Source organism: Rhinolophus hipposideros (assembly GCF_964194185.1).
Source record: "Rhinolophus hipposideros genome assembly, chromosome: 9".
NCBI lineage: Eukaryota > Metazoa > Chordata > Mammalia > Chiroptera > Rhinolophidae > Rhinolophus > Rhinolophus hipposideros.
The window spans coordinates 65,425,119-65,569,297 of NC_138055.1; the positions used below are offsets into that span (position 1 = coordinate 65,425,119).

Below are 144,179 nucleotides of genomic sequence, written 5' to 3' on the forward strand. Positions count from 1 at the left end.
CAAGCATTTTTACACATCAAGTTGGTCGGGGGTGGTGGGGAGAAAGATGTAAACCCTTCTGAAAGAATTTATATTAGCTATAAACAAAGGACATGGGGGAATGTGAAGCAGGGTTAGTTCTGGGATAGGTGCAGCAGAGTCCACAGCAGTCTGTAAAATTCACACATAAACAAGAAGTGGAGGCTCCTGGCATTCTATGTTGCCTGGCTATTCTCTCTTTGTAGATAATCTCAGAAATAGCCCCCTAGAAATTAATTTAATAATTGCAACCTGCACTAAGGAGTGTGAGCAGTTTTTTGTTGGTTTTGCCCTGCAGTTGTTAACTGATTAACCCCTTTTTTCTTTTCCTTCCATCCTCTGGCCTGCTGTAATTTAGGACATCTCAAAATTTTCTCCTTGTCAATACCAATTTCTTGAAAGATAGAACCTGGTCTCCCCATCTCTCTCCCCAACACTAAGTACTATCACTTCTTCCTTCATGTCTGCCCTTCTTTTCTGGTCCCCTTAGAAAAGGACTAATCCTATCAGTTTTGTCCTTTGTTTCTGCTCTACTAATTCTGTCAACAGAATTTTTCAAAACACTGGGCTAATGAGAAGGGGGAAATTTGGTCCAGAGGGGCCTGACCCGACTGTTCAGAGCTTGAATCTGCTCATGGTGGTCCTGTTAAAAACAATTTGAAGCAATTCACCTGTTTACATCCTCCTAATCTGTCTACTGCCCACCCTGTCCAAAGCCTCAATTCCCTTGCTTCAAATTTGAAGGAGCTTCCAAGTTCTTAAAACTTTTTTTCTTGGCTTTTATGTAAGTCAAACTGATTTATTTATTGTTTCTCAAACAGCTTTTCACATTTTCACTTTTGGAATTTTTTGATAATATTTTTCTTGTACCTGGAATATTCTCCTGTTTTTTTTTTTTTTTTTTTTTGAGAGCCCACTGGCCCATGTGGGAATCGAACCCGCAGCCTTTGGAGTTAGGAGCACGGAGCTCTAACCGCCTGCGCCACCGGGCCGGCCCCTATTCTCCTGTTTTAAGTCTTACCATCCTTCAAGGCATAAAATATGCCTGATCTTCTCTGAAGCCTTTGTGACCTGCACGGGTATTCACAGAGCAATCTTGTCTTTGAACTCTTACACCACAACCTGTTCCTTTACTTGGCACTAACAAATGCCAATTTGTATTTTACATTTTTATGTTTTTCTTCATCTCTTATGAATTTCTTTTATCCTGTATCAAACACATACTTTCACAAACAGAAACTTCACTGCATTTGTTATGATAAAGATGAGTTTTTAATTTTTTTAGTAAATTAAAAAAACCTTTAAAAATTTCAGTTACAGTGGATATACAATATTAGTTTCAGGTTTACAACATTGTGGTTAGACATTTATATAACTTATGAAGTGATCTCCCTGATGTCTTGTAATGCATTTGACACAACATAGTTATTACGATGTTATTGACTATATTCCCTATGCCGTACTTTACATCCCTGTGAGTAGTTTTATAACTGCCAATTTGTATTTCTTAATCCCTTCACCTTTTTCACCCAGTCCCCCGACACCCCCTCCCATCTGGCGACCACCAATTTGTTCTGTGTAGCTGTAAGTTTCTGTTTTGTTTATTCATTTATTTTGTTACAGGTATTTTTTAAAGCCAAAGCGAATCCCTGACTAATGTTAATTAAATCGAGTGACCACTATGTTTAAGGAATATTCCTTTCTAGTAGTCTAGAAGGGCATTGGAGAAGGGTAATATATACTGGTAACTTTATAAAAATTTCCTTGCTCACCAGGAACTAATTAATGCTTTCGTGGCCAAAGAGGCTGTTTGTAGCCAATGACAGTGCTTTCTGGGTAAGGACTCAATCCTTATGTCCTTGTTCATTTTTGAGATGGCCACGTCCATGTACCAAAAAGGGACAAGTATGTATCTTTCAGTATTGAGTGCCTAACACATACATATTTTTAATGGGAATGAATGCATGTATTATATAAACAAAGACAAACATTCTAAAAGCATAGTGAAAGGAACTGCTCTTCTATATTCTGGGGACAGAGTCCCAGAGAGCAGTTTCCAGGCTCTGGACCTCATGTGGAAAGGTGCTGGCTCGGGTAGTAGATGGCCGTCAGCTGTAACCAGTTAGCCATTAGCCAGATATAACTGCCCCGGCTCCGCGAGTTTGTTGTTGGTTGGCTGGCAGAGAAGCAGGTGGCACATTGCAGCCAGCAAGTGGGGTTGGCTTCCGAGCCTGTGGCTCTTCCTTCCTTTCTCCATCCAAGCCGCTGGTGAGACTATGGTGGTTTGACTCCCCCATCTATGGCTCCTGGGTGCTCCTTTTTGGCCTCACCATGTCCCGTGTTCTTATGCGGGGAGTGGGAGCTGAGACCCCCCCCATAGGACACCCCGCATTACATGGAACCCCCGTCTTCTATTTCTCCAACTGGCACACTTCTATGCATCGTGTACAAGCCCATATTGCGGTATTTTTAATCACAAAGACAAACCCGGCTTGAAATAACTCATCTGTATACAACTCCAGCTGCTGGCGGTCAGGGCTCAATCTATCGCACAGCTGTTAATTTCGGTTTCTTTTTTGGTGCCGGCACTTAGACACCCATTTGCCCGCAGTTTCCACCGCGGTAGCATCTAAACACAAGAAAAAAAAAAACAGCACAACCAACAAAGGAGTTCTAAGCAGCCCGCGCCAAACGAAGCGGCGACGTCCCCCGTCCGCACGGGCGGCCAGTCGCACACGCCGAGCACCTCCCTCCCTCCACCTGCGGAGGCCCTGCCGGGGCCGCACGCGCCGAGCACCCAGCCCCGCCTCCCCGCACAGCCGGCGGCCCCCCCTCCCCCGCCCCGCTCCGCGGAGGTGGCCGGTCCCGGACGCGCACGCCAGTGCGCGCGCGCGCGCGGAAAACCCGGATGGACTGCGGCTTCCGGCGCGCTGCCCGCGGCCGGCAGGGGTCGTGAGTTGGCTGCCGCCCGGCCCGCTCCGCTCCTGTTGGGGCATGTGCGGGCCTGTGTGTATAGAGAAATGGAACAAGGGCTGCCTGAGGGGCAGCCCTGAGCCCCCTGCGCGAGATCCTGCCGCTTCTGCCGCCGGGAGCCTCCTTCTCCGGACCTAGTAAGTTCGATCGCCTCATTGGCCTGGGCCGCGTGGGTGGAATAGTTGCCCAGGCCCAGGGTGTCGGGCTCCCGCGCGGCCGTGAAAGGAACTGGACAGCTGGGGACCCCTGCCCCCGAGTCCACGCCTGGCCTGGGAAACCCCGCTTGGCGAGGAGCAGGTCGGGCCGGGAAGCGCGCGTGGGCAGTTGAGGGTTTGCTCTGCGCCTCGGGTCTCCTAGCGCGCTGTCGTTTCTAGCCTCTTCCCGACCCGCAGCCTTTGTGCATTTTGCGGTGGGCGGGGGGTGCAGAGCACGTGCGTTTGTGCGGGTTTTTGTTGGAAGGAGGTGAGCTCGTTGCCGCCCGAGAGGAGGGCGGGGTTTCGGGCCGGGTTCTTTGGGTGAGGGTCACGTGGGCAGGGGGCGCCGCATCGCTAGGTAAAGGTCACGTGGGCAGAGGCCGCGGCGGAGCCCCGGGCCGCCTCCGAGATGGGGGTTGGAATAATGACAGGTGCCTGTTCTGTAGCCAGTCAGCACTGGGTGTCGAGTCTGGGCGAGATCGGGCTGGTTCTGTGGGCAGGTTGACTCAGCTTTTCCTCTTGAGCTGGTCAAGTTCGGACACGTTCCGAGTCTGCAGTACAGGGAGCTAAGCCCTGACTTGTCTCCAGCTGCGGCTATTTAAACCATGCCTTTTCCCAGCTGTGTTCACTGTGATTACAGGCGCGCAGCACTCACTCCATAGTGACCCAGGTAAGGGCCCACTTGCTAATGGCTTTAGTTTTAATAAAGGCATTATTTAAAGGTATTATTTATTTCCTTTCTATGTGATTGTCTTTCTCACAGATGTTTCATTGTTTTAAGTTTTTATCGTGTTTTATTTTTTCCCTACTCTAGGCAAATGTGCAATACCAACATGTCTGTGTCTGCTGATGATACTGTAAGCACCTCACAGATTCCAGCGTCGGAACAAGAGACCCTGGTTGGTATTTTTGACTCAAGTCTAGCTTTTAATAATTTACTTCATTAGGTGATCGCCTAAATTCTGTAGACGCCCCCAATTCTAGCATGGCTCTTTAGGTGAAATTGTATGTACCGTAGCTTAAATTCTGCCACTGAGGCATAAAATAACTATGTGAAGTAAAAGTTAACTGTAAGAATCAGTATTTATTTTCTTAGCTCTTTACCACACTACATTTAAAAATGAGTTCCATTATCCTCTTAAGCACGGATGGTGAAGTTTATTATGTGATAAATTTATTTTTCTGTTTTGACTTGTTAGCATTTAACTTTTCAACTGGTTTCTAAATGTCACAAAAGTAATTTGTGCTTTTTGTAAAGACTTTAGGCATCACAGAAATGTAGAAAGTGAAAACTGAAAATTCAGAACTTTTTTGACCATGTCTTACATCTTTTGTGTACCTACCCCGATATATATGCACATGTGAGTTTTAATCTGGTACCTTCCTGTTCTTCTAAAACAAGGTTAAACTAGAGGTGTTCTACTGATAGCATCCATGTCAATAAATAAAATCCACAGGGTTCTAATGGCTGCATAGTATTTCACGGCAGTATACCATTTAAAAAATTTATGCCTTTACTGATAGCTTTCATTGCCTTTAGTTTTTGAGTATAACGCATAGTGCTACTTTGTACATGTATCCGAACATAAGTGTTATATGTGACTATTTCTGTAAGGAAGATTTTACAGAAGAACTAATATGTCCTAAATTACGCACATATTTGATTGCTACTGATAACTTGCTAGCTTACCAAAAGATTGTAACAACTTTCACCTCTGTCAACACTGAATATTATCCATCTTTATTATTATTTTGCCTTTTTTTGGTAAAAGGTATTGCATCATTGTTTAAATTTGTATTTGCCTAATCTTTGGTGAGGTTGGCATCTTGTCCGTAATCATTTGTTTATTCTGGGATTTGCCTGGTTTTAACTGTCCAATTTTCCTTTAGGTTTATTGTATTTTTCTTAATAATATGTAGTAATTCTCTGTGTTTTGAGTATATTTAACGTATCGTTTACAAGTTGCCTTTAACTTTGTTTATGTTGTCTTTTTCCAGTTGAGAATGTTTTATGAAGTCAAATTTGTTGACTTTTATTGGCTTTTGAATTTCATATCATGCTTTGGATGAACTCTCATCCCAAGATTAAGCAAATAAATTCCTGTATTCTAGTATTTTTTATTTTTACATCTAGATCTTTATCTGGAATTTATTTTTTTGTTATTAATGGTAAGATTAAGAATGGTATTATCTTCTATAGTAGTTTTCTTATTAATTAACACATGTCTTAATAAAAACCCATGGCTTTCATTGCAGATTTTTACTTTGAGTTGTTTTAGGAATATAGTATATGTAAAATTTCAGGAGAAAAAAGTAACATTTTATTTTCTGAGAGAATCATTCTTTAAATATTCTGGAAGTAAAGTACATATGTAAGCACAAAAAATGTGTGATCAGAAGAATCATTCAATAGGACATTTATTGTGTATTTTAAGTTTTCCAGTTATTAAGTAATATTCTGTTTATTAGCTGGAAGTAGGCAATTTTCCTAAATCTAGTTTTGAGATTTAGATCCCAAACTGGGATGTTGTCAGATTTCAAAGTTAGACAAAGGACAGGAGTATATTAAAGAGAGGTGCAGAGGTCCCAGTCTTTGTGGAGGTTGCAGGCTGTAAGGGTATTTGAGTTTTGAAGATTTTGATACAGCAACAGATAGAAAGCATAAGCACATTATATCCCTGCCCCCCTGGCCAGTTGTAATTTTTTTCTGTATCATTTTCAGAGCTTCTAGATCAAGATCAGGCCAACTACAGCCTGTGGGCTAAATTTGGCCTGCTGCCTAGTTTTATAAATAAAGCTTTATTGAAATGTAGTCAGACTCATTGGTTTACATATAATCTATTCTTCTGAGTCAGACCATCTGGCAGGCAAAACTTAAAATATTTACTGTCTGGCTTTTTATAGAAAAAAAATTGTTCCTTGATCTAGTTGGCTGTCTCCTTGAATACAAGTCATACGTTTTGTCTTTTTTTTTTTTTTTTTTGTTTTGCACAATACCTAGCATGGTAGAAGCTCGATAAATGTTTGTCAAGTAGGTAATTGAAATGGAGACAAACCAAAGTAGTGTGATATAATAGGAAAAATATAGTGGCTTATAGTTGAGGGACATGAGTTTGCAGTCTCAAATCTCTTATCTTTGTAAGCTTGGGTTATTTAAATTCTCCATTTTTCAGGAGCCTATTTTGGAGAAGGAAGAGATTGGTAAAAGGCCTCACACTAAAGATTTATTCTTTTTTCTTGGATTTTGTAATTTAGTTTACAGAAAGCTCAATGGAGTATTCCATTTATGGTTCAGTTTATAAGGTAGTAAGCTGATGTCAGAAACAACTGGAAGAAACAGAATAATTTTCACTGCATTGGCATGGGTACCTTTTTAAACATAATGACAATTGATGATCTTGAGTCCATGGCTATTTGCATAATTAAGTCCCAGCATTTTTTCCTCCGAACTCCCTAGATAGTCTGTGGTATTCAGTTTATATAGTCTTACATTTAGTGAAAACATTTTGACTTACTTTTTGAAGTCTAACCTTGTGAGATTGTTAAATGTAGTATCTGCTACCTTACTGAAATTCTTTATGGACGTGTTTGCTGTGGGGCTTAGAGTTCTATAATAATTTTGGAAGTATAATAGCAACTCTTTGTTCCTTATAGGTTAGACCAAAGCCATTGCTTTTGAAGTTATTAAAATCTGTTGGTGCACAAAAAGACACGTATACTATGAAAGAGGTAAGCTGAACTAAGAGTTAGCAAGGTAACTAATGTCTTACTAATTTATATATCCATAGGGAGAAATTGGCCATATAGAGGGATTTTCAGTAAGAAACAATAAGTATTGTGGCGTTTTAGACTATAATTTGAAGCTGAAAATTCTAGTTACACTTGAATTTCATTTCTCAGGAACTGAGACAAAGGGAAGTTCTGTAGGTGAACCCACTAGGCAGAATGGTAGTCTTGTCAGACTGCTAATTCCTTTTCAGAATCATATTTTTAAATGCATGAAATAAAATAGAATTAGGAAAGAAACATTATATTAGAATACAGTTATCAAAGTAATAAGTTTATAGATTTTTGCAGCAGATCTAATAAACATAATTTTGAAGTCGTGAGGAATATAATTGATATTTTGAAATGTTTATATCAAGCAAGCATAGTATGAAAACACTTGTGATTTTTATTGGTGACAGAATTCACAGGTATTGCTAATACTTTAATATAGGTTTGTTGCCTATATTAGTAATTGAAAGAAAAGCTAAATTTCAGTTAAAACTTAGTGAAAATAAGGATTTCTTTTCCATCCAAATCGTGGGGACTAAAGAAAAATAATACTTTTCCTCTCACCTTCTGAGTTCTTCTAGCCAGGCTAATAATCAAATTAACAGACATCAGATAAGCCGGAGAAAATAAAATTTTTAATTTTTATGTACACATGGGGAATTCACATAAGCATGACAATTCCAAACAAGTGAAGAAAAATTGGGTGTATATGTCATTTTGGACAAAGGAGGGGGTAGGGGTCTGAGATTTCAAAGGAAATAGGCAATTGACAGATAGTTGAGGAAGAGCAGAGCATACATGGCGAGTAAATTTTTGCTAGGCAACCCAGAAACAGTGGACGGGGGATCTAGTCAACAGGCTCCTGCTTGGAGTCTTCCTATCTGATGCTGAGGTGATTGTGCTCAGATTCCCTACCTGATGCAAGTTTTTCCCTCTGAATCTCTTAGGCAGGAAACGGGCGTGTCTGTCTAAGGTTCTCTTTCCGAGTCTTATTTCTTAATAATCAACTTAAAATCAATATTCCAAAAGGCAGCTTTTGAGGTGGCAAAACTTTAGTTCCCTTCAAAATTAATGGACTGCCTGAATTCTGTCCAAGGACTTCTTGGGCATCCATGGATTCCAGGTTAAGAACTTCTACACTAGAGATACATGAGTACAATACACTGTTTCTGGGATAGAGGTGAGCTGATTCATGACATGTTCTATTTAGTGGATACATTTCAGTGTTGTCTAGCTTTAAATTTGTGCACAGAAGCATGATTTTCAGTGATGGATTGGGTCATGGTAGACAGAATTTCAATGTGTATGAAATGTGGCTCTTCCCCATCTCTCCCACTTAGTTTATAGGGCTTAGATTGCTTAAAACACTAAAAAAGTACCTTACCTACATCAGGATGGCAGGGCAGGAAGAGAGTCCAGACCCTTTTCTTTTTCAGCCACACTTTTATAAAACTTCCTTATGGAATGTTTGGTAGAAGGAGTTTAGATTCTCTTCCTCCTTTCCCACTGTTAACCATCTCTCCAATCCATAGTCAGTCACGTAGGAAGTATTTAAGTCTGAACCCTGCTTAGCCAGTTAAGTATATAGACATCGCTTGCAGAGAAGTATCAAATGATGTTTTCAGGGCTGTTAACCTTACTACCATTAAATAATTAAGGAAGCCAGAAGGGATTTAGTAGTCGATAAAAATAAGACAATTGATTAAGGCCATCATAAAGACTTAGAATGCTTATGCTAAACCATATAAACAGTACTGTATATGTTGTCTGACAGTTTACAGTTGTAGGCTCTTTGTTCTGGGGCAAATGGGACAGTGATGAAAGCTAGTAAAAAGATAGTAGAAAGAACATTGGACCAGGAGTTGGAAGACTGGGTCAATTTTCTTATTTCTGATACTGTGATAACAGTTCTATGAAATATCAGAAGAGTGAGAATACTTGTAAAAGTACATTGTAAACTGTAGAACGCATACATATTTAGGTGGTTAATAGGTTTGAATTGAATGTCTTAAAATGTATCGCTTGCTTATTGGAGCATGCAGAATGTAATTTATCTGTATATGCATGATTCAGGGTCATTATTTTGATTTTATTGCCTAGATTATGTTGATACCTTTGAGAGCTTATTTCATTCACTGAATTCTCCCAAACTGTAGAAGTAATTAGTTAATTGACATGCATGATGTTGAGACTATTTACTAAATGACTCTAGGTCACTGCTATATTTCAGTTGATGTTTTTGATTCTGCAACTTTTTTTTTTTAAAGTCTTTTTCCAGGACCCATCAGCTCCAAGTCAAATAGTTGTTTCAATCTAGTTGTGGAGGGTGCAGCTCACAGTAGCTCATACGGAGTTCGAACTGGTAGTCTTGTTAAGAACACCACGCTCTAGGCTAACCAACTGAGCTAACTGGTCGCCCTGATTCTGCAACTTTTTATTGCTATCAGTGGGTTTGCATTTTGCTACCTTTTCCCTTCGAAAATGAGATCTAGCTGGACCATGAGCTCTAATGTGTCTCTTGGAGCAAAAATTAATATAAGACCCGGTCTTAATATGATGTAAGTCCGGGTATAATATAATGTAATACCGGGTATAATATAATATAATGCCGGGTCTTATATAATATAAGACCCGGTCTTATATTAATTTTTGCTACAAAAGACGCATTAGAGTTGATGGTCCTGCTAGGTCTTATTTTCGGGGAAACACGGTAGTACCTATATGTCTGGGTAAAGTTAAGGTCTGAAAAAAAATACATTTTAAAGTTTATTTTAGTTAGAAAAGAAGTGTCTGCTTCTATCAGATTAAAAGGGAAAGATTTAAAAGCATCTTTTTTTAATAGTACAGAAGGATTGTTATTCTAAATAGTTGTGAATAGTTGCTCGTTGTTTAAGCCTCTTCAGATAAATAAGATATTATTGAATGTATTTGAAACTAGCCTTTAATGTTCATTAATGCTCAGAAATCATATTTTTGTTTCAGGTTATATTTTATCTTGGCCAGTATATTATGAATAAACGATTATATGATGAGAAGCAACAGCATATTGTGTATTGTTCAAATGATCTTCTAGGGGATTTGTTTGGAGTGCCAAGCTTCTCTGTAAAAGAACACAGGTAAATTCTTCAGTTTAGTCTATTGTAAAAAGCCAGCTGGATAAACATTTCAGTTCACCTCCACCCTCACTCCCTATTGTAAGAGAAAAGTTACAACATATATAAAAGATGCTGAAATTTAATTTCTTAGCAATATAGCATATTGTTTGAGAACCTGAGTTTTGGAATCTTAAAACTTGGGTTTCGGACCCAGCTCAGTCATTTACTAGCTGTGTTACTAGGTAAGTTTACTTAACCCTCTCTAAACCTCAGTTTCCCTTGTTTGTAAAAATAAGGATAATATAAATACCTTATGTGGAGGTTATGAAAAGACATTGTGTAAATGGCATAGTGTTTGGTACGTAGAAAAGTATTCAAATATTAGCTGTTGGTTACTACATATTAAAAAAGTATTGTTGTAATCACTTCCAAAATCTTCATTCTACCTCGTGGTAAAGGCTTAAAATTTGAGCTTTGGTTACTTTGGAAATCATTTTCTTTATTGTATACCATTATGGTACTTAATCAGTTGATTTAACCCGGATAACATTTCTAGAATTTTTCTACTGGGAACTGAAGACTGTTTTTTCAGTCATTCTTACCTTACATTTAGAATTCTTTGTCTTGTTTTAAGGTTTAGCACAGTTTATATGGAGCCTTAGCATGTGTATCTTCATAAATGGGATGAATACTTTTCACATGAAACAATTAACTAGATTCTACTGGTATTTAATGCTCAATAATATAGCTAAAAAGATGGCAATTAAATGGGATAATTAAAATACCTTTATTATTATAAGCATAATATAAATGTATTATTGAACATTAAGAAAAGACAAAGCTAAGAATAGGAGGAAAATGACTATAGTTTGTCATTGAAACGTATTTTTACCCGTCAGTTTTATATTATGCGTAGATGCGTGTTTTAACCTAGTTGTGAACATAATATATTTAATTTTGTTTTTCTTAACATTATATAACATCTTTCCATTGACAAAACCACTTCTGTTTAATATTTATCATTTTACACTTGACCTTGAGATGTAAGCTTTAATTCTATAAGTTTTACCTATATTGGTGATTTTGTACCATTTGAATATTGAATCTTCGATGTTTGGGAATATAGTTTCTGATATTGAAAGCATAATATTAAAATTATCTTTGACTTGAATTCTAATGTTGAGAGGTTAAACACTGGGGAAATTACTGACTTGGAAAAAGAATATGAATAGAAATATTGATTTTTTTATGAGTTTAAGGAGCTGTGTAGTCAATCCCTAGGGTGAAAAGAAATAGTTGGGTTTGATACTTCCACCTTAACCTTGAAAATTAGAAATGATATATTGAGACGAGTAAACATTCTCTAAAATCATTAAAAAACAAACAAACACAGCATAATGTCATGTCAATGAATAGAGGAATAAGTGAATTTTCTTCCTATTAGAATTTAAGTTCCATGGGAGCGGAGATTTGTTTCTAATTATTCTTTTCCCCAGTGTCTAGAACAATGGTATGTAGTAGGTTCTCAGTATGTATTTATGAAAAGAATGAAGACTGCATTATTTTTTTATGGTCTTTTTTTAAATTGGGGAATATTAGTGAACAGTGTGTTTTTCCAGGACCCATCAGCTCCAAGTCAAGTTGTTGTTTTCACTCTAGTTGTGGAGGGCGCAGCTCACTGGCTCATGTGGAAATAGAACTGGCCACATTGGTGTTATGAGCACCGCGCTGTAACCGACTGAACCAGCCGGCCACCCCAAGACTGCATTATCTTTAATAAATTTTAAGATTAAGAAAGAAAATTCATTAGATAATTGGCCTAAGATTGGTGAAAGTCAAAATTATAATCAAGTTCCTATATAGTGGGTTTTCTATAACACACTACTTTTTTAGGTAGTCTGCTTCTAAGCACACAGCTAGAAAATTTCTTACTGAAAATAAGTACATATATTAAACTGCCTCCTGCATTTGTTCACACCCATTCTCTGGGGTCCTTTGATAAAGTCTATAAACAAGGCACATTTCAGGAAATGGAAATGTGAGATCTTTCAGCTAGAAGAGACCTTAGTGATTATTAAAAGTAGCTGTATGTAATCATTGTGCATCTAAACATGGCACGTTTTAGGGTCTAGAAGCGTAGTATGTAATTTGAATGCAGTGATTTAAAATTTGATTTGTGTGTAGTAGTTCAAACTAATAGTGCATTTAAAAGTCTGATTAAATCCAGTTTAATACATTTTTATTTTAAAATGTACATGTCTTATTTTTTTCTCCCTACAAGGAAAATATATACAATGATCTACAGGAACTTAGTAATAGTCAATCAGCAGGGTAAGTTAATTTTGAATACCATAAACAGTGCCATAAAAATATTTTAAAGACATTTTGTATATATGCAGTCACTTTAAAATTGTGATTCTCTTTAAAAGTTGCTTTAATTATAAGTTTAATTATAAAAGAGTATGATGAATTTAACAGGAAGAAACATGTATAAACTAAAACAACATAATACTAAGGTTCTAATGCAGATTTATGATATATAAGGTTGAATATCCTATTACCTCAGTTTAAGGGGGGATATTAAAGTTAGAATTTGTTTTGAAAGGTAGATCATTTCAGAAGCTCCTGCTTGGTAGCGATGTGATTAAACCTTGAAACATGTATTGAAAATCTTTGGGAAGTAATATATATACATAGGTCGCACCATTTGAAAGGATAGGTATTTTTTTGTTTGATTTTTATAGACAAAGCTTTGTTTACCAGTTTGTTTAGGTAAGTGCCATTTTACTTTTCTACCTTTAGACTTGTTCTTAACTGCTTAATTTTGGGGTCACATATCCCCTTAATAATCTCAAAGCACTGGGTTCTTATTCCAGAAAGATACACATATGTAGTCGTATGCTGATTTAACAAGCAATTCTCCAGGGGAAAAGTCCTGATTTGTACTTGTTGCAGATTTCCATGCTATGAATACTCCCATCAGGTCCATTTCAGGCTATAAATATGTAAAGTTGGGAAGAGATGTGCAGTTTGCTCTCGGGTACCATTGGGAGCTAGCTTCAACATCCCACAGGTTTCTTAAAGCCCATCCTCAAGAGACAAGAACTGTTCTCAAAAGTTTTCTTCCCAGAATGAACTCACCACTCCATTGTGCTCCCGCTATTCTGTATTTAGATTTTATTGTTATATATATTGCTTTGGTACACTTGTTTGTATTTCTCTCTTCTATTCAAGTTTGCATTCTTCATCACACAGTACAGTGTTTTATTAATGTGTTTAGTAAATGTGTTGAATTGAATAGTTATTCTTTCAAAGTTAGGATTTAAGGCCCAGAAAAGGGCATCACCATCTTATCCTAGAATAGAAGTAATTATTAGTCTGGTGACTTGACATTTTATTGTTTTACAAAGCTCTGTAAAACCAAATGAAGGCAAATAAAAGAACTGCAGTATTTTCAGTTTTCTGAAGTATTATTTCTGATGTATTCGTTCATTCATTTAAATAAACCTAGATAGATTACTAGGAAAATTCTATTACTGAGATGGTAATTTGTAGATTACTTACGTTCTCATTCTGAATTTGTCTCAGGTTTCAGTTTAATAGCATAAACTTCAGAATTCATACCAGAGTTCTAAACCTTGTCACACGTAGTGCTTTTGTTATATCTGTTTTGTGATATCTACTTTATTATACCAAAACAAAATATAACCTATTTATATGTATAACTTAAGATCAGTGTAATACCTTGCCCATAATATAAAGAAGAAACAAAGTATTATGATAATGTATGCATGTATAATGTCAAAATGTTAATGCTCAAGCCTGACTTCACTATTAAGATGAAAATGTCTCCTAGGGAATAGTAAAGGGCTTTTAATAGTGATCTTGGTAATTGTATATATCCCATATCTGAAACTGACTTTTGAGCTTCAGGGCTACATATCCAACTACAAACTAAACTCAACTACCTGAATGAGTTTCATCGACTTTAGTTCATTATCTTCCCATCCAAATATGTTCATTTTCTACATTTTCTGTCTTGGTGAATGGTACTACCTATTTTTCTACCCAAGGTAGAATCTTGGAATCCTTGACTCCTTTCTCCCTTGCCTTGTATATCAGATACCGTGTTTTTTACCTTTCTAATTTCTCTGGAGTTTATCCTTTTTTCCACGTCTTTGTTTAGGCTTTAATACTTTTTTTGTTTGTATTATTCCAGTTACTGTTTAATACTGGTTTTCTTGCCTCTGCTCTCTTTTCCTTCTATTTTGCAAGAGTGATTCATCACTCCTGTGCTTAAAATGACCATTTTGGGAGGGATTTCTTATTGCTCTCTGGATAAAATACTTGCTGTACACTAGCAAGTCAATTTTATCTCTTGGATTAAACCTTTTTATGGGGAGTGGCTTCAGCAGTGCCTTAGGGAAGATTCTGAAGTATCAGCTGGGAAGAGTGTAGAGATGCAGGATTGACGGCATGAGTGCTGCTTGTGGACATCCTTATGCTGCTTAGTAAGACACACAGGATCATTTCTGATCCTGCTTACGTTCTGGTAGTAGTATACTGTCAGAGTTCCCTGCACCAAGCACTGGTCATCCAGTTCTGGATGTGGTGTTTTAATACGGTGTTCCCTCAGTGTGGAATGACCTTTCCTAGTCCTACTTCTACATCTACTGTGAAGCCTTTTCTGGTTTCTTATTCCTCAGCTCTGTCCCTACCAAATAATCATTGCTCTGCTTCACCTCTGATTTATACTTCTTTTATTGTGTTTATTGCACTTTATAATTTCTCTTATGTATCTTCTGTATTCACACTGAATTATTTACATCTCCAGAATCTAGCACAAGGATGGCACCTGAGAGACTCATATTTATTGAAAAGTTAAATTGTGTAAGGAGTTTTTCCTGATATCTGTGGAGCAGCCGTTTCTCTCCTAGTTTGTGATTTTTTTTGTTTTTGTTTTCTGTCAGAACCATCAGATTCAGGCACATCTGTGAGTGAAAGAAGGTATCACCTTGAAGGTGGGAGTGGTCAAAAGGTAATCTTGAAATTAACTCATTCTAATATGAAGTTTCTTGAAAATTTAAAAGGTTATTTAAAACAAAATTTTTAGCTTCTTTGTGCTACAAGTTAAGTTGGTGGGTCTCTTTTCTCTTGAATGTTTAGGACCCTGTGCAAGAGCTACAGGAAGAGAAACCTTCATCTTCACATTCAGTTTCTAGACCGTCTACCTCATCTAGAAGGAGAACAATTAGTGAGACAGGTATATGTGAATATTTAATTGTCATTTTTAAACAGCTTCTTAGTGTTCATTCTCTAATGAAAGTACATTTAAGCTTAACGAAATTACTGTGCTTTGCTGGTTTAGATGAATGAATTTCTGAGTGTCGTTCTCGTTTTTACTTGATTTATTTGGTTTGAAAATTGCTTTCTTAGTAATACTTTTCTGATTGACTACAGCAGGCACAGTTTACTGTGCCCCTGGGTTTTATGGTCAGTCAGTTCTCTAGTCAAGGTAATAGAGGAAAAGGATGAAACTATTTTACTCACCATTATAACAGTGAAAATATTTAATTATTGCTTCTAATAAGTGGTAAAACATACCAGTAAATTTGAAAACAAACTAAATAGCATCTTAGAAATGAAGATGATAAAATAGCTGAGAATTTTTGCAGAGAAAATATAGTGGAGGCGGAGGGAGCGGCTATTGCCTGATCAGACGTCAGTATCATAACTAAAACTGTATGATTCAAGTGAAAGAAGATGAGTGAAACAGAATAAACTCAGACTAGAATCTTGTACATGAGGGCAGAGGGCAGTAAGGGCAGAGGATGGCTTACTGAATACATGGGACTGGAACAAATGGTTAGTTTTTTGCGGGGAGGGGAAATCAAGTTATATTTGTAACTCATGCCAAAGTGAATTCCAAGTATGCCTTCTAAGTATATTAAACATTTTTGGTTCTTTTCAGAAAAAAAACCTTAACATCTTAAAGTTTGATTTTGACAGAAATATCCTAGTTTGATTAATACAAGCTGTGGATGGATTAGATTAATTGTGACTTAATGGAGACAAAGTTCTGAAATAAGCTTAAAAAGCTTTTAAAAATACAGTGTTCTCCTATAACTGTTGGACAGATCCAATGAAAGAGTGTTGACTTTTGAAATAGCACTATTTTTCTGTTTAATTTTGTTGGAACTAAATTTTAAGTACAAATAGGTACTCAAACAGCTCAATTTCTAAATAAATTACATATAGCAATCGTAGAAATTTAATTAACTTGTTTTTCCTTACACATCCAGAAGAAAATTCAGATGAATTACCTGGTGAACGACAAAGAAAGCGCCACAAGTCTGATAGTATTTCATTTTCCTTTGATGAAAGTGTTGCTGTGTGTGTAATAAGGGAGATATGTTGTGAAAGAAGCAGTAGCAGTGAATCAACAGGGACTCCCTCAAATCCGGTAATCTTCTCGTTTTGAATAAAATAAGACTCTAATTTTTAAAATCTTAATTCTGGCAGTTCTAATAAGCATTCACATAGAAAGCGCATGTATCATACGCATTTGCTGCTATATACAGTGGTAAAATTATTCTTTAAAATAAGCCTATATAGATCTACCCCACCCTAACCTCAGGTTTGGGGAGAAATGTAGAAGGTAGTGGAATTGCACTGGATTTGTATTGCTAAAATTAGTACCAATATTAATAGTTATTAATGTCACCCTACATATTGGAGAACCTTTGTGGGTCACTGCACCAATAGTAAATTCAAATAAACTGGAGTATAGTGTAGTCTGAGAATTCAGAAGTTCTCAAAAATAATGGAACAAAAATGAAAATTTGATTTAGTTAGATATCATAGGATTCTAAGGCAAATTTGTCTTGAATATTTAGAATAGAAATGTCACTTTTACACAGCTATCAGCAAGTAAATTGGCATAGTCTGAGCTTCACATTTTCCATGCGTAGTCTAGACAGTAGTATGTAAATAGTAGTAAATAGACCATATGTAGTAAATAGACCTTAGGGAGGGTCTATTTACCAAGCTGTGAAATGCATGGATGACAGATTACCAGTAGTTTTTAATTCCAAAGTATTAGCCAGGAATAAATTCACTGAAAGAAGTTTTGTAAAGAAGTTTTTGCTAACAAGAGTGTTTGACAAATGGAATATATATTTTTTTGTCATTAACATTTGTCTTTAAAATGTTACTAAAATTGGAATATTTGTGATAATGGCAATACCACATGGTCATTATTCTGCATATGAGTGATCAGTTTATAGTTCTCTAGAAGATGTAAGGGGCGGAACCAGTTGTGATAGTTACTTTATTCTTGCTTTGTATGTATTGTTACGTGTATTATCTTTAGGTTTTTCTCTTCAAAGCAGTGATTTTACGGATACTGATGTTACCCTCTAAAGCCAGTATTTAATAGAGCTGTTACTTGTCTAGGCCACTAGATGGCATGGGAGAGCAAGTTGTTTATCAGTAGATATTGAAGTGTCTTTTCTATGCCAGGTTCATTTGGCATTGGAGATACAGTGGTACTCAAGGTAGATATGGTCCCTGCCCTCATGGGGAGGTAGATAGTCAGCAACTAAACAAATAATTAAAACATTTAATAAATGCTATGAAAATAAATATGGGTTCTTGAAAGCAAATATATGTGATCTGAAAGTTGAATGCAATAAAAGAAATCTTGACATGAACACGAACTTCATGTTTGGATTATTATATTCCTTACAATGCCCCATTAAACTTAGTCTTTGTTAAAGTTGTTTGAAAATTCTGGCTAAATGATATTTAAAGTCCTTGTTCTTGCTTTCCATCTGGGACACTAACTTGTTATCAAAACAATGTAGGGGGTATTCCCTCCCGCCCCCTTTTTTTTTTTTTTTTTTGGTTATTCCTATCCTACACTCGCCAAAAATTCCTCTCTATTAAAAATCTTTTGTTTTTCAGGCTAAGTCCCTAGTTGGGAAAGCTTTTGGTAGGGCCAACTTTTTTTTCCTTCATTTTAGCTTACTTCACATAAGAATGTTATAGTTGTCATTTACGGTTAGAGGGAGTTAAAGGAAAGTGCATTTGCCTCCCATCTTTTCTTTCTTTTGGGTTTAATAAATTGGGAAACTAAGACTATATTCTAGACTATACCAGGCAATTATCATCTCGGTAGCCTCAAACTCTTATTTATAGATGGGAAAACCAAGACTTGAGGATTTCAAATAACTTGTTAAGATCCCATAACTAATAACTGTCACAGTTGGAATTCAGACAAACCAGGGATTTCTAACTTCAAAATTTAAGATCTTTCCAGATCAAGCACGTCGGATGCTTTTTAAATATGCAGTATTTAAAAGTTTCTGGATCATTCTTTTTTGAACATCAGCCAGAACTTTTAAAAAGAACTTTTAATATTTCTTCCTTTCCAGTACCCTAGCACTGGGGTGGGCAAACTTTCTGTAAAGGGTGGGATAGTATCTGTTTTGCGCTTTGCAGGCCATATGGTCGATTGCAGCTACTGAGCTCTGTTGCTGTAAAGCAAAAGCAGCCATAGACGACAGGAAAACAAATGGTTCTTGCTGTGTAGTTATTTATAAAAATAGATGGGTGGTGGGCCATAGTTGTTGACGCCTGGCGTAGAGGATGCATTCTAAGACTTCATTTTTCTTGTGATTTACCCCCTTATTCTAAACTTAGTGCACCAAAGATTAGTTAATTGAAGTATCCAGTTAAGTTACCTTATTAAAGATGTTACTGTATTCTGGCTTGACTTGTGATTTTAGCCTGATTGTTAATAGAGCCCTTGTTAGGAGTCAGAACTGCAACTTGATGAATGTTGCTTTACTACTGCTTGCTTAACATCACTGTGGAAAAAACAGCATTTTGACTTCAGTGGTTATACTTTGTTTTTGTTTTTATAAATGATGGAAGTATCTTAGAGATCATTTAATTCGAATTCCTTTCATAGATGAAATAGCTGTGGCCTTTCTAGGTTAAATATGTCCAAAGTTAAATAGCTACTTAGTGGCAAATCTAGAATAAGAATGTATGTATCCTGACTCCAAGACTTACATATTTTTTCTAGTTCTAGCCTTCTGCTTTGTGTATGTTCCTATCCTTAGCTATTGACAGCAAATATTATGAGACTGAAGGGCTTACTAGATATTTGTACCATTAATTAGAGACCTAAAATGAAGAATCACATGAGCAGATATGGAATTTAAAAAATAATAATAATGAAGATGTCTGAAAGCTCTTCCAAATAAATTACTCTCAAAATTCATTATAAAACATAAATCTCATAATTGTATGTTATAGCTGCTAGCATTCTACCAATTAAAGATATAAAGATGATTGAGACATGGTCTTAATTCTTAAGTGTATATAACTCAGATAAGAAATGTATGCAAAATTATGTTTTGCATAAGTTATGCGTGGAAATGTATAATCAATAATATAAGTAGTAAAGATAACAAAAGTTCAGAGAGCTCTCTTATGGTATTGGTTATGGTATTGACAGAAGCTTTGGCTAAAAAGGATGAGCAAGATTTAAAAACTGTCGAGTTATTCCATTTAGAGAGGGAGTGTGACAGATGAATTGCCAAGTTTGGTTTAGGAAACAGTCTAGGTCTGGCTGACAGTTCATATTTATGGGGAAGGAGAGTGTGTAGTTGGAGATAAGCTGAAAATGTTAATATAGTCATACTACCTGTACTTTGAATGCCAAGGAGGATTTGGCCTTTTTCCTTAATGTAATGGGTTCTGAACAGGGAAAATAAGATTCGTGCAGTAATGACCCAGAATCTTAATCTCGTGTCAAGTGTGCAGGATAGATCTGAGGAGAAAGGAGGGTCACAGGGATGACTTAGGAAGCTGTTAACAGAGGCCAACAAATAATATACATTGTCACACTTACTTTTTTCTTTCTGATTTTAGGATCTTGATGCTGGTGTAAGTGAACATTCACCTGATTGGTTGGATCAGGATTCAGTTTCAGATCGATTCAGTGTAGAATTTGAAGTTGAGTCTTTCAATTCAGAGGATTATAACCTTAGTGAAGAAGGACAGGAACTCTCGGATGAAGATGATGAGGTAGTTTTTTTATCTAATCATACTCTTAAAGTTTTTTTTTAACATTTTCCATATTAACTGATGAGATTGAAATAATAACGTATTCAGATTTCACTTGAAATATTCATACTAGAATATTGTTTTGTGGACTTGAGGCTTTGTAGTTCCTTGTTTGATTTATATTTTTATAAATACAACGCCAAGAAGTAGGCCTTAATGAGCATTCTAATAATAGTCTGCTCATTTAAAAAATATTCAGTTCTCTTTTAATGTTTACTTTTTATAAAAGTAAAGCATGCATGCAGTTAAAGTCACATAGTACCTCTAGATCTGTTGCTTACATTTCTAGCTGCTTCACTGTTATTTAATACCTTCATATTTATAAAATAAAAGTGCTTGTACTGAAGTTTTTGCTTTACTCATTTTAAACATTCCGCTGACTTTTTACCACAGCGGGTGAGGGTTTCACTGATACCCATTTCTCCCCCTTTACACCTATTCCACTTGACCAATCTCAATTGCTCATATACAGTAGTAGATGCTATTTATTTAGGACTTACTGCTAAGAAAACTTTCAGGTTGAAGAAGCAAGGTGACAAATAGATGATAATGGATTTATTTTATTAGGTGTATCAAGTTACTGTGTATCAGGCTGGGGAGAGTGATACAGATTCATTTGAAGATGATCCTGAAATTTCCTTAGCTGTAAGTGAACATTTACTTTTTTAAGGAATCAAAAAATAACATTGAGGTCAAGTTTGGAAAATATGTCTAGTCTACTTCCTGACATGAAATAATTTTTAATAAAGTTAAAATCTTTAAAATGTTAATGATTTAAAGCATTTTCATTCTTTTATTTGTTGTGTTGGGATCTGTTGCTACATTTTACTTTTTTTGTGCTGGAATTTGAACTTTTAAAGAACTTTATTGGAAATTTCAAGTGTATACAGCATACAGAATAATATAACGTATCTCCAATGTACTTATCACCGAGCTCTAATAGTTACCAACATTTTGCCAATCTTGTTGAATATAAACATTTTCATACTGATTTGTATTAAAATGTGATAGGATTTGCCATTAAAGAAATCAGGATTTAAATATTTCATACTACTAATATAAAATAATATTGACTGTCAACCACAATTAAAAATTTTTAAAAAACCTAAAACCAACACCCTATTCCAACACAAAAAAGCAAAAACCACATTTCATACTTCACTGAGTTCCTGAGGTATTGAAAGTTTTTTCAAAACTGAATATTATTGCTTTAATTTTTGTTCTTAATATTTTCATTTATTATATTCGAATAGGAAATCTCATTTTTCTTTTCTGAGTCGAAAACCATTAGTAATTATACAGACGCAAAAATGGTGACATTGTAAAATTTTTCAAAAAAATTTTTTTTGCTATATTAGAAAATAATTCAAATAATTAGTTGACTCATTTGATGTCAAGCTGAGTGAAATGTTTCAGACATAGATCTTGCAAATTTTTGGACTCTGAAGTACCCCCTCTCCTTTCTATATTGTAAGAACCTGTCTTTAGTTTTATTAGTTAGAAGAAACCTACTTTGACAACTTGAAAGAACCAATGTGGGGGAACGAACAGTCCGCACCCTTCTTGCTAATGTCTTATGTCATTGGTCAAACAATTTAAAGATGGTTACATTATTCATGGCAAGATAGGAAGAACCTCTTAGGGCAGGTTTTACAGCATCCTCAGGCAAGAACCATGCTTCAGTTCTGGCAGGGAAATAAGGATATGTTCACTAAAGTGGCTGGGGTTGTGCGGGGAGTTTATTATTCAACTTGCATGGTGAAAAGGTTTGGGAAATAAGGATAAGGTAGAAGCAATGAGCGGTTAACAGAGATGAGAACACAGTAAGGATAGACAAGAAAGAGGCATACATATTTTGGATAGTGAAAGGATGACAGAATTGAGCTGGCAGTGATTGTTGAGAAGAATGTTTTAGCATTGCCTTTGTGGGTGAAGTTAAGGAACACTCAGCTGAGCCTTGATTTTAGAGCACTTTGAAAGAGAGGCAATGGCAGACTGAGCAGTAGTTTTGTCTAGATTGATGGGACTCTGTGCACAGTTTCCACGGCTGAGCCTCTAAGGGCGTGGAGTGGAAACAGGTTTCATTACAGAGCAGAAGGTCATCCCGTAGCACGTGCTTCAACTAAATGAAACAAGGGTATCTGTGTCCTCAAACAGATGACTTTATAGGTGCAGACTTAAGTCACGGTGAATACATTTGTTTGTTTTAGTATTCTTAAGAGTTTAGCTAAAAAAAGAAATACTTAATAATCTCATACTTGAGGAAAGATTGTTAAATACTGAAAATTGAGCTGTGGGATACATTTTACCTTAGACATTAAAGTTCTTGGTGTTGATATGACTAGTTACTAAAGGGTTGCAGAAACTAACTCTGTCTTATTTCATTGAAGGACTATTGGAAGTGTACTTCATGCAGTGAAATGAACCCTCCCCTTCCACCACATTGCAACAGATGTTGGGCCCTTCGTGAGAATTGGCTTCCTGAAGACAAAGGGAAAGACACAGGGGAAATGCCTGAGAAAACTGAACTAGAAAACTCAACACAAGTAGAAGAGGGCTTTGATGTCCCTGATTGTAAAAAACACACAGTGAATGATTCCCAAGAATCATGTGTTGAGGAAAATGATGAAAAGATCACACAAGCCTTCCATTCCCAAGAAAGTGAGGACTACTCTCAGCCATCAACTTCCAGTAGCATCATTTATAGCAGCCCAGAAGATGTCAAAGATCTTGAGAGGGAAGAGACACAAGACAAAGAAGAAAGTGTGGAATCTAGTTTTCCCCTTAATGCCACTGAACCTTGTGTGATTTGCCAGGGTCGACCTAAAAATGGCTGCATTGTCCACGGCAAAACAGGACATCTTATGGCATGCTTTACATGTGCAAAGAAGCTAAAGAAAAGGAATAAGCCCTGCCCAGTATGTAGACAGCCAATTCAAATGATTGTGCTAACTTATTTCTCCTAGTCTGAAAAGTAGAATTATATATTTCTAACTAACCCTAAAAATTTAGACATGAAATTCTATTTTTTTTACATCTATCAGAACAAGACAGAGCCTGAGTACGTGTAGATTTGTTTTCTGTAGTGTAATATTGCTTACTTTGTAAGAGGGAATAGCTAATATTTATTTTCTTTAATGAAAACTTCACTTCTGTTTATATTTTATATTTAGGTTTGGATGTAATTTGAATGGATATATAACTCATCCTTGACCCCCGCCACTCATATTTTAAATAATTTCCACTGTCTTAAAAGATCCCGGTCAGATCTTTTTTTAAAAAACACTGTCAATAGAACATTTAAATGTAATTATTTAGTTACTGGCCTTTACTTAAGGCCAGTATTAGAAGCCAGGGAATTCACAAAGACTAATTGAGAATTTAATAAACAGAAGGATTATTTATTTTTAAACTGAAAAAAAAAAACCTGAAAATGTCATAACTTCTCTCTAAGTTGTCTAGAAATAACAGATCACTTTTTTTTTTTTAAGAATGATAGGGTCAGAAGATAGGATTCTAAAATATCAAATGTATAAATTAACATCTTGATTTTGCACAGGAAGTCTGTGTGCCAGTTACTAATGGTACATAAAAACACACATGTATGACTTACCAATACACAGGTAAGTAGGAAAAAATTGAAGCAATCAGTACCTTAGACAAAGAGTGATCTTCTAATGTAGTAGAGCTTTATTAATTTGGGGTTTATAATACTTCAAGCATAGAAATAGAATTGATCTGTTCTGAACAGTTAGTATTAAAAATGTGATTATAAACATTTAGGATACACAATAATTATACTATTTAGAAAACATTCACATGTGCAACATTCACTGTGCATTAATGTAGTCTTGATTGTCTAAATTTTTGGGTTAGTATACATAAGTTTATTGATTTATGAATAAACAATTGTTAAATGACTAAGCATTGTTTCAAGAATGTGATTATTGGATCTTATAAATATTTCATAATAATGAGTTGTTAAAATAGAAATTACATTTGAATATCACCTCATTTGGGTAATCAAAGGTACAAGTCTGAATATGCTTGTGCTTTTGGAATGGCCATGTCTGCTCTCTTTGGAAGTACACGTGTCAATGGGCAGCTTGACGCAGTTGGGAGCCTCCAGGGTATCGAGTAAGGCCAACCTGAGAGAATGATGTTACAGTTTAGTAGGGCCACCAAACACTTTTCTCCCTGTCTTGTTCACTTGTGTCACCACATGGCAGCCTTGCTAAGTGGTTTCTCAAGTGATAGTGAACTAACTGGTCTGGAGGGATGTAGTCGGAGCAGGGAGGGGAGTTAGGGCTAACCACCCTGCCACTAGTCAGCATGAAAAGCACTATTGTAATTGCTTGTAATTTCTCTGAGTTACCTATGAAACTAAATTCCATAAGGCCAAGAACCTCTTCTTGACTGTGATATATATACATACATGGGTAGCAATAAGAATTTTTTGAATGAATCAAAGCATTGAGACTTGAGTCTTGAAGCTGCCTTTAAAACAGGAGCCTGCGGGCCCCAAAGCCAGACCAGGGTTAGCTGTTGGCATCTTTAAGTTTACATTTTTATTTTTAATAAGGGTTCTAAAGATAACTGATGAGTGTAGGTCTATAGACAGTAACTGCAAGTTATGCAGTGTATCGTGAAAAGTTTGTTGCACTTTCTGGTTGTTTGGATTCTGAATTGGGTTTTAATTTAGTATTTACAAAAAAAATTTTTTCACCTTAAAGTACCAATTGTACTTTAAGAAGTACAGAAGAAGTTTGTGGCCAGCTTTCAATTGTATATGATAGGGAATTTTTGACATATACAAGTGATGCTTTAATAAGATACATATCTGAAAGTACCAGCACTTTAGAAGGTGCTCAGAAGTGTTGAATATGTTAACAAATGGTAAAATGGGCTGTTAACAGGATATAATAAAAACCAACAGAAAATAGAACGAGCAGTGTGAAGTGACAGCAGATGGGAGACTCCCCACATGTTCAGTAATTAACAGGTAATGGATTTGGAATGATATATAAAAATATTAGTGGAATAGTATTGTTTTGGATAAGAAGAACCATAATAGATTGTTTTATTTTTTCCATTACTGTCATGTTATGTATTTAATTTACTTTTCAGCTAAATTTTAGTACTTACGTGTGTGTTTGATTCACATATTCCCAGGCCACACTCCATATTAGGCCTTTCTCCAAGAACAGAGTGACATTGGCCTTTGTTCAATGGACCATTTTTGGTTCATTTTTAATTTACAGGTGTTTTGATGTCACTTCCCTGATTTAAATATAGAAAAAAAACTTGTTGGGCATTATCTGAAATGTTCTGCCTGATCATTTTAGACTTTTAGAGCTCCCTATGAATAGGGGCTTTCTTTTCACCGTTCTCTCATCCTTGTTAGTACAACAAAGTTCACTATCTCCTGACTTTTCCATGACTTTTTATTTTCATCCTGTGGAGTGTTAAGAGCTAACTAAATTTAAGTAGCACATTTGGTACTTGCTTAGTGTCCCTAGAATTAGAGACAAAAAAAATTTATGGAGCTTAGGATGGGGTCTGGCAAGAAGAGGTTCTTGGCCTTATGGAATTTAGTTTATCAGTTCCAGGTGTACAAAACAATGTAGTAGTTAGCCATTTACACCCCTCACAAAGTGATAAGCCCCATTCCCCAATCTACTACCCCTTTGACCTGATTTCTGAATATTAATTTTGTATCCTGCTACTTTACTAAATTATCAGTTCTAGTATTTTGGTGGAATCTTGGGGGTTCTCTATGTATAGTATCATGTCATCTGCAAATAATGACAGTTTTACTTGTTCCTTTCTTGTTTAGATGCCTCTTGTTTCTTTCTCCTGTCTGATTGTTGTAGCAAGAACTTCCAATACTATGTTGGATAAAAGTGACAGTGGCCATCCTTGTCATGTGGCTGATCTTAAGGGGAATCCTTTTAGCTTTTCCTCATTGAGTATGATATTAGCTGTGGGTCTGTCATATGACATTTATTATGTTCTCTCTATTCCCGTATTGCTAAGAGTTTTTATCGTAAATGGATGCTGGATTTTGTCAGGTGCTTTTTCTGCGTCATGACCATATGCTGTTATTTTTCATTTTGTTAATGTGTATCATGTTAATTGATTTGTGGGTATTGAATTGACCTTGCATACCAGCAATGAATCCCACTTGATCGTGTTGTATGGTCGTTTTAATGTATTGCTGAATTCGGTTTGCTAATACTTTGTTAAGGATTTTTACGTCTATGTTCATTAAGGATATCAGTCTATAGTTTTCTTTTTTTGTAATTTCTTTGTCTGGTTTTGGAATCAGGGTAATGGTGGTCTCGTAAAATGAGCTTGGAGCCTTCTTTTCTCTTGGATTTTTTTGGAATAGTTTGAGGAGAATAGGTGATAATTTTTTTTTTTTTTGAATGTTTGGTAAAATTCGCCTATGAAGCCATCTGGTCCAGGACTTTTGTTTTTTGGGAGCTTGTTGATCACTAATTCAATTTCGTTGGTAGTAATAGGTCTGTTCAGATTTTCTGTTTCTTTTTGACAGCTTTGGAAGATTGTAGCTTTTAGGTGTTTCTGTTTCTTCCAGATTGTCCAGTTTGTTGGTGTATAATTGCTCATAGTATTTTCTTAAAATTTTTGTATTTCTGTGGTGTTGATTGTCACTTCCTTCTTTCAGTTCTGATTTTATTTGGGTCCCCTTTTTTTTCTTGATTAGACTGGTTGAAGGTTTGTCAGTTTTGTTTATTTTTTTCACAAAAATCAGCTCTTGGTTTCATTGGTCTTTGTTTTATATTTTTTTTTTACATGGGTGTTCATTTTATTATTTATTAAACTGTACATGCATGTTTTATGTATGTTTCTGTACCTGTGGTCCCTTTCACAGTAAAAGAAGATACAAAGAGGTAACAAGGAGCCGAGCTAGTAAGTGGCTAGGATAGCCTGAGATCTAATTCCAGAGCTTTTTACCCTACCAATCCAACACAAGGCATGAGTACCAGCCCAGCTCACCTATATCCTGGTGCTGTGGCTTAGGGCAAACGCTGATACCTCTCTCAGACTTTGTATTGTTTTTTTTTTAGTCTCTATTTCATTTATTTCTGTTCCGATCTTTATCATTTCCTTCCTTGTTCTCACTTTGGGCATTGTTTGCTGTTCTTTTTTCAGTTCCTTTAAGTGTAAAAACAGACTGTTGATTTGAGATTTTTTTTTATTTCTTTAGGTAGCCCTGCATTGCTAAGAATTGCCCCCTTCGGACTGCTTTCACTGTGTCCCATAGATTTTGGGGTGGTTGTGTTTCCATTTTCATTAGTCTAGAGATATCTTTTGATTTCTTTCTTGATCTCATTGTTGACCTATTCATTATTTGGGTAGCATGTTATTTATTCTCCATGTGCTTGTGTGTTTTTCAGTTTTTTTCTTGTAATTGATTTCTAGTTTTATACCACTGTGGTCAGAGAAGATGCTTGATATGATTTCAGTCTTCCTAAATTTATTGAGACTGGCTTTGTGGCCTAACATGTGGTCTACCTTGAAAAATGTTCCATGTGCGTTTGAGAAGAATGTATGTTCTGCTGCTGTGGGGTGAAATGCTTTAAAAATATCAATTAAATCCATCTGGTCTAGTGTGTCATTTAAGACCACTGTTTCTGTTTGGAAGATCTGTTTATTGGTGTCATGGGGTATTGAAGTCCCCTACTATGGTTGTTATTGTTGGTCTCTGCCTTTATGTAGGTCAATATTTGCTTTATATATTTAGGGGCTCCTATGTTAGTTGCATAAACTTTTACTGGGGTGATGTCCTCTTGTTGGATTCATCCCTTTATTATTATGTGATGTCCTTCTTTGTGTCTTATTATAGTTTTCATTTTAAAGTCTATTTTGTCCGATAATAAGGATTGCTACCCCAGCTTTTTTCTTGTTTCCATTTGCATGAATTATTTTTTTCCATTCCTTTACTTTCAGTCTGTATGTGTCTTTCAGTTTGAGGTTGGTCTCTTGTAGACAGCATCTGCATGGGTCTTGTTTTCTTATCCACTTAGCTACCCTATCATTTTATTGAAACATTTAATCCATTTACTTTTAAAGTGATTTTTTTTTTTTTTAAAGATTTCCATTCTTTTTTTTTTATTGGGGAAGTGGAACAGGACTTTATTGGGGAACAGTGTGTACTTCAGGACTTTTTTCCAAGTCAAGTTGTTGTCCCTTCAATCTTAGTTGTGGAGGGCGCAGCTCAGCTCCAGGTCCAGTTGCCAATGCTAGTTGCAGGGGGCGCTGTCCACCATCCCTTGTGGGACTTGAGGAATTGAACTGGCAACCTTGTGGTTGAGAGCCCGTGCTCCAACCAACTGAGCCATCTGGGAGGCAGCTCAGCTCAAGGTGCCGTGTTCAATCTTAGTTTCAGGGGGCGCTGCCCACCATCCCTTGTGGGACTTGAGGATTTGAACTGGCAGCCTTGTGGTTGAGAGCCCACTGGCCCATGTGGGAATCGAACCAACAGCCTTCGGAGTTAGGAGCATGGAGCCCTAACCGCCTGAGCCACCGGGCCGGCCCCTAAAGTGATTATTGATAGGTACATAATTATTGCCATTTTATTATTCCTATTTTCTAATCTTTGTTCATTTTCTTCTTTTTTCTGCTTAAAGTAGTCCTTTTAACATTTCTTGTAATACTGGCTTGGTAGTAATGAATTCCTTTAGTAGCTTTTTCTTGTCTGGGAAGTCCTTTTATCTCTTCTTCAATTTTAAATAATAGCCTTGCTGGGTAGACTAATCTTGGTTGCGGGCCCTTGGTTTTCATCACTCTGATTATTTCCTGCCACTCCCTCCTGGCTTGCAAAGTTTCTGTTGAGAAAAATTCACTGATAATTTACTTATGGGAGCTCCCTTATAAATAACTAGTTGTCTTTCTCTTGCTGATTTTAGGATTCTCTCTTTGTCTTGAAGCTTTGCCATTTTAATGATGATGTGTCTTGGTGTGGGCCTGTTTGGCTTCTTGTTATTTAGAGCTCTGTGTTTCCTGGGCTTGTATGGCCATTTCATTCACCAGGTTATGGAAGTTTTCAGTCATTATTTCTTCAAATAGGTTCTTGATCCCTTACCCTCTCTTCTCCTTCTGGTACTCCTGTGATGCAATTGTTGTTATGTTTGATGTTGTCCCACAGGTCTCTAAACTATCTTCGTTTCTTATTTTTTCTTTTTGTTGTTCCGATTGGGTGTTTTCTGCTACCTTGTCTTTTACATCACTGATTCGATCCTCCGTCTAATCTGCTGTTGAATCCATCTAGTGTATTTTTCATTTCAGTTATTGTATTCTTTATTTCTGACTGGTTCTTTCTTATGGTTTCTATGTCCCTCTTTATGCTTTGCTATCTCTTTGTTGAAATTCTTACTGAAGTTTCTTAAGTATTCTTATAATCAGTGTTTTAAACTCTGTCTCTGATAGGTTGGTTTCACCCATTTCATTTAGTTCTATTTCTGGAGGTTTCTCCTGTTCTTTTATTTGGGACATGTTTCTTTGTTTCCTCATTCTGGCTGCTGCTCTGTGTTTGATTCTATGTATTAGGTAGATCTCCTATGTCTGTCAGTCTTTGCTGGGTGGCCTTATGTAGTATGTGTCCTGTGTGGTCCAGTGGCATCGTCTCCCTGATGTCCTGTGTGTGTGTTCCGGGAATGTCCTTTGAGTATGCTGTGTGTGTTCTCCCATTGTAGTTCGGCCTTGATTGCTTTTGACAAGTCAGTGGGTGGGATTGACTTTCAGGCCGACTGACTGTGAGGATTGGCTATCTGTACTGTGTGATCTGATGTGTGAGGGCTGACCCTTCAGAGGGGGTGTCGCCCCCACGGGCTCTTGTGCCTGTTGAGACTACCCTTTGGATGTGTTGCTTGTTGGGCTAGCCAGGTAGTGCTCTGGTGTGGTCTGAAGCCAGCCGCTGGGTGTGTTGTTTCTGGTGTCAGTTGACCCTGCAGCCCAATTTCAGCCTTACCTGTTACTGGCCCTCAGCTACCTGGTATTGTGTTTCCCCGAAAATAAGGTCTTATAATTTTGCTCCAAAAGACGCATTAGAGCTGAAGGTCTGGCTAGGTCTTATTTTCCGGGAAACACGGTAGGAGCCACAAAACTGTATGTAGTTGGCTGCTGCCTGTGCTGGACCTGTAGGCCTGTGGGTGTGGCCTTCCTGTGAAACGAGGCTGGCTGCCACCAGTAGTGGGTCTGAGGCAGCTATTGCCATCGCCAGCTGCCCATATAGCCCAGCCATTGAAAGAGCCTCCCTTGGGTGTGCAGGCTGCACTGGTTGACCCGATGTTGAGTGCCCTCTGTGCTGCAGCACTAGCTGGGTGGGCTGTAGTCCCAGGGAGTCATGAGACGTGGCTGGTGGTTTTTACAAAATTAATGCAGATTCAGTTCTTATGCCAGTGCCCAGTCTGACTACTTCTCACAGCACTCTTAGAACACCATAGCCAGCCACCAGGCTGACAAATTCCTGAGAGCTGCCCAAGAGTGGCTGTGGTGCAGGTTTTGGGTCACTGTCCACAACCAAAATCTCCCTGGGCCGTCGTGGGCCCTCTGCTGTAAAAGGCGTCTGTGGCTTGTCGGGCAGGGCTAGCCACCTAGGTGCCCAGAGTGCCCCTGGCAGTGCAGCTCTAGGTGGGCGGAGCGGGGTTCCAGGGAGCTAAGGGGTATGGTCGGTGGTTTCTACAGTCAGTGCAGCCTCAGCTCCCGCACCAGTGCTGGGCCCATCACCACCCCGCAAAAACTCCCTGAGAACATCATGGCCAACCACTGCCTGTCTCAGGCCCGCAGGTTCCTCAGAGCTGCCCACGGGACGCTCTGGCACAGGTCTTGGGTTACCGCCCACTAGCAAACGTTTCCCAGACCACCACCCAGGCTTCAGCAGTCTGTAGGGCAGGGCCAGCAGCCCAGCAGTCAAGAGTGTCCCAGGCGAGGTGGCACCAGTTGTGCAAGGGTGAGACCCAGGGTGTCATCAAACGGTGGTGCGCACATGCGGATTTTACCAGACCAATGCAGTCCCAGACTTGGCCCTTTGGGTGTGGGCTTAACACTGAAAATATTGCGCCCTCCTATAGGCCACAGGTGTGTCAGGCTCCAAACAGGGACAGCAATGGCTCCTGTTCCTCCAGCTCATGCCCCGAAGCCATGCAACTTGGTTCTTCCCTGCATGTCTGTCCCTGGGCCTCCTGAGCTGCTGCCCCTTCACCAGAGACCTGGTGAGATCCCACGAGCAAGTGAGTCCGTGTGCTGGCTCGACAAGAGGGTGTCTGGGTTTCCAGCCACCCTCTGCCCCACTGGGCATTCTTTAAGTTGCTCGCTGATTTTCACTTCCAGATGCTGTGGGAACTCCTCTTCCCGACGCAGGACCCCTGGTTTGGGGAGCCCGGCATAGGGCTGGGAACCCGCCCTCTTTAGGGGGGACCTCTGCCACCAAGGTGTCCCTCCCAGCGTTTAGCCACTATCTGTGGGTTCGGGGTCAGCCTGCTTTGATCTCCCTGCCCACCTACCAGTCCTGATTTGGTCTCTTCTTTATATCCTCAGTTATAGGGGTTTTGTTCAGCTAGTCTTCAGATGATTTTTGAGGTTGATTGTTCTATACTTTGTTTGTAATTTTGGTGTGATCCTGAGATGTAGTATGCATAGCATTTACCTAATCTGCCATCTTGGACCTCTCCCCTATATTGTTTCTATAGGAGGCATGTGAACACCAAATCTTTTTAGTTAAGCACTTTTTTAGCCACAAGGTGGAAACAGCACATTGGGTTCTCTGAAGGCATCCACTGATGGAAGACCCCTAACGGTGTAGACAGAATACTCCCAGAAGACATTGCTGGGCTAGAGAGCAAAGTAATGATGAGAGTTGTATTCTCAATTAAATCAAACACAAGCTTCACGTTTTGGTCCTGAAATCCTTCACTATTTGCCCTTCAGAGCATCGTGAGACAAATACTATGTATAAAAACAGCATGCATTAGTGTTGAAGTACAGGTATCTTTGATCAATTAGAAAAAATGTATTTGACCTAAGTTAATCAACTGCTAGTTCAGTATAAACTCTGGAAATCTTTAGTGAATATGTAAGATGTAGCAATTGTGTAAACTGGTGCTTCTAAAATTTGAGGTTTCATTCTTTAAGTTGCTTTTCATTATAAAACTAGTGAATAGAAAATTTCAAAATGGACCAATCAGTTGTTTATATTTTCTTTTACTTTCCCCCCCTATGTTTAATGTTTTAAAATTTAGTTGATTTAAAAATTGTACCTTGCTTTTTTGGGGGGTGGCGGGGAGTAATGGATGCTTTAAGGAGCTGCAAATTTAAATATTGAAGTCTAGCAGAAATACAGCAGGAAATTCCTGCAAAGGGGTTCCTATGTAATGAATTCTCTTTCAAAAATAGAAAAACTTCCCAATTTATTTTCTAAATTGAGATATCACTTTTTAGAAATTGGTGTCTATAAATTTGTTATGTCCTACTCAGCCTTGTCTCATTTAAAATTACTTTTTCATGCAAATAAAAACCACAATGAGATACCACCTCACTCCAGTCAAAATGGCTATCATCAATAAATCAACAACAAATGCTGGCGCGGATGTGGAGAAAAGGGAATGCTAGTGCACTGTTGGTGGGATTGCAGATTGGTGCAGCCACTATGAAAACAGTATGGAGGTATCTCAGGAATCTGAAAATGGAACTACCCTATGATCCAGTAATTCCACTCCTAGGCATCTACCCGGAGAAATCCCAAACTCCAATTCAAAAAGCTGTATGCACTCCTATGTTTATTGCAGCATTTACACAATAGCCAAGATATGGAAACAACCGAAATGCCCATCGGTAGATGACTGGATTAAGAAGCTGTGGTACATTTATACAATGGAGTATTACGCAGCCATAAAGAAGAAAGAAATCTTATCATTTGCAACAACATGGATGGATCTAGAGAACATTATGTTACGTGAAATAAGTCAGAAAGAGAAAGACAAGTACCATATGATCTCACTTATATGCGGAATCTAAAGAAAAGAATATGAATGAACTAATCAGAAACAGTTTTGGGGACAAAAAGGAAAAACAGAGTTGTTAGATGGGCGGGGTGGGGGGTGGGGATTAAAATTAAAAATGATTTTAATGATTTAATGATTTTAATCATTAAAAATGATTATTTCGTGATTAAAATTAAAATTTAAAAAAAAATTACTTTTTCAGCATGTTTCAGAGGGCAGACATAGACGTTAGCCCAACTTCTTTGTCCTATGACTAGAAATTCGATATCGGGTTATATTGATGAAGCATTAGGGCTGTTAATTTTCCAATTCCTACAGGAGGCAAATTCTTTGTTTATAAGTATGTTGTTTCAAAAGCACTTTATTATTTAGGACACTTATTTAGCAATTTATTTAGGACGGAAGACTTCTCCCTATATTATCATTTCCCAAAATGTGTTTGGAAATCTAGGAAGGTAAGTTCAAAGGGATGGTACTAAGCTAAATTATTTAAGAAAGTGGTTCCATGGCCAAGTATGTTTGGATGATTTCTTGCATGATTTCTCAGACCCTTTACTACTGTGTTTCCCTGAAAATAAGACCTAGCCGGACCATCAGCTCTAAGGCGTCTTTGAGCAAAAATTAATATAAAACCCGGTCTTATTTTACTATAATAGACTGGTATAATATAACACCGGGTCTTACATTAATTTTTGCTTCAAAAGACACATTAGAGCTGATGGTCTGGCGACGTCTTATTTTTGGGGAAACAGTACATTAATGTGCCTTGTGAATTTTCCAAAGGTCTTTTTATTTTATTTTTTTAACAGAATACACACTTCATCTTCTGCCCCATGTACAAATCAATTCGGAATATAACATTAGGATGGGTAATACCACATAGAAACTGTTCTGGAAGGACTACCTGAGCTTTGAAGAGTTACTGCAGTATTACTGCCTCATAAAACGTCATTTGATCTTTCCCAGGCTTTATTTCGTGATAATCAATTCTCTCTAATATGTGGACTTTGTTACACTTGCATATTTGTTTTCAAGGTATTGTAATGGAAAGAGACAGCATTCGTTGTTTACGTGAATATTAATTTATTGAGAATAAACATTCTAGATTTACTGCATTCAGAGGTAGTCATGGCCAATACTCAGTAAAACTTTATGGTCTTAGACAATTTATGCGTTTTAAGTTCTTAATTAGAAAGTAAGAAAACTTATAAAATCATCTGTGAAACATCTATAAATGGCTGTGAAGAAGTTCATATGCTAAAGTATGATAAAATAGTTTGTAAGTAATACAGTATAATATTTGCTTATTAGTGACATAAAGTCTATAATGAAGTTAGACTTCAAACTTCTTTAGGTGTTAACTAACAATTGTTTTGCTCTTTAACCATTTCTCCTCCTTTCCCCTCTAAAGTCATAAGGAAGAAAGAAGGGATTTGTCATAAAATAGACATCAACTGTAGTTTCACCGTGTGCAATAAGAATCAGACTTTGTTAAGCATCTTAATCCTGTTGCAATGAGACAATATGTTATGCTCATTTTTCTGGATTCCCCAGGAAAAGATATTTCCAGTCAAGTGTTGGATATTGTTCCTTTCTAAAGGTAAAACAAATGCAAATTTGCTTCTGGAACAAAACGCTGATTTCTTAAGACTTTCAGAAATGTTGAGTAGAGGCTTTTTTTTTTTTTTTTTTTTTAACATTTCTGGTATATCCAACAGCTCGTCTGAATGTGATAAATTAAGCACCAAAATCAACATTGACTTATCTGCAGGGACTTAAGATTACTCTAAAATATTCCCCACCATCTACATGTTAACCATAATTTGAGTAGGTACATCAGAAAAAGTTACTTCATGAAAGTTTCCTTAAATATTAGTAAATGATCATTCCAGCTAACAAGTTTGTTTTCAGACCAATTCTGTTTGTATCTGAGGCAAAAGATTTGGTCTTTAATAAGTTATACCGCCTTCAAAATATTTACCACCTTAAGGTTAATTATACTTCCTCTACCTGAGCAAGTACAAAAAAAAATGGCACCAAAGTGTGACTTAACCACTGCTTCTGACAGTCAGAAAATCGGAGTCAAGCAGAGGTCTTTATTTTATAGGTAAGGAAATTGAATGGGGTGGGTTTGAACCCAGGGCTCATTAGAAGACAGCGTTAGAAAACAGCGTTAGAAGAAGACAGCATTAGAAGACAGCGTTAAATGATCAATAAAATGATCATTTTATTCCCACGTGCTGTCTTCTAAAGTGAAAACCTTTACCATGTCAGTTTCTGTATACAAAGAGTTCTATAGAGCCTGAGGAGCACGGAAGGATGGGAACAAGTAGGAAAGATACTAACACAGGGAAATGGGATCTGGTCCGACTATAGTCAGAATTCCATGGTGGTTTCTCCTCTGGATTAGTGGAGGGTGTAGCTGGGATGCTATGGTACTATTCCCCTGCAAACTACTTTTGAGCACAGAGCCCTTTGCTGTAAAATAAGTAACGCAAACCTGCTCTGAGTTAAATTCAGGTTGGTTTAGATTTTGTAATCATCTCCAAAAAAAATTGTTTGTCTAAATGATTTTAAGTTTGATTGATAAAATTCCTGATTTTAAAATCATTTTCTTAAGAAATTTACATTAAGGATCATGAACCAATTCAGATTTTGGTTCATGTCCCTTCAAAAATTTCTTAGAAAAGGAAAAGTTAGAACTCAGAATGCTGGATTGGAAAATTGTTTGGGGCTTGATGGTAAATCAAGCCAAGTTTTATATACTTTTATATGTATGTAATATACCAAGATCATTTTCTGCAATGTTATAGTAATATATAATTTTGAGTATGTAATAAATTAATTTTTATTGAAATAAAAACGATCAAGATATTTAGGTTATTGCCCAATTTAAAAGTGATTAAAAGATGATAAATTCTGTTTATATTAAACATGCATGATTTTTGTGCACAAGAATAATTCCTAAATGCCCATGTATCTCCCATTCCTTTGTGGTTCTTAAGCATTTACCAAGCTCATTACAGTTTCATTTCTAGATCCTACATAAATTTCAATTTAAGAGCCAAGGAAACTCACTTTCAATAAGCAATACACAGCACTTAGAGATCTGCTTGTACTTTCCTCCCTCTTAATCTTACATATAATGTTTTAAGTTAGGCTAACTCATTAAAGTGGAGAACAATTGCTTTATATTTGAGTACTAATGGTAAAAATTTTGTTTTCTGATAAAAGGTAGCTGTAGTGTTGTTAACAGGTAACATAATATCTTTACTATGAACCTTATGATAAATGCAAAGTCTTGTAAAAGCACCATATTTGAATTTATTTCTTGATACATATATGAAAACACTGTTACTATTGATCTGGAAGTTGGCAAAGCATGGGTCCTAGTTTCATAAAATGACTCAAAGCCCTATTCAGTTTCTGGGGAGAGATTGGGAGTAGCAGATTGCTGGAACCCTGCCTTCATTCATTCATTCATTCATTAATTCACGTCCTAATATGTTCTAGGCCCTGAGGATATAAAAGCTAATTTTCAAACAAATATCCCTTGGTCTCAAAGAGCTCACACTCTACTAGAGAAAAATCACGTGTGGAAATAGAGGATCATAATACACTGTTCTAAATCGAATCATAGAGGCAACCTGTTTAATTTGGGAAGCAAAGAGGAAAGGCCTCAGAACAACTGGGCGGGGGTGAAATGGAAAGAAATGGGATGATGGTCACACCACAGCCTCCCTGGGGGAGTTGGTACCTAATCTGAGTTTTAAAGGAGGTGGAAAGAAAACGTAGTGGGTCAGAATGGCATTCCAGACACGGGGGACACAAACAGGACAGTACGTATGTAGGAACTACAAGCAGTTGATTGTTGATTTTTGTTTTAAACAGACCCCTTTCCCCAGTGCTGTGTGGAGGATGGATCAGAAGAGAAGGCTGGGAGCAAGACACCAATAAGGCTGTTGCAGTGCTGCAGGTGAGCTACGATGGCTGAACCTTGGCAGTGTTAGTAGGCGTGCAGAGAAGGTAGAACCAGTCAACGTTTGTAATGAACCTCAGTCTTTAGGGACTGACTGAATATATGGATGAAGGAGGGGAGGAAGTATCCCAGGTTTCTAGTTTGGTGTACCAGTAACTGAGAGAAGATAGGAGGAAGAGCAGCTCTGGAGAGAAAAGCATGTCCAGTTTTAGACATGCGTTGAGGTACCTGTGTGTCACACCCAGGTGGATGTGTCCGGTGGGCAGCTGGGTGTAAGTCTGAAGCTCAGGCAAGAGGCTACAGTTATACATGTGGGGGCTGTCAGCCAAACAGGACTGTGGCATCTGGGTACAGACAGGCAGGGGCACTTATTTACCTGTTTTGGGGCTGTAAGCAGCAACCTGTCATCTCAGTAGGCCCATATTTTCTTGGGCCACTGAGACATGGTTGCCTGTTTTCTCTCAAATTTCCTTAGAACATTGACAAAACTAAATATTCCCAGTCCTGCCATCAGTTTTCCCTGCCCTGAGAACTAGTTATATATGGCACTATGTCTTCACATACAGCACTCATAGCAAAGTCTTGTATATAATAGGTGATCAAGCAATGTTCATCTTCATTGCTTACATTCATCTGGCTCTCTGTATACAAAAATAGCTCCTTTTTTTTTTTCTTGCAGGAGCTGCTTTTTTGCTTCTCACGTTTAACTTCTTACGAATTTCTAAGACTACTTTAAAATTAAGTGTAAGTAAGTGGGTAGTACTTGATAGGGAGGTGTCTTCCATTCATCAAGATGAAATCATTTCCGTTTGTTATCACCACGCATTGCTTGCTGCAGGATTTGGAGACAACTGTTTATCTTCTTAGGGAAGGACCAGTGGAGTTTGTCCAGTTGTCCCACAGAGGGAGTTAGATTTGCAGTAACCTGGCATGAGTAATCCCTGATTCCAGGTGGTGATGGGGGTTGAGTTTCACATTTTGCTATATTTGAACAATACGTGAAAAAGAGTCACTAAAAATAAGAACAGACTAGGCTTTGTTGCAGCTGAGTGGCTTGGCAAATTTCTGTATAGAGGAATCGTAGGACACGGAGGATTTGATACTGGGATGGAATCCAATTGCCCTCTAAATGGAAATAAAATATCCTTTTTAAGAGCACTGAAGTCCTGGGATTTTTTTGGAATGATCACCTTTGTGAGGTGTGGATTGTGTCCAGGGACTGTAACCTGAGAAGAAACAAGAAACAATTATCTGAGTGATTTCAGATGTTTCATGGTGCCAACACTGAAAACAATGAAATCCACCCCTAAAATGCACTCTTTATGAAACACATGTAATGATCTGCCCGGCTTCCTAGGCTAGTAACCGCTTCAGTCCTGCTCGCTGAAAGAGTTATCCAGTGTCTGTTGATATGGGCCATAGTTAATGCTGTTTTTCAAGAACTTACAAAGTGCCATAAAGACAGGTCCCTTATCTGAAGATGTAAGTCAGGGGAAGGAAGCAGTAGACTGATTCGACCCCATCACTGTCATGGAGAGCAAAGGTAGAGTTGCCTGTTTCGCTTTGTCCCACGCCTGTACTTCCTATCCTGACTGGGTATCAAGATTACTCATAAGTGGAATTCTTTATTCAATTTATTCCATTTTCCTTGCAGCTGACCTAAGTGTACAAGTTTATTGCTTCCTTAAAAAGGTTTTATTGTTCCCTGGTTTTATTCACAGGAGTCTGAATCTTCAGGTAGATTTGGTTTTTTGTTGGTGGAAACGATCAGGAAAAAACAGGCCAAATGCTAAACTAATTTAAGACCATGTCTACTGAGAAACGCTTTTATTCTATATGGTGGAGAGAGAAAAGAATGGGGAATAACATTTGCATAACCATTCATTGGTATGTATTTTAGCCATTCATTTCAGCTTCCAAAGTCTTGCCTTCCAATCTTGTCCTAGAACCAGTAGCTAAAGCTGACATGTACTGCATTAGTCTAACTAACTACAAATGAACAATTCATAACTATACTATCAAGATGTGGTTTATTTATGGGATTACATAGAAATAATGTAGATTCACTACATGGAAAACTCCTTTTTTCCTAGAATGGAAATGTCACAGTAAATAACAGGAAAATAAAGGGCCTTTTTTAGGGAAAGAGACACGTGGAGTTGGTTTTCCAGCTCGATCGATCAATCTCAGTAGGAGGAGAGATTCTCAAGAAGATTAGCAATTGATGGGCCCCACTGCTGGGCACTGAGGGGTAACCTATGGAGCAGGGAGGCTCTGACTTCTATAGAGTTTTATAAACTGAAAACCACGCCTTTATTATGTCCTAAAGATGAAATAATGAAATACAAAGCAAAGCCAGTTTTTAATGCAGCATAGATGACTACCTTCTCCTAGGAGGAACTGCTATGATTGGTATCAAATCCACTGGCAAAGTAGAAGAATCTGGAGTGTCTTAGAGAAAAGTCATATCAGAGAGAAAAAGGCACAATCTGGCCAACTAAATCAGGTACTTATTCATTTAGTTCATTTACATATACCTACTCGGGCTCAAACTAGTCCATGCTTCCAACTAGGAAGAAATGACTCAGAAACATGCATGTTAAATTAGAATTAAAAACTGAAATTTTGCATCCATTGGAAAACACTATAATTTGTGTAGGAAAGTGCTGCAAAATGTGTATAACTTTCTTAATATAGTGGTAAAATTGGTGGATCAAATTTTATTTAAAACAGAATTCTACGGACCTTGTATCTCAATCTATTTTTTTAATAGCAGAAATTATGTTTATAGAATGGGCATTAAAATGATATTCCATGAAGCTTGGAAGTACTTTGGTTACACTGTTTAATTATTACTATTAATAAGGTTTGTTCCATTTTTATAGCCAAGTAGGATTTGGCTTCTATTTAAAAAATTGCCAGCTGGGGGAAAAAAACATGATATTTTTGGTTGGTTCCTATCATTCTCACCTCTCTCACTTCCTGCCAGACACAAGTCTGATGCTGTCCTTTCCTTCTGTCCTGATGTACTACTTTTGAACTTTTCAGACTTATTTTAGATTCCTGCTGAGTGAGGGAATATTATGAGTTTTATAATATTTTAATAACAATAACTAGAACTGTATACTTACATTTAGTGTATAGGACCCAGGCAAAAGCAGGAGATAATACTCTCCAAATTTGTTGGTTTTATAGGGGCAGATATGTTTTCTGTCTTGGACTTCTACAATTACATTGGGTAATGGATTTCCACTCTGATCAAAAACTTGACCCTTTACACCTGCAAGACAAACAGAATTAAATATTAATACCATGTTTTATGGCATATGAAAAACATTCTTGTAATTATTTAAGAAAAATATGTTCTCTCCTCTTCTATTTTTTTGGAAGAGTTATATGGTCTTGGGCTTTTGTTTGCTGGGGGGTTTTGATAACTAATTCAATCTCCTTACTAGTAAAAGGTCTGTTCAGATTTTCTATTTCCTCATGACTCAGTCTTGGTAGGTGTATGTTTCTAGGAATTGAACCATTTCTTCTAGGTTGTCAATTTTTTTGGTGTATAATTGTTCATAGTAGTCACCACGATCTTTTGTGTTTCTGTGGTATCAGTTGTAATGTCTCCTCTTATATTTTAGATTTCATTTGAGTCCTCTCTCTTGATGAGTCTAGCTAAAGTTTGTCAATTTTGTTTATCTTTTCAAACAACCAATTCTTAGTTCTATTGATCTTTTCTATTGTCTTTATATCTCTATTTTATTTATTTCTGCTCTGATCTTTGTTATCTTCTTTCTAACTTTGGGCTTATTTTGTTCTTTTTCTCCTTCCTTTTTTTTTTTTTTCCACTATCCATTAAGAAATTATTGTGCTTAGTGTTACTACTTTTGTCTTTTAACCTTCATACTAGTTTTGTAAGTGATTAACCCGCTACCTTTACAACATTAGGTTATTCTGAATTTTACCAAATATTTACCTTTACCAGTTATATTTATACTTTCATTTGTTTTCCTTTTACTAATCAGTGTCCTTTTGTTTCAGCTTATAGAAGTTCCTTTAACATTTCTTGTAAGGCTGATCTTGTGGTGATGAACTCCTTTAGCTTTTGCTTGTCTGGAAAACTCTTTGTCTCTCCTTCAAGTCTGAAGGACCACTTTACCAGGTAGAATACTCTTGGTTGGCATTTTTTTTTCTTTTTAGCACTTTGAATATGTCATGCGACTCCCTTCTGGCCTCCAAAGTTTCTGTTGATAAATCTACTGATAATCTTATGGGTCTTCAGTTGTGTGACTTCTATTTGGTGCTATCTTATATTTTCCATTTCTTCGTTGACATTCTCATTTTGTTCATGCATTATTCTCCTGATCTTGGTGGTCGGTGGGCATCGCTATGATCATTTTTTGAACTCTATTTGGTAAATCACTTACCGGGATTTCACTGAGTTCTTTTTCTGAGATTTTATCTTGTTCTTTTGTTTGGAACATAGTCCCTTGTTACTTTATTTTACTTTCTGTTGGTTTCTATGAGTTAGATAAAATAGCCATCTTTCCCAGTCTTGAAGGAGTGGCCTCGTGGAGGAGATGAATCGTATCCTTCAACCCTATCCTAGCTCTTGGTTGCCTCTCAAATCTTTGTATGTATCCAAACAGCCTACTTTATTCTTAGTGGCTCCCAGTACGTAAGGGTGTACCAAGACCTTTAAGTGTCCCAAATGGGAGGCTCTCAGTCAGCACTTAGGTTCAGGCTGATTGGAAGCCAGACCCTCAGGCAGCAGCTTTTAAAGTCTGCAAATCTACCTCTTTCCGAGGAAGTCTTGGAGGTGGGCATTTCTGTGTGCTCCCACTGCACTGAGCCCTGGGGTGATAGCCAGTTAAGAACCATTTCTTTGTTTGCTAATGTCCTATTGAATGGGTGAACACAAGCTTGCTGGCCCCCAGAGCCAGGCCATCAAGGGTTAGCCCATGGGCAGCAGCCACAGAAACTGGGACACCAGATGAGTGCACAAACTCCTTTCCGGGAGATACTGGTGACCTGGAGGGAGGTGGAAGGTGAGCACACTATACCTGTCAGGTTCCGTCTTTGGAAAATAGTTTAGTAGGCCCCTAGATGTGGGTTAAATTAGATGCCTGCCCCTCAGGCTGAAGCTTTAAGACAAATAAATAGGCCTCTTTCTCAGAAAGACAGCACTGTTTTCAGTTGACTGCCTCTGCATTTGTTGTGCCCTGGGGTGTAGCCAGGTGAATCTGTGTGAGCCCTTCTAGAACAGTTTCTGTTAGCCTTGTGGTTTCTCATGGGTGAGCCCCAAGGCTTTCAAAGCTAGATGTTTTGAAGGCTCATCTCTCTGGTGCAGGTCTTAAAAGTTGGGGTGCCAGATATGGGGTTCAAAGCCTTCACATCTCGGGGAAAAGCTCAGAGTTGTGAGTTCCTTCCTGATTGTGGGTCACCATATCAGGAATAAGGTTTATAGTGAGATTATCTCAGCCTCTCCTCCCATTTCGATGTGGGTTTTTTTCCTCATTCACCTGATGTGTAGGAATCTATTAGTTTTTCGGTTTCTTTCACAGGAATCTGTTCCACATGTAGCTGTAGATTTGGTTTGTCTGGGAAGAAGTGGGTTCAGGAGCCCACTGTGTCGCCATCTTGAACTAGAACTTGGTAAACTTATTTCTGATATATCTTAAAATACAGTCAAACTACCAATGTGATATCAAAATGAGAGCACATAAATGACAGTCTAAATCCATTCCTGTCATTTTCAAGTTGTTTCGTCAGTCACCAAACTGTATTACAACATTACCATAGGTGGATTCCACAAAATCCTAAACAAAACTCAAAATACCAATGTATTAATTTACAGTAAGATACTTATCTATGCAAGGGACTCAGTAGTTTTGTGGTCAGGTAAACCACCTGGGAAACAAAACTATAATCGTGAGTTTGCTTGGAAACATGGAATTGATTGATGGGGTCTTATTACTAATGACATGGCAAACATTTATTGAGCAGTTAGTATACTTCAGGCTCTATGCTAAGTGCTTAATGTGCATTTTTCTCACTGAATCCTCACATCAACTCTATAAGGTAGGCAGTGTTATTGTCACAATTTTACAGATGAGGAAACTAAGGCTTTGGATTATTAAATAACATTCTTAAGCTCACATAACTAAGTGGCAGAGCCTACCTATAAATTCATGGTAGTTCCAAATCCATGCCCCTCACCTCAAAATTTCAGGAGTAAAGTTAGTAAAAGGCCATTTATATTTTTAAACTTTTCTCATTTTAAATTCTGTTTCACATTCTATTTTGTTCACTCCTGTGACAAATCATGTTATCTTAATGATGAGAAGGAGAAAGAAGAGGACACAATGAACAAATGACTCTGAACCATCCCCAGTTATACTTAGTAATTATTTATGAGGACAGAAAAATATGAGGCACACATTAAGTAGTTTCCTTCAGAAAAGGTTAACATGAAATGTAAAAGTTTTGACATTTACAAATAAAATCTTTGTCTTGAACATTAAGCAAACTTCTATCTGGCTCAAATTGCCTTTCATTTCTTTTCTAATTCTTGACTCTTCATTTTTTTCCTCCAGGGAAAGACTTATTAAAACCCATATTTTCTTCTTACTTTTCCAACATAGATCAATTATGTAAGTCTCTATTTTCATGTAATTTGTCCCTCTTTTGTCTCTTGAAGAAAATGTTCCATTTATTTTTATTCCTATTACTTGGTATGTAGTAGGAATAAGTATATTTTTGATCTTTTGATCTTTAGGTAGCACTAAACCATAAATATCAGTCATAATTTAGTAATCTGATTATGCATTTATTCCTTGGATTTCATCTTTGAAGAGATGTTTCCATTGTGCCCTTCTTAGGAGGCCCTTTGATACATTAGATAAACACAACATAGCTTAGTGTGACAGAAAGACCAGTCAGGTCTCAATTTCAATCCCAGCTCCCCTGTCACTAAACATTCCGAAGCCTCAGTTTCATCATTTATAAAATGGGGATAATAATAGCACCTTCCAGGATGGTCATGAAGATGCAATGTAAGTAACACAGAAGAGGAGGCTTAACAAATATTAATCCTTTTCTTATCCGGATAAGGAAAACTACACAAAGGAATAGAAAGACGATAGCTGTAAATTTGGAATTGGAACAGAACTGCTGGGTAAGTTTCTGGAATCTCAATTCAACTTTGTTCCACTAAGGCAGGAATATGTGAAGGAAGAAACTATGTATATTTCTTTCTTCTTCGGGTCTCTGAATTAGCTTATCATCTTCCTGCCACTTAGAAAATGTATGCATTTGAGCAAGATAGTGTGTGGTAATGTCTCTTGGTGTCTTTTGTAGTTTTCATTGATTTCTACAAAACTAACCAAATCAAAACCCAAACTCAAACAATAGAAACTATCTTTGAAACTGACTTTACACCATCCTTTAACATCTAATATAATGCTGAAATAGGATTCAGGATGCTAATGATGAGTAGTTGGCAGAAGGCACCAAGAAAAAAAAAACGGTACCTTAAAAAAGAGAAGTAAATTCCTTCTGGGCTAGAAATGGTTATACTTTAACAGAACAGACTTGAATTTTCGCATGAACAGTGTTTTTGGATGGCCTTAGGTACCTATACAACAGCCATATGTCAGTATGTGTCACAAGTGAACAAAGATTTCAAGTGACCTGTGGTCTGTCTACCCTCATACAGGCAAAGGAATCATTTGGATTTAGGGCAACACTAAAAGTCTTCAGATTCCAGTTTGACCGTCATTAACTATCCTCTGAAAATCGAAAAGATTCATTTCCATATGACCCTTACCCAAACCTAGAGACAGTTCTTCAAGCGAGGAAAGGCTGGGTATCTGAATATCACTGTCACTGAACAAACACAGACCATGCCAAAATATGGAGTTTCTATTAGGGGATAACCACATACCACCAGACAAACAAAAGCTGTCTTCAGATCTTACATGTTTACAATAGTCTGTCCAGACACCACCAAACCTTCCCTTAGAGGGAAGCAATTGTTTTACCAGAAGATAGGATTTATGTCTATTATGTTCAAACCGAAACATTGAAGAAAAGACCAGTAGATCCAAAGAGATGCAGACAGAGCCAGCACCATTACATCAGGGGAACAAAAAGTAAAAATTGGAAAAAAAATAGCTGAGATAATAAAGGAGAATAAAATCGAAGCCTAAGATTTTGTGGCCACATGTGAAAATGAGGCGAAATGTAAAGCTCTCCTTCCCTTGGAAATGTATCGAGCTTCAGGAATGAGAAGTGTATGTCAGGCAAGAACTGGAATTCTGCGTCTGTTGGCCACAGGGCAGAGTCGGAGCTGGGTGGTGCTCGGAGGCTGCTCATTCACTCCCAGGGCTCCTCCTAATAATCACAGTTGCCACCTATTTTGGATCTGATGACAGATGAATATCTGTGTCTCACAGGCTTCTGGAATTCGGCACACACCAGATTCTCTTAGGCCAGTTTACTTAGGTTTCTAGGTGCTGGGGGCCATCCCCCAAACCTTGGGGTTCAGATCTGCTTTGAGGGGAGAGGACAGTAACAGGTAACATCATGGCCTGTTCATCTTTGCTTCTCCCCAGAGTGGGGGACAAGCATTCCAGGTCCCTAGAACTCAGACTTGCCCTCCTTTGCTGTCTTGGCCTCAATGTCTGCAACCCCTATTAAAATACCAAAGGCATTCTACTCAGAACAACTAATCCTACAATCTACATGGAACCACACAAGATGCCAAAGAAACCTTGCTTGAGAAAGAACAAAGTGGAAGGTATCATGCTTCCTGATTTCAAACTATACTACAAAGGTACAATAATCAAAACAGCATCGTACTCACATAAAAACATACATAAGATCAATGCAGTAGAACAGAGAGACCAGAAATAAATCCTCGCTTATATGGTCAATTAATCTACAACAGAGGAGGCAAGAATATACAATGGGGTAAAGACAGTCTCTTCAACTAAGTGGTGCTAAGAAAACTGGACAGATACATGCAAAAAAATAAATTAGACAGTTAAGCATGGTGACACAGCACCCAGGGGCCTCAGTTTAGATTGACGTTGGCAGTGAATTTAATGGAAAGAATAATCCCACTGCAGCCTGAGAACAAGCTGGCTGAGGCAAAGGTAGAGGCTATTCCTCCCCTTTCAGTTCACTAAAACTGAAAGTGGCTCACTCAAGGTTTTACACAGGGGCAGATGACAAAACAGCCTGGGTATCACCCGGGCTCCTGTGCTCTTGGCCAGGCCCTTCCATTAGAGCAGGAGGCCTTTCCTTCCCAGACAAGATAGGCCAGAGACTTCTCAGATGGGTCAAAATCTCAGACTCAGAGGCATCTTAGCAAGTGATGAAACGACCAGTGAATGTGATGCAGCTTAAAAAGTACCTATAATTTCCTCAAACCAGAACAATACCAATAAGGCGGTGTTTGCTTCCATCACCCACAAAAGTATTCTTTGGCTTCCTTCTGGGCACCAATATGAAGAGAACCTTTCTATCAAGTAACAATGACCACATGGTGTCAGTATTTTGAAATAGGATTTCATAATAAACTAGAAAAAAAATGCCTGCGTTAAACCACAAGGGGGCAGGGTTGATTTGCTAATGTATATATTTTTGAGTGAGCACATCTGATTATAGAGACAGGCAGATAGCCATTCTTCATAAAACCTAGTGTAAATGGACTTGTAAGCCTTCCAAATTAATAATAACAAGAGTTATACTGTAATTTGTATGTCATTTAGCAGTATAAACCCCTTCACTGGCAATATGTCAGCACATTACTTCAGAGCCTGCATTAATTAATGCAGTGCTTCGCAAAAAACCTTGACTGAAATTCAGAAAATGGTACTGCAGTTGCCGGGAGCATATTTCACATTCAGTTGCCCTCCCACGTTGATGCTGATGGGGGAAGAATTCTAGAAAAGAATAGGCCGAGTAACACAGTGAAGGATCAATGTAGGTAGAAATACAATAGAAAGGCTAAGTGATTACGTGCCTTGTGAGGAAAAGAGAGTGGAGAAATACCAGAATACTAAGCAAGAGAGGACCCAAAAACGGCGTGAGCTGCTGGGTGCCGCCACGGCCTGCCGCGGGCTGCTGTGTGCTGCCGTGGGCAACCATGGGCTGCTATGAGGAGTGACTGATGACCGGCAACAGACTGCCTCAGCCGGGGAGAACGCAAGGCTCCTAATCCCAGCATGGGCCAGGGAGCTGTGTCCTACACAACTAGACTGAGAAACAACGGCTTGAACCAAAATGTGTGTGTGGGGGAGGGGGAGAGGGGGACAGAGGAAGGGGAAAAAAAAAGAGGACCTAAAACAAAGTTTGATGACATAATTAGGAAGAAGAAAGACCCAATAATAAGCTTAATACATATTAAAATGCTGGTGAAAAAGATGACATTTCGTCACATGCCTCATCACAGGGAATGAACCTACCCCCTCTAGGCCTCAGCCAGTCAGGCACAGCCCTGTGAGTTCACCAGTCACTTATACATACTTGTGTTGGGGTGAGGGGCGTGGGGATGGGGGTACAGGTATGAAAGGGGATGGGCCTCCACTCTGGGGACGTGTGGCCAAGGGAAACTCTTCATTGCCCTCGTACTCAGCGTTGTACCCCTGTGCTTCTGACTTTTCCCTCCTTCAACCATCTCCGTCTCTTAGCAGGTGGAAAGCTTTGATGTGAGGCATGCAGAAAATTATGGGAATTACGCCACAGGCTACGATGCAAACCTGTTCAGCACAAGCACACACCCTCCACTTTGGCTTGATGTGGTGGCATAACTACTATACCAGTTCCTGACGTGTTTCTTACCCCAAGCCGTCAGAGTGGAGAACGCGAACTCGGGCAATGCGGAAGAGCCATCCACAGCCTGCCCACAGACACAGACGAGTTAAATGAACTATGTGATTCCAGCAGCAGCAGCAGCAGGGTGTTTGTCTAGTGCAATGGTTTTCAGAGCCTGGTCCCTGGGCCAGCAGCAGCTTCGCCTGGGACACGCGAAGTCCAACTCTGGGGCTGGGACCTGGCAATCTGTGTTTAAACAAGCCGTCCCGGAGAGGCTGCTGCGCGTTTGAGAATGACCACTCTTGCCACATTTAGTCTGTCTGTGTGTGAAAAAGGCCCGACAGCCGTCAGGAAAACAGGCTGGGAAGATTCCCAGGTCATTTGGCAGAGTTGAGGGGTGGGAGGGGATAAAGCTAAAGGTGCTAGGACCTCAGTTCTAGAAAAAACAGCGAAAATGGCATGTCCAGTGTGCCCTGAATCTGTGATACCGTATGGCAAGTGACAAGCAAACTCGGCTTTTTAGCTTTTACTGGGTAATGATGTAACAGAGTAAAGACCTGTTTTCCTGATCTTTTGCCAGATTTCCAGGTCATTCGACATGGAAAGTTAGAAATACTTTGGATTTTACTCCCCTATATGAAAGTAACATCCACCATACTTTGTCTTATGTGAACTGAGGAGCACGCTATTTCTTACACAGTACAGACAATTCATGCACAGGAAATGCTTAACCGTTAGTTGGTACTGAAAAGGAGGCAGCACTGAGAAAACACAAATAGGGGCTCACGTTTTCTCAACCCAAAGGTGCTGCCGATGCTATATTATGTGTTAACAGAAATTAACAAGAAAATCTTACAAACCTAGGTGCACCTCTTTGATGTATTCAATCAACGAGGCTTTGTTAAGATTCCAGAAGGATGAAAGCTTCTCCTCGCGAGGATATTTACAGCATGACAGTTCCAACGTGATTTCAAAACACTGCGCCCAGATATAATTGTAATCTTGCATTCCACCTAAACACAAGCATATTTAATATTTTTTAAGGTCAAAAACTGGAGTGGAGCCAAGGGTCATGTACTTCGAGGACTAGTGAAAGAAAATACATGTAAACAGGAAAAGATGAATTTGACACATTAGCATATAAAATTAGGGTTTGACCTTTAATTACCCAGGCATGACCAGGTGGTCCTAAACCTTCCCATATGGGTAACTGGATCACAGCTGATTGACGTTCAACCGTGCATCAGAATTAAGTGAGGGGTAGCGGAAGAGTCCTATTTTGTAATCATATGTTATTACCAAAAGGATTCTTCAAATTATATTTCTTCCCTAAATTACATTTTAAACAGATGTAAAGGACAGTGAGATTTCTTTTAAAATATTCCTAAAAATCCTTTATAAAATATACACATTTATTATGTAACGCTAAGCACACTACTTTGGAGGAGTAATAACAGCTAACATTTACTGATTGTTCACTGTTGTTAGGTCCTGTTTGAAGCGCTTTGTATCAACTCATTTAAGCCTCGCAGCATTTATTACCCATATGTGGGGACAGAGCCAGGAGGGCAGTTTCCAGGCTCTCGGCCTCACGTGGAAAGGTGCTGGCTCAGGTAGTAAATGGCCATCAACTGTGACTGGATGGCCATCAGCTGTGGCTAGTTGGCCATCAGCTGTAACCAGTGAGCCATTGGCCACTAATATAACTGCCATGGCTACAGTAGCAGCAAAAGGGGGCTAGCAAGAAGATGGTGGCTGAGCTAGCAAGCGCGGATTGCAGTTAGCACGGCGGATTGCAGCTAACAAGTGAGGTGGGTTGGCAGAGAAGTGGACGGCAGGTTGCGGATAGTGTGGCTCCTGCTTCCTGTGTCTCAACCAGCCACCAGTGAGACCATAGTGGTATGACTCCCCTACCTATGGCTCCGTGGGTGTTCCTTTTTGGCCTCACCAGGTCCTGCGTTCTTATGGGGAGCGGGAGCTGAGACCCTGCAGGACATCCCATGTGACACCATATTTTACAGATGAGGAAACTTAATCACAGATAAGTAACATGCCTGGCGGTGCTAGCTAGGGGATGATAGACGGGCATAGGCTCCTGCTGGAGCCCCCATACTTTTACCCATGATGCCAAACTGCTGCCGTGGAGGAAACAAAGGGTGCTGTGCTGACTGACCCTTGGGAGGGAAAAGGCCCAGGCCCCTCCTGCTTCTGGGGTTGCCATTGCTCATGCTTACTGTCCAGTTCTTAACTCTAGAGACCCTACTTTCAAGGGGTTATACTCATATTTCATATTTTCTAAAATGCAAAACTTTTCATCTTTTAAAATCTCTGAATTGGGATGTGTCTTAAATGTGATAGCTGAAAAATGTCATTGTGTCATTAGTTCGGCTGGAAACTTCTTTTTTTCTTTCTTGGTAGTACACTGTACTTTAAAATCAGTGCCATCTTGGGTTTGATGAAATATAGTAACTTTGAAGGAAATAGTTTCTGCCTAATTTTAATTTGTTATGCTTGATATCTGCCCAATAAAATATGTATTCTCAACTCCATCAGGGTATTTGGGAAGTAGTAAAGTAGATAAAATTTTATGCTAACAAAAAGGTCAAAATATTATATCAAAATAGTATTTAAATGTTAAGTAGTATCAATGTAGGTCCAGATTCCATCTAGGAAGAATTTCTCTGTCCTTTCTATCAAAGAGTTTTGTATTTCTCTCTGACCTCATTTTCACCATGAAATAGAAGAAGGAGAAAATGGTGAGAGACACAAAACAAAAGCCCTTGGTGTGATGACTGTCTCAGGTAGAAAGAATTTAAATGGTAAAACAGGTGTGCAAAGCATGCATGATTGAGAATGCCAAGCGTGGCGAGTGCGCAGCTCTGGATAAGGCCAGTCAGGCCTGGCTGACAAAACCTCCAGGCTGAGCCAGAATGCCTTAAGCTCCTCAAAGTAGCTGGCTGTCTGCTTTTTTTCTCAGAAGGATACACAGCTTACACACAGGCACACTTGAGAGCAATTCCTGGCAGCAAGATGGGTTCCTAGCTAATTTCCCACACACCTGGATCTGTCTTGAAAGTTAGTACACACGAAGGACAGCTCTGCCTTAGGCAGGAGAGGGACCTTTCATTCCTGTGAAGAGTGATGAGCAGAGACGAAGCTGGAACCCTGAGGTGGATGGAGGTAGGGAGGCCGTACCTAGGACAGTGGAGGGAAGTTTGGGGGGTGTTGTATCGAGCTGGCCCTGCTGCCTACCAATTGTGGCCTAGCTTATTTGTGTTACCTGGAAAGCTGGCAGAAAGCCGCTCAGACACAAACGTACCAGCTTGTGCAAGGCTGCTTATAGTCTATGCATCCAAAGTGACAACTGGGGAAGTGGCCTGCAGCTCGCTGTTGGTAGGATCAGGCTAAAAGGGGACACTTTCCACTGAGGCTGTGGAAACCCGTTTCTGACCCACTGTCCACTACCTTCCCTCTCACCCTTCCATCCTACGTGCCTCCTGTTTTCTCTAGGTCCCAGACCAGGACGAATTCTCTGACACCCCTGGGCTTCTGCTTATATTATTCCTGCTGATAAGAATATCCCCCCTCTCATGTTCCCTACCTGGTGCTCTCCTCACCTCCCCCTTCCTCTCCTGGCCATCCTGTTCCAAGGGTGGAAAACTGGAGCCTCCTCTACCCCCCTGTATCCAGCCTGAAGAGCTCTTTTGTTTAGCCTGCAATGTGGCAAAATTTAAAATCATGAGACTTCATTGTACAAATCCAGTTTGTTTTACAAACTGGAAGATCTGGCAGTATTGGAACCCACTCATTGCTGCATGCAATAATTAACTGGACCTAAGGAGCAGCTGTCCCCATTAGATGACACGTAAGCATTACATTTCTCCAAGGTCTCTACTACTCCGTCGTATGTTGGCTTTACACCTGTGATACACTGTACCTTTTCTAAACCTCTAATTATCCTGCCATCACAATGATTTATTTGCATGTTGTTCTTTCCTATTAAACTTGGGGTGAAGATCTGTGTCCTGTCGTTCATCTTTCTCAGCACAGTTGCTGACTCAGTAGGAAAATGCTGACCAAGCATCCGAATGAGTGAAGGTGGCCTTGGCAGTGAGGGACATGTCTGAGCTTCCCTCAAACGGTCAGTCACCCCCACTGTTCTAGTGATATTAGCCGACAGAGACACGATTGAAGGGACTGCACTGTGACTCAGGAACTTTTGGCAACTGTTGGAGGTCAAAAAAGCCAGCTGGCCCCTCTGGGTGCAGGCAACAAGAAACATGGTAGCAACGAGGAGAAACTCACCTTTGAGTGGATACCAAGAGTATCCATTTGTAATTCCATTAGGAAAGTTCATTTTATTTTTACACTGATCTCCTTTCATGTTGGGATTTCTGGAAGCATAGGTATTTGCAAGATATTGGAAAACGTCATCATCAGGGGTTAAACTCCTGGAGTGTACTGTCCCAGTTGCTGTGTGTGAAAGACAAACCAAGACCTTTCGGTTGGTGTTAGAGTAAGAGGAAGGTGCAATGCGTCATGTTATCACACACACAGGCTTTCATTTCCCAGAAAGAAATCCTCTCCCCACTTCCACGAACGTTCCCTCTACTTTTCTTGCTATTTTTAATGAACACACACAAGGTGATATCACGCAAAATAGGCCACATTCATATCCAAACTCCTCCTAAATCAGCTTAACAGTTAAATATCCTCTTAGTCACTCTGGCTAATTTCTGGAGGTCAGTAAATGTTCCTTAGGCACTGTAGGGATTAAAGGAAGCCACTGTAATATTTTAGGTTCTTAGGTACATAGCTTATCCTGCAGAGTTTTAAGAGCAGTTAGCAATTATTACTCATATAATTAGCAAAGAAAGCTCAGTTCTAGTTTTATTTTCTTTTAGCCATGTTGCTGTTTGTCAGATCATCTAAATCCCAATTTTACTATTTCACCGATGAATGTCACGTAATCCTGTTGCTTGTCAGTTCAGCCATGCTGCCCAGGTACTGTTTATAAATTGTAGGAAGGAGAGCTCAGGGTTAAGCAAATGAGGCTCTTTCTATGCCTGCCAGATAAGTTGAGTGGAGAGAAGAGTTTATCCCCACACAGAGGCAGAGAGTTCATGGTTTCACTCCAGACTTGGGGAGCCAGAGTCGGCCCGTGTTTGCTTACCTGGAACACCATTGTCAAACGGATAACTGGCCACCAGGGCTCCGCCGTGCAGGTTTGCAGAGAGGACAAACGTCTCTGTTTTCAGCCACTCCATGATTGCCACCGTTTCTGGCTGCCTGGATACATTATTAAATTCAAAAGCATCGGGGAAATTTCTATTCAAGTCATAGAAGTTACCATTTTCCCTGTAAAAGAAAGAATGTTTTAGGGTTTACTGGTGGTATGTGAGAGAGTAGATTCGTGCAGTGTGTAAACCTTGGGTGTGGGCTCCAGGTGTTTTTCCAACTATGAATACAGGGGTGGTAGAAGTGTGTCTTAGCAGCTTCCAGTGACCCACATCTGGCATTCATGTATTAAGTTGGTGCAAAAGTAATTGCGGTTTAAAAGGTTAAAAATAATTGCAAAAACCACAATTACTTTGGCACCAACCTAATAGCATGCAGTCCTCTTCCTGTGTGACTTGCTCTCGCCCATGGGACAGTAGCTGTTGTAATGTAAGCAGAGGCCTGGTAAGTGTTTTGCATTTCAGGGCATTTGCTCTTGGACACCCCCTTTTGGAATCTTCAGGTCCCAATGCTAACCATGTGGAGAGTCCACATGGGGAAATGAGGTATCCCGGTGACAGTCGGAACTGAGACTCCAGACATGTGGTCCTGGGAGAGTTGTCAGACCTCAGCTGAGGCCCCAGATATCATGGCACAGAGATGAGCCATTCCTGCTCTGCCCTGCCCAAATTCCTAACTGACAGAATTGAGAGTAAATGAAAAGATTGTTGTTTTAAGTCTCTACATTTTGGGATGGTTTGTTACCTAGCATTTGATAACAGAAACAACAGGAATGTGCTACTTTATACAAATGTATTTCTGAAAAGTGAACTGGTCACGTTTACGTAAGCTAGAAAAACTTGACAGTTGAAGGGAATCAAGTGGTGTGATTTTATTTATTTTTGGTAAAAGCAAACAAATTTTTCATTGCACAACTTTAAATGCATATTAGATATTTGAGAAATGCTAAATATCCCGAGGCAGCTTGAAACAAATTAAATAGTTTAAATTAGAAATACTACAAGACTCGCTCTTCTTTGGGATTAGTTCTTGTACTGGCTAATAAAGCAAGTGGTAATTATTGAGGGCTGAGGTATTCTGCTGCGCCCTGAGGATTTACCAACGAGGAACACAATCAGCACGACACCTGCCCTCAGGTGGCTTATAGTTTAAACATTAAACAAGACACTAGACAATAAAAATTGTGCTATGAAGGTAAAGTGCTAGGTGGTAAGAGGACCACTATAATTGGGGACCTAATATAGACCAAGGAAAGAGTCTTTTAGGAAGTGCTGTTTCAGCAGTGAGAGGGGGAAATGAGCTGCGCAGAACGTAATTCCAGAAGGAGGGTTAGAGCGGCTGAAACAGGGTGGAGGGTGTGTGTGGGGGGGAGGAAGAGTGATGAAGGAAGCAGTAAGGTGGGCCCAGGAGCAAAGCAGCCTTATTCTGGATTTTCTTTTTCATCCTAAAAGCAATGGGAAGGCAGCTCTGAAGAGTTTGCAGCACAGCGATGCCCTGACACTAGCAATGAGATGGTTCACTGACTGCTCTCGTAGGGTCCCGGGCTTCTCTCTGATGGGGGCCTTTTGTTTTGTTTTTAATAAAGATTGAGTAGCTCATCATTACCTTCCATTACTGTAAAAACAGTCAGGCTTTTTGACAGCTTCAAATCCATCTGGGTTCATTGAAGGCATGATGTGTATCCGGGTACTGTTGATTAAATTTGTGATTTCAAGGTCTTTTCCATCATTGGTTACGAGATATTCAATTAAATGGAGCAGCAGTTCCCGCCCTACAGTCTATAGGTGAGAAAAGGGGATATTATTAGGTCAGAGGAAAACAGCCCCCAGAGCACAAATTCCCCAACAAGGGATTCTACACCTGGTATCTGAGACCAACATCAGTGGCGAGACCACTGTTTCTCAAGCATACTGATGCGCTGGCGAAGGCCAATCAATCATCGGTGTATTGAAAACTATGTTAGTGAAAGTTTTTTGTTTTGTTTTGTTTTTTACGTTAATTAAAAAAATACCCATCCGTAAATAGTTTACTTTTAAAAAATGAATTAAAGTGGAGTAAAGGTTATTGTTATTATATTTCCAATTTGCTCCCCTTCCAAAATACTTTCTGGAGTGGTAGAGAAAGAGATGGGGTTGGCATGGGAATTGTGTGTCTCCATGAGAATGCATGGTGCACGTGAAAACCATCAGGGACGTCTCAGTGGATGACAGACAGAGAACCACTGCATGGACATGTAGATTTTTTAATGGAGAAAAATCCAAGTTTGTAGTAAGCAAAATTTAAATAGGTTTCTGATTTCCATATCCCTCTATTTCCAAGTTCTTTTATTTCCAAATTCCCCTATTGCACATTTGTGCAATTTTTTCATATCACTGTGTTTCTGATTTCCACATTCTCATTAACTTTAGTCGTTTGCAAATCATCCTCACAACTTTTTTTGCCATAGCTGTGTATTATCTATACTATTATTTGTAGTTTCTTTAAATTGGCTCTTTTTACTTATGTTAAAAATGAAAAACTTTGTGTCATTACCATTTTGCTAGATATATTTCTAATGTACATTAAAATTAAAGCATGACTATGAAAATAAAATGGTCGCATCCACCTAAATGTATCTTATGTTCCAGTGGTTAGGAAACTGAAGGCGTGTGAGAAATCTTGCTTTATAATTCCCAAGGGGGAGATTTACTACTTTTCTTATTTTTTTAAAAAGTAATTACATTTCAGACTTATAGGAAGATTTGATTAGGCTGCATCAATTTCTCCCTGTAATCCTGGGTTCAAAGAATCTTTCTGAGTGATCTTACACAAGATCAGATACTATTGAGGGGCTGGTAAATGGGAAATTGGGGCAGCAGGGGATTAAATAAGGACAATGGTCAGAGGCATTAATGTTGGTCGTGGGCAGGAAAAGAATTGTCAACTACAACTCCACTGTAGGAATTCGTCATTCTGACAAAGGATGAGCAATTCCATCCTTTATGCTCCTCACTAGCAAGCAGGCAGAGGCCACATTTTCTGATTTTGTTATCCTGATGAACACAAAATAATTGAACCTGGGACCAAGAAAATTTGGATTATGTGAATAATATATTCATAGGTAGCCACAAAATTCAGAGTGGAAATGTATTAAATTCTGACTTCAATTTTTTCCTACTGATTTCTATTTATTCCCCTACTGTGATTTTAATTTTTACAATCCAAATTGTCACTTGGAAAGTCCTTATAAACTAATAACCCAAAAAGCTAGGTTTCCAACTCTATGTTTTGGAAGCTCAAGCAATTTTGGAAGCAACTTTTTCCATGAGCCATTTACTGGCTACCCTAAAACCGGAGGAGAAGAGACTGGTGACTTTAATTTTTTGTTTTAAATTTTTACTGGGGAATAGTGGGGAACAGTGTGTTTTTCCAGGACCCATCGGCTCCAAGTCAAGTCGTTGTTTTCAATCTAGTTGTGGAGGGCGCAGCTCACTGGCCCACGTGGGAATTGAACCGGCAATCTTGGTGTTATGAGCACTGCGCTCTAACCTCTGAGCCAACCGGCTGCCCGATTTTAATTTTTGAAAGGTGACTTTAAATGTAGAAAATGTGGTTGATTTAAGGAGCTTTTCTGGCAATGGAAGAAAAACATGTAAAGGAAAAGGAGGAGGAAGTGACCAGGTATGACTTGCAGCTCCTGAAGTTTCTAACTATGATTGGAGACTGTAGGTTGGTTCCATTAGAGGGACAGATCAGGAAAAAAACTGAGGCTTGTCTGAGTCTGGTCCAGACGGGAGCCGTATCCGAATCCCATGTGGTTCTAAAAGTGAATTTCCCTCTTAACTATCTGCACCATACATCTGCAAGCATGCCAGAACTCAAGACAAGAATTGGCAATGAAATTCATTCAATCAATAGCAAATGGAAACAGAGAGTAAAGAAGCTATGATTAAGCTATAGAACTGGATTAAGCAACTAGTAATATGGGTACAGAATAGAATATAAAAGTTAAGGTTTATAATTAACAGAGGGCAGGAGCTAGGGGAGAGGGAAGGGAAGGAGAGAGGACTTTTCAAAGTGCTAATTTCTTCACTTTTCATAGTAATGGCTCATAAGACACTATCAAAAGTTTTTTTTTAAAAAAGATTAAATGAAAAAAAAAAAAAAAAAGATTAAATGATTAGAGTATCAAAGTTTTCCCTTGACTTTAGAAGAATCTTCTGATAGTTAATTTCTTATTTTGAGAAGATATTTTTTAAGTTCACCAATTATTTTAGTTTGCTTCAGTTTTAGTCTGTTAAATCCAAGTAAAATTAAATCTCATACTTATTTAAAGATAACATATAATACAATATGACACACATTTAATTTTATATCCTTTAATCCCTCTCATTCTCTTCCTACAGACATGCATAGATGTCCGACAAATAGTATTGATGGCTATTTTTTTTAGTGATGGTATTCTGAATGATTTTTGTTTCCCCTTATTTTTCTACTGTCACTTTTTAAATTAAAGAAAACCTATGTCATTTTTACAAAGACAATAAAATCATGATTTTTTTCAAGGAAACAAATGTATGACCAAGGTATTTTCTGTTTGTCTCCACATGCCAAAACAAATCACAAGTTCTTAACTACAGAGGGTAAATAAGAATCTTGGAAATACAATAAAGAACTAACTAAGAGTCAGATAATTTAAAAAATGCTGAAGTAAACAGATGAAATTTCAGTTAAACAAAGTCTTCTTTTTGTGCTGGGCCATATTTTGCTGCCTCTGTAACAGCAGATTTATGCCAAATAGTATTCAAATTAATTCTTCCCAACTTCAATATAAATGTCTCAAACACTCATTTATGTTTTATGTATAAACCTCCCTTCATTTAAAATTAAGTCGTTGAATATGAAACCTTAGAGAGTCCAAATTTTAAGAAAGAATGTGGTCAAAACAGTCTCTAGTAGCTTAACCAGTCTTTCATTTAGCACGCTCACTTCCTTTTTGGGAGAGTGGAGACTTAATGAAAGAATCCCTCATTAAGAAACTGAAAGGCTGCATGAGCACACCAGCTTCTGGAACATTTCATTCATAATTCATCCAGTAGATAAAATGGCAATAACCCATAAAATAGAAAATAATGCTCTATCAGTTTTAGTTCAATTCAGTCAATTTGGAATTTGCTAGGTAGATACAATTGGTTGTTCAAGCTCTTCAAAGAATATTTATAAACAATGTAAAACCTTTTTTGAAGAAACAATCCACAAGAGAGGTAGTGTGTTGTGAGAGAGTGAGAGGTGGCACAAAACTTCAGCTGTCCTAATGATGGAATCTATTTTTGAAATGTTACACTGTAAGGCAGCTTCTTGGGGGGGAAAACATAAGCCTGTCAGTTCTGGGGCTCCACAGTAGTGTGTTACAGATTTAATTTATTAGCCTGATTAACTAGCTACATCCATCTTCTTCAAGTATCAGCCTAAATATTACATTATCTCGCACACCTTTCCCTCCCTCCCAAAGTCTGGATTCCATAACCTGCCTGTGTGGCCCTATCACTCTCCACACTTGTGCTGTCCTAATACTGCTCACACACATTACAATGTCGTCGCTGACCTTGACTGATCACCCTCTTCCCACTCCACCATCGAAGCCTTGAGGGCAGGGATCCTAACCGGCTTTCCCTGTAGCCCTGGTACCTTGCCCAGTTCCTGGTATATCATGCCCTCCAAAATGACTCTTGTGACTGTTTTTTTTTTCTTTTTTCTTTTTTCTAAGGAGGGTGCAGGTCACAGTGGCCTATGTGTGGATTGAACTGGCAACCTTGGTGCTACCAGCACCATGCTCTAACCAACTGAGCTAACCGGCCACCCCACTCTTGTTACTATTGACAAAACCATTACAAAATCAAGACTATTTTAAGGAGGAACTTTCTGAAAACGAGGACTTAAGGTGCTTAGTGAGGGGAGATGTACAAATGATTATTTCATGTGAAGGATTTTCAATATTGAACACATTTTACAGGAGTGGCACTAACAATTCTGATCAGGCCAAGGACACGGGATTTCTGGTCACCTCGGCCCAGTCTCACCAAAAGGGAAATGAAGAGAAAGGGATGGTTATATGAGGAATGTAATACATGCTTAAAAGGAATTAGACACTTCATTTGGAATAAGGATTCTGTCAAAATCCCAAAAGAGAATTAATTATCCGAAGCCACACTGCATAACTGAGGATTTTTTTTTTTTTTTTTTTTTTTTTTGCTGTCATCTGGGATAGCGGTGGAAAAAAGAACTTGGGAAGTGTCATTTGATACGACAAGCTTTAATATTTTGTTTCAGAAAGTTTGGAACCTCTACTGCACGTTGACTACACATCCCAGATTTTCTAGGACAGGCACAATTTCAGATATTATGTCCTGTCATCATTCATGTAAACATTAAGTTACCCTCTAAGTACCAACATTTAGACATGCAAACTACATCTCATGTCTCCTAGATCTAGAAAGTGTGTGAAAATCATTTATCTTGTATTTCAAAGTTGAAAAATATGGTCTCTATTATCCAGAGAATGTTTTTCCCTTCAGCCTGTATGTATGGAATATGATAAACTATACATTAATGCCACCACATGTGAAATTCTCTAAGTGCGATGTGGATATTTCAAAACTCTATACCTGAATAAATCATCAGAGTAAAAATAATTCATTGACGTTTAAGAAACAGAAGCTTTAAAATATATCTCCAAATGTCAACTGTAATTGAAAACAAAACAAAAAACATTTAATAAAATCTCCAGAAAAGAGTCAGAATGGCAATTCAGTTAAGTTTAACACACATATATATGGCTGTGGGCCCTGAGGTGAAGGGAATTTTGTGAATCCAGCCTCCAACCTGTACTTTGTCCATTACTGATAGTTTCAAACTATTGGCACCCAACTTTTTAAGCACATAGTCAGGCCTCACTTCAATATTTCCATTAGACAGGAATGAGACATGTCTTAACAATATAGAGATCACCCATGCATAAGATGTTTTTTCTACAAAGTTTAAAAAATTGGGATAGGAGACAGGCACAAAACAGAGAGAGGAGGGCTTGAGTAAGGAACAAGGAGTGATTTTCCCAGGCTTCTCTCCTGCATCCACATTTAGGCTGAAGGTATCAGATGTCCCCAGTTTCAGGGATGGTCCCAGGTTTCAGTAAAGCTCTTGTAAATACTGGGTTATAGTTTACTCCAAAGCCAGCCAGTAGCAGAATGAGGTGGAGGTGGTGGGTGAGGGGGCAAAGACCCCACTCCCAAATGTGAATAATAGTGGAGTGAGAAATGGCAGAGCCCCGCTCAATCTGCGCTGGTATTATCCCTTCCAATTAAAAACAATGATTAGGGGGCGGCTGGATGGCTCAGTTGGTTAGAGCGTGAGCTGAGAACAACAGGGTTGCTGATTCGATTTCTACATGGGCCAGTGAGCTGTGCCCTCCACAACTAGATTGAAGACAATGAGCTGTTGCTGAACTTCCAGAAGGGCGGCCGATGGCTCAGTTGGTTGGAGCGCGAGCTCTCAACAACAAGGTTGCCGATTCAATTCCCTCACGGGATGGTCAGCTGTGTCCCCTTCAACTAAAGATTGAAAATGGTGACTGCACTTGGAGCTGAGCTGTGCCTTCCACAACTAGATTGAAGGACAACTACTTGGAGCTGATGGGCCCTAGAGAAACACACTGTCTCCCAATATCCCCCCCAAAAACAACAACAATGATTAGACATTAGGTGTGTCAGCACTGCCACTTAGGAGCTTGCATTAAACCTAGAATTGGGTTTTACAATGCAACACACCAGTGTGTGCAAAGGAGGGACTAGATGGTCTAGGAAAACAAAAAACATCTGCAAGTCTTATTAAAATGAGAAAGGTAGAAACTCAGAAATATTTCTCACATGTTGTTTTGAAAACAGGTGATAAAAGGCTTATCAAAAAACCACGCAGTGTGATTCCACAGCAGTCAAGGAGGGGGAAGAAGGGAGTAGGAAAAAGAAAGGGACGAGATAGGTGATAGGAGATATTCATTCCGGTGTTACTCTAAGAGCACGCTACTCTCTTATACGATGAATGAGCCCAAATTTTCTCCCAAAAGGCACTGGAACAACTACATACCCATCCAAACCAAATGAATTTGGAAGCAGAGTTCAGTGCTAAGGCTCTGGGTTCAGATGGCAAGGTGTCAGAAATTTGGGGAAGTGCATGGAAAGAATAAGCAAATTCAGAGGTGAGTGAGCGAAAGGCCTCTTGCTTATCTTTGGAAGTTTCAGTTCTGAGGTTTAATTTCTGAGCAGCAGGCTGCAACTCTGAAATGCCAGGAATTCAATAAATAAACTACTGAAGTCAATGAGTGCCATATGTCTCTTATTAAAAATGATTTCCACGGGACCTTGATCAATGGGCTAGATAGCAAAAGGAAGTCTGGGCTGCTGTCTGTAATGAGCGGTTGTTTTATTAAAAACAACGTTGGTCAGACTCCCAGCAATATTAAGTCTTTAAAAGTACGGCCCCATTCTGTTAAAAAAAAAAAAAGTCACATGGGGGTTGGACTCCCATTCACAAATCAGGTTCAGAGATCAACCCCTTTCTTATAGGCAAGTGTTTGCACCTTAGCTCCACCTGCAAGAAGTCCCCTCACTGGGCAGGACAGGTTGGGCAGCATGCCTGGAGAGGCAGGCTGTGTGTCAGGATGGGTGGATCTTATTCCTATAGAGCCCAGGTTTGGGGAGGATTAAGCCAGGACAGGAAGCTAAGCATTTGATTAGAGCATGCCACCCACACTTTTGCAAATTCAGAAGTGTTTTAACAAGCCAGCCGGTTGTACTTACTGGAATATACATTTACTTTGACATTCCTTCAAGTTAAGTGTGCTTTATAGGGGTTGACACATGATTTCTATATACATTTTCTTTATTGTGATGACTGGGAACTATCTTTCCCTTCCACTTGACTGCCTAGTTGTGTGGAGTCCTGGTGGACAGAAAATAGTGCAGTTGTCATAGTCTTAAGGTACTCAGAGGAAGTAAGGTGAGAAATAGAGTCAGCATCTTCAAATGCCCAGCAAGAACGACTGGGCGGGTAGGAGCGGTAAAAGGGTATCTTGCAAAATATAAAATAAATAACATACATAAAACAAAAGTAGAATTTATTTTGCTAAGTTGGAAAAAAACGCAAGACATTATGGAATGTAAGAGTGTTTGTAGAACGGTGGGTATGAGAGAGGCCTAAATTTGATTGTCTAAACTTGAGCATTGAAAACATTGAGTGTTAGGTTAAGATCAAGTGACAAAGTGAAAAAAAGCCCGATTCTAGGAGTTTGGATTGCCGTTTGGGATCTCCTGACTGTTTTGGGTTCGAATATAGGATCCGTCCTTGGCTGGGTCACCTTGATGCTGACCGGGAAGTGGGAAAAGTCAACCCAGGAAGGAGCTCAGGTACTTGGCTGGCAGTGGGAAGCCTGGGCACTGTCAATCCAGCCCCAACACAAAAAGAGTTCAAGTTACCCTCACAGGGCACTAGGTAAACAACCACAAGGCTGTGATGGTGGCTGGGTCCTGGTTCCTGCCATTCTCTCAGAAGGCCTAACAGGAAGAATGTTCCAGATTCTTTGCTATAATTTATGCTGCCTTCTTGGCATTTATACAGAACTCAGGAGACCTGAGAGGAAGTTTCTCTGGTGACATTTCAGCTATTCAAGCCACATACATACCTCATCTCCATGCATATTTGCCACGTACTTGAACTCGGGAATCCCAATTTTGTGTTCCTTTGGTGAGCGCCCCACGACAAGAACCCACAGGTTTCTGCCTTCACAGGGAAGAAAAAAAATAGAAAAATAAGTTGTCTTTTACAAATGACAAATGAACTCTGGGAGAATGACAAAAGGAAATAAAAGCTGCTGCTTGTCCTACCTGATTAATGTTTCAGGATGACTAAAGTTCACATGACTAACACCTCCGTGCTTAAAACGCTCCTAGTTTACTGCCAGCCAAAACCCTTTCCATTTAAGCACAAATATTTACTATTTTAGAATGCGATTTTTAAAAATTGGAGACTTATTAGGCTATGCAGAGCTTATTATTCCAAAATGTTTACATATCTTGCTCTGAGTTCCTAGTGCTTTGTAGAAACAATCTTGCTAATTCACACAATTATACCAACTTAAAACTGTCGTTAATGGTTGACTAAGAAGGTGCTGTAACTCTCAGAGTAAGGAAAGTGGGGGAAAATACCGGCATAAATAAAACATGTAACGCAGAAGGGAAATTGTTTTTAAAGTAAGAAATCCCGAATCTCGTATTCAAATGCTGATGGAACGCACAGCTCCTTTGCGGCAAGGGTCCTTGATGCGCGTGAATCCTGTCAGGTGAACTGGGGACCACAGTCCATCCTAACAATACCTCAGGGAAAATTTCTCAGTCCTAACTCTGCCACAGATGGTGTGATTTGGGCAAGGAAGGGCAGAGACGAAAGATCGTTCAGGGTTTGCTCTGCGCAGCTGTTACAGCCGGTACCCTGGCTCACATTATCTCAGGTAACCTCTCATCCTGACTCACTGAGATGGATTTCTAACCAATCTTTACAAATGAGAAAATTGATCTTTAAAAAAATACGAGGTAAACTGCTTGTGATCACAGAGCCAGTGAGAGGCTGTGATTTGAGCCCCAGAGCCAAGACCTGTTTGATTTCAATTCTAGTGCTGTTTTCACTAATGAAAACTGTCATCTCTCAAAAGGCGTGGTTTCCTAACCAGTAATCTGGAAGAAGTCCTTTTCAATTCTAAACTCACCTGGCCCTTTCAATACAAGCATTTTAAAATCAGAAGTTGGTAAGACTGAAAGGACAACAACTTGAAGCTGAACGGCACCCTCCACAACTAAGATTGAAAGGACAACAACTTGACTTGGAAAAAAGTCCTGGAAGTTCACACTGTTCCCCAATAAAGTCCTGTTCCCCTTCCCGAATAAAATCTTTAAAAAAAAAAACAGAGGTTGGGGGTTGTATGTTTGATATCTATCACATATGTACAAAGGTCAAATAACCTGGAATATTTAAGCCTGCTGTGGCTTAAATGAGCCCAGGAGCCCAGCAGCAGCTCATGGGCTAATATAGAGCAGGTTTCTGCAGAATTTCAGATCTCGTTCCTTAACAATAAGGGTCAGGCTGGGAACACTCAGTGCCATGAGGAACCCAGGGAGAAATAGATACTGGAGTTGTCTTTTTCACCATTTATTCTTATTATAACAATATTTTAGGGAGTTTTCTCACGACAGGGTGCTGTATGAAATTTAGTAAGTGCAGGAATTCTCAGAAAACACCCCCAATATGCAGTTTCTCTGATGGATGCCATCTGTTCAGTGCAGAATCCCCATTCCTTCATTCATACACTGATTTAGTCCCACTTTATGCAGGCATTTAACCAGGCGACTAGACTATATGGGTAAGTCACACCCAGTGTTGCTGATCCAGTGGAGGAACAACATGTAAACACACCATGACACACACTGTGACATATATCATCACAGAACTGTGGTTAAGGTGTTGTGGGTGTAGAATAAAAGAAGCAAGGGTTAATTTTCAAAACTTTCCAGATGGAGAGTTTTAGGGCTGACTTCTGACTAGGATTCTGAAGAATAATTCTGAGTTTGCCATGTGGACAAGCACAGTCCTCCGGTGATCTCCTGCCCAAACCATGTCATTAACCAGAACCTTTTATTCCCCAATAATACCAACTCTCAGCTCATGTGGAGTCAGTTCTACAAAGTGAACATTTTCATGTGAAGGAAGTGAGAGCTTTATCTGAGGAGCAAGCTATTAAACTTGGCTCTTTACGTTTCCTTCTGGGGAATTCTTTTAGGTAGCTATTAATGCTTTCAAAGCTAGAATGATCACAGATTTATACAGAATCTAATCCACTCACAGGCAAGGCAAAAACTTCAATATCATTTTAACATAATATTTACCAACTCTGTATCTGCCAACTGGCCTGTTACATAAAGGAGAGTGTAACACAACACAAATGTGGATAGCTAGTATTATTTGGTTTAAGTAAGGAGGGAAACCAAACCACTAAAAACTACGTGAAGAGGTACTTCGGTGGGTAACTCAATCTTAATTTTAGCACAAATGGCCCCTAAGTGAACTGCAAGATGAGACACTCACCTTAAATAACCTCAATGGCACAAAGTCTGAGAATGAAATCAACCAATAAATCTGGAAGATATTCACACAATGCTTTAGGAAAGACAAACCTCTTCAAGGGTTTTAACCACTCTCTCCAATGAACACTGGCTTAGACCAGAGTAAATGCACAAAGGACAAACTGTTTACTTTTCACAGCCTGATTGCTAAGGTAAGGATAATTTAAACAAGATGTTTTTTTCCTATCAAGGTTGGAAAGGTTACCTTTATTCCCCAAAGTTCTTGCTAATATCAGGTATGCTAAAGAGTTTTGAAATGCTTGGCCTCTTTCTCTTCAATAGAAAGTAAACAAAACTTGGATTCCAAACATTTCATTATCTGTATTCAGGAACTCACTTGGGGCTTCACACAAATCCCAGCGATGTGTCATGGGTACCCAACTGGGTTTGCTTGGGGGATCAAGAAACACCTTACAGTTCAGAAGGAGTCACAAAGCTCCACAGGACAAGAAAGCAGACAATAAGTGCCACAAAGCACTATGGGCATTCAGGAGAAAGCAGGCAAAGCTCGGAAAATTAAGTATAGCTTCAACAGGTAGAAATGAGAGGAATGTCATTCCCACATCAGAATCACCTGGATTGTAGTAAAACTGCCAATCCCTTTACCCACTCTCTTAAATCAAACTCTAGGGATAAAGCCTAACGTCTGCATTTATCAGGTTCCCTTGGTGACTCTGAGGCCCATTAACGTTTGAAAGCTGCTGAGACTGAGGCAATGAACATCCAGTCGATCTTTAAGTAAAATCATCTCATTTTACATATAATCATGAACATGTTTCTATGTTGACAACATAGGTACTTCTATATCTTTAAAATGGCTGCTTAATATTTTGTAGACGAATGCACTACCATTTATTCCACTAGTGCTCTATTGTTAGGTGTTCAACAATAAGTATTTTATGTAAATTTCAGCACGTCCACTGAAATTACGTATATGAATATATGACATGAGGATATTTTATAATGTGAAAGAAATCAGAATGCAAAATTATGTAACCACAACCATGTAAAAACAGACCATTCATTAAAAAAATACCATGGAAGGAAATAGCTCCACAACCTGTAAAGCCTTAAATAAGGAATGAGCCCCTACAAAAACTGAAAATAAAAAAAACAAAGCAAGAAAAACCACAAACCAACAGAGTTTTTCAATAAACCAGATAAACTATGCTTTAAAAAAGCAAATTAAAAACGTCACAGTGTCAGTGATAAGGGGCTAAGTGATAGGGCTATAAAACCAAGTGATTTTTTTTTCACTTTTCCATCTTTCTAATTTTTAAAAACTAAAATACTAAATCATACCATTCATTAACTCCAGATGCTATGTGCTAGGCATGACGCTGTGTTACTCAAGCTTCACAACACCTCTGTGTGGTGGATGGTAACCACAATTGATTGTTGAGGAAACTGATTTAAGTGGCAGAAACAGCGTTCATCCCCAGGTATATCTGATTCCAAAATCTGTGCTTGTCTGGTGACTCCAGGCTGCCTCAGCCTCCCTGAAAGCACTAGATAGGCCAGAGCCATCCCCACTCTGGGGGCAATGCTCCCCGGCAGTTGTTTCTACATCATGGCATTACGGTTTGCACCTAGAACAAGATCTAGGCTGCTACCTGGTGTCATTCAGGGCATGACACCTGAACGGAGGGTATCCTATAGGGTATTCCATACCTGGTGTTGATGTAACAACCCTATCAGACTATCTCCCATCTGAGAGCTTCAGTGGGACGTGCCCAGGGAGAAGCAGAGACCCTGCCTGGTGGCCCAGTCACTGAAGCAGAGCTGCAGTGACGATGAAGCACATTCCAGTTTTTCATGAGGCTTGTTGTATATGTGGTCTGATCCACAAGGCTCTGGTACGCAGAGTGATGGACCAGAGGCTGGTTTCTCAAACTTTCATGTATCTCTGTATGTCCTCACCATTACCCTTTGACCTAAGTCAAAGCTTCAGAGAGCTTGCCCAATGCGCTGAGTTTCAGTGTCCTCATACACACGTGTGAATAACAGCCCTGTTAACAAAGCTGTTTGTTGTCAGGCTGGTGACTTGCTTCCAAGAATGAGCTAAAGATCTGATACCAAACCTTCATTTTCCCTTATGCACATTCCCATTACCACACACAGGAAGAGTGCATCACATAGCACACAAAACCCTACATTACATGACAGATGAGTCCTGACAAGAGTTGAAAATAGCACATTACTTAAGTCAGGTTATATACTCTGCTTCCAAAGTTCACACCTGCTAACTGGCTTGTCACAAAAACAAAACAAACACAGGCGCACAAAACAAGGACAAAAAGCCTGGGCAAACGTTTTTACATTAGCTATGCTTGCATAGTAGTAGTCACAGCTCAAAACATTTTATACATATATATTCACTTAACCCTAACAACCATAAACGGTAGGTACCAGTATTATCCTTTCATGCAGGCAGATGCAACCTTAAGTAACCTCACAAAGCTGTGGTTCTTGAAGTGTGGTCCCAGCAGCATCAGCGCCACCTGGCAACTAGTCAGAAACGCACATTCTCGGGCTCCACCCCTTATGTGCTGAATCAGAAACTGGGGGGTGAGGACCAGGGAATTCTCATTCACACTAAAATTTAAGAACCACTGTAACCAGGAATGGAGCTGGGGAGTCTACCCACAGAAACCGCTCTGTTTCTAACCACTCTGCTGCACTGCTCTAGTCACCTAAGAGATGGAAAACATCAAAGACAAAAATCAAAGAAAAATCAAAGAAACATGACCCATGTTTGTGATGTGCCATCTCTGGTGCTGAGATATTGTTCTTTCTCCCCACTAGAGAATTGGACAAGGAAGGAGGAGGTTGAGATGACACTATCAGGGTCCTTTGAGAAGTTAAAGCTATTGTTTGCTCCCTTTCATGTGCAAACCAAACCCCAAAGTGGATTGTAAATTGGTATACCAGTTCCTCTCCAAATTGCTCTTTACTTAAGGACACAGGCAAGTCCAAAGTTGTGGCATCTGGAGTGGCCATACTTCCTAGGTTAGGAAGGGATCTGGCTGCTAGGCATTTTCCCTGCAATACGGTTGGCTACTAGTCAACAAAGATGAGGCTGAAAAAGTAGGGTGGGTAGAGTAGGAATCAAAGGAGAGACACAAACAAAACCCATCTGCTCTATACGTATCCTGTCTCTGCGACACAAAATCCATGCAAATGTCTTCCCTTCGTGGCAAACTGCCCAGTGTTCACTGTGGCTTCTGTACTGAACTGAGGGGTTCTGGCCAGCCATTGTGAACACTCAGTCTGTGTCTGTACTTGCAAAGCCAAGAACCCACGGTTGGACAGATGCAATGCCCTCCCTGCCCCGTTTCCCTCTCCCTGCCATGTAATCCCCAGGAAGCTTAACTGCCATTTCCTGTGCAGTGGGCTGGGAATTCCTGACCGTGTTCATGAACAGAGGAACTTGTCAAGAAGGGGGTCAGAAAGGAATTGGGAGGTCCCAGAAGTCCTGCTGCTCCTGTGATAAGAGCAAGTGCTCTGCTCTGCCTGGAAACAACATGGGGCTAGGCTGTTTCTTTTGCCTGGGGCCATTCTAAATTCCAAATTATCCAACGCTAAACATGTACAGGTTTTTTTTTTATAGCACTGGAAGGTGTCATGCACATTCACATATCCATGGATTGATCATGGACAGGCAACAAATCACTGTTAAAATGCATGGAAAACACTATATTAAAAAGGAATACCAATAGTAAGACATCATTGGCAAAGCCTGTCTCTTGGAATTTTTTCCCCTGAGTAATCTCACTATATCTTCATGTATCATTCAATAGTATTTGTATGTGGACAGATAGGATTCCAGAGCTGAACTAATGCTTTGAGTGCAAAACTGAGCATGAATAGAAAAAAAAAAAAGGACAACAAAACCACCTAAATACTTACCATGTGGTGAAGTAAAGTGGGGCAATCTCAAACAAGGTAAGTAGGGGAGGCCCTTTAATGAGGCATTGAAACACAGCAGCAGACAAAATGGTAGTCCAGTAACATGCTGGAACACAGGCCTGCCTGACATAGGGAACCAGGAACTGGACGGCAAAGATTGGGTGCACCGCAGCTATCGGACCAAGCTGAGAGCAACAGCCAGCACTGCCACCTGCAACTGCAACCTTCCTAAGGTTATTAGACGCCTTTGTAAATCTGCGTATGAAGTTTTACGAGCGACCATCCTACACAAAGGGTTTAACTCTTTATTTTCTCACTCATTTGACAGATAAGCACTGAATGCCCATCCTGAGCCTGACGTTTAATTAGCTGAAACAAATGGAAAATGCTAACTCATTATATTACCAAGGAAAACACAAATTTTCTATTTCTGGTATCACTGTCATCATTTGAAAGAAATGAAGTCCAAAAGAAGCACAATGTTTGGTAAGTTTTCCATTATTTGGGGTTAATCACATGTGAATCGGATCACATGGGTCCATTGCTTATCCTGCAATGGCTTCCCCTCAGGGCCTCAAGATAGAACCTAAACCCCTCAGCATGGCACACTAGACCTCTCATGGGCTGTCTCCTTCCTGCCTTGAGCCTCCCACAATCCCACACACCAGGCTCTAGCTAATTATGTGTAGTTTCAAAAGGAGCCAATAATCTGCCTTGACATCTTTAGTGCATGGTCTTTCTTCTGCATGGATAATCCTTAGTCCACCCGATCAAAGGGGAACTACCACTTGCCTTTTCTTTTCTTTTTTTTTAAAACTATTATTTATTTAAGTGTGTTTTTCCAGGACCCATCAGCTCCAAGTCAAGTAGTTGTTTCAGTCTAGTTGTAGAGGGTGCAGCTCACAGTGGCCTCATGTGGAGATCAAAGCAGCAACCTTGTTAAGAGCACCATGGTCTAACTAACTGAGCCAGCCAGCCGCCCCTCCACTTGCCTTTTCAAGACTCAACCAAAAGCCCCCTTCATGCAACACCTTTCTTATCTTTCTCTTCCCTCAGTCCTATCCCTCTCCTTACCAGCCTGAGTTACTCTCCCTTTTGAACTCCCATAGTATTTCTGCAACCCCTCCCCTAACACTTACTGAAACCACAGGCTTTCCTGCTGGCAAGGGATTGTGTATGTAGCACCTAGTGTATTGCCTGGCACATACATAGTAGATGACTGATAAATACTGCTGAATGAATAAATGATTGCATAAATTAACAATAATTAAGTCCAGTTAGAGCTGGGATCACTCTTCGCCCAGAGGATAAATAGAGTTGTTTTCCAATATTGATTGAAAAATGTGCAACTGGTCTACCAAGTGCCATCTGGGGTGGCCTCTGAAAAGGACCCAAATTTCTAGATCAATTCCAGAGTAGATGGACCTTATTGGAGTATTTCTGTGCAAGGGAGAGCCAAGATCCAAACCAAATGCCGGGCTTCAAGTTAGACTCTTCTGACCTCACGGGGAGACAGGATTTTATTTGCTTATACCTTTGCCCAACATGGCACTAATGTTTTGAAATGATACCTGAGAAATGTTGATGTTAGGTTCCATTTTATTTCTTCCTGAATAAGTGAGTGGAGAGGTTTGAGGACCTCTATTTCTAAATCAGGATTCGTCTGATGGCTCAGGGACATTTCCTTTTTCAGTTGAAAAAAGGAAAGGAAAAATCTGAAGATGCAGTGAATTGGAATACATTTTCTTTTCTTCTTTTTTGATCTCAAGACAGTCAAGACTCCCAGAGAAGCAGAGCAGCTTGTCTCATTCACCAACCATCAACCAAAACAAGAGTCTAAGAAATTCCTCCTCTGGCAGCTGTGTCATCACTATTCCTCCCTCTCTATCAGAGGCTGATGACTCTGTTCCCTTGCCTGTAAAATTCTTCATTTTAAAGCTATAACTGATAAAATTATAGTAAGTTTTTTTTAAAAATTGAGTTTTACAAACCAGCCATAATTCTTATGTCCCAACCATCGTAATTTCCCTACGTTCCTTCCTAGTGTTTTTTCATATAGAGACAGGAAACTTGTTTTTAAATCCCCAAAGTGAAAACCTCTAGAGGCCTCATACTATAAAAAGCTGAGAACTTCCCTTTTTGTTCCCTTGGGAGAGAAATAAAAAATAATCAGATCATCTTTTCGAAGGGGAGTTCAGCAATTATAATAGCCAAGCTGCGTATTATCTTAAAGTACAAAAAATATTTAAAGAGATTTTTTTAAAATGTTATTTTAAAAGACATAATAATTACAACTAGCACTACATATATATTGTCCATTTAATGGTTCTCTTTTATGATTGGTCAGGGGCATTCTGGTTCAGTGTTGATGCTTTGGTTCTTTCTTCTCAGTTGCTGTTTTTGTTTCTTATGAGTCCATGTAGGTGTCACACAGCTAGAATTTATGACAAGGTCAATTCAGATCCATTTGCCCCCCAAAAAGAGAGTTTGTTGGAGGCCTGCTTATCCTTATTGCCTATTTAAGAACTCATCTTTTAGTGGCAAGAAATAATGACATTTAATTTACTAGTTTCCTCATAATCTGCTTTAGGCTAAAACTTCTTCTTTCCCTCATCTTACTCCCTGAGTTTGTGCTCTGAAAGGTTTTCCTTTAAAAGTGAAGCAAAGCCCGAGTCCAGACAGAAGGCTGCGGAGCTCCTGATAACAGGAGAAACCCTGAAATTGTTTCTCCTTAAACTCCTTTAAGAACCAAACTTGACCTAAAACTAGGGTATTTGATGGAAATGTGAGATTAACCAAGGGTGACCTTCTCACTAGTATCACTGTTCTGAGATTTAAATCTCACAAATGGACCAATAGTTTAGTAAGGACATCAAAACCAATATTCCAGCAGCACACCATCTGCCTCAAAACAGCATCTGGGATTTCTTAAAAGACATGCAGTATCTGTTTAGTGGCACTTTATAAAATGATTCAGTGTGCAGGTTCCAGAATCCAATTGCCAGGGTTGAAATCCCAGCTCTGCCACTTACTAGCCACGTGGTATTGGGCAAGTTGCTTAATTAATCTCTCTGAGAGAATCAGTTTCCTCCTCATTGTTATGGGATTAATGGTACCTCTACAATATAAGCTTGCTATCTCATCTGATCCTCACACCCTTTACAAACAGTGCCAGAAACATGGTAAGCACATGTTTGTTTGAGGGCTTTGAGTGCATCTAATTGGCTGATGACAAACTAGAGGCCCTAGCAGAGGATAAGCAGAGCCATTGAAGAAAAATTTCAAATATAAACAGTGTCCATAACATATAGATAGAGACCTTATGCTAACAGCCAGGGACCATGTACATCCCAGAGGATCTGCAGATCCATTCAGATAAACCATACCCACTGAAGACTTTGTACAAATTGAAGTGTGGCTTCAGAAAGCGAAAGAGGCTATCCTTGAAAGAACATGTCCTTCAAAATCAATTAGCACAAAACCCGTCATAAACATACCACCAGACATCAGGTGACTTTACTTTTTAAGTCCAAGGACTGAATTGCATTCCGAATTCCCAGAACAAAATGCCCGAGGATGGTGTTGAGCCTGGAAGCAGCACATGCACATTGCCACGGTGGCAGGGCAGGAAGCAGGTCACCTTGGCTAACTGTGCTGAAACAGTCACCATAAAACATTTTTCACATTTTCCTACATGGTCTGTTGCCAAAGTCATTGAAACCATCACACAGATTTTAACTATCTCCGGGCTTAACCCTGTAAAGATTACCAGTCTGGCCCCGCCATGGAAAGACTCCAACTCATCACTGTAAAAGGGCAACCCAGGAGTTTGTCAGTGAGGAATTGGTTCATTAAAAATCAGTCAGTGACATAAAACTGGTTCCAAACGAGTCAGTCAGTGTCAACAAAAGGCACTGTCCCAGATTACGAGAATAAAGAGATATAACAGTATATGCAATGTGTTTCCAATCCTTGATTGCATTTTAAGAGAAAAAGAAATGTTATAAAAGGCATCCTTGGAACTGCCGGAGAACTTTAAAAATGGAGTATATTGTGTATTGATTATTATTTTTCTTATATTTATTATTATTATTATATTGTATATTGTGTATTGATTATTATTTGTCTAGTTTAATAATGGTGTGTTGTAGTTAGGAAGGAAGAGGTCATTTTTAGATGGTGCATGAAGAAGTATTTAGTAAATAAGCATGCTATTTACCATTTCTCATAGTTCAATGAAATCTATCGATAGAGCTCTTGAGAGAAAGCAAATGTGGCAAATAGTAACAAATGGTGGATCAACATAAAGACTGTGTATTTATTTTACTATAATTTTTGCAATTTTTCTATAGGTTTAAAAAATTTCAAAACTAAAAGCTGAGGGGGGAAAGGTGAAACAAAGGTGAAAAATCATGGCCTGATCTACTGGATTCTGGCTCCTGTAGCTTGTAAAGTTGAAATGCAGGCTCAAGAGAGGTCAGAGTTGATCACCAAAAAGGTGAAGCTGTGAGGAGGAAATGGAGTCCTCGAGGTGAGAACTTCACAGGCTACTTCTTTCTTTTGAAAACATAGAATTATACTAGAAAAGGGATTAAGAAATCACTACGTTAATATATGGTGATGGAAAGAGAACTGACCCCGGGTGGTGGACACACAATGTGAGATATAGATAATATATTACAGAATTAATTGTACACCTGAAACCTATGTAACTTTGCTAACAGTTGTCACCCCAATAAACTTTAATTTAAAAAAAAACAAACCAAAACAAACACACAAAAAAAACCCAAAAGAAATCACTACATAAGCTATCCAAAGTCAAAGCACATTAGTTGATTAAATTTCCATATATTGAGAAAGAAAAATCATCTCAGTGCAAATGTGAATGTTAAGTACAGGCAGACACTTTTTTATTTTTATACAACCAGAAAACAACTACAAAAATATTTTAAAATGATACGGTTCATGTGATCATTGAGCCTTCTGGTCACCAAGTCATTAATCTAGCATAGGCCAAGCGATTAACATAGGATAAGAATAAGGGATCAGTAAAGCGTGGGTGTTGGGCAAATGAATCCTGACTCCCATGTCTTCTTCAAGACTGGACTTTGGGTCAGGAAAAGAGAAATGTATAGTTGGAATCATTCTCTGCCTCAATCTGATCACCCTTGGGGCTTTGGTTAGAACAGAGCAGCAAGACTATTACAGAAGAGGAAGGGAAGGTGAGGCAGGAACAGTGGCTACTGAGAAAGAAAATCTGAGAAAAAAGGCTCTGAACGTCATCCAGCCCATGAACACAGACTCAGGAGATACCCTGCTTTATTCAGTGGACATCAATGAAGCCACATATATTTGTGGCTTTCAAGGATCCTTTCAATTTATCCTTTAACAAAATCGTAGCATGTATTTGTTGTCAACAAATTTAAGAAGATATATGGTAATTACTTAACCTCTTCCCAAGAAGTGATAAAAATGAGATTTACTTAATTTCTGTTTGTGTTCATTTTTAATATAGCCAAGAATATTAACATACTTTAACATCATGGTTCTCTATCATTTAAACCATGAGCTGCTGCTAATCAATTTCTCTAACAAAGTAGTATGTTAAATTTGCTGTACCTACTGCTGCTAAGTCAATACAAATATAAATATTTATTTTAAAAAAACACAAGAACCAGTGGCTATGCATTCATATCATTGCAACACAGTACCTTCAGAAATTATCAACAGATTTCTCACTTACAAAGCAATCAGCAATGATCCCGTCAGCAGACCCATTAAAATGATCACTCGTTGCGGAGCAGTATATGGTGAGATGCTTTGATAGCAATTTCTATTGATTTGGGACTTTTCCAGTGTTTCACTGAGAATTTGATTATTAGGATTACAGAGGGGGTAACATACTGAAATGATGTCATAATCATGGAATCTGAGGAAGAACTCCAAGATTTCAGGAAGTCATATATGCTTAAACTACTGATATTTTACATAATTTCCAAAGTATTCTCATGTACTTCATCTTATCATTTAGTCTACAACAGAAACCCCACAAGATAGGTAAGGCAGATGTTATTATTCTCATTTTACACCTGAGGAAATAGGCTCAGTCAGACTGGACTTTGAACTGGTTTTTTGTTTGGTTTACTTTAAGATTAATATTTGTTCCACTTTGCTCCTCCGATGTAAAACAGAACTTCCTCTGCAACCACCTTGGTTGCAACAGATATTTACCTTTCTGAGAACAAAGAACTTGACACATCTAACTCCTAAATGCATGAGGCATAACTCCCAAAACAAAGTAAGAGCTTCATCTTCCATGTCCCTCTAACCAGCCCACAAAAGCAACTACTAATAAGTCACTTCTCCAATAGTAGCATTAGACTTATCCATGAGAAGATGCTTTCTGGAATGTCACGTGTTTACTTTCTTTTGTGTCTACAGAGCTCTGAGACACTAACTGCTTAACCTTCAAAGCCATTGGTATCTGCAAAATAGGCCTGCATACACACAAAGAAACTAACATATATTTTGGAAGTTGCTAAATTTCCCAACTGTTTCTGTGGCTGTGCATTTACAACTGATTGTAAGTCTTTCTTAAGCTGAAGATCATAGATTTAACGATGCCATCTTGTACCCATAATTGCAGGTTTTGCCCAATCTGTCTGAAGGAGCAATACTGAATGTTAAAGCTCTGAACTATCTGCCAGAGCAGACCCAACATTACAAAGGCCACTGCCACTGAACATTTTAAGGTCAGAAAATCTCCCAGGCCCAACTCTTCAGCTTCATCAAACTATATAATTAGCTTGCGTCTCAGATCAGCTCCTACCTGAAAATGTGGGTTGAGAAATGCCCATTTCTAAGAAGCATGAGGAAATGCAACTGTTAATAATCCACCTGAGTTTACTCACCCATTAAAGCACATCTTTATCTTGATCTTTGTTAGTTTGTATATATTTAATTAACGATTTATGCCCTGCCAATTTCACAAAGGATATGAGACAGCTTGGTCACATAGCACATTGCTCACTGGCAAACTATTCTCAAAAAAGCGTGGGCCAGATGCCTACAATTGATTTCATACACACAAACGTATGATGCAAATCAGGTCTCTACCATGGGCTACGACACAGGAACCTTAGTAAAAAGGCCAAATAAACAGAAGAAGCCATTCCAGAGATAGTTTTTGACAATATTAGACACTATCTCACAAAGGGTCAAGGTAGCAACCATGGTTCATCTCACAGTCACAGCTCTGCCCAGCACATGGTGGCCAGCTTTCTGATGGTGCGCCTCTATTTATCTCAATTGACTTTAAGAAATTTGTAGACAGGAACCTTATTCAAGCTGTCACTTATCTCACTTCACTACACTCAATCAAATGGTTGGGCTGAAAGGATGAGGCAGGTTCTTTTTTTAAAAAATTACAGTTTATTGTGGTGACAATGGTTAGTAAAGTTACATAGGTTTCAGGTGTGCAATTCTGTAATACATCATCTATATATCACATTGTATGTTCACCACCCAGAATCAGTAGGATGAGGCAGGTACTTAAGAGAAGATGGAAAACGAGATTTGCCAGGGTTTTCTCATTGCTCAACAAGTCAGCAATACTCCGCCAAAGAATTACTAATAGAGCAATACCTTAAGACATGCCCAACCATCACTCTTAAAGATCAATGATAATGTACTGTTCCATTTAGCACATACGTAAGCGGGCATGAAATGGTATGGCAATGGCCCAGTGGAAAAGCTGGGGAGCAGCAGTTTTAACCATGGTTTTGCATTTGGCTGGAAGGGGAAGAAAGTCAGTGGAGGAAGCGGATGGTGATACAGTCATATGTGGATGACTTCTATCGAATGGAGATCAACTTTGGTAGACTACAGCCACACCTGGAATTTATCCTCTTTTCATCAAAATGCAGGAAGATTTTTAAATACCTCTCATATAGGCGTGGGAGGGATTCAGAGAAGTCTTGTTGCAGGCATTTTATACAGTGTTTCTGCTTTTGGGGGCTTTTTTTTTTTATCGTAAGATATATCCTCTGGTGTGAGTTCAGTCATTCTCAAAAATTCTTTTGCGCAGCTTATACAGTCCTGTTGCGGGCAAGAGTCAACAGCAGATGAGGGCCATAGCATCACCATGTTCCTTCATGTAGAGCATATCAAATATATTATAAACAAGGCTGTTGTTGGATTGAGGTTTGCAAAACAAGTGGTTTACTAGTAGGTATGAGACTGATAAGAGTGAAGTGAAAGTAAACATGTTTATGTGTGAAACTGAGCATAACAAAATTGAGTGGTAAGCACGTTCACCAAAGCAACTTCTGGTTATCACCTAAGAAGTAAACGAGTGCAAGGGAAAGAGGATAAAAGCAGAGGTCGAGAGCAGTGCAGTGAGCAGTCCGACTGGGCACTCTGGCTAAGACCTTCTGCGCAGGGCATGCTGAGATACTCTTCGAAGTTCTTCCCTGAAAGACCAGCTTGTCTCATACTAGTCGGGGGCCCTGTCGTCTCTCTCAGACCAGGGACTTTCTCCCTCTCGATTGACTCTGGGACTTGGTTCGTTACTAAATGCTATTCTATCTTGTATAACCTATGGTGCTTACCAGAGCATTGGCCTCTGGAGGGATATTGGTTCCCAAATAAAGCTGTGTTACTCGCTCTATCTGAACCTGTGTGCCGGGACTTCCCCACTGGCGTCATGAGTACCACGCAGGGATGGAGGGCCCTGCTGAGTGGTTAATGTCCCCTTGACTTTCAGGAAGAGACTGAAATGTGGTAACTGCCCTTCCAGGCGCTCTCGACATCCTTACAGCATATCTTGGGACTACCTGCAGCTGAATTTTTTGGGGGTATTTGTTACCACTGCAAACTCTTGGGCCCCACCTAGAATGGGAATCTCTAGATGTGAGCTTAGGAGTATGTACTCTTCACAATACCTGACTATACAATACTTACCATTAAAAAAAGAAAACCTTTTTAGTGAAATACAGTATACACAGAAAACTGTACAGTATACAACTCACTGTGGATTTTATAATCTAAATGCAGTTGGGCAGCAAGCACCTTTGTGCCTACTTCCAGGCACTGTTCCCCGACTGTGAGTTCACTCATACTATTGTGTATATGGAAATCATTCATTCTCAGGGCTCTAGAGTATTCCTTTGGGTGATGCAAACCAAACTGAGAACCACGGCCTTCCACAATGAAGAATTAACACAGCTATCCCTGCACGTATATGCCACAGCTTATATCTGAAGGCGCTCATCTCCATTTTTACCACAAGGCCCAACTTTGCCAGGAACTACCGAACTCACACTGTCACTGAAGTCAGAAGGCTGGTCTGGAGTACCCACCGGCCAGAGCGGCAGCTGTTTTTCAAGTTTACAGCGCCTCCTTCCAGGGTGGTCTGATAGCCCTAGAGGCATTACAAATCTCTTTTCCTGACACTGATTTTTCAGCTCTGCCTCCTGGGGTCTCATCACAGTAGAATCCTTTCCTCCCCACTGCATTTACTAAAATAGCCAATTTGGAGACAGCATGAGCATAGTGGTTATGCTTACCTGGAGCCAGACTACCTGGGTCCAAATTGTGCTTCTGCTGCTTCTTGTGTGGCCCTAGGTATCCTGTTGGACTCTTTGGAGCCTCAGTTCCCTTATGTGTAAAATAAGGCTTATAACTGTACCTTATGGAGTTGTTAGAGGGAGTAAATGAGTTAACATTCAAAAAGCACTTAGAAAAGGGTCTGGCACACAGCAAGAAAACAGACTTTGTGTCTGATAGATGAACTGGTATTTCTAAACTCATCAGTGTAACACAGACACTAAAGGATCGTATGGGTCTCATGCCAAAGGAAGAAAGGTACCGTGGTGATTGAGTGGATTAGCCCAGACTAGTTCCCACTCCACCTCCACTTTAAAAAATTCTATCTACTGAAGGTTCGTTCATTCATTACCCATATTTCGGCCACACAACATTCTCTTTCTTAAATCTAAAAAGTGTTAATTCACATGGCTGCATACTTTAGTAACCCACTTTTATTAACCTCTGGTAGCCAGAATTAATGGGAATCAAGTCAATCATGAATCCAAGGTTGGATTATTTTTATATAGGCTGTTATCCCAAACTCAATTTTGTCCCAGATGATGGATTAACAATTCTCTTACAACTAGAAATACCACAGAATCCCATCTCTGATTCATTTTCGCTTGTTTCCTGAAGCTGTGACATCTTGTATGTCTGAGATATTTCATGTCTTTCCTAAGCTGCTGTAGCAACCAGGACACAAGGTCAAAAAGGGGCTCATTCTTCTGCCTCTGTCTCTCTCTAGAGCCTTTATGACCCAAATCTATTCCACAGGCCCACAGTCTTCGTTCCCCATCAATTTACCTTTGCTTCCCTGGACATTCACTCCCTAAGTGTCTTTTCAAAATCTTCATTGCTCTGTCTGCTTACAGAAATCATACATGCTTTTAAAAAATTTGAACATTCAACATGAAGGTGAAATCTATCCACACCTCACTCCACTCACAAAAATAGATTCCAGATGGATTCAGGTGCTAAATATAAAAACGAAAACTATAAAAATATTGAAAAAAGTATAGACTATATTTATGACCTTGGGGGAGAGAAGGCCTTTTAAAATGAGACATAAAACATAAAAGCCTAAAGAAAAAGATTGATGAATATGACCTCATAAAAATTAAAAACTTCTGTAAGGCAAAAGATATTGAAAACAAAGTTTAAAAGAAAAGCCACAGAGTGGGTAAAAATATTTCCCACATATACCATAAAGGATATCCAGAATATCTAAGAAGGCCTACAAATAAGTAGAAAAACAGGCAAAGGGCATGAGGAAATATAAATGGCCAATAAATTTTGAATGGAAGTTCCACAGGGGGCAGGGATCTGTGTTTGTTCACTGCTGCCTCCAACATCTAAGCAGAACTTCAGTGTTTATGTAATCTTAAATAAATGTAAAAACATACTCATTCTGACTTTTAGTCATGAAAGTGCAATTTAAAATGGAGATTTCTTTTTACCCATTGGATTGGAACAAACTTAAAGTGTTGCTTTAGGATGTGGGGAAATGTACATACTTGTGTGGTGTTGGGAACGTAAACAATGCAACTTATTGAAGAGTCATTTGTTGGTATGACCAAGTACAAAAATGCCTGGACTTTTTGACGTAGCAAATGCCTACCCTGGGAAATTATTGAATTCACGTGCTTGTTCAAGGGTATTAGCCACAGTCTTGTTGGAAATATCTGAAAGTTGTAAATGCCCTAAATACTCATCAATATGGAAATGATTAAATAAGCTACGATGAAATCAAACCAGGAATAGTATGACAGGTAAAAACAGTGAGGGATGTCTACATGTTCCAACCCCCAACACACACAGAAGAAATGGCAAGTTGCATAACAACGCATATGAAGTGACACCCACCAAACAAAACTGTAGCCATATGCACATATGTAAATGCATAGAAAAATGTAGCTATGAACTTTTTTTCCTTTACAATATATTCTGGATATCTTCCCATGTCAAAACATAAAAATCTACCTCATTCTTTCAGAAAGGTATAATATTCCATTGGCTGAGTACAGCACAATCTAATCGATTCCCTATAGGCGAGGGTATGTTTTTTTAAAAAACAGCTTTATTGAGATATAATTCACATGTTATCATGTTATACAATTCACCCATTTAAAGTGTACAATTCAATGATGTGGATATATTACATTAATTTCTAAAAATTGTGTAAACAGGTAACATAAATCTTGCCATTTTAACCAGCTGAAGTGTGCAATTCAGTGGAATTTTTTAGACGGCTATCATTTTCATTTTTTACTATTATAAATAATGCTGTATATCTACATCCTCATACATACTTTGTGCAAATGTGTTTCTCTAGAAGATAGAAAGCTCTTATCTGCTGAGGGCCAGTGATAAGGTGTGATAAAGAGAAATATGGGCTGGTCTTTTTCTAAGATTACTACATTATTATTAAACACACTTTCAAACCTCTTAAAGAGGTAGGGGATTTTCTGAAACAAATTGCAAGACTCGAAAAACAAAAAAGCCCTTATTTTTCTATGTTCATTCACATTGTCAAGTACTATATCACTAAAGCCAATGAAAAGCAAAGGATGATTTGTCGCCCAGTATCTGAGCATACTAGACCTCAATGGAATCAATTACAGTGTATCTGGAATATGACAGCTTATTCTGAGTCTTTTTTGCCAAACGTACCACCAGCACTTGGATCCTACAGAGAGAGACACAGTCTTACTATCAGATCTGGTTTCCTAATGTGGACCTCACAGTCTCATTACAGGATGACCTTCAGCAATTCATTTAATCCAGTGACCTCATGTTCCTCTTCTGAAAAATGGAGGGTCTAGCCTGGATGCTATAATTTGTATGGCTCAGGTCACAAGGTGTGTGGGCAGGAATGAGGTCAGCCTAAACCTGCAGTGCAGGTGGGAGCCACACTCTGCAGATGGGAGCTGGGGTCTGAATGTGCCGGCTACTTGCTCTGTGGCCCTGGGCAAGTTACTTAGCCACGGGAAAGTCAGTCTCTAAAATTGTCAATTAGTGTTTATCCTATCGGATGTTGTGAAGATTCAGTAAGATAAAGCAGAAATCCTGCCTTTCTTGTGTCTGACACCAAAGATGCCCTCCATAAACAGCAGCTCCAAGCATTTTATACACCAAAGCATATGTCAGTGCCACACTTCCAAGTTGCCAAATATCCTAATTTCTAAAACAGCAATAATAGTAGCATAGACTTCTATAGCATTCATTATGTACCAATCACCTTGGGAACACTTAACGTCTATTTACTTGTTTAACCTCCTCAACAACCTATAAAGTAAATACTATTATTTTCATTTTACAAAAGATGAAATAGGTACACAGAGGGTAAGAAACTTTGCTGAGGATCATAGTTACTAAATAGCAGAACCAGATTTGGACCCAGGTAATCTGTACTCTTCAGAGTCTGTGTTCTTAACCATTAAACTATTGTATGATTGTTTCCCAAATATCTGTATATTCAGGGGTGAGGGTATACATATGTTATATTTCCCTATTCCGATAGCTCCCCACTTTCAATACCTAATATCAAGATCTCTTTTTTAGCAAGATTTTAAAAATAAGATTACTTTGCTAAACAGTCAATTAACCTAATTTAAAATGACTGCCAGATGATAACTTGTTTTAAAGGCAGCTGTATAAAAACAAATATAAGAAAAGGCATTATTACCCTTCTCATTGGTCACTTGGACCTCTAAGATCACACTGTGATTCCTATGAGCCTAAGATGTTTTGGCACTCAATTGCTTGGAGAGTTACCGTCTCGTAACGGGCAGCTCTCTAGTCCTTGAGCTTACACTACTTTCCTAGAGTTTCCACCTCAAAATTGAATGGTTTCTCACTAGACCACATGTACCATTATACCAGCTCATAACACATCCCATAGAGGAAATACAGTTTGGACTCCTGATGGAGCACACCTTGGTGTTTGGCAGCCTGGGATTTTGTTAATTTACCCAATGTAAGAGGTGATTTTGTTTTCCTTTTTTAATTCACTTCTATCTCCATCTCTATCACACAGGAAAAACCCTTTCCCTCACCCCTAGAAAGTGGGACCCCAGTGGTGAGGAATGAGAGTTATGTGTTTGACCGGACCATCTCATTCACAGGCTACACAGGAGTTGAGGCTGGTCGGCAAAGATGAAGCGTCCCTATACTGCACCACCATCTTCTCCCAGACATTAAGGGTGCTGAGTGGACTCTGTCCTATCAACTGGGTGGCTTCACGTCTTATGCATAGTCTCCCCTCAGGGGTCCTGCAGCCTAACATCCAACGTATCTTAGTCTGTACTCATTGGGAAACCCAAGTTCCTGATGGCCAGATCCCACCCCCTACTCTCTAGGCCCACCTTGTCCATCACAGAGTCTGTAGGAGTCTGAATCTCAGTTGTGAGGAGACAGCCCCTGAGCCCAGCCAAAGTCAGTAGAGGCGGGTAAGTGTTTGCAAGCATTTTGAAATAGAGAGACTGTACCTGCCCAGAGTACAGCAAGGATGTGGTGTGGGGAAGGTGACGAGTGAGATCGTTTGGCTAACCCAACACATAGGTGATCAGCCAAGATACTCTGTGATTCACACAAGCTCCTAGCATTTGGCTTGATGTATAGAATATAGTCAACATTCTCTGACAGATACAATCTTGTTTTGATAAGTTTCAGAGGGCTCTGAACCTTTGTAAAGCCTCACTTATACATGTCCCACTAGAATACTATGTTCCAAAGGGCAGGAACTGATATACCTTGGCACACGCCAGAAAGTCTGGCACACTGCCTTGCTTACGGCTTATACTCAGTCTATTCTTGCAAAGGCACCATGGTCAAGGAAGTAGTTTTCATGCTACCCAACCCTGGTCCTAGAACCTTTCTCCAGTAAAGTCTTATGTGAAAACCCAGTGTGAAAAGTTAAAGCTAAGCAGCTCTGGTTTAAGGAGGAGGACCCCAAGCTGTCTTCTGTCTCCTCACCCACTGAATGAAGTAACTTAAGTCACTTCAACAGACACTTGTAGGCTCTACAGACCATTTGAAAACCGGGAAGAACTGGGGCCTTGAATCCTGGCAGACCTGGCTTTGAGTTCCTACCTCTTTCTAGCTAAGTTGTCTTGGGCAAGTCACCTTTTCCCCAAGCTTTAGTTTCCCACCTATAAAACAAGGGTAACACTACCTAATTCCCTGATGTCAGGATTTAAAATAACAGGCGGAAGTAGCTAGTACATAGTAAGCATTCAATAAAGTGTCCATCTTTATTACTAATCCTCAAATACTCCTTTTTATTCTTTTTTAAACATATTTTCCCAGGAACAGAGAACAGAATGTCCTATGGAAACACAGTTCCCTTGGGGCTACAAATATTGCAATTTTAGTGAAGTATTACATAAGTCAAGATAGTTTCCCTATTTATCACTGTTCTTTGAATAATCTGTTACACACACACACACACACAACCATAATGACAAAAAAATCCTTCTAAGATTTGTATTTTCCAGTGAGCACAAACTGAGATACATTAGAAATTGCTGTCCAATCTTTATCGTTATCCGTATGTACAAGGGTGGTCCCATCTCCTCAGCATACAGGGCTCCCACTGCTTCCTGCAGCACCATCCCACCCTGCCCCTTTGGCTCCAAGTTTCTTTTCCCATTCACTTTACCTGGAATTCCTATCCCTTACCTGTGTGCTTGGTAATGTTCAAAGCTTTGTTCAAGTATCAGCTTCCCTGATAAGCCTTTCTCAACTTTACCAAGCACCCCGGACGCCAGGCCACTGTTATAGTACTTTCCCATTAAGGTGACGGGGCATAAAGCTCCCAGCTCTAGTTCTCAAAGAGAAAGGTCCAGGTCACATTCTTCTTTGTATCCTCTCACACAGGTTCTGGGAGAAAACAGGAGCTCAATAAACATTTGTTGAACAAATGAATTTAAAAAGATGAATTTGGGTTAATGGCCCCAAATCTATTAGTTACCAAGATACACTTTTGGATCCTTCATTTCTTCATTTATAAAATCTATTTGTTCTCAGTTCTAAAATAGGAATGTAAATAACATTACAGAGTTTTTATGTAGCTTAAATGAGAAAAATCTGTAAAGGACCTAGCGCAGTGCTTGGCACATAACAGGTACTCAATAAACAACCATTGCATTTCGTTGGTTTTCCCATCTTCACTGCTCCTATTGAATAGCTTACCTAGAACATGAAATCAAGATTAAGTTCCCTCTCAGTGCTGCTACATACCACCTGAAAATACAAATGGTTACATTGCATAATAGCAATATCCCCAAATTATTTTTAAATAGAAAGTATGTTTTCCTAGCTTGTGCACTGTTGATGGGAATGTAAATTGGTGCAGCCACTATGGAAAATAGTATAAAAATTTCTCAAAAAAATTAAAAACTAGAGCTACTATGTGATCCAGCAATCCCACTTCTGGGTATATATGCAAAGGAAATGAAATCACTATCTCCAAGAGCTATTTCCATTCTCATGTTCACTGCAGCTTTATTCACAATAGCCAAGTCATAGAAACAACCTACATGTCCATAGATGGATGATTGGATAAAGAAAAGACATAGGGGTTGGACCGTTGATTCAGGTGGTTGGAGCTCCATGCTCCTAACGCCGAAGGCTGTTGGTTCGATTCCCACGTGGGCCAGTGGGCTCTCAACGACAAAGTTGCTGGTTCAACTCCTCAAATCCCTCAAGGGATGGTGGGCTGTGTTCCCTGCAACTAAGATTGAACACGGCACCTTGAGCTGGAGCTGAGCTGCAGCCTCCACAACTAAGATTGAAAGGACAACAACTTGACTTGGAAAAAGTCCTGGAAGTACACACTGTTCTCCAATAAAGTCCTGTTCTCCTTCCCAATAATAAAAAAAAAATCTTTAAAAAAAAAGATTATATGTATATATATATATATATATATATATATATATATATATATATCAGAGGGTACCAAACAAATGTATACACATTTTAAGAAAAAAACTATTAAAATTGTAACACTATATACCAACAACAAAAGATGAATACAAGTCATGTGTATACATTTTTTGGCACCTCCGGTGTGTGTGTATGCGTGTGTGTGTATACACACGCATACACACACAAAATATAGACATAGTATACATATATTATTTAGCCATAAAAAATAAAGAAATCCTGCCACTTACAGCAATATTGATGGACCTTGAGGGCACTATGCTAAGTAAAATAATTCAGATAAAGACAAATACTGTATGATTTCATTTATGTATGGAATCTAAAAAAGCTGAACTTATAGAAACAGAGTAGACTGGTGGTTGCTAGGGGCTGGGGAAAATGGGAAGATGTTGGTCAAAGGGTACAAAGTTCCAATAATAAGATGAATACAGTTAGATCTGCACATGAGGATCTAATGTGCAGTATGGTGAGTATAGTTAACAATACTGTATTATATACTTTAAAGTACTTAAAATAGTAGATCTTAAATGTTCTCACCACCGCCACAACAAAATAGTAATTATGTGAGGTGAAGGATGTCCACTAACCTCATTATGATCACTTTACAATATGCATGTGTACCAAATCATCACATCTTATACTTTAAACTTACGCAGTGTCATATCTAATACCAATTATATCTCAATATAACTGGGAAAAGATAAAGTATCTCTTCCTAGATACATACTCTGGCATTTCTCTTTGAATTCTAGATTTAATTAATATTTATTAGTTTCTTTACATTTGGCATATACAAAATTTATCTCCAACATAGCTGATTAAAATATCACTTCTTTTTGTGTTTTGTGCTCTGAGGGCAAAAAGAAAAGACACTGTGTAATAACTATTGAAATATTTCTAGTAAGTTCTGTTGGTAAAAAAAATTATCTTTAAGGTTTAAGTGAACAATTTGATCCAATTATCATATTTAAATCAGAACTCTTCACCCTCATAGTTCTTAGTTTTACAGATTTAATGTTACATTCTGTTGGTGCTCTGGTTTACTCACGCTAGTTTGTATTTTCTCACTTTTAAAAAAAATTCCATAGATAGCTATTCTACTTATTTCTTAAAGGGAATCTTTATTGTAATGCAAGATGAATTATAAGTTTATCAGAAAATTTCCCATCAAGAAAACAAAAATGTCATTTTCCAACGAGGCATGAATCCCTAGGATGAGTACAACTCCCGTTGGATGAAGCAAAGTCTTTAACAGTCGTACAAGGTCTTCCAGGATCTGCCGACTTTGCTGCCTCTCTCCCCTTCACAGGCCCCTCTCCAGCCAAACTGAATCCCTTTTGTTCCTCAAGGTCAACATGCTCCTTCACCACCAGGCCTTTGAATATGCTATGTGTTGCCTTGCTTTCGCCCTCTCACCTGGTTGACTTCTATTTATTCCTCAGGTCTCAGCCACAATAAGCCCCCCTCCACATACTCCCACAGGGCTGATCACATCTGTATTTGCCAGATGTCTCTTCCCTCCAGCTCACCCCTCAGACCGTCAATTCCATCAGGGCAGGGACCATGTCTTTTACCTCTATGTTCCTATGCCAGCACATGCCACAAACTTATTAGGCATTCAGTAAATGTTTGCTGAAGAAGTGGAATGAATCTGTTTGGACAACAATGGAATTTAACTAACTATCCTTTGAGACAGTTCACTTACCTTTATGGTCCTCAGTTTTCACTCACGGCAGCATTCTGTAACCATGACCTCAGTGAGGAAAGAGTTAACACAGCCTGTCTGTTCTACGCACTTCTTATCTCTGGGAACACGTGCAGTCACAGTAATGACCCTTAACCAAACTGAGCAGGAAACTCCTGAAATGTTCACTAACTAATGATGTTATTTTGTACCCTCAAGTCAGTGGGTCAAGATGTACCAAGCCGAAAGCACTGTTTGAAGTAAACATGAAGATTCATGATGTACACCTGGTCCCCAGGGTGGATCGACACCCTGGCTGGTCGCACAGCTCCCTTGAAGAACTCTGAACTGCCAAGATGTGAGTGGGCTTCCCCGGGTGGCGGTACCGTTCACAGCTTGAGAGGGACATGCACCTGTAGGGTCCCCACCGAGGGAGAACAAGAAAGCTGACACATGTCTGTATACATATGTCATTATCTTACTGTTCCTGCACGTAGCCTTTGCTTAATAACGCTCAGCTGTATGACTTTATGTTGAGTCGTGACTCCTTCCAGCAATTCACTAGCGGGTGTGGTCACAGGCCCCTAAAAGAGCCTCCTTCTTAAACAACTGATTCTCTTCCTGTCTCCTTGTTGGTCCTTTGTTGGTCTGGTAGAGAATCTGTGTCTACCAGATCCTAAATGATACAGTGTCCTATAACTTTATTCTGGCCGTCTTTTATCTCCACTCTCTTGTAAAATTATTTTATTTTATTAGTCACCTGGGTTTCAATACTATCTATATCTCGATGACTCTCAAGCTTATTTCTACAGCCAAATCTCTCCCCTAAACTCCACATACAAACCCAGCTGTCTACTGGACATCTTCATTGGATATCTACTAAGGACTTCAAACTTATAAAAGAAATGGTTTATTATCAGAACTCTTGGTTTCACCCCAAACTTGTCCTCTTCTAGCTTTTCCCATCTTAGTAAATAATACCTCCCACATTCAGTTGCCCAAGCACAAAACCTAAAAGGTCTTCCTGGATTTTTAAATTTTTTCCTCATCTCTGCCCACCTCTCTTACAATCCATTAGCAAGTATCATTGGTTTTATTTCCAAAACAAATCTCTAATACCTCCACTTCTCTCCATTTCTAATCCAACTCACCATCATCAACATTTGGCTGGATTATTATAATTGGATTATTTTCTCTGCTTCTATACTTGCCCCTTTCCAAGTATTTCTCTATTCAGCAGCCAAAGTTCTTTTTTCAAATCCACACCAGATTACATCAATCTGCTGAAACCCCTTCAATCTATTCTCAGAACAGAATTCAAAGCCTCCATGTTTGATTTGGCTTATCAGGCACTCTGTGAACTGTCCCCTGTACACCTCTCCAACTTCATCCAGTACCACTCTTCTCTGCTCACTGCACTTCAGCTCACGGGTCTCATTTCTGTCCTTAGAACACAGCAGAACCCTTTCCACCTCCTGCCCTTTGCACTCTCACCAGCTTCTACACTGAACCAGTGTACGCTATAGAGTCTGAAAACACACTTTGTAGGTACCTTTAGAAGTACATGTTCTTAAAACTCAGAAAGGCCAGAATGTGATATTTCCCAATTTTTCTTTGTTTATTCATCAATAGAAAATTACCAGTAAGAAATAATAAACCGGCTAGGCTTATCTATAGGTTATTCATAGTACAGTAAGATTATTCATCTGTGTCCCTAAGAGAAATAGAAAAAATAAACAAAATGTGTTCCCCAACTGAGCAACCTTCACCTGACATTTAACTCCATGTGACCCTGGTATTATTATTAAGGTGTAAATAAATCTTTCTAATTAAAAATATAAAAATTCTTTAAAATGATCTGTGCTTCCCACATGTCCCCAGGTGTCTACCCTTTCACAAGAGTGAATCAGGTTAAAATAATTTTAATGCTTGGGCTCAACTGAGTTACCAACAATGGGCAAGGGAATGAATATTTAATAGGAACTAAAAATTAAAGTTAAGATACTGTCAACAGTCTACAATGCCTGACAATTAAGTTAGTGAACTTGTTACAACGATGTTGCTAAGCTTTTTTGATATCACAGGGATTATTCAGTATGAATTTGTACCAACTGGACAAACAATTAACCAAGTTTACTATTTGGAAGTGCTGAAAAGGCTGCGTGAAAAAGTTAGACGACCTGAACTTTTCGCCAATTCATGGCTCTTGCATCACAACAATGCACCAGCTCACATGGCACTGTCTGTGAGGGAGTTTTTAGCCAGTAAACAAATAACTGTATTGGAACACCCTCCCTACTCACCTGATCTGGCCCCCAATGACTTCTTTCTTTACCCAATGATAATGAAATATGGAAAGGAAGACATTTTGATGACAGTCAGGACATCAAGTGTAATACAATGACAGCTCTGATGGCCATTCCAGAAGAGTTCCAAAATTGCTTTGAAGGGTGGACTAGGCACTGGCATCGGTGCATAGCTTCCCAAGGGGAGTACTTAGAAGGTGACCATAGTGATATTCAGCAATGAGGTGTGTAGCACTTTTTCTAGGATGAGTTCGCAACCTTAATTGCCAGAGAGCATATTGGTGTATTTCTAAAACCTGTGCCTTTCTGAATCACTCACAGCAAGAATAATTAAACACGTCAAATGCCTTCATCTTAAATCTGTACAACGTTCCTGAGTATGGAGGGGACAAAAAAGACAAAATTGGTGAGTTTCAAATCTGTGCTTAACTTCTTTTTGGAGGGGAGGCTTCATCTGTTTCTCTTTCTTTTTACATTCTCTAAATAGACACTTGAATTATTCTTGTGCTGTTCAAATAAAACCAAGGATATTCACTTACTTTTCTTAATGGAGGTGTGGGTGTCTATTCTATATACACCCTCTGTTCTCTTAGTATGTTTTGTTAGCATTGGAGGTGGGGAAGTGCTGAAGGGAGGTGGGAACAGAACCACTTGAGGCTTGTCAGTGAATAATTCAATTATGTGCTTTACTGCCTGAAAGACACTAACTTCCCCGCTGTCTGTGACTTCTCTGGCTCTGTGGCATGAGGTCCTCCAATTCTACCTTTCCAAGTTATATTACTTTCCATAAAATCATTTTAGCAAAAAAAGGTTACATTGAAAACAAATAATTTCATTTTCTTGAGAGACTGAAGTACTTATTACATACAGTATGTGTAACTATGTAAAGTTATACAACATAAAGTGACATATAGCATAGATAACTATATAAAAGTATATATAAAAAGACGTCCTATACTTATACAACATAATAACACACTACATACTGTACACTAAACTGTATAACTGTATATTTCCATTCATGTTTCGTTTACTATGCATGGAAAAACTCTTCAGCTTTGACCCTTTGAGTGCCTGTCACATAGAATAAGCATGTATTCGGGCCTAGGATACAAAGATGAACAAGGCCTAGTCCCTGCTCTCTGGATGCAATGTAGCTGGAGCCACTGGAAGATGTTCAGGAGTAGAAGCCCAAGGAGATTTCAATTCTGCCCAGGGAATTAGAAAAAGGCTTCCAGGAGGAAGTACCATTTTGAACTAAGCCTCAATTAACTGAATAAATGATCACATGGTTCGTACCATCCATAACTGCTCTAAAAATGTGACGCTGCACTCAATTTCACCTGCTGTATTTGCAATATACCTGCGCACTCTGTCAGGAAGGAGTCTGAAGTATGCGTTCGGGTATCTGTCAGTTCATGTGACTTCAGTGCTGCTCCGTAAGTGTGGCTCTAGTTTGTTCAGAGAGCTTCCGATCAGAAAAATGAAAAAGCTGGGAAAGCAACTAATTGAAACCTCTTTGTTTAAACAAATAGAAGAGTTACTTAGCTGGTTTCTTCTACTGAACTCTGTGATACGGTAAACCCTCCAAATACGTAAGCACTACTGTTAATCCCTTTACAGCCCACATTATCTTCAGCTCTGGGTAAATTCATGATAAGTCTGTGGAGCCAGTTTGAAGGCACTTGTTTGAAGTTGGCGGCACTTTTCCTGAGGCAGTGAAGACTAAGTCCCCCAGTTGAGCTTGACGAAGTTATGGTCTCTGGGAAAGGTCAGAGACCAGAAAATTTGTCCTTTAATTTAAACATCTGACATACAGAGATGAGAAATATTTTTAATGTACAACTCATGTCTGTTTTAACACAAGCTCAAATTAGGACTTACTAACCTCTCAGCAAATTACTATACTAGGGGCTGGCCCGGTGGCTCAGGCGGTTGGAGCTCCATGCTCCTAACTCCAAAAGGCTGCCGGTTCAATTCCCACATGGGCCAGTGGGCTCTCAATCACAAGGTTGCCAGTTCGATTCCTCGACTCCCACAAGGGATGGTGGGCTGCGGCCCCTGCAACTAAGATTGAACACGGCACCTTGAGCTGGAGCTGAGCTGCACCCTCCACAACTAAGCTTGAAAGGACAACAACTTGACTTGGAAAAAGTCCTGGAAGCACACATTGTTCCCCAATAAAGTCCTGTTCCCTTTCCCTAATAAAATCTTAAAAAAATAATTACTATACTACATTGACTTGCTAAGGAGTCAGAAAGGATACCAATTGTTTTAAATCACTACAGAGGAAGATTTGATTTAATTCCCTTCCCCTAACCCAAATGCATGTTGGTATTTGAGATAATATTAAGAATTTTAATACTTTGTTGCTTTGTACCCTTAGACAAAGAGGTACATTCTAAATATACAAGCTGAAAGAAGAAAAACAGAGCTAATGGCAATTGTCTCTCAACTCTAGATACTGCTGTCAGCACAGTGTTATCTCCAGACACACATACATGTTCACTGACCAGGAACAGAAACCTACCACCTTTGGGATTCTGCTGCATAAATTTGAAGTGGATCCTTATCAGCTCTCTATGTCTGTAATTTTAGACAAACAGTTCCTAACCCTATCAGTCTACGACTCTTTTTTATGTCCAATATTTTGCAACCCCTCCTTTACTGGCATTAAATTCATAGAAAATACAACATAATTTCAAAAAGATCAGCTCAGTGTTCAAACTGTATATAGAGGAGAAGTAAAAGGAAAGCAACTTAAAACATGGTATCAATATGTAAAAACTGGGGCACAATTCACTAGAAGACGTAATGAAAAAGTCAGATGCTGACATTTATATAGTTGTCCCTCTCTATCTGCGGGTGATTGGTTCCAGGACCCCTGTGGATACCCAAATCTGCCAATACTCAAGTTCCTTATATAAAATGGTGTAGTATTTGCATATGACCTACACACATTCTCCTGAATACTTTAAATCATCTACAGATTACTTATGAGTATAATACTTAATACAATGTAAATGCTATATCAGCAGTTATTATACTATATTGTCTAGGGAACAATGACAAGAAAAACAGTCTGCACGTGTTCAGTGCAAATGCAACCGTATTGGGCCTAACTACAAAGTACATGTCAAATATTTTCCATCTGTGGTTGATGGTTGATTGAATGCAGAAACTGTGGATACAGAAAACTATAGTTGAGAGTAATTCAGCTGTGTGGTCACTGGTGTCAGGACTTTATGAATGTGAAATATCTCTCAAGCAAATTCAGAGAAAAACAAAATAAAAAATTTCCTCAATTTACCTACAGTTACGTTCCTGGAAAGTTCACTATATATTAAAATCATGGGGAAAAAGTATTTTGTGTGTGCACAAAAAACAGTTTGGTTTTAGACTCAGATAATTTTAAGCTGGTCTTTAACCTATGTACGGCATTAGCAAATATGGGGGACAATTTTTCACTGTGCATAACTATTCTGTGCATTGAGATCAGGAGAATGCACCAGGAGGGTCCCCCTCCTCCCCCACAAAGATTTCTAAGTTATAGCCTACACCTCACTCAATTTCCAAAATTCCCTCTAGAGGGGGCTACCACTGTTCTTAACTCAAGAGATGGCAGTTTGGTGAATAGGTGTCCTATAAGTGTGCAAACCAGAATCTCAGCCTTCTTCTGTCTCATAATCAATGAGTTTTGGCATATAGAAAAGAAAATTTTAAGTCTACACCAAAAAATGGAATTCAAACTGCGTTGGATGGAACTGTGTGAATACTGAAAACAGATCCAGGAATTCCACAGATCACTCAGCACAAGGCCCTTTCTTGGATGATAGAAGATGCTTGTCAACCTTTTCAGAACCACAGGGGTTACGACCAAGAACAGAGAAAAAGTTACTTAGAGAAACTTTTCTCTACAAATCTCTAGCAAAGAGATTTAAGGTTTTTTCACTATTTGGCACAAGACAGACTTTGGTTCCAATCACCCTTCTGTCATTTACAAACTATGGACAATTCACTTAATCTCAATTCTTCACATGTAAATTGGGGAATAATAAAGGTATTTCATACCATTGTTAGAATGAGTAAGTGAAACATATACAGGTATGTAAAGTGCCAGGCAAATAGTAAAATTCAGTTGATGTTAGCTGTCATTATTTTTCTAAAATTTCAAATGCCACTTTCCCCTAGAGGATTTTTGTTTAGATATATTTGAGATTTGGAATAAAAATGATTACTAGATGTAAGAAGCAGAGTAAAACTCTGTGCTACTTTTAAGATATTTTGTCTCAATTTTCTCTTAAAATATTCTACAGACATGGGGGTCATCTAATTCATTTCCTTATAAGAAAAAAAAAGGCAATGCCTTAAAAAAATCCCCAAATGGTTATAAAACAAGGTTGATATCCACAAGATGTTTCAGAAGACTTTGCATTTCAAGTTAAAATAGGGGAAAGACTTACTAAACCAATGTAACTTTAAATCACAAATGTGTATTACAGCTGAAATTCATAGATTTTAGTGGTTTTATTGATATTTAATCCTCAATATGTCCCTCTCTTTTACATCACACAGAGCATTTTATCAGGATCGCAAGAAAACTGGCCTTAAACCACACTTGAGAAATGAACGAGTGTGATAGAAAACTCCATGTTGTGGCAAAATTTAACATACAATGTTTTTTTCCAAGGACAAATCACTAGCCAAAATCTACCCAAGTCAAGGGCAGGAGATGATGAAAGATCTGTGTATATGAACACAGTACATGCATCTTTGGGGTAGGAATCTAAGCCAATTCTAGGGAGATTTTTGAGCATCTGAAATTGTATAAAGACTCCTGGCAGAGGGATTAAATAAATTATCTGTTGAATGAATATATGAAGATGAGAGTTCTTGGAAAACAACCTGAGAAATAAATTCTCCCTTATAGTTTAAACACAACAGTAAAAAGTTGGTACTACGGTAATCTTTCATCATCATCATCCTAATCTCAACATAAGATCTATCCTCTTACCAAATTTCTAAGTACATAGTACAGTATTATTATCTATGGGTAATACCCGGTACAGTAGTTCTTCAGGACATATTCATCTTGTATAACTGAAACTTTGTATTGTACCCTTTGACAAATACTATGGGAATCTTTCAAACCACTAATAGCAGTACTGATTTATGACCAGCATAAGATTTAGAAGAGTTGTTTTCTTCTTGGCATAATTTCTCGTGAGATTATAAATCCATATAATCTTTGTGAAAGGCAATTTGGTTATATCTATCAAATACAGAAAGCTGCTTACGACCAGTAATTTCCAATAAATGTATCCCTAACAGCAGCTCTTATGTAGCATTTACTATGTGCCAGAAATTATTCAACCACCCAGGGTCACACTATGACAAAGTAGAGAATCTAGAATTTGAACTTGGGCACTGTAGTTCCAAAGCCTGTGTTCTGACAACTTTTGCTGTCTTAGTGGTGAAGATGTTCACTGTGGCACTGTTTATAGAAGAAAAAGTTTAGAAGCAAACTAAATGTCCATCAGTGGGGTGTGAGTTAAATAAACAATAGTATATCCATTGATAGGACACAAAGCAGGCATTAAAAATCAAGTTTTACAAAAACTCATAGACACAGACAATAATTTAGTGGTTACCAGAGGGTAAGGGGGTGGGGGGTGGGTGATGAGGGTAAAGGGGATCAAATATATGGTGATGGAAGAGGAACTGACTCTGGGTGGTGAACACACAATGGGATTTATAGACGATGTAATACAGAATTGTACACCTGAAATCTATGTAAATTTACTAACAATTGTCACCCCAATAAATTTAATTTAAAAAAAAATCAAGTTTTAGAACTAACTTGTTTGCATGGACAAACAAGATTATTTGGCTCAGTGGGTGGAGGGGAAAGGCACAAAACAGCACTTCTAGTGGTTCTAGTCTACTAAATGTTTCCTTTGGATGGTGGTATTTTAATTTTCTTGGTGCTTTGCTGGATCTTCCAAATTTTCTAAATGAATTTAAATTCTTTTTGTACTTAGAAAAAAATTGCTAATAACAAATTTCTCTCTAGATCAGCACAGCCCTCAAAATGCAATGTGCCATATATGTAATTTAAAACGTTCTAGTAACCATACCTATGTTAACAAAAGTAAAATTAATTTTTAAGTATTTGTTTAACCTATATGTCTAAAGTATTATCTTTTCAACAAGTAGTCAGTATAAAAATATCATTAATGGAATATTTTACTTTTTTGTATTAAGTCTTCAGTCACTTTAGGAAATCTCAGTTTGGTCTGGTCACATTTTAACTGCTCATAAGCCAAGTGGCTAATGGGTACTGTAATGGACAACACAGTTGTAGATCCTTGGCAGAAGCTATACTTTCAGATCAAATAAGCCTAAACCATGACTCTGAAACCCTCCACCAACAACCTTAATCACCATATAACCATCTACATCTGTGTCGAGATGCTTCTTTACAGAAAAAAAGAGAGGTGCTTGGGAAATAGGTGAATCTCAATTTGAATTCTCCCTCTAACCCTATGAGCTGTGTAATCTTCAGCAAGTTAATTAACTTCTCTGTGCCTCATTTGACTTGTGCGATAAATGAGGATAATTCCTATTTTGAGTTGTGGAGATTGAAATAATGTGTTAAAACACCCTATACGTGGACAACACTGGATAACAGAGATTTTTATTATCTACCTATTGCCCTTTGCAATCTTCCTTATTCAGATAAAGATTAGACTTAGCAGAAGGCAAGACAAGAGTCTTAAAACAGGGATGTTAGGCAATCCTATTTAAAATGGTCCTAGAACTAATTTTTGGGGGTGTGTAGAGGCAAGCTGGGGAGATGCACAATAAATACATTCATATTTTAAAGGGGCTACTGATTGCAAGGAACATCTTTGCTTGCCTCACACACCTTTCATTCAGCAAATATTCAATCCATTAACCAGCTATAGATGACTGAATATGTGCCAGGCATCTTGCTATACAAAGGGGGTTAGAAGTGGAAAAAATGAAAAAGGATGCATGCCCTTAACTGAATAGAGGAGTGAACTAATGAACCAATGAACATTGTACTTTTACTGATTTTCTTCAACTCATTTGTTACTTCTTTTTTTTTTTTTTGAGTTGCTTCTCTATTTCACATAGATTTTCTTTACTATGTTATTAGGTAGTGGGATTCCCTCCAAAAGACTCAACTGAAATATGTTGTCTGCTATGGCTGGATCGAGGTGAAGGGTATACATGGGTTTCAAACACTTCAAGATAAAAAAACTGAAAAAAAAAATCACCAAATGTAATGGAAGGTGATTATCATGACGTATCAATGGGTTTACAGCATCACTCTTTATAACAAAGATCATCAGAAACTATACAGATTAGTCCCAAAGAGGTGAATGACTAAGAAAACTCAGATAATCAGGAGGATAAAAATACTATACGGCAACCAATGTACATCTGCAGACTTTGCCAGTTCATGGAAATATGTAATGAAATAATGTGAATGGGGGAAAAAAGGAATAGAATCCATGATTACAACAATGGAAATAAATGTGATATACACTGACAAAAAATTAAAAATGCATTTGATGAGGTAGGAATATTACTTTCTTCCCTTTTGGGCAGGCTGCCAACATTCATAACAAAAAAAAAAAAAAGGAAAGAAAATAGCACATATAATAAATCCTGTTTGCTAAGCAAACTTATCTCACACCAGAGGGCAGGTCAGCTAGGGAAAATTGCCTACGTATCTAGTGAAAAGAGTGCCGACAAAGGAGCACTGTCTTTCAGTGCTCATGCTAACGTGCAGTTTAACCTACCACTTGGAACCGAATACCAGATTTGGGATTTTTCTTAATCTGAGAAATTATTCAGAACGTACGCGGCGCAAACATTTGACCACTATGGGTCAGATTTTATTTTTACATTATAACTTCTTAGTCCTTTAACTAACTACAGGAATGCGTACAACGTAAAAAAAATAAGCCTGCTGGCTTTCACTATTCTGTGGTCTGATATCATGCGGGATAGATCAAAATAGCTGGTTCACGTTAAGAAAGTCCTCAGCTTTCTTTCACAAGCCAAGCACTTTGTGCTTGAAATAAATAAAAGCTTTCCAAATCATTTACTACTTAAAATTAACAACATCCTCATCATGTTGTGGTTTAAATGATGACTGAAGAACTCAAGTTAGTTGTGTTCAATATTTCCTTTATTTATATAATTAGTATTCTTAGATGTTTTTAAATTTCTCTAGACTTAGCGGAGAATGACTTGATAAGGTTGAATATACATGCTGATTCAAGATAGGATTTCTCATACATCGAACCTCTATAATTTTGAATTGTAGAGCAATATAGAGTAATTCGGGCACAACTCTTTCGCAACGTTGTTTAAAAACAAAGGTACCATTATACACAGAAGCCCAGGATTTTTATTTTGCACTGCACATAAGTCAACTTATGTAATACTTCTTTAAAAACTGTGACCTTAATTTTTTGGGGAAAGAATAAGAATATGGTAGTTAAGAGACTTCCAACTGGCTGAAAAGCTCAGAGCTAAAATCCAGGTAGGGTTTGAACACACTTACAAAGCATTGAGATCAAGATTGCATAAGCTTGACAAAACTTTTGATGTAAGCATTAAATTTTCTGGTAATCTCTTTGGGGGTAGCAATATAATAAAAGACTAAGAAATAATATCTGATAAAATTATTTGCATTGACCCCAAATGTCTAAGCCGTGAAGTAGAGATCTTGATTATAAAATTCACAATCTGGGTGATCTTGGGTAAAATACTTAATTTCTCTATGATTCAAGTTCTCCATCTAGAAAAGTGAGAACTACTTAATGCAATATATAGTTATGTTTATGCTTAATGTATAGTTTCTAAATTAAAACAATAAAGCAATTAAACAATAAAAATCAAAATGCTAGAAGCAGTGCCAATCACTGTTAATGTATATTTATTATTCAGCACTTGTCTTATTCAAATGGATGATTTAAAAAAACAGCCTTTACCAGTATCAGAGCCACTTTTTTTGCACAACGTTAAGCATTTAGACTAATTATACATGACTCAAATCTTACCAACAGAACTGTACTATTTAAAAGAAACTTGAAAAATGATGGTTTTATGGAACTTTAAGCCATAGGGCTAATTATACATGACATAGAAATCTCACCAACAGAGCTGCACTATTTTAGTTTAAAAGAGGCTTGAAGAAATGATACTAACAGTCCAAAATCATATTTAAAGAAGTCAACAAAAAGGGAAACCTGAGATGGATAAACGGACTTCCTTGGCAGAAGTTTATTTAGAAAAGGAGCTAAAATACACAGCCCAGGCAACCAATGTCTGCAAGATCCCAAAAGACAGAAGGCCATTAGCTCATAGGACTCAATGACACCGAATGACTGCGGCGATGTTGAGTAAACCTCAGGTCTTCCTACTACGAGTCCCCTGACAAAATAAAACAGCACGACATACAAAAGCAGAAAACAACCCACAAGCAAGGCACTGGAGTACCCGCTTGGAGTCTGTCTGAGTAGCTTCACGCAGAGGGGGCACGAAGCGAAGGCATATTTAATGAATGAAAGCGAGGACGGGGGGGGGGGGGTTTGGAAAACTGCACGAGACGGACCCTACCTTTCACAGATTTCCCAATACTGTGTAAGTGAGTGATAGAACTGTAGTTTTGGGCAACATTCTTCAAAAACGCTTCCATCTCTTCCTGGTGGTGGTAGCTGAAATCCAGCGTAGCTACCACAGGCAGGAGCAGCCCTAGCCAGAGGCAGGCGAAGTCCATGTTCTAGGGATGAATAAAAATGATAATAAAGCTGAGAACAGACAAGGAAAGGGACCGCGGGGGGGGAGGCTGGTGTGGACGTGACTAGCTCCTGACACTATCGCTCCCTGCTTCCTAAAGAGGTAAAAGTTGGAAGCGACACCTTCGGGAGTTAGTGCGATCGGAACACGGGCAACCTCGGGTGCCCTCCATCGCGCCGCCCGCCCCTCTCTCTCCTCCCCGAGTCGCCCTGCCAGCCGCCGCCCGGCAGCTGCAGCAGCTGCACTCGGCCACACGCGCCCTCACCCTCACCCCTGCACAGGCGCGCACCTCCATCCACCCGCAGGCTCAGCGCGCGGCCAGCGATTATAGCCGGGCCAGGGGGCGGGCTCACCGAGGCCCCGCCCCCACAGCCTGACTGACATCCGCCGGCCCACTCAGGCACCGCGAGGTCCCTCTTGGGCGGGGCGGAGACGCAGCCCCGGGGCCTCTGCCTCTTTCGCACCTGGGCTCTCCGGCTGTCGCGCCGAGCGGGGTTCCCGGGACGCCGGGCTGTGCGCGTGGGCGGCAGTCTTAATCATTGCTGGGTTGGAAGTGTGTCCTCACCTCGGTCAGGGCTCCGGCCGCTGGGGGGGTCCGGGGCGCTCCGACGAGGGGCACCCGGGCGTTGGGGTGTCTCCAGTTGCGGCAAGTTTGGAGATGTGAAGAGTTCGGCAGGGTTCACGCGCTGGGAAGCGCGGACGGGCCACTGGCTCACCTGGAGTCCCGGGGTGCGCTGCGAGCTCGGGGCTCCCGGAGTCCCACACCGGCTCTGACGGGTTTCTGCAGCCGGAGCTCCCCCGGGGCCGCGCTCCCAGCCACCCCAGGCTGCCCTTGGCTGCACTGCCTGCTCTGCAGTTGCATGGGATTTAAGAAAAAAGAATGTATGTGTGTAAAAGTTTTGAATGCCATCAAGTATGTAGTCCAGAAAAATTTCTGAGAAGCATATATATACATATATATATACACATACATATATACGTATATATACATATATACATGTATATATACACATACACATGTGTATGTGTATATATATATAAATATGGAGTGCGATTTGATTAAATCAGAGCTAAATTTAAAACTGGAAATTACATGGAGGAAAGCAGAGCCATTATTTGTAAATCCAGTGCTTTCTCCACCAATACTCGAGTTCAGTTTCCATTCTCTCTTGGTAAAATGTTTCTTTCTGGAAGGATGGGGTAGACTGTGTTTACATTGGGGAGAACAAGGACTTCATCGGAACCTGAGAGGCAATACACCTGCCACACACATTACCTGTTAGGATAATGAGGGACTCTTTTGAAAATCACTGATTTGCAATAACATTCCTCTTCAACAGATTAAATATAGCGATGCCAGGGCCCCACCCCAGACGAACTGAACAGAAGTTCTCTCAGTGACGCCCAGGAGAGATATTTTTAAAAAGTGCCTTTAGTGGATCCAATGTGCCTTCAAGAGTTTGCCTGTCCTTCTGTTGTTGTTACAGATATTAATAGATGCTATTGTAGAACTGAGCTCTTAGGAACCCTGAGACCTCCTGTGAGTCCCAGGCAGTACATCCAAGAGGTTTAAGAGCTAAGACCATAGTGTCACATGATCTGGGGTTCTGTGTAGGTGTTTATTAAAGAAATAATCTAGTTGAATAGCTCTTCAAGCAGAATTTTCTAAGACTTTGAAAATCTTAATATGACCTTATTGGGTTTTTGAGTAGATTTTTTTAAAGGTATGCAACATCCCTATGTTCATTGCATTATTTACAATAGCCAGGATATGGAAGCAACCTGTGTCCATTGACAGATGATTGAATAAAGAATATGTGGTCTACATATATACAATGTAATATTACTCTGCCATTCAAAAGAACGAAATCTTACCATTTGAGACACAATGGATGGAGCTGCATTATTTCATGATGCTAAATGAAGTAAGTCAGGGAAAGACAAATACCATATGATTCCACTTATATATGGAATCTAAAAAACAAAACAGAAACAAACTCATAGGTACAGAGAACTGATGGCTGCCAGGTGGGAGGGGTTTGGGGGGCTGGGTGAAAAAGGTGAAGGAATTAAGAAATACAAATTGGCAGGTACAAAATAGTCATGGGGATATAAAGTACAACAAAGGGAATATAGTCAGTAATATTGTAATAAGTATCTATGGTGTTGGGGGTACTAAACTAACTGGAGGATCACTTCGTAAGTTATATAAATGTCTAACCATTATGAAGTACACCTGAAATTAATATAATGTTGTAAGTCAATTGTAATTGAAAAATAAATATAAATAAATAAAATATTTATTTTTATAAATATAAATATTTTTATAAAGAAAAAATAAAATGTTCCAACTAAAAAAATCCATTTAATATTATTTTAAGATGAATGAAAATAATTTTCCTTAATATAAATCATTTGCTCTTTTTATAAAGAATCTCCTGAAATTGTAAATAAATTGAATTGTCATTTAGATTTTTGTAATGGAACTAAGCCAATTAAAATTAAATTAACATAACAGATAAAAGCCAAATGATTTTTCAGTTAATTTTTCTATGCAAACACATCTACCTGTGAAGCTGTCTTAGTTCAGGTCTCACAACAAACACCCTAGACTGGGAACCTAAACAACAGATATTTTTTTCTCACAGTTCTGAAGGCTGGAAGTCCAAGATCCATAGCACTAACCCTATGATCTGTATGAATGAGTAAGTATTCAATATTAAGTAATGTTAAAAAGGTATGCTACCGTTACTATGTTAAATGTGACTTCTACTAGATAGCTTGAAGAGATTCTCCTTTCACTGTTGTTTACTGAGTTCTGAAAGGAGGGGGAATGGACTTTGAGGAGATTAGCTAACTTTAGGTCAAGTTACTATAAGGAATGGGAAAGGAAACTGACAAGGAACAAAGTGAAGGGTTGCTGATCTGACTTTAGGAATCATACATTTGATAGAGAAGCAGTGGTAGTTACATGAATTCCTCTAGTGGTTGTGTGTCTAGAGACTGGAAGCAATGGTAGCTTTGAGAACTTTCACCTTTTCAATTAAAGGAAGCACTTAACAGCTTCTCTTGGGCAATTGTCAGCATCACAACTCTTGTGCTTTGGGGCCATTATTAAGTGAAATAAGGGTTACTTGAACAGAAGCACTGTGATACTGCAACCATCCATCTGATACCTGAGACAGCTACTAATGACTAATGGATACAGTGGACAAAGGGATGATTCATGCCCGGCGTGAGACAGAGCAGGACAGTTCGAGATTTCATCATGCTACATCATTAGAATGGTACACAATTTAAAATTTATGAATTGTTTATTTCTGGAATTTTTCATAGAATATTGTTGGACCGTAGTTGACCACAGGCAACCAAAATGGTGGAAAACAAAACCGTGGATAAGGGGGGACTACTGTAATTCACACTTGTAAGTTCATCCAGTCATTTTCTTTTCTATGATCCTTTTGAAAACAGCCTAAATCATGTCCATTCAACAATGACCTCCGCAAAATGAAACTATAAATATACTCAGACAACACCTAAAACAAATTCTCTTGTCTTCCCTTGATTAAGTTGGTTAGTCATTCTGTCGATAATTATTAAACATCTAATAATATGCTAAGCACTGTGAATACCATGGTGGAAAGTTAGAAACATAGCCTTCACTTTAACAGAGTTCATATGCTATTGGGGAAGACTCAGAGATAAATAACCACTCAAGTACCATTTTGATGTGTACTACAGACAGGAAATTATAGGATATTATGAGATAGACTGAGGGTGCTAGTTGGGTTGGAGTGGGCATGAGTGGAAGTCAGAAAAGGCTTCTTGAAGATGTGTCTGTTTAAGCTGAAGCCTGAAGGATGGAGAAGTGGAGGGCCCAGGAAAAGAGAATGTTATATTTTACATTCTTATATAGTTTTTATTACATTTCTTCACAAACATTAGAAACAATATTGAGATAATGAGCAGTTTCATTTTTTTTATAGATTTATACTATATTTTCATATTTTCTGTCTCCAGAATCCCCTCCCCAAACAACTCTAATAGCTGTTCCCCATCTAAAGAGGTTCTGAACACCCAATTTGAATATGGGGTGGCTCCCCCACCACCCACAAGGAATTCTCCGGATACCAGCTGGGTGTCCTACAATTTACCGCAATTCTGACGCTCTCCCTGAAGGTAGCTTCAGATGCCACAGGTTAAGAGTTCAGTTCCATATGGATCAGAGGTTCCCATGACCTCCGATGGATTTGATTAATTTGCTGGAGCAGCTCACAGAACTCAGAGAACCATTTTACTTACTAGATTATCAGTTTATTAATAAGATCTAACTCAGGAACAGTCAGATAAAGAAAATGCATAAGGGCAAGGTATGGGGAAAGGGCAGGGAGCTTCTATGTCCTCTCTGAGTGCCCCACTCTCTTGCTCAATCTCCATCTGTTCACCAACCTGAAAGTTCTCAGAAACCCCTCTTTTCTGAGAACTTTTCTTCATTACGCAGGCATGATTGATTAACTCACTGGCCATTGGTGATAATTTCAACCTCCAGCCCATCTCCCCTCCCCTGAACCTTGGGGTGGAGATGGGACTGAATGTTCCAACCTCTAATCACCTGGTTGGTTCTCATGCCAACCTACCCCCATCCTTGGGAGCTTTCCAAAAGTCATCTCATTAACATAACAAGAGACAACTTTCAGTTCTCATCACTTAGGAAATTCCAAGGGTTTTAGGAGATCTGTGCCAGAAATGGGGATGAAAACCAAATATATATTTCTTATTATAAACCACAATATCACACCATCCCAAAGCAACTCTCAAGGCCCAAATAGAATCTAACAAACAAACAAACAAATAGGACCCAAACCGCTAAGGGCTCTGAGCTTTTGCTGAGGTAGGCCTTTATTTAATTACTGCTGGGGCTGATCTTCAGACTATAGGTGAGGTTATTTCAGTATCTCCTTTACAGAATCAACAGAAATATTGAAAGTTAAGTTTTATAATTGTCCCCTGATCTGTGTCCCTAAATAACCCAGATTTTATTATCTGCCTATAAGAGCTGGAATATAGATATCAGATAAATACTGATCATTTATTTTCTGGGGTTTTCATTGAAAATGTGAAACTATCTGTTTTATGATTTTAAATGATCATTTTCTGGAGAAGATGGGGGTGATGGGGGCCTTGCTCATCTGCTCACTCCTGGAGCCCACAGCTCCTCCAGCCTTCACCAGATCTCCTTCAATTTCTGTGACCCTTGGACCAGGTGTGTGTTTACTCCTGACGTAGGTGCCTACTGCTCCTGGAAATCATCTGCACATAGAAGTTGGAGGCTTGGAGGCAGGGTGGTAGCTAGTCATGTGCTGGAGGGTTCCAGCTCATCCCTGCAAGCTCCTGTTTGTCCTTGCTTTCTTCAACTTCCCATCCATCTTTCCTTCCTGACTACCTGCCTTGTGCACTGCAAGCCCCATCACCAGATGAAGAGGCAATAGCCTTGTGTGGACCATTTAACAAACTCCAACAATTGCTCATTAATGGCTAGATTCTTAAATCCCTCACTCTATATCACTCCTTGTAGTTCTGCTTCTTGGATTGAACTCCACCTGGCACAGGGAATTAAATATATAGACTTTAAGGTCTGACAACCTGATGGCACCACTTCCAACTGTGTGACCTTTGGGCAACTTAATCTGTATGAGCCTTACTTTCCCCATCTGTTAAATGGGAATTCTAATCCTTTCCTTCCAGGATTGTGGTGAGATAATAAATAAAAATCACATAACAGTGTCTACGCTTCAATAGCATTCAACAATTTGTGTGTGTGTGGGGGGGGTGGGCTGCCAGGTTTAGGGAGTACAGTATAGGACAAGGCAAGCAAGTCCCTGTTCTGATAATTCTTGGGGTTTGCGGGGGAACAGGCAAGTTAGCAAGAATTAGTAAGTACACTGTGGTAAGTATTCCTATAAGGGGAGGAAAGAGTAGGATGGGAGGAACAGTTTAGTCTTGGTGGTGAGTGGGGGTGGGGTATGTCAAGGAAGGGTTCCCAGAGGAAGTGGCATCTACACTGAGACCTGAGGACAGGTAGGAATCCTTGAGCCTTCTGAGAAGAGGGTACTGCATGTACAAACCTGAGAGGTAAGAAAGAGCCTGATGATGGTGATCACTGTTAGAATTCATATTGTATATGCTGAATACTGGTCCTGATACCTCCTACCACCAATGGACCTTGTGTCCAGAGCCTGGAAGAGGGATGGAGCCTGGAAGAGCAGTCTGGGAGATGGAGCCCAGGGGAGCAGAGCCCCTCCCGGAGCCAGGAAGCCTAATCAGAAGCCGACTACCCGGGTCATGAGGGCGCCTCTAGATTGAGAGAGAAAATTTAAAGCAATTTGAGGTCTGCGTTCTAGCAAGCAAATGAGACTTTTTTTTTTATAAGAAGAGGAAAAGGAAGAAGGGGAGAATAAAAGGAGTTACATAATGTGCCAGTGAAGGCCATGCAGGGACCATGTGAGGAGAAAGAAGTTGGAGTTCTGTGAGTGGGTGTTTGCAGAACTGGACCTTTGACTCGCTTCTCCTAGCCCTGTGTGCCCCAACTTGTGACAGTGTGCGAGGTTATTTGGGAGGGCAGAAGGCCTTCAAATCCAAGTGATAAAGAGGGAGTGTGGGGACAGAGCCCCAGAAAGCAGTTTCCAGGCTCTCGGCCTCATGTGGAGAGGCGCTGGCTCAGATAGCGGATGGCCGTCACCTGTGGCTGGTTGGCCATCAGCTGTAGCCATTAAGCCATTGGCCACTGATATAACTGCCGCGGCTACGGAGGGGAGCCGAGGAGAGTGAAGGAGGAGACTGAAGGAGAGTAAGGAGAGTCGAGGAGAGTTGGTCGGTTGGCAGCAAAGTGGACAGCAGGTCGCACGTCGTGTAAACCCAGCCTCCAGTGAGACCATAGTGGTATGACTCCCCTACCTATGGCTCCGTGGGTGTTCCTTTTTGGCCTCACCATGTCCTGCGTTCTTATGTGGGGAGCGGGAGCAGAGACCCTGCAGGCCGCCCCGCCGGACACCCCGCATGACACATGGCATAGTCGGCAGGATATGGTGTCGGCTGAAACTCTAAGGAATGTACTGGAGCAGTTTACACGTATAAAAGCTCAGTTTCGTAAGCAGCATACGGTGCTGGCCAAAACCTACCAAAGCATGGTGGAGTGGTTTGTGCGTGTGAGAGCCCAGCTTCGGGAGGCCCATGAGAAGCGACACCGGGAACGGGAGGCGCAGTCTGCCTGGGAGACTCAAGCCTCCAGCTGGCACACCACCCTCCTGGCCATGGACAGCGTTGCCTTCGTTTTGGTGATCTGCTGCAGCCTTAAGCTCCCAGGCTGGTGGACATCTTCCGCGGAGGCCTCCACCCACTCAGACACCTGGCACGATGAGCAAGACTCCGACCAGGTAGGAATGGAGTCTGACTCTGGGCAGGAGGACGTGTGGCCCCCGCAAAGTGTGTGGTGCTCGGTGGCCACTGTTCTCAGGAGTTGGACCCCCAAGGAGGGGTGGGAGGACATGGACAGCTCTCCGGCCAGCGTGGAGAGGGCCCTGCAAGCTCTAACTGAGTAGTTGCCAGAGGAGGAGAAGGCTACAGCCGGCCGCGTGGGCTGGATGTTCCTCAGGGCCTTGAGTCTTAACATGGTAAATGCGCTTAATGAAATGGCCCAGGTGCCGGACGAGGTGTCCCGGTTGGAGGCGCTGGAAGCCTGGGTCCGCCTGTTAGAAGAGGGGCCCCACAGTGGAGACAATGTAGCTCCCAACCCCCAAGCCCGGCCAATCTTGAAGCAAAGGGTAAAACGTGAGCAACCTTTGGGCCCCGGGGGCGTTGCTGCCAGCACCCACATGCTTGAAAGCAGGGGAATGGCAGCAATGGAGTTGGCCCTGGCAGGTCAAAAGCCCCCACTGTCGATGGTTGGGCCTGATAGCCCCATGGGGGGCTGGTTTGACTCATGATTTGCAAGTGATGCCAGGGGTGGTGGCTGAGTGGCCACCCCAAGTGACTGTAGTATACGGAGGTCCCGATACCGGGATGATTTTGCAGGGAACCTATGTGCTCTCACTATGGCCTATTATGGGGTCCCCTGTACTGTTACATGTTGAAACTATGCAAGGGATCCCAAGCACTGCCATAAAGGTCTGGTACCACAAACCGGGAAAGGTGCCAGTGGCAGCGACCCTCCTTTCCCAGGACAAAAAGCTAGCGTGTATCCTCCCAGATGGAAGGGATTTGCCATTATTGGTTCCTAAGACTACCGTTTCTTTTCGTCCATAGGTGTCAATAGTCTAATATGGCACAGGGACCCTCGCGGAAGACGCTTGTTGTGTAGATTATGAGGCGAGAATCTGTAGGGGTGGAGTGTGGGGACAGAGCCCCAGAAAACAGTTTCCAGGCTCTCGGCCTCACGTGGAGAGGTGCTGGCTCAGATAGTGGATGGCCGTCAGCTGTGGCTGGTTGGCCATCAGCTGTAGCCATTGAGCCATTGGTCACTGATATAACTGCCGCGGTTACGGAGGGGAGCCGAGGAGAGTGAAGGAGGAGACTGAAGGAGAGTAAGGAGAGTCGAGGAGAGTTGGTCAGTTGGCAGCAAAGCGGACAGCAGGTCGCACGTCGTGTAAACCCAGCCTCCAGTGAGACCATAGCGGTATGACTTCCCTACCTATGGCTCCGTGGGTGTTCCTTTTTGGCCTCACCATGTCCTGCGTTCTTATGTGGGGAGCGGGAGCAGAGACCCCGCAGGCCGCCCCGCCAGACACCCCGCATGACAGGGTGTATCTTCTTGAAGTGTCAGTCTTACTTAAAGGTTTTCTTTAGGAGTAGGAGGGAAGCCGATCTTAATTTTTGAATGTATCTAGCAGATATATTGTGGAGCAGAATGCAAATACCACTTTTTTTTAAGGATGAAATATCCGCCTTCAAAGAAATGTCACAGTTGAGGAGAGCTATTTCCTGCTCTTCCCTCAGACCCAGGTTAGTAAGTCCTCTGTTCTGACACTGGGAGTACTTGGGAGAAGAAAGAACTTGACCAGAAACTGGTCAAGAAGCACTAGTTTAAGACCCAGGTGAGAGTCAGGCCTGAGTTTGCTTTTCCCTACAGGCTAGAATGAGAGGACCAGCTCTTGCCTTCAGAACTTTCTACACAATTTGTGGGGCCCAGTGCAAAATGAAGATGAGGTCCTATGTTCAAAAATTATTAAGAGAGAGAAACTATGGCATTAAACCAAGGGTCCTGAGATATTGTGCAGGCCCCACACCAATGAAGCTGGCTCTACCCACTTCTCTCCCCTCTTCCAAACACACATCTGGTATATTTCTGAGGCAGAGCAGCAGCTAACGAGAGGGAAGGGAGAGACTTTCCCCCAGTTTGTCCTGTGTATATTTTCACACCTCCCAGAGTTTTACCTTTCCCAAATTGTTGGGAAGAGGACAGACAGGGCAAGATTTTACAGAGGTTCTCCACCTGGTCAGTTAGTCCTACAGGTTTTCTTTGATGCCGCCTGTTTCCCATGAAAGTAAGCAGGGAGGAAAAGCATTTGTGGCTAACTGTATACACCTCCTTTGTGCTTATGGCTGGGTCAGAAGAACATGAGCCTTAGGCTCTGCTATCTGTGTTATATTCTGGTCTATTTGCATGATTCTGGCTGAGGTTGGATGGCTGACTGTCTTCACCCAAAATGTATAGGTGATCTAATCAAAACTACTATTTCTCAAGAAGACAAGGTCAGGCTGGGTAAGTAGGTACCAGTTATAGAAAAACAGCGTTCTTGGCAAGTTATCTCTGTAGAACCCAACCCAGGGTGTTGACACACATTGCCCCGACAGAATATTTGGCTCAATGTTAGATAATGAACGAACTCAAAATAATGAAAGAACACGTACTTCACGTGATTGCGTAATGAAGAGCCTCCTCCAGCATGCATATACTTTCTCTTTTCTCTTTAAAGGATCTCCTTTGGTGGTAAAAAATCTTACAGAGACAGTTCTTTGTTTCCATGCCTAGAATATCTTTCCTTCTGACTCTGTTAGAATTCTATCCAGCCTTCAAGACCTATTTCAGAAGACACAATCTTTTCAAGAATCTTTTCTGACAATCCTAGTTCTATATCCTTTTGTTTATGTTTTTCCTACTTATTTTGTAAGGTATCCTAAGATGTTTGTTTAACACATATTTATTGAACACTTACTATGTGCCAGATCTACTTATCTTACTCTATTTTGAATTCATTCATTCACAAATATTGACTTGGGTGCTCCTCTGCCCTGAATGTTTGTGTCCCCCCAAAATTCCTGTGTTGAAAACCTAATGCCAAAGGTGATGGTATGAAGGGGTGGGAGGCTTTGGGAGATGATTAGATCATGAGGGTGGAGCCCTCATGAATGGGATTCATGCTCTTGTAAAAGCGACCGCACAAAGCTTCCTTTTCATGTGAGGATACAGCAAGAATATGGCTCTCTAGGAACCAGGAAGCCCTCGCCAAACACCAAATCTGCTTGGCTCAGTGATCCTGGACTTCCCAGCCTCTGGAACTGTGAAAAATAAATTTCTGTTGTTTATAAGCCTCCCAGTGTATGATATTTTGTTATAGTAGCCCAAACAGACTAAGACAAGTGCCTTCCTTCTACGTCTAGGAGTTGGGTTACAGTGGTAAGCCATAAAGACTCAGTCCCTTCCCCTGTTGTGGTGGCGGCCTGATGGTAGAGAGAGTTCTTCTTAGCTTTTTGTGATGTGTGACTCATCTTTGACTCATGTTGGTGTCCTCTTCAGCAGCAACCACAACCCCTTTATTTACTATCTGCCCAGCAAAAATATTTGTTGAATTAATGGAACATGATAAAGTTTCTGTAGTGCTTTGTGACAAGTGAAATAAAAGCCTCTCACAATTGTAGACAAAGTTTTGCTGGTTGTGGGAGTTGTTATAATATGAACTGCCTTAACCACAGAAGTGAATACCATGTGTTTATGGTAGCTTTGTTAGTATTACAACAGAAAAATTCATCATGCATGAGTTATTCCCAGTCAGGTTTTATATTTTTGTTAGACTTTTTACAGTTGCTTTTATTAGTTATTTCTTCATGATGGCTTGGAGAGGTACCCCATAAAATTATTAATGCTGGTTATTTAGGAGCTCTTTCATGGCATTTCAAGATTTATGAACTAAGTAGGAGGCAACGAAAACTTCACAGCATTTTTTTGTTGTGTATTTTCTGTGTGCCACACAGTTAAGAAAAAATATTTTTTAAAAAACGACAACAGCAAACACCCCCCCCCCCCAACCTCTGAGGACATTGTGTTCCTAAACCAGCACAGCAATGGGATATTGCCCAACCTGCTAGAGTATGACATGCATTTCCTCAATCCCCTCACCCTGCTCCCTTCACTCTGAAACTGCCCTGTCACGGCTGCCAAAGGCCTCCGATGGCCACACGTCTGCCTGCATCTCATGCAGCTTCTCATCAGCATCCAGCACAGTTTACACTCTCTTCCTGAAACACTACCTTCTCTTGGCTTCTCAGACACACGCAGCTCGGATTTTTATCTTTTTCAATGGCTCCTTTTGTGACTTCTCTGCTTATCCTTTAAGTGGTGGCATTCTTAACTTCTCATCTTCTCTATTTACCCTCCCTCTTTAGATAATCTCATCCCACCCCGTGCTTGAACTTCCATCTATATGCCAGTGACGCCCCAATTAAATTTTTATCCCTGGCCTCTCTCCTGTGCTCCCGACTTACGTATCTAAATACTCACTTGGCAGTTCTACTTGGATGTCTAATAGACACCTCAAATTCAACATTTAAAAACATGTAATTCTTGATTTCCCCCTCAAAACCTGGCCCTCTTCCCCCAGCTTTTCCATCTCAGGAAATGAAACCACCATCCATAAACTCAAACCCAAACCCCAGGACTCATCTTTGACTCTTCTCTTCCCTTTCCTCCCCTGCACATATAATACATCAGTAAAATCTGTTGATTCTGTCTGCTGCCAACATCACTGCAGGTGCCATTCTGGCCTAAGCCACCATCATCTCTGTCCTCATTGCCCTCCCTATTTCCTCTCTGGCGTCCATAGTCTAGTCACAACTCAAATGCCAGAGGGTTGTTTTAAAATACAAGCAGAACATATCCATTACCTGCTTAAAACACTCCAGTGGCTCCTAGTCACACCCAGAATCAAGCCCAAAGCCTCTTCCTGATCTCTAAGACACCCCATGACCCAGTCCCTGCCTACCTTTCTCCCCTCACCTCCCTTGTCATCCTACATTCTAGCCACATCACCCTTGAACAAACAGAGCTGCCTCTCCTCTTAGGGCCTTCGTACTAGGTCTTCCCATGTGTCTGATGTGTTCTTTTCCTAGACCATCACGTGTCTGGTTCCTTATCATTCAGGTCTCAACCTCAATGTCATCTCCTCAGAGACGCCTTCTTTGACTACTCAGCTGTAACCTGCAGCCCATGCCCTAACAGTCACTTCTTTTCATACCACTGTATCTTATTTTCATCATAGCACTTATCATTACTAAATATTTTCTTATTATTTGTTTGTAGATCGTCTTCCCACATGCCTAGAATGTAAACTCCATGAGAAATGGACTTGGTCATCCTGTTCAATGTTGTCTGCCCTGCATAGGCTGTCCTTAATACGTGTTTGATGATTGCATAAAGAAATGAACAAATGCTCTTTCAAAAGAGCCAGTCCGGCCCATAGGCTGCCATCTAAATTATGAGACTTAGAGATGTTTCAAAATCCCAATTCCCTAGCCATAAATTTTAACTTTCAGAGTCACCTCATTGGCCACTGTTTTGATATCTCATTGCTATTGTAAAAAATATTACCTAAAGGAGAATAGAAGTCACATGCTACCTTGTGACTACAAAACACGAGCCCGAATTAGTCATCAGATTATTTTCATCTTGGGAATCAGAGGGAGTGGGACCAAGGACAAATAAATTATAAAGGAAGTGTGAAAGTGAGAACATGAAAAGTTGGCTACCTGGGAGCATGGCCCAATTAGGACAGATATAGATGAAAAATTAGCAGGAGAAAGGAAGTTGTTCCCTGGGAGGCCAAAATTGGAGAAAGTGTGAAAAGAGGATTTGCTGAGTACTTTCCATGTGCTTGTATTGTATTAGGTGCTTAGGGATAAGGAAAAAGTGAAACCCAGACTTTGGACTTCAGTGCCTTCTGAGAAAGCTGGCTCTATGGTGATTTCTGGTGAGAAAGGATGATCGTGTTTAATAAATTAGGCACAAAGATTTCAGTTCTGACATATCACCAGTCTTCTCTCCCAACATCAGTTTATCTCTACAAGCAAAAATCAGTTAGCATCAAGGTTCATAAAATTCATGAAAACATACAAATGTAAAGTAAATGTTACTCTGCTAATTTGGAATGGGTTCTGGCAAGAATTTTCAGATAAAGATACAAATACATTCTTTGTTCATTTCCATGAATGGTCTTTTTATGGCTTTTGAGACCTAGTCTAAATCAGTAAACGTAAGAATTAGTGTTTCTGATAGGTGTGGGCCTTATAAAACTGGAAAAAAGGGATCACATTTTCTATAACATATGAATGCACAAATGATTCATTCTTTGGCTCAAGATGGAAACATTTATTTTTGGAATCCTTGATTCTTCTTTCTGCATTAGCTTCACAGATTTTTCTCAATAAGATGTAGACACTGGATGGACTTCATTCACAAGGAAACACCAAGACAAATGAAGTGACTCATGACCAAGAATTTGAAACTTGTAAATATTTATAAGAAAATTATATTCATCTTTCTGAGGATTTCTCTCTGAAACTTGGTTATCAGTAATATGTGTTCTAGCTTCTCTTTAAGTGGTGGATACTAGTAACAGTATTGCAGTGCTACTTGGCCAAACCAGTATGAAACTTGTCTATAAAATAGTATGTTGAATCTTGAGGAAAAGGGACAATGCTGCTCCTTTAGTTGTATGACTTTCCTTCCAGCTGAGCCTAGAGCATCACGTGTTGGAATCAGTGACCGAAGTCCTGGATAAATTGCAGGCCCAGTGCAAAACGAGAATGTGGGCCCCTCATTAAAAAATTGAGAATTTCAGACGGCAACAGCGGAGCATGAATTCCAGCACTGGGCTCTTCTAAGCGTGAGCCCTATGTGACTGCACAGGTCTTGAGCCCAGGAAGTTGGCCCTGCCTAAGTGTTTATTTTAGATCCTCTTAGTATGACTTGTTCAGGAAGCTAACCAAACTTTCCCTATCTGCAGAACAGGTAAGAAGAAGTAAGCAAGCTGATTATCTGTAATAACTAAGGGAGGAAATCAAGGTGTTTATGTAATTGTGATCTTCAGTTAAGAGAAAATAGAATTTTAAAACACATTTCTAGTGTGTTTTAAACTCCTGACAAGGGTTTTCTATTTTAAATTTGGAACTCTTTTAGTAAGAGCTTCAGATTCACTTCAGAGTATTAGTCCCAAATATTTACTAGTCCATGCAAATATTTTAATGTTTCCCCTTTAGTCTGATGGTTCCCAGGCCTGGCTGATCATCATAAATACTTGGGGACCTTCTAAAAAATACAGGGCCCACTGTAGATCTATATAATCAGAATCTCCTGGGCTTATGTTCCCAATGAGAAAGCATACAGAATGAATGAAGGAAAGAAGGAAGGAAGGAAGGAAGGAAGGAAGGAAGGAAGGAAGGAAGGAAGGAAGGAAGGAAGGAAGGAAAGAAACATCCTTTTTGGCCTACTTATCTTGACTTTTTACTATGCCCTGTCAGGCAAGTAGAATGATACAATATTTATCTTTTATGACTAGCTTATTTAACTTAGCATAATGTCCTCAAGGTTCATCCATGTCACACTATGTATCAGAATCTCCCCCCTTTTTAAGGCTGAATAACATTCCATCTTATGTACATACTACTTTTTATTTATCAATGCATTTGCGCTAGGACACTTGGGTTGCTCGTCTTTTGTTTTATACTCCCAAAAGGCCTTATCAAGATAAGGCCTTTGAAATAGTGTAATGTTCCCCCAAAAGGAATTCTACTGCATAAAATTTCTCCCTTGTTACCAACAGCAAATCTGTGTTTTGGCTGGCAGGTTAAAAAAAGCAAATAAAGCCATCATTAGGTAAATGTTATGCTATTGTTTGAGAAAGGTGTCCCTGAGAGTTCCAGGGTCCCCATGGGTAAATTCTGGCTAACTAGTGATCTTGACTAGTCTTTGCAGCTCATTTGCACGTGGTAGCTTGAAATGGAAGAATTAATGGACGATTTAGCAAAGAAGGACTTGATTTTGAAGACCATTTTTCTTGCCAATATGACTTCATGGAGAAATGAAGTTCATCAAGTTCATGTAAACTCAGCTGGAACCTCTATATACATGTGGTAGAGTTAAGGAAATCCATGAACTTCCCATAAACATCCTGAATATGCTGTGTTATGGAGCTCCAGGCCTTCTAGTCAGTTCCCTTGCTTCCCTTTCCCTCTACCTCATCCTCTTTGATGAAGGATACATGCAGCTTCATTGTGTGAGGCTTCTGCTTGCTTTGTGTAAAGGAAATAAATAAGACCTGGCCTATATAGGATGGGTCCTGTCCAAAATAAGGCGAGAAGGTGTGGCTCATTGAAGTTAGAAGGACAAGGAAGAATGAGAGGGGATTTCTCAGATCAGAGACGTACAGGAAGCATGTTAAAGACATCAGGGAAGTGAATAGATATACCATAAGGTTTGCACTCATAAATAGGACCAAAGAGAGACTGTGGAAGGGAGCTGGCAGAAGTTGGAAGTATAGAATGAAAAGACAGGACAGATAATCAACCTTCTGCTTCTATTTCTTGAGCTGAGCTAACTGGGACATGGATTTGCTCCCATGAGCTTATAAACCAATGTGGAAAAGTTGATCAAAAAAATACATTGAATGCAGAAACCCCCAGACCTTCTCCCAACTCAGCTCCCAGAATCTGACAGTTTGCCAGACCTTACTCTCCCTCCAGGTAGGAGATTACAAAACTCTTCTCAGGGAAATTTCTGACCAGCTCAAGGGGAAATACTTAAAAATACAAACATGGGAGTAGAAGGTGGAGAGGAGAGTCAGCAAATAATCCACCCATATCACCCTGGGTCTAGAGTTGAAGATCAAAGTTAAGAAGCCTCATTCTTGAAAATCTGATCAGTGTTTAGTCTCCATTCTTAATTGGGCGTGTTAGTAAGCAAAACAGACAAAAGTCTTGTTTTCTTCGAGTTTACATTCTATTGGCGGGGGGTTGGGGGAAGGGAGAAGCAGAAAATAAAGGGTAAAATACATAGTATTTTAGAGAGCAATAATAAATGCTTTGGATAAAAATTGGGTGGTGTTGGTGGTGAAATGCCACTCTGGGAGGGTACTGCAATAGAAGATTAAATTCGGGTCAGGGAAGGAAATCACACGCATCTGTTTAATCCACCATCTCGCCCTGGACGCTTCGCATCTGAACTTTCAGTTCCTGAAAAAAAAAACTTGCCCTTGCTGGTCTGGAGGACCAACCTCCCCAGTATTCAGTTCCCATGATCTCGAACACTGGACTAGACTCCGCTCCACCTTGTGTGCTAACTTCTGTGGAAGAATGAGAGTTGGGGTTGCGCCTAAAATTACTGTAATTGGTTTCGCCGCACCTATTTATTTTTATTTGCATAATCTACACAAGGAGGAAAAAGCTATTATCCTTACACCAAGAAAACCCACAGCCTTTTATACGGGTTGAATTCATTCTAACAGCACCAGTGAGGTCTTCCTGGTTAATTACCACAAGGTTGGTGAGCTAGTTTGACCTCCTGTGACAAAACAGTTTATAACCTCAGATGAAGAAACACGATCCTGTGCATCGTCCTGGCACTTCACAGGTAGTTCTGCCGCACAAACACTCATAGTCTCAGGTTATGGGTCAACAGCCCCTCCAACTATAAAAACATACCGCTGAATATCACAGGAACACTCTTTGCCCTTTTTAGTAAACAGAAACCTATGATTACAAGATGAAAAATCATTATAGACTTAAATGTAATGGCAACAGGTATGTAAACATTCTCTAACCTCCTCCTTTTTTTTTTTTAAATAGAGGGTAATGACTAACCCAGTGCTATGTGAAGTAAAAGCGCTCGTTTCACAACTAAAAGTGTCTCATTAAGTACCACTGCAATGCCTATGGCCTCAACTATGATTTTAAATGAGAGTGAGTCAAAAAAATTTGTTAACTTACAGTAATAATTTTATTTCACCCTCTCCTTCTCAGTTTAGTCATTATTCCTCCAGGAAGCTTTCCCTTATCCCCCAAGAGGGAAATTGCAACCTGTACGCCCCGTTACTTACTTATCACATTGTGACTGCCTTTGCCTATGTCCCTTTTTTGAATACCCCAGTAGACTAGAAACTTCTGAGAGCAAGAACTAAGTTTATCTTTCTCTCAGTTCAATCCCCAGGGCCCAATACAGTGGCTGGCCTTTGGTAGGCACAAAATAAACATTTTTCTTTTTAAGCAAATGACTATAGATACAAATGAATGAAAAGTTAAACATAATAATAAGGAATTAAAATAGTTTCTATGTTTTAATCTCAGCAACAGTTCACTATTCTTTATTACGATGTCCATTTAAATTTTAAATCCCATTTTAAAATGCTAGATTAAAAAGTCAAACGTTGAACTCTGCTCAAACCTTGCCTTCTCAGTCATGCCTTCTCTGACCATCTAGAACTGCACCTGTCACCGGTCCTTCGTTTACCTCCTTCTTTCCGTGGTGCTTGGAGAACTGCCTGAGCTGTACGGACCACACCTGTCTTCCTCCTCTAAGGGAGCCCAGTGAGACTTGGGATCTCAGTTTATTACCACTATATCAGTGCCTAGAACAATGGCTAGCATATGATAGCAGCAAATAAATAATCCTCTTTAAAACAAATTTAAGTTATTAAAGGCTAATGTTAATGGAGACGACAGGCATACCTCATGTAAATAAAATAATGACTGCCTTCACTATACTATGAGTATGTCCTGAAAGTTCCATGAAAGCTCTGTTGATTGCTGAAAATAGACCAAGAATTAGTTCCAGCTCAGTAAGCTTATTTTTTCCTAAGCAATTTTATTTATTCGATGTTGTTTACAAGAGAATTTTATGCTGTGTAAATAAAATTTGTTAATGAAATGGCCCAACATATTAGTTGAATTTCCTTTTGGGGCTACATTTGGGTGGGGGGGGGAAATTTAAGAGTTATTATATTTGAAGTATGAAGGATAGAGGAAATATATCTGGCAATGAATTATTATAATAAATAAAAGGCATAGTTTGTTAGATATCTTAAACCTTTCTTCATTTTATGATGAGATAGGACTTTAGATAGTGGATAAGAGATTATATAATAATATATTTTCTAGCAGTGGAAAAAGGGTAATCACCATGGTCCTAATGTTCATCATTACTCAAAAGGAAATGGTCCAGTCAAAAAAGTGTCCACAACAATACACAAGAGAGGAAATACAAGTGACTAACATATGGAAAAGTGTTTCACCGCACTGGAAATGAAAGAAATACAGATTAAAATAACAGTGAAAATAATGTAACGTATCAAAATAGCAACTATTTAAAAAAATATTTTTGTATCTATTCATTTTTTTAAATGAGATGCCTATTATGAGTAAGGTTACAAGAAAGTGGCCATTCATTCATACATTGTGGCAGGAATGAAAATTGCTGCAAATCTTATAGGAAATAGTTTTGTGATGTAGCCTTAAAAATGCTTATTAAGGTAATTCTACTTCTAGGAAACTATCCTAAGGGCATCATCAGAAATTTGGGAAAAATTGTTTTTCCGTAAAGTTGATAATCATATTATTTATAATAGCAAGAAATTGTTAGCAAGGTTTTAGCTAAAGACAAGTGGGCTATAACTTTTGTTAATATATTGGCATTTATCTGTCTATATATTTTTTCTCTGCATACATATGCATATATATTTTTTATTCTTTCAAAATGGGGTAATTCTAATAAATTTTTTAGTTACCAATAACACCTTCCCATGTCAACAAATATAGTCGTACCACATTATTTTTAATAACTGCATATTCTGCATTATGACTGTAATAAAATATATTTAACCAAATTACCCATTTTTGATATCTAAAAACCAATGTTTTCCAAATTGCAGTGCATTACCCTTAGTAGGCCTTGAAATAAATTTAACAGATCATAACTAGCAATCTTATTTATTGTACTTTAATTGTTATACCTTTATAATGCAGAGGATACAAAAAAAATACATACACATTTTAAGAAAGGAAAGAACTATATTAAAATTGTAATACTCAATATATACCAGTAACAAAAGACAAATACAAGTCATGTGTATACATTTTTTTGGCACCCCCAGTATGCTTTGTTAAATAACTGAGAGGACAATTCCTTTTTTAACCATATTCTTTCATTCTTCTAAATTTTATTGATTAAATCTAAAAATTTGATGCTTATAATTATTTTAAATAGGTCCAAGAAAAATACTGTGGAAAATTTCACATATTGATAATAATGAATCATCTCATCCAGAAATTAAGTGTGTCTCTTCAATTTATTATTTCCTTTTATGTCTCTAAATAATATTATAGAGGATTCTTCATATAGGCCTTTATATTTCTTGTTAATGTTTATTCATTGGTGTTTAATATTTAGTTTTGCTTTGCAAAGACATTTCCATTTTTTTTCCAACTGAACAGAGCCATCTGTAGGAAAGACACCAATGTTTATACACTTATTTTGTAACTGAGCATACTGAATTCTAAAAATATTTTCCCACCCAAGTTGTGTAAGTCAAATGAAAATGAGAGTTGTGAAATGTAACTGCCAAGTTTTGCTTCTATCCCTCTTCCTTCCTCAATCACATTTTATTTGAGTCATTTGCATTTCTTTAAATATTAGTGCCTGGTCCATGAAAACAAAACTAAGAGCATAAGGATGTCGGTATGATCAAATCTCCTTGAAAGAGCAAATTTCCAAGTAAACATGATTAAACAGGACCCACCTGCACTTGCTATCTCTGTTCCTCTTTTATCAGCAGCTGCGCATCCTGAAACCGTGTTCTCCCTGAACAGGAAGAACATAAAGGACTCCTTAGATAGGTAAACCCTGTTCCTGCATTGTGATGCTGGTTGCTATCTGTATACATGTCACATTGAGTACTATTATTATCTCATTTTACAAATGACAAAACTAGGTGCAGAGAGGTTAAATACTTCATTCACTCATTCAGTTAGTAAGCACTGAACACCTGCTATGCACTAGGCCTTCTTCTGGGACTGGGAACTAAAGAACGTTCCACCAGGGTGAAAGTTACATCTTAATGGGGCAGACATGCATAAACAAAAAATGTGCTTTGTTCAAGATCATGCAGCGGAAATGTGAGTCTGGCTGCAGAGCCCATGGGCTTGACCACTACGTTCTACCACATGGAGAGAGAAGAGAAAGTGGGCTTTGGAGAAGGTTACTTGCCATCTCTTGAAAAGCCTTCGAAAATGGCATGACTTAAGTGAGTTGACCACCATACAGGGTATGATCTCATGCTACTGGTTCTGCCCAGGGAGAGGATATCTGTCTCCCAGAGACAGTTGCTTTTTGACTAGTTTATGTGTTCACTTTTCCTGACCTCTGCAGCCCTCTTATCTCCCCAGAGTTCTTGCCTTCACATCCTAGCTACCTCAAATGCCAATTCAAACTAAGATATTAATGATTGATAAAAGCTAACTTATTTTGGTAGAACCCAATAATGAGGCTGATGCCTAAATTTTACATACATTGTACACCAGTATATAGAGAACTATTTGAATGGAGTTAGGCAAACACTTCCAAGATCATTCAAAATTACCCTAAGAAATAGGGCAGTTGGTTAGTGGACTATCACCTGAAGCTCTGAGATTTAATTTATTGTTATTCTTTTAACATAGATTAACTTTTACTTAATAAACTTTCATTCACTAGCCCATTATTTCTTCATTAATGAAACCAAGACTCTTCTTGCCTTGTAAACATAGATATTTGATCAATACAGATCTTTTTCAAATATCCAGAGTTAGTCTTTATTTACCAGTTTCAGGATTCATCTAGATTTTAATTTATATACAAATAAAATTTAACTCCTTTGATATCTTTGGAGTTAAGCTTTTTATCTTAAGCCAGGGTTTATTTGAGAACCCAAGAAAGTTTATGAAGGATTTAAGTTGATTTTATTAAACACTCTTGGTAGTTTAAACACAGGAGAAACATTTTTTTCTCTGCTATTAATTTAGCTTGATGTGAGATATTGTTAATCCCTTGGAAATAAGCTTCAAATTTTCAACTTTAATTAAAATATAATTTGTGAGGTTTTTTTTTGGTTGTAGTTGTTGTTGCTGCTTTTTTTGTTTTTCGGATCTGTGAAAGCCATACGGGAAAGAGGAAACCCAAAGGAAAAAACACCCTGACATCTATTAGCACTGTACATAAGTGTGGTTTATCCCTCTGAATTCTCTGTAATTAAGTGGTTCTAGCACATTTGGTGAGCACACTTGTTATGGAAAACTTTACACGCTTTTTTAAATTTTTTTTTTTAGTACATCATGTGAAATCCGTGCAAACACAAAGACCTTTTATTTATTGACAAAGGGAACAGTGATTCTAGACAAGCAGCTCTCTTGTCCTCAAAAATAAAGAGAATCTGTGCCATATTTTGATGCAGAGGAACCAGAATGAAAACTGCATATTGTATGTTATTTCTCCTTTACTTTGTGAATGTTTTCTATCTGACAGTGAAAATTATTTATGTAAACTAGCCCATGCTTTCTGCAAATGACCTGAAAAACAGAAATATTCTTAAGTCATTCAGGATCAAGCATTACATTATTGACCAAACTGAACAAAGTATTAACTTACCTCTCCTTGGGAACTTGAGATAAAATAAAGAAACTGGTGGAATGATTTTCTTTCTTTCGTACATTCCTGGACGGGCAATTAGGTATTCTGCCTGTAATATGGATCAAGGGCTGTATACTAGGCACATAAATGGGCCAGGGCCCTGGCCTGGTACAGCTCAGTTGTGTAAGGGAGACAGGCAGGTAAACAAATACTTACCAGGCTGGGAGGCTCTTGCTCTAATCAAGAACACCTGGCAGGAACAAGGGACTTCCTCACCCAGGGACCCAGCAAAGGAAGAGAAGATGTAAACCATAGCCAAATACTGCACTGACTTCAAATCTTTACTGATTCCAACCAGCATGGCACAGACACTTAGATAGGAACCATTTGTTCACTGCCTGTATGCACGGGTGGCGGAAGTCCATAAATGGGGGACTTTGGGGAGGGTCTCTGATTCCGGCCACTTCTATTTTAAAAGAGGCTTTTCAGATGAAGTGCTACATTCCTGTCTTTTCATCATTTGGTGCCTTCAGAAACCACAGTGGAGTCACCACGAGTCTCCAATTAATAATTTATTGTCAATTAAGTGTTTTTGGTTTCTATGTCACCTCCTCAATCCCTCACTGACAGTGGATTTAAGGCGAAGCTAAGGAGGCTTACCTCTCAGAGCCCCTGACGCTGCATGGGCCCTTTCTAAATCCTCGGGGGACCCGAACGATCTAGTCACATGCTTGTGTGTTTTAATGAAGGTTGCAAAAGTAAAATATGTTAACCACAATCGGGTAGAACATAAGGCTGCTCTCTCTTTTTACTCCAATTGTCCCTCTCTCGTGCTTCCCCTTTGTCAGGTGGCATTGGAGTGGCTCTGGGCATTTTGGGGACCGGACTAAGGGGAAGTTGATTTAAGATTTATTTTAGGTGAGTTTAGGGAAAATAGTTAAGTAATTTGCAGTCATTTCCTTGTGTACGTACTACCGTATTGTTGGATATCCTGGCACAGTAAGGATTTCCTGGAATAGTCCTGTCACTGGCGTGCTGATGATTACCTGTTGTCACTATGACCATGTCTCTCAACACCCAGCAACCAAAAGATTAGGAAAACGTGGGAGGAGAGTGAGCGTGAAATGTGTGGTGGGGTCAGATGCTAATCTGTGGCACATCTTTCTAAAGCTAAAAGTACGGGGGCTGGCTCTGTGCCTCAGGCGGTTAGAGCTCCATGCTCCTAACTCCGAAAGCTGCTAGTTCGATTCCCACATGGGCCAGTGGGCTCTCAACCACAAGGCTGCCAGTTCAATTTCTCGAGTCCCGCAAGGAATGGTGGGCAGCGCCCCCTGCAACTAAGATTGAACAGGCACCTTGAGCTGAGCTGCTGCTGAGCTCCCGGATGTCTCAGTTGGTTGGAGAGCATCCTCTCAACCACAAGGTTGCTTGTTCAACTCCCACAAGTGATGGTGGGCTGTGCCCCCTGCAACTAGCAACGGCAACTGGACCTGGAGCTGAGCTGCACCCTCCACAACTAAGATTGAAAGGACAACAACTTAACTTGGAAAAAAGTCCTGGAAGTACACACTGTTCCCCAATAAAGTCCTGTTCCCCTTCCCCAATTAAAACAAAAAAAAGTACAGACTTTCCCAATTTTGACAATAATCCTAAAATGTCACATGACTTTATCAAATAAGTTCTGAAGCTGAAAGAAACTTAAAAAGAAACAATAACAAAAACATACTTTTTTTTTCGTTTGGTCTACCATTTTAGGAGAAAGATCAAAATGTCTTTGTTCCCTTAATAAAGAGTGTATTACCAAACATTATCACATAAGGAGGTACTTTAAAAATATAAAACCCTAATCGAAAAAAAAATCAAACCCCAAAGCAAAACAAAAATCAACAACAAAAAAAAACAAATACATGACCCAACTATGTAGGAAAAGTATTGTAGAGGTGTGTCAGGGAGTTCATTAACATAAATGTGTTATATTTTCTGGATTGTGTGATGTTTGAGTTATTTATTAGCTTTTATTATATATAATTAGTGGGATTTCTCATTTTGAATAGATCTTCATGTATGTACTTATTTTGTACTTATGATTTTATATTCTTTTACTTTAGAAGGGCCCCTCAAATTGTAAGCTTCAGGTTCTACAAAATCTGAGCCTACCTGTTTCATGGCCATCTAATCTAATTAGTAGTCTCTTTTATGTCGCTGAATGTTCATTCTCTCCTACCACTTACCACTAGGTGACTTTTTCCCCTTGTGAATATATGTAGATGGTGTTGGTACTCTTTTCAGAAGCCCTTTACCAGCGAGTGAGCCCATAACCCCCCTGCTGAGAATGCCACAGCTGACAACTTACACTAGTGACCAAGGAGCCACTTCACATGGTGTGGCCAGTGACTGACAGAGACAGATGTACAAAGCTGCATCCTCTTGCCTCAAAGTAGGTCTCAGCAGGTGCAGTTTGCATGTCAGAGCCCCCCCTCCCCCGCACCCCCCCATCGGGCCAAGGTGAGACACACCTGAGCACTCTCTTGCTCAGCTTCTTGCCCCTCCCCACCTAGAATTCCTCACCCTGTATAGGTTTTTCCTGATGTGACCCTAAATCTGAGTCTCAGGCTGACAGTGTATTTATCTGCTGATGGCTGGTCTCACCTCCACACAGGAATTTAACGTCAAGAGAGCAGGAACTGGAACTGTCTCGCTCGTTGCTGTATTCTCATTGCCTGATGGCACGTGGTAATTACAATTACATGGGTGAGATGATTAAACATTGAATGGATATACAAATTCCAGTCACTCGTACATATTGTCTGTAATCCTTATAACAACCTTGAGGGATAAATGTTGTTTCTTTTCATATTACAAGTAGGAAATTGAGACAGTGCTTTGGCTTAAGTGGCTTCATCAAAGTCACACCCCTAGGGTGTACCTCTGTGCTTACTGAGCCCAGTTGTTCTCTGCTGGCACCATCCTCTGACCTCTACCAAGGGGATCTAGCATTTCCCTGTATTACTCTGACCCAGGCGTGGGTGTGGACCCCTCCCTGATTCAGAGCAGGACTGGCTGTACAGATGACAAGAGGACACGTGGCACCAAGAATGATTCAGAGATAGGGCAAGTCAGGACCTAACCTGAGGCCCTTTCCTAACTCATCCTAGGCCACTTCCTGTGACAGGGAACATCCACCCCTGTCATTAGAAGTGCTCCTGGCGATTCTATAACCTGAGACTGGGCCCAGTGTTAGCCAGGCACAGAGAAAAGAAAAGATCCCTCTTACCCCTGCCATATATGCTCCTCCTCCAGAGGAACCCCTGTTCCTTACTCTCAGACTGACCTTTTCCCAGGTTAGCTGATGGTGTGTGTGTGTGTGATTTCCTCAGGGAACACTCATCTCCATGGGACAAACAAAATAAGTTCCTATTGGCAGTATATTTCCAAGATCGATGTTGTTTACTCTTAAAACAATTTTTATTGAGACATATAACATTGTATTAGTTTAAGGTATACAATGTGTTGGTTTGATACATTTATATATTATAATATGATTACCATCATAGCATTAGCTAACTCGTGTATCACGTCATATAATTATCATTTCTTTTCTGTGGTGAGAACAATTAAGATCTAGTCTCTTAGCAACTTTGAAGCTTATAATACTGTATTGTTGATTATAATCACTATGTTGTATATTAGGTCTCCAGAACTTATCTACCACTTGCAAGTGTACACCGCAATTCCCCCACCTCCTGCCCCTAGTAACCAACACTCTCCTCTGTTTTTCTGAGTTTGGCTTTTTTAGATTCTACATATAAGTGAGATCATACAATATTTGCCTTTCTCTGTCTGACTTATTTCACTTAGCATGATACCCTCGAGGTCTACCCACGTTTTTGCAAATGGCAGGATTTCCTTCTTTCTCTTGCCTGAATAATATTCTACTATATATGTATATACCCCATCTTCTTTGTCCATTCATCTGTTGACAGATATACTTGGGCTGTTTCCATGTTTTGGCTATTGTGAATAATGCTGCGATGAACATGGGTATGCAGATATCTCTTTCAGATACTGATTGCAATTCCTTTGGCTATATACCCAAAAGTGGAATGGCTGAAACCTGGCAGTTCAATTTTTAATATTTTGAGGAACCACCACACTGTTTTCCATAGTGGTTGTACCATTTTACATTCCCACCAACAATGTGTATGGGTTCCCTTTCTCCATGTGCTTGCCAACAATTATTATCTCTTGTCTTTTTTATAATAGGGAAGGGGAGCATAATATGCCACCCCAGCATATGCCACTTTGGTATGTGGATTATTTTGAGCTGAAGGCAATCAAGACCCACCAAACTCGGGAAAACTTTTACCTCTCCCTTAACTACCTAAAAAATTTAGATAGAGGCCTGGGTCAGAAAAAGCTATTGTCAGAGATAATTTTGTTTTTCTCTTAAAGATCTGTCTGCATAGCAGGGCAAACTTCTAATCACCACATATCTGCTCTTCTCATCATCCTGTGAATTACTTTTCTCCCCTTTGAAGCCTCAGGCCCCTACTCCAGTTCTCAGCTCAGGATGGCATATAAGCCTCAAATGCCCAACTCACCCTTGAGTCTTCTATCTCTGGGGCTCTTGTGTATGTAATTAAATTTTTCCCCTGTTAATCTGTCTTATGTCAATTTAATTATCAGACCAGCTGAAGAACCTAGAAGGAAAGAAGGGAAATTTTTTCCACCCCTGCAACAGCCATCCTAACACCTCTGTGGTGATATCTCATTATGGTTTTGATTTGCATTTCTCTGATAATTAGTGATGTTGAGTATCTTTTCATGTACCTATTGGCCATTTTTATGTCTTCTTTGGGAAAATGTCTATTCAAGTCCTTTGCCCATTTTTGAATTGGATTATTTGCTTTTATGCTGTTGAGTTGTATAAGTTCTTTATCTATTTTGCATATGAATCCCTTATCAGATATATGGTTGTGGGTATTTTCTCCCATTCTGTAGGTTGCCTTTTCTTGTTTCCTTTGCTGTGCAGAAGCTCTTAAGTTTAATGGAATCCCACTTATTTATTTTAGTTTTTGTTGCCTGTGCTTCTGGCATCTCATCCAAGAAATCATTGCCAAAACCAATGTCAAGGATTTTTTCCCTATGTTTTCTTCTAGGAGTTTTATGATTTCAGGTCTTACTTTTAAGTCTTTGATTAATTTTGAGTCAGTTTTTCTGAGTGGTGTAAGATAAGGGTCCAGGTTTCATTTTTTTGCATGTGGATATCCAATGTTCCCAGCACCATTTGTTGAAGACACTCTCCTTTCTCCATTGTATGTTCTCGGTACCCTTGTCAAAAATTTGTTGGTCATGCATGTGTGGGTTTATGTCCAGGCTTTCTATTCTGTTCATTTACTTTAAAAATAATTCTCTCCATCCAAAGCTCTATCTAGTGTTTTTTTCAGTTTCTTCTTAGAAAGGTTTCAAGAAATTTAGTAGTGTGTTTTCATTTGTGACTACCTTCTTACAAAAGAGTAAACTGAGGTACATGCACTGAATGTTTTATAGTCTGGTTAGGGGTATGAGACGAACCTATGTGAGACAATTATTGGGTAGTACAAAAAAGAAGACATAGGAAGCTAAAGCACTTCTGTCTGAGCCTCTCTAAGGAGAGGGTGATAGCATTTGTTGCTAGCTGGAATTGTTGGTAAACCACAGAACTGATGCATTTACTTCTGGTGCTCGTCTACATATCACTGAAAGTAATAAGGGTGAGCTGGCTCTCCTCCACTCTGTTGCAGATGGGACTGGAAGAGTCACCCTCCCAGCTTCCTCCTGTTCTCTTATCCCTCCTTCAACATCTGATTTTCTATCTTGTCTTCCCCTTTCCTATTGTTCTTTCTCTCTCCTCCTTTTTTTAGTCATCTAACACTTCTCCCTTTTTCCTTTAGAAGATTTGGCCATATATTCTACTTTTGAGGCACTGCAATTTACAGAAGAAAAAGGGCTCTAGAGCCAGACTAGGTGCAAATTCAGATCTGTGCCTCGTGGGTAAATTATGTACCCTTACAAAGCTCCATCTCCTCATCCACAGAAGTAGGGACACTGATCTCTCATCACATTATTTGGAGGAATAAAAAAAAAATGATATATGTGTATAGAAAGTGCCTGGTACATAGATGGTTCTCAGTAAATGTTTATTTATTCCCTACTTCCTTTTTTCTTATTTTTTTTGCAGCATTATGCATGCAGTATTCGGTATAGGTACTTACTAAATGAGTTTTAAGGTTTAATTTGGTAGACCCTCATATACTTTGTGGGGGAGGAACAAACTTTCCTCTATATTCAAGGTTCTTCTGGCTGGTCTAATAATCAAATAGACATGAGACAGATTAGCAGAATAACCAAATTTAACACATACATGTGTATGGGAACCCCACATGCAAGAGAAAGTCAGAGACTACACCTGCAGGAGATAAAAAGGGAACAGGGATATACATGATATCCAGAGCTAGGGGCGAGTAAGGTGACTTTGGGGCTTCAAAGTGTCATTGCAGAATGATAAGAAGAGCAGACCTTTAGTAAATAGGTTTGCCCTGCCTATAGACAGGTCAAAAGAAGTTATCTCTGGGTAGTTACGGGTTGGGGGAGAAGCAGAAGTCTCTTGAGCCAGCGGCTAAGTTGCCTTTAGCTCAAAACAATATGCAAACCACAGAAGTACATCTTGAGCTGATTTGTTCTGGACCCTCACAATTTGGAATGATTGAGATTGGGGGTGATTTAATAATAATAAGTATAACCCATTTATTATTTTGTGCCAGGCAGTGGAATCAGGGAAGACCTTTTCATATACTACCCGACACAACCCTCCTCAAACACGTAAGGTAGGCATTATTTTTATTATCCAAGATATAGCCCTTACTGCTCAGGGCCCACACTTCATTCTGCATGTTAAGAAGGGGAGGCTTAAAGGAGTTGAGTAATTTGCATGAGGTAAGTTACTTGAGCAACTATGTGAGTAATTTACACAAGCAGAACTGGACTCCGAACCCCAAACCCTAAATCACGGGGTAAGATTGCAGGCAATTTGCTAGTCATAGTTCCCAGCAGGCCCACAAGGAGGATAGGGTCCCGCAATTGGAGGATCATGTGTTTCCTGAGTGTAAAGTGAAATCATGCTTCTTTGAGAGCGTCTTAAGTAATGTGCAGTTATACAAAATGGAAAGATTTGAGACAGGGCCACATTGTTCTCATAGGAAGAGATGAATATGAAGGGGTGGGGAGATGGAAACATTAAAAGTATGAGAGGAAAGTGTATTAAGAGAGACTTGGTAGGGCAGCGCAGAGCTGGTGGATAATAGAAAGGTCTAATGGGGAATTTTATTAAGTTGTTTGCAGTTGAAGATGCAAGATAAACCATCTCTTTGTCTTCCACAAAATCTCTAATAAGCTTGACAGTGTTCTCTGAAGCTTTGTGAAGAGCCTGTGCTTGGTGCAAATGTAATGTAGATGGGGTTCAATTTTCAAAGCAGGAGAAGAGACTGCTCACAGGGACCCAGGACCCCTGGGCTACAGATAAATGAAATTCAGACCATCTTTTCCCACCATTTTCCTTCTCTTCTATATCTACAGACTTGTCTCCCAGGCTTGTGCCCTTATTAATTCAGTTTCTACTACAAAATACTTAAATAGGCTCAAGATGAGAGCTAGATGTGAAGATGGCAAGGTTCCCTGAAAGTTCACTGGAATCTTATATATCCTTTGGATGAAGCAAAGGGTCAGATATGTGTGTGTTCTGCTATCTAATACAACCATTAAGGATAATGATATATCTACAATATAGCTAACATACAATATTATATTAGTTTCAGGTGTACAACATAGTTATTCAACATTTATATACCTAATGAAGTGGTCACCATACTAAGTCTAGTACCCATTTGTCACCATACACTGTTATTACAATATAATTATCTAAATTTCCTATGTTGTACATTACATTCCCATGACTTATTTATTTTCTAACTGGAAAATTGTACCTCTTATTTCCCTTCACCTTTTTAACCCTTCCCCTAACCCTGTTTCCCTCTGGCAATCATCAGTTTGTTTTCTATATCTGAGTCTGTTTCTGCTTTTTTTGTTGTTGTTTATTCATCTGTTTTATTTTTTAGATTTCACATATAAGTGATGTTGGAGTGTAACTGAGTGTGTCCAAATCAGTTCCTAATTGAACTTTTTTCTAACAAACAGGTCACAAGCACGACCTTTAGAACACAAGTTGACAAAATCCCAATAAGTGCTCTTTCATCTTACATAGAAACTGCCACTAAGTCTGATTGCCTATTGCTATCAGAAAAGTGAAATACATAGCAGTCAGAGCAATGATTTCGGATCATGTTTAAAATGCCAGGGGTGGGGGCTGGGGGAAATGGGTGCGGGTGGTCAAAGGGTACCGACTTCTAGATGAATGAGTTCAGGGGACGTTATGCACAGCATGGTGACGATAGTTAACAAAACTGCATTGTATATTTGAAAGTTGCTAAAAGACGAGGCTTTGAATGTGCTCACCACACAAAAAAATTCTATACGCTTATATGCATATATGCACTATATGCGTATATCAAATCATTACGTTGTACACCTTATATAAGGCTATATGCCAATTATATATATTAATAAATCTGGGGGGAAAATAAATACAAATAGGTTCACAAGAACAAACATAATAAAATGCCAGTAATTCCTGCAACATTGAGGCTGGCTGTCCAGAGTTGTCTGGGAAGGGCTGAGGTATTAATACATTCCTCTGGAAAGTTTAGTACAGGCCTCTTAAAGTTTAATGTGCATGTGAATAACCTGGAGATCTCATTAAAATGCGGATTCTGATTCAACAGGTCTGAGGTGCAGCCCAAGTTTCAGCATTTTTAACAAGCTCTCAGGTGACGCCAGTGCTGCCGGCTCACGCACCACACTTGGCGTAACAGAAGTTTCGTAGGCAGTACCTGTTCCCTCTCCTGCATTTTCTGCTGGATACTGGGAAAAGCAAGTACTGAAGAAGCTCCTGAACTGACATGTCCTTCATTTAGAAAATGTTCAAGGAAAGTATACTGCATTTTACTTTACAAATACTTTTCTTATCCCAAGATTGCCCCATGTACCTGTGTAGTCCACCCTTTTAGCAATCCCAGGATACGCACAAGGATATTAAACTAAAGTTGTTTGGTTTAGGGGAGCTATGATCTTAATATGATCAAATTCAAAGGGGTTGAAAGACTTAAGGGTGACTCAGCAGTCACGATGGTGTTGTCATTCTGTTCATCAGTATTAGCTAGACATCTATTCCAGGGAGCTGTCAGTTCACCAAGTGCGAGTCTGAGAAAGATATATTCCTCCTGAGATTTGAAGAAAGCAGAAATAAGGTGCTGGAGACAAACACTGTGTCAGAAGATGTACTGGAATAAATTCTTTCAAGAAGGTAGATGGCAATAATATCTTAGAGTTCTTTAAAGATTTACAATTGTAGAACAACTTTATCTGAGTTATGCCATTTGATCTTCAAGAAAACCCTAGAAGTCGGCTTTAAAAAAAACAGATGAAGAAACGAGGGCTGAGAGGTAAAGTGATTTGTTCAAAATCACATGCTAGAGTGGAGCTGGGACTAGATCAGATACCTTTTGGTCTGGTCTTCTTCTCGTTACAACGCTGGCAGCTATACCACGTTTACTCTCACTATCCTTTCCTGGGAAGACAAATAATTTATCCCAGAATTCTTTTCCACTGAGATCTTAGCTTCATAGTCTTTCCCATTCCATTCCTCACAAAGCTAGAAAGCCACGACCAAGGAATTGGACCTGGTGTGGGAGAAGAAACCTATTTCACTCCTGGCAATGCTAACTTTTATTATCCATAAGGATTGATTACAAAAAGAATCACTATGCTTGGAGATCTGTAAAAGGACAAGCATTCATTTTTCAGGTGTGATTATTCCCTTAGAGTGAAAGAATGATTTTGGAGGTCCTTTCCAACCCTGGAATTACATGAAGTTAACTTCATAGCTCTTTTTCAATATTTGCTCTGAAGTTACAGTGAGAGAATAATACATGCTGGCTAGGCAGGATTCTAAGATGGGATGATTCCCAAGCCCTAATGTTCACATCCTATGAAATCCCTCACCTTATGTTTGGGTGGGACTTCTGACCTGCTTCTAGCCAATAGAATATGGCAAAGCTGAGTGGATTCTGCAGATGTAATCAAGATCTCAAATCAGTTGATGTTGAGTTAATCAAAAGGGAGATTGTCCTGGATGGGGCTGACTTAATCAGGTAAAAGTCCTTTAAAGAGGACTGGACGCTTCCTTAGGTTGGAGACTCTCCCTCCATTGTTGTAAGAGAGTCTATGCAGAAGGCCAGGTGGCAAGCAACGACAGGCGGCCTTCTGAGAGGACAGCAGCCCCTGGCCATAGCCAGCATGAAGACAAGGACCTCAGTTGTACAACCACAGGAAGATGAGCTTGACTACAACCCGAGGGAGCTTGGAAGCAGGTCCTTCGCCAGTTGAGCCTTCAGAGAAAAATACAGCCTGGTCAACATCTTGCTTGCAACCTTGGGAGACTTAAGCCCAGACTCGTGACCCACAGAACCTGTGGGATAATAAGAGTGTGTGGTTTTAAGCTGCTAGATTTAATATTTGCTATGCAGCAACAGAAAACTAACGCTCATGCCTTCTAGTGCTCTTGCACCACTAAATCTTAATCTTGGTCTCTCCCGCGGCTGTGCACCTATTTACCTATTCAAAATGCCAGTGAAGTGAGAATTGGTGGTCTAGTGGTGAGCATAGCTGCCTTCCAAAATGCCAGTGAAAATTCACCTAGACTTAATTTTGTCTGAACTTGAGAACAAGGTGAAGTACAATAGGACCCTTAAGGTGGCAGAGCTCTTCCCCAGAACAGAGGGAAGACCTCACTTCACACATTCCTCCACATCGCCACATTCCTGAATAATATTGCAGCCCAATGGACAGTTGGCTGTGTAATCAGCACAAACCATAGGCAATCCTTAGACTTTGCCATGATCTTCCAACTTTTACTATGAACCACCATAGCAAAAGGGCACTTAAGGATATGTATTCTGGGCAGTCCTGCTTGAAAGCCCTTTTGGAGTGAACATTCCAACTCGATTTGGTTTTAATAATTAAGACTAAATTCTAAGTTTTCTTTAGTGAGACTTTCCAGCACAATGTAAGCTTAGGGGATACATCCACTCATTTAATCATTTAGCATTGATTATGGGCCATGTGCAATCCTGGGCAGTGAGACTATAAGGGTGATTAAGGCAGGGCACTTGTCCTCAAGTTGCTGGAGGAGAATAGAGGCAAGAAAACCAATAATTACAATGCAGTGAGAATGAAAGGGGTGGTGGGTTAAGTGAAAATCAAAAGTCTGCAAGAAAACACTTCCCCAAAAATCACTACATTGAAGTTCATGGCTTACTTGTCTCCACTAAGAGACTGTGAGGCAGCTATCTCTTCATGCTTTTATTATTCTTCCTCCCCCCCACAGTTATATTTGCATTTACTTGAAGTTAGACTATATATATTAGATTTTATCGAGGAGGGGGAATAGGACTTTATTGGGGAACAGTGTGTACTTCCAGGCCTTTTTCCAAGTCAACTTGTTGTCCCTTCAGTCTTAGTTGTGGAGGGCGCAGCTCAGCTCCAGGTCCAGTCGCCATTGCTAGTTGCAGGGGGCGCAGCCCTCCATCCCTTGCAGAGTCGAACTGGCAACCTTGTGGTTGACAGGACACACTCCAACCAACTGAGCCATCCGGGAGCTCAGTGGCAGCTCAGCTCAAGGTGCCATGTTCAAACTTAGTTGCAGGAAGTGGAGCCCACCATCTCTTGCGGAGTTGAACCGGCAACCTTGTGGTTGAGAGCCCACTGGCCCATGTGGGAATCGAACCAACAGCCTTTGGAGTTAGGAGCATGGAGCTCTAACTGCTTGAGCCACACGGCAGGCCCGACAATAGATATTTTTAATTTAAATTTTTTTTTTTAATTTCAGTTACAGTAGACTTTCAATATTATGTTAGTTCCAGGTGTATAGCATAGTGGTTAGACATTTATATAACTTATGAAGTGATCCCCCAATAAGTTTAATACCACCCCTGACACCATACATAGTTATTACAATATTATTGACTATATTCTATTCCCTATGCTATACTTTATATCCCTGTGACTGTTTTGTAACTGCCAATTTGCACTCCTTAATCCCCTCAACTTTTTCACCCAGCTCCCCAATACCCTCCCACCTGGCAAACATCAGTTTTTTTCTCTGTATCTATGAGTCTGTTCCTATTTTGTTTGTTCATTTATTCTGTTCTTTAGATTCCACATGTAAGTGAGATCACATGGTATTTGTCTTTCTCTGTCTGACTTATTTCACTTAGCATAATATCCTCTAGGTCCATCCATATTGTTGCAAATGGCAAGATTTTATTTTTTTATGGCCAAGTAATATTTCATTGTATATATGTACTATTTCCTCTTTATTCAATTGTCTATTGATGGATACTTAAGTTTCTTCCAAGTCTTGGCTATTGTAAATAATGCTTCAATGAACATAAAGATAGATATGTCTTTTTGAATTATTGTTTTGGATTTCTTTGGATAAATACGCAGGAGTGGAATTGCTGGGTCATATGGTAGTTCTATTTTTAATTTTTTTGAGGACCCTCTGTATTGTTTTCCACAGGGACTGCACCAATTTGCAATCCCATAAACAGTGTACCAGGGTTCCCTTCTTTCTACATCTTCCTCAACACTTGTTTGTTGACTTTTTGATGATAGCCATTCTGACAGGTAAGAGGTGATATGTCATTGTGGTTTTAATTTGCATTTTCTGATGATTGTGACTTTCAGTATTTTTTCATATTGGCCATCTGTATATCTTCTTCAGAAAAATGTCTATTCAGGTCCTCTGCCATTTTTTAATCAGGTCGTTTGTCTTTTTGGTGTGAAGTTGTATGAGTTTCTTATATATTTTGGATGGTAACCCATCAGATATATCATTGACAAATATCTTCTCCTATTCCATAGGTTGTCTTTTGTCTTTTTGTTTTATTGATGGTTTCTTTTGCTGTGCAAAGTTTTTTAGTTTGATGTAGTCCAATTTATTTTTTTCTGTAGTTTCTCTTGCCCGAGTAAACATATTATATATATATATATATATATATATATATATATATATATATATATATATATATATGTATATATATATGAGCATATATATATGTGTGTGTGTGTATATATATATATATATATGAGCAATGTCAGAGATTTTACTGCCAATGCTTTCTTCTAGCAGTTTTATGGTTTCAGATCTTAGGTACATTTAAGTCTTTAATCTATTTTGAGTTTATTCTTGTATATGGTGGAAGAAATTGGTCTAGTTTCGTTTTTTTGTCAAAGTATGGACATTTTAACAATGTTAATTCTTTTTAGCCATGAGCACAGTATAGCCTTCCATTTATTTGTATCTTCTTCATTTTCTTTTTTCAATGCCTTGTAGTTTTCTGAATACAGGACTTTTACCTCCTTGGTTAAATTTATTCCTAGGTATTTTAGTCTTTTTGATGCTATTGTAAATGGGATTGTTTTCTCAATTTCTCTTTCTGATAGTTCATTATTGGTGTATAAAAATGCAACCAATTTCTGAATATTAATTTTGTATCCTGCTACTTTACTGAATTCATTTATCAGTTCTAATAGTTTTTTGGCAGACTCTTTAGGGTTCTCTATATATTGTATCATGTCATCAGCATTATTACTATTTTTTTTATATTCCAGATACTTAGCAGTGTCTGCACATAGAAGATACTCAATATTGTACTTCATTAAAACGAAGACACTATTAAGATTATATCATTATTTTTATGTTCCATTAGAAAGAAAGAAAAAATGCTGCTAATTAAACTACAACATGCCAGAGGTCATAAACAGATTCTAGTTTCAGACATGTTACAATGTGAGGAAAAATGCTCACCTTAGAATTGATTTATAGTTAAGTAATCACTGAACTGTTTTGTTGAATTTCTAGGGGGGTTATGGGAGTAAGAGAGTAGAGATTTCAGAGTGGATCTCTAAGCTACACTGTATGCTCTCAGCATGTTATTCAGCACCAAACACTGTGGACTCAAACCAGGTTATCAGAAGAATGACCCTCTGAGTTTTGACCACGGGACAGATAAAGCGACATGAGATATCTTTAAATATCTCTAAGAATTGTAAGGTTCTAAAGCTATGAAAAAATGCAATATCCCATAAAGTTTAAACTTTTAAAAACTATTAGGTAGAAAATACATTTACTTATCTTAGAAATCCATGTAGTTCGAAGGTCTTTAGAGTTAGGAGAAAAAAAAAGCATCTGTCGTTATGGGTTGAACTGTGTCTCCCTACCCTTCAAATCCATATAATGAAGTCCTAACCCCCTGTGAACAAAAAGCAGGCTAAACAGGCCTGGGAAGCTCAGGGATCAAAAGTAATCACACAGGATGGTCTGAACATTAACTCCTAACTGGGCAGGTCAGGGTGGCTAGTCCCATCTCAGGCTTATAGCTTTTTTAGTAAAAGGTTCTTCTTTACCTTAAATGAGCACTGTCTATCGTTCCTGTACATCTAGGTTAACATACCTTTGAAATGTCAGGGTCTTCCCAACCCCTCAAAAAGACTCACTTCTAGCAAAGGAACACAATGAACCGAAACTTCACATTGTTATCTTGTTGCCCACATACCATCTCTACTCACTGTAATTGTTAAATGTTAACTATCCTGTGCTCAGTATTGCAAAAGAAGTAAGTATATGTCTCTCTATTATCCCTTTGATCAGTCCTAGAGATTTCCCTGCTTTGTTTTCTCCCGCCTCCTTAATCTACGACCAATGATTTCATGTAACTTTCCTTACTTTTCTCCTTTGATTCTAAATGTATGAAAAGAACTATAAAACTGCCTTTTTCTGGAGCATTTTTTCAATCCATTGAAATCTTGCTTCCTGGCATGTCCTCAAAATATTGGCTCAAATTCTTATGAAGGCTTCCCACAGGTTTGGATGTTTCTTTTGTCAACACCCCAGCACTTCAGAATGTAACTTTGGAAATAGGGTCATTGGAAATAGGTTAACTAGTTAAGATGAGGTCATACTGGAGTAGGGTGGGTCCTACCCCAATCTGTCCGATGTCCTTATAAAAAGGAGAAATTTAAGCAGAGACAGGCACCTGGGGAGAACCCCATCTGAAAACGAAGGCAGAGATCAAGGTCCACAAGTCAAGGTCCATCAACAGATTGCCAGCAAAGCACCAGAAGCTAGGAGGCATGAAACAGATTCTCCCTCACAGCTCTCAAAGGGAACCAGCCCTGCCAACTCCTTGATGTTGCACTCCTAGCCTCCAAAACTGTGAGAAAATAAATGTTTGTTGTTCAGGCCACCCAGTTTGTGGTGCTTTGTTTACGGTAGCCCTAGGAAATGAATACATCTACATATCTTAAGAGCTAAAAAAGACCATGTCCAATCACATGACTAGCCTGAGTGGAAATCATAGACTTCTGTGAGTAGGCAGAATTGAGCAGTGTAGGTCAGGAGACTAAAACCCTTTCGACATTTTGAAACCCATGACACTACGTCTATAAAAAGATAATCTGACAGGGAAGAGAATCGTTCTGGATGTCTGAGGCTCCAGCCTCACCTCTGACCAACATCTCTGACCATTCGACTCCTCTAATAATAAGGTGGCAACTGCCATCCCTAGTAGCTGGACAACCATATTTGGGATGGTAGCACTCTTCCTAGCCTTTCCTTTCCAGGAAGACTAAGCATTGGGTATAGAAGGATTTAAGAGAACCAAAACCAAGGTGTGAGTATATTTTGTGAAAAGAAAGGATCTATCAATCTACCTATCTATCTATCATCCGCCAGATGTCCTTCATCCTCTCAGAGAACTTGCTACCATCCAAGGTGAAGAGGTGCAGAGCTTGTGTTGACCCATAAGACCAGATTGTTACATTTTCAAGAATTTTGCTAGCTATTCACAATGTCCCTTGCAACTCCACAATATTCTAAAATTATGACTAGTACTGTTGCAGTAGCGCTGAAACTGAAAGAGGTGACAATTTGGTGAATATAATTTGTATGAGGGTGAGCAATAGTTAAATAGCAGATGACCTGTCTGACTCACTGATGATATTTTACTGGAGAAAGAGTCCACAGATTGGGACGCAGTATTTTTTGTCAAATCGTGGTTGAACTGCAACCATAGTTTGGCTACAGATGTAAGAGTTTGTCAAAAATCCTTAAAAGCATTCTGTGAGAATCAGTTAACTATATGGAATTTACAATAAAGAGTATTGCATATTTTGTTATTATTTGGAAGAGGTGTGCTACGTATATTTACTATCCTCCCCTCCCCCAGTAGCCAGTTGTTACACATTTACCACCATTGAGAAGACAGACGAGTAACAAACAGATAATAAAAAAGTTTAGGTGGTGGTAAGAGCTACGAAGGCACTGAAGCAGGGATGTGGTGAAGAGTGACCAGTGCTTGGGGACAGCTGACGGAGAGGTGAATGACTAGACGTAGCCAGCCAGATGAAAATGGAGGGAATGTTTCAGGTAGAAGGAAGAGCAAGGTTAAAGTCTGTGGGAGAGGAAAGAATTTGTGTGTTGCTGTTATTGCTGCTGTTAGCAGAGTCTGTATGTGAGATTCCAAATCTGAGGCTTCCCCTCCTGTCTTTCCTCCTTGATCTATGTGTGGGAACCTCTCAGAGTCACTGCCCATTTGGCCCCATGGAAACATCTGTGATTCCTGGCTTCCTCCAGCAACTCTCAGAGTTCTGTATTGTTTAGATCATAATTCCATGTTTCCCCGAAAATAAGACCTAGCCAGGTCTTTTGGAGCAAAAATTAATATAAGACCCGGTCTTACAGTAAAACAAGACTGGGTCTTATAATACAATACAATACAATACAATACAATACAATACAATATAATAAAATATATAATATAAGACCAGATCTTATATTAATTTTTGCTCCAAAAGACCAATTAGAGCTGATTGTCTGGCTAGGTTTTATTTTCGGGGAAACACAATTGTACTATACATTTCTTTCTTGTCTTTCATGTTTGGTGGAATTCAAAGTCATGGAACCTGTATTTTCCCAGTTCTAAATTCATTTTGCTACACAAGTGTAACCTAGACTCCATTTGAAGCCTCAGGTCCACCTCCCTGTTTTCTCTCTAACAGTAATGTGATCCCTTCCCAGTGCCTCGTTGCGGGGTTTGTTTAATGACATGGTGAAAGGTGAATGAGTCCTCTTCCATGTCTTTAAAAAAGTGTTTATTCCCCAATTTGGCTTTGGAAAATGACAGTTCCTAAAGTGAAAGGAGACAGTGTGGGGCAGATGTTTTGATTTCCACACCTTTAGTAATCTCCCTTACTTAGTCACTTCTTGTTCCTGAAACCCGGAGGCCTGCCGAGGCTCTGCGGAGACGCTCAAAGGAGGCTACTTGTGTGTGTGTCTAATAGTACCACGTTCGACTCTTAAATGCCACGGCTCTAATTCACTTCTTAATGATGTCAGTGGTGCAAATGAGTTGAATATTTCACATTGTAGACTCCAAACACCATTAAACAAGACCATCACAGTGACCTATACAGCCCAACAGATACGTGCTTTGGCTGCAGCATGAAATAGCTAATTAGTAATTGAACATATGACGGCCTTGTCTTTTTCCCCTTTGAGTTGATAAAAAGGGAAACTTCTCCTCTGTGGGCCGAGGGGCCGGTTCTTCTCCCTGGCTGTTTGTCTTCCAGAGTGCTTGCCTCGCTGCCAGTGCTATGAAAGTGCCTGGAGCGTTTAACTTAGCTTGTGAAATTACCAACGTCAGGTCGATTGCTCACATTAGAGCCAGCTGCTTCAAGTGTTAGCACAGCTGCTTTGTGAGATGAGAACAAAATCCTACCACTGCTCCTTGTTCTAAGGCTGGGCTACGAGAGCATGCTGATGTGAACCAACCAACCAAAATGCATGTGTAACACATGCATTTTTGCTCCTTTTACCACCAGCTCAGATTTCTCTATCATGAACCCTCAGTTCAGGAATCTGAAAGCAAAAGCAAGATGTCTCCCTGATTCTGAAACAGTGCCCTAAGACTCATGGATTTCAGGATCTGGGTTTTTTTTTTTGATTTCTCGATTGTATGACTCACTCAGTTTGTAAGGAACCACCACTCATGAGGGCCCCATTCACAAGGATCATTAAGTTTCCTCCTGGGTTAAGAACAACAGTCTCTACTTCCGAACAACTGAGGAATTAATGGCTCTGCACAATCTGAGCAACACTATTCCGCTGTGAGACTTTGCTTCACCTCCTTCTGGTCCTGATGGGTCCAGACGGGGATGCGAAGATCCCCTAAAGCGGAACACAGGAAAGAACTGAGCGGGCCTGGACAGGGCTGCCACACCAAGGCTGGGCAGAATGAGGCAGAGGGACGGCACTCGTGGAGGCATAATGATTCTTTAATTCTTTTTAGCCCAAGTTCTGACCAGCCATTGCTTCTTTAACATCCTGCATTAAAGCATTTGATGCAAAGTGACTATTTCTAGGCAAGGGGATATAGATATTTGCCACATGTGTAATCAAACAATAAGCTAGGGGAGCGACAATCTCTTCTTCCTTTCTCTTTGTCCTTCTCTCTCTCCTTTCTTCCTTGGTTTTTAAAGATTAACCCGTCCACCTACCCACCCCAGCCCTGTTTGGCCCTGGGAGTGTACTTTCACCAACTCCCTGCTGTTCCAGTGTATCCCAGCTGTCAATCAAAAGCAAACAGAAGTTGCCCATAATTCAAAAGGAAAAAATGTCTCTATGACACACTTTGGCACGTGTTGGATGATTTAGTAAGATCATAGTTCCTTGTCTCATTTTCTAAGACTTTCTCCGTTCATTTCCCCCGTTGTTTCATCATTTTCATTGACATTTTCTTCTAATGGTCAAAATACCTTTTGGTGTTCTTCTCACCAATTGTACTCCATCAGTTGAGTGACTCTGGACCATAAGTTTTCAACTAAGAATACGGGAAAAATATGTTTTAAAAGAGAAAACAGAAATATTAGTGTGAAGGGGATGACGTCCCTCCCAAGGCCATGGTTCTCAAGCTGTGCTCCGAGCTGCCCTACAGTGCTGCAGCCAACTCACAGAGAAGCCACAGGACCTTTACAAATGTTAAGAGAAGCACAGCAATGTTCCACCTGTCAGATGCCGCACCAGCTGTAAGCTCAAGGTAGTTCACAGGATCAGCGTTCCACTGGGCAGCATTCCTTCCCATGACGTCACATACTTGTAGAGCTGGGTTCACTGTGCTGCTGGGCAAAGTAACGTGGAACAAGGAATGAGGGCAGTGGTGTCCAGTCTGGTAAAATACATTTCTGGGCTCAAGGTAAAGCCACCTCCGCCTGGGGTGCCACGTCAGCCAACAGGAACTTCACTTTTCGTGTCCCTGTACATACTTGCCTTGACCCCAAAGCAGGATATCCAGTCAGCCAATTCCCAAACACCAAGTCAGCTCTGGGCTTTCTTTTTTATTTCCTTGTTCCTTATTCATTTTTTATTTTTCTTTTCTTTGTTCCTTATTCTTTATCCAGAAAAGCTTCCTGCTTTCTACCCTATTTTGCATTTCTCTGGACTCTTGGGAACGGAGACTGCCCACTTCATGAAATTTTAAATAAAGTTTATTGGTATCACCTAAATTATCTTCTTTAATCATTTTTAACAAGTCTGATCACAAGGTGTGAAAAGCTATGCAGTGCCCAACAGGGTACATACCCATTGATAACTGCTGTTGATAATTATTTCTTCTTTCAATTTACATGTGCTTTTTTTCCCAAACAGCTACTACGTTGTTTGAACATAAATATTTATTAAGTTGTTTAGACCTAATTAATAAATGAAACCATTGGGTATTTCTTTAGGCCTAGGGTCACTGAAAAAATTACCAGGGCACTAAAAGTGCCACAAATGGAGAAAAGTTGGGAAATTTTGTACCAACTTATCAAAGTTATCATATAAGAATATCTACATTAAGAAAGTCCAAACCTATTAATGAGTTTATTTGAGCCAAACTGAGAAGCAAAATCTCAAGGGATTGAGAAAATGCTCCAGAGAATGGCAGTTTTGTATCTTATTTTATACATTAGAAGCAAAGGAGGAAATGAAAGGAGAGTTCCATGAAACCCATTGGTGGTAGATTAAAGGAGTGGAAGAAAGCAAAGTGGGGAACTCTCTGGGATTGGATAAAAAGTAAAACAGAGAGACACATACTTCTTTGACATTGGTGAATACAGGATAGTTAACAATTAACATTTACAGCACATAGACGTGGTATTTGGGGGAACAAGATAATAATGAAGGATTCTGTGGTCTTGTGCTCTGGTACAGTGGGCGTTTCCTCAGGGGTCTGAAAAAGGAGATTACTCTGGCATTTCAAAGGTATGTTATCTTAGATGCAAAAAGACAATAGGCAGGCTCACTTTAGGTAAAGATTGACCTTTGTCAAGGAAGCTACAGGCCTAGGACATGACTACCTGCCATGACCCACTTTTAGTTAGAAATTTTTATGTTCAGTCTATCTTGTGTGGTTAATTTTGGTCTTTGGGATTGCACAGCCCGCCGTGCTGTTCTCCGCTGAGTTTGTCAGGTTTAATATGTGACCCCTTTTTTTGTCCACAAGAGCATGAGAAAAACTGAAAGATAAAAAAAAAAACTTGTATTGGAGACGAATATGCAAGGTATTAGAAATCAAGGGCGTGGGACAGTAGGGTGTAGATATGCCAGTTGATCTTTGGGGTGGGACCCCCTCCGTGGCAGCCTAATGACAGGGATAGCAAAATATGGCTTTCAGGTCATACTACACTTCTGCCCCCGGACATTGGCAGGTGTTACTAATCCATTTAGACATACTTTCCCATTGAGATTAAATGTAATATCTTCAGATCCTTCTCAACTCAGTGCTCAGGCAGGCAACGATCTGATACACGAGACAAAACCTACTTACTCTCCCTGTTCTGAGTCTACTCTCCAGTCTTACAGTCTCAAAAACTCAAAATTTCTCATTCTGGCAGAACGATTATAGCACCTATGATCAAACCTGTCCCATACACACATACTCATGCTTAAATAATGAGGGGAAACCACTGTAGGAGCTAAACTCCATCTCCAGAATTTGTCCAGAACCCCTCGCTTACTCTCCTGCCTGCCTTGTTGGAGACTGTCCTTTCTTCCCCTGGTGCCTTGAAGCATCCTTCATTGAGAATTAATGTTCCAGTTTCTCCTCTCTGCCCAGCCATGTGATCTCTTTAGGCTAACTTGCTGGTTTTTATCTCAGCAATCTTCCATGACATGGCTCCTGACATCTGTGCTCTGATTTCTCTGGGGTCTGTGGTAGGAGCCTTCAAATCACCTCAGGTCCCACCCCTCTTGTGATAGTTAATGTCATGTGTCAACTTGATTGGGCTAAGGGATGCCCAGATAGCTGATAAAACCTTATTTCTAGGTGTGTCTGTGAGGGTGTTTCCAGAGATATTAGCCTCAGAAGAGGTGAACTTAGTAAAGCAGATGGCTCTCCCCAATGTGAGTGGGCAACATCCAATCCATTTGAAGGCCCCACACAGAACAAAAAAGGTGGAGAAAGAATGAATTGGCTTTCTCTACTTGAGCTGAGACCTCCATCTTCTGCCCTTGGACATTGGTGTTCCTGGTTCTTATGCTTTTGGACTCAGATAGGGACTTACACCATTAACTCCCTGATTCTTAGGCCTTTGGACTCTGACTGAACTACAGCTTTCCTGGTTCTCCAGCTTGCAGATGGCAGATCATGGTACTTCTCGTCCTCCATCACCTCATGAACCAGTCATAACAATAAATCTCCTCTGACATATATATATATATATATATATATATATATATATATATATATATATATATATGTATGTATATAATATTGGTTGTGTTTATCTAAAGAATCCTGACTAATACACCTCCCCAAGACTCTACTTCAAAGCATATGGTTTGGATTAGACCCTGAGATTCTCAAATTTGGGGGCAATTCACTCAATCTAATCGACCTTGTTGTGATGGGTTTATATACTGTACTAAGGTGGATGGATTTTGTTCGGTAGACAATTGGAAATTGCTCAGCTCTATATTTGAGAAAGATAACTTGGGTAGTAAGATAATGGATACACTGGAAAGAGAGAGGTCTTATGAGTAACCAATTGATGTTTTAGCCACCTGCAATCTTAATTATGAGCCAGCCATATAATGGAGTTCCATGGTTATTCAGCAATTTCATGTCAACCTTAGTTAGACACTGGAGGAATTTAGCAAGAAAGGACATAACCTTCTAGACCCTGCATTGGTCAGATCATGTCTGTCTTATATTCTTCAGTTTTAAGAGTCACATTTTAAAATAGGCAACATTGTAACAAACACTCTCTTCAGGACCAATCT

The 144,179-nt window shown here is 39.5% G+C and overlaps 2 protein-coding genes across 8 annotated transcripts; one reads left to right on the forward strand and one right to left on the reverse strand.

The window, feature by feature from the left end:
• The first annotated feature begins 2,729 nt into the window (after positions 1-2,729).
• MDM2 (MDM2 proto-oncogene) lies at positions 2,730-38,355 on the forward strand. Of its 6 annotated transcripts, XM_081060407.1 has the most exons (13): positions 2,880-3,128; positions 4,000-4,084; positions 6,840-6,914; positions 9,945-10,078; positions 12,339-12,388; positions 15,028-15,095; positions 15,224-15,320; positions 16,360-16,520; positions 20,000-20,155; positions 20,762-20,839; positions 22,585-23,112; positions 37,111-37,195; positions 37,878-38,355. In XM_081060407.1, exons 2-12 carry the CDS (start codon positions 4,004-4,006, stop codon positions 37,174-37,176), a joined length of 1,494 nt encoding a protein of 497 aa, XP_080916533.1. In that variant the 5' UTR covers positions 2,880-3,128; positions 4,000-4,003; the 3' UTR covers positions 37,177-37,195; positions 37,878-38,355. The 6 variants fall into 6 exon arrangements, with proteins under 6 accessions (XP_080916537.1, XP_080916533.1, XP_080916534.1 ...); XM_081060410.1 differs by lacking the exon at positions 20,762-20,839 and having other exon boundaries at positions 2,902-3,128; XM_081060408.1 differs by lacking the exons at positions 37,111-37,195; positions 37,878-38,355 and having other exon boundaries at positions 22,585-26,017.
• Positions 34,024-100,023, reverse strand: CPM (carboxypeptidase M; the record flags this gene model as incomplete). 2 transcript variants are annotated; one of them, XM_081060414.1, is made up of 9 exons in its annotated part: positions 34,024-38,424; positions 40,330-40,478; positions 48,874-49,026; positions 52,319-52,486; positions 53,187-53,371; positions 54,857-55,029; positions 62,964-63,061; positions 99,547-99,709; positions 99,998-100,021. In XM_081060414.1, 9 exons carry the CDS (start codon positions 100,019-100,021, stop codon positions 38,170-38,172), a joined length of 1,368 nt encoding a protein of 455 aa, XP_080916540.1. In that variant the 3' UTR covers positions 34,024-38,169. The 2 variants fall into 2 exon arrangements, with proteins under 2 accessions (XP_080916540.1, XP_080916539.1); XM_081060413.1 differs by having other exon boundaries at positions 34,289-38,424; positions 99,992-100,023.
• Positions 100,024-144,179: the final 44,156 nt, after the last annotated feature.

Excerpts from the sequence above, each read along its gene's own strand:
- MDM2 (XM_081060407.1), top strand. The coding sequence starts at position 4,004 with ATGTGCAATACCAACATGTCTGTGTCTGCTGATGATACTGTAAGCACC. Across the intron at positions 16,521-19,999 it reads CAGGGACTCCCTCAAATCCG|GATCTTGATGCTGGTGTAAG; the intron begins GTAATCTTCTCG and ends TTCTGATTTTAG. Across the intron at positions 20,840-22,584 it reads ATCCTGAAATTTCCTTAGCT|GACTATTGGAAGTGTACTTC; the intron begins GTAAGTGAACAT and ends ATTTCATTGAAG.